The sequence below is a fragment of the Lepidochelys kempii genome, chromosome 18, assembly GCF_965140265.1.
Source record: "Lepidochelys kempii isolate rLepKem1 chromosome 18, rLepKem1.hap2, whole genome shotgun sequence".
Lineage (NCBI taxonomy): Eukaryota > Metazoa > Chordata > Testudines > Cheloniidae > Lepidochelys > Lepidochelys kempii.
The window spans coordinates 1,260,001-1,397,542 of NC_133273.1; the positions used below are offsets into that span (position 1 = coordinate 1,260,001).

Here is a 137,542-nt window from a genome sequence, read left to right on the forward strand (position 1 = left end):
CCCCAGAATGGAGTCTTGTTGTCCTTTCGAGTGACCTCCAGTGGCGACCCCCCTCCTTGTAGGGTGAGCTCCTGCCACCGCCCCCTCAGCGCCCCTGACAGCTGTTCCACCTCCAATCCTCAGCCCAAGTTCTCAGAACTGTCTCCTCCACTCCTATCCAGGCAGGGCAGGGAGGGGGCTCTAGCAGGAGGGAGAAGGGATTCTGGCAGCAGTGAAGTGAGATGGGGGGAGGTTGAACTGAATTAGCTCATGATCACTTGAGCCAAGATTATCCCCGACAACCATTTCTTCTATGAGGTCCTCACTACTCACCAAAACCAAATCTAAAATGGCATCCCCTCTAGTCGGTTCAGCAACTACTTGGTGAAGGAATCCATCAGCTATCGCATCTAGGAACATCTGAGCCCTATTATTATTACTAGCACTCGTCCTCCAGTCTATATCTGGGAAGTTAAAGTCTCCCATGATCACGCAGTTTCCATTAGTATTTACTTTATTAAAAACATTAAAAAGGGCTCTATCCATATTCAAATTAGATCCCGGCGGTCTATAGCCCACCCCAAGCACTATCCCAGGGGAGGCTCTAATAGTTTTCTTCCCCAATTTAATTTTTGCCCAGACGGACTCTGTCTTATCCATTTCATCGCTTCTTATTTCTTTACATTCTACCTCATCCTTGATACACAGTGCTACTCCACCAACTTTACCTTTATTTCGATCTTTCCTAAACAGCACAGACCCCTCAATACCTGCAGCCCAGTCATGACGACTATTCCACCAGGTCTCTGTTCTCCCTAGAATATCTGGTTTCACTTCCTGCACCAGTAACTCTAGTTCCTCCATTTCGTTACCCAGGCTCCTCGCGTTGGTGTACAAACATCTTAATTTTTGCTGTTTGGCCTCACTCACATTCTGTACCCTATTAGGCACAGTCATTTTACTACTAGTACAACCTATTAGACTGGTATCTACACTGCCCTTCCTCCTACCCACGGCTGTATCCACTCTTACTTCATTTTCTTTCCTCTCAATGCTAAATTCTGGTGTGGAAATCAGATGCCAGGAAATCAAGCCAGGGGAGCGGCAGCAGAAAGAGGCAGAACATGGTCCAGAACAGGGAGCAGCCCTGGTGTTCAGACAGCTTCCTCTTCCTGCTGCTGTCTTAAGCAGGGCCAGGGGGCCAATTAACTGCTCTCCGACTCCTCCAATAGGACCTCAGGAGTGGAGCCTCAAACTGGGGCTGAACGTCGTGGGTCCTAGGTAAGCAATTTTCACCAGGCTTCCAGGTGGAGGGTTGGAGTGTGGCTGCTTCCGTGAACCCTGCAGACCTGTGGGTCATGACAGTGAGTGATCTCTGCCCGCTCAAACTTCCTGCAGGAAACAGTCTCCAGGATCCTGGACACATCCTCTGAGAATAACATGAGGATATCATGATGAGAAATAGGTCTCTGTACCAGGGCTGGGATCCAGGGACAGGGAAACCTCCCAACAAGGATATGTAGCAGGAGCCCCCTGTTTGTAGCAAGAGCCCCAAGTGGCAGGACGAGTGAACGGTTCTTACCTCCAGGAGATGTATGGGATCTTCCATCTGAGTCTCAATGGGACCCATGTTGCTTGGTTTCACAGGATGAGATAACCTGTCCGCACTGCTCCCTGAGTTGGGCTGGCTGCAGGATATATCTGAGAGGCTGGGACAGAGCCTGAAAGACAGATATGACAATCAGGGTTCTGTCACCCCAGGGGGAGAGCAGAGGGTCTGAACCCCAGACAATAAGCAACTGAACCAACCATTTCCTGTTCTGGATCTAGAGGCAGCTTCAGTTTGCTAGCAGGAGACTGTACAGGAGACCTTGCATCTGGGGACCGACCCAGGCACTAACATGGGCATGGAAGTTTGAGGAACAGAGCAGAGGCCTGTGTGGGGCTAGGAGGGCAGGGATTGGAGAAACAAGAGCAGAGGATCAAACACGTTCTCAAGGTAGGTCAGGATGATCCCCATTTCAAAGATAGAGAAAGTGAGGCACCAGGTGGGAGAGTGATGTGGCCAGGATCACGTTACCACTCAGTGGCAGGGCTGCACTACAACCTGTTCCCTGCTCTCATCCCTGGACCCTGCTGCCCCTGCTGTATGACCACTCCAGCCATCCTCTCCCAGAGGCCATCCCCACCACTCTCCATTACCGGCTGTTTCCATAATGGAAGCAGGCTTGTAACAGAGTTCACTCACCGATAGGTTCCCCTTCCTGGCAAGGCCTGGTGCCACAGCTTTCTTGCTAGGCTAGCACCCCAGCCAAGAGTCGGTAGGGCACTCTGGCAGTTTTTTGCCTGGGAACTCAGCCCTTCAGCCAGATGACCATCCTTTAGCCCACTCCTTCCTGGGTCGCGCTCATCCTAAACTAAAAGTCCAAAAATGTCTTTGTCATAAATATAAAGGGAAGAGTAAACCCCTTTAAAATCCCTCCTGGCCAGAGGAAAAATCCTCTCACCTGTAAACGGTTAAGAAGCTAAAGGTAATCTCATTGGCACCTGACCAAAATGACCAATGAGGAGACAAGAGACTTTCAAAAGCTGGGAGGAGGGAGAGAAACAAAGGGTCTGGGTCTGTCTGTATGCTGCTTTTGCCAGGGACAGAACAGGAATGGAATCTTAGAACTTAGTAAGTAATCTAGCTAGGTATGTGTTAGATTATGATTTCTTTAAATGGCTGAGAAAATAGCTGTGCTGAATAGAATGAATATTCCTGTCTGTGTGTCTTTTTTGTAACTTAAGGTTTTGCCTGGAGGGATTCTCTATGTTTTGAATCTAATTACCCTGTAAGGTATTCACCATCCTGATATTACAGAGGTGATTCTTTTCTTTTTACTTCTATTAAAAGTCTTCTTGTAAGGAAACTGAATGCTTTTTCATTGTTCTAAGATCCAAAGGTTTGAGTCTGTGGTCACCTATGCAAATTGGTGAGGATTTTTACCAAACCTTCCCCAGGAAGTGGGGTGCAAGGGTTGGGAGGATTTTGGGGGGAAAGACGTGCCCAAACTCTCTTTTTTCAGGAACCCAGATAAAGTTTGGTGGTGGCAGTGGAAATCCAAGGGCAAAGGGTAAAATTAATTTGTACCTTGGGGAAGTTTTAACCTAAGCTAGTAAAAGTAAGCTTAGGAGGTTTTCATGCAGGTCCCCACATCTGTACCCTAGAGTTCAGAGTGGGGAAGGAACCTTGACATGGTGGTAGAGTGGTGGGATTAACCTGAAATCCTTTTGAGATCAATTTGAGATTTTTTGAACCAGAAAAACAGATTTTAAAAAGGAAATATTTTTTCCTTTGGGGCTGCTGGAAAGGAGGTGCCAACATTTTTGCCAACATTTTTATGGCTGACTTAGAACAACGCTTCCTCAGCTCTCGTCCCCTAATGCCCCTACTCTACTTGCACTATATTGATGACATCTTCACCATCTGGACCCATGGAAAAGAAGTCCTTGAGGAATTCCACCATGATTTCAACAATTTCCATCCCACCATCAACCTCAGCCTGGTCCAGTCCACACAAGAGATCCACTTCCTGGACACTACAGTGCTAATAAACGATGGTCACATAAATACCTCCCTATACCGGAAACCTACTGACCGCTATTCCTACCTACATGCCTCCAGCTTTCACCCTGACCACACCACACGATCCACCGTCTAACAGCCAAGCTCTGCGATACAACCACATTTGCTCCAACCTCTCAGACAGAGACAAACACCTACAAGATCTCTATCAAGCATTCTTACAACTACAATACCCACCTGCGGAAGTGAAGAAACAGATTGATAGAGCCAGAAGAGTTCCCAGAAGTCACTTACTACAGGACAGGCCTAACAAAGAAAATAACAGAACGCCACTAGCCGTCACCTTCAGCCCCCAACTAAAACCCCTCTAAAGCATTATTAAGGATCTACAACCTATCCTGAAGGATGACCCATCACTCTCACAAATCTTGCGAGACAGGCCAGTCCTTGCCTACAGACAGCCCCCCAACCTGAAGCAAATACTCACCAGCAACCACATACCACACAACAGAACCACTAACCCAAGAACCTATCCTTGCAACAAAGCCCATTGCCAACTGTGCCCACATATCTATTCAGGGGACACCATCACAGGGCCTAATAACATCAGCCACACTATCAGAGGCTCATTCACCTGCACATCTACCAATGTGATATATGCCATCATGTGCCAGCAATGCCCCTCTGCCATGTACATTGGTCAAACTGGACAGTCTCTACATAAAAGAATAAATGGACACAAGTTATAATTAAGAATTATAACATTCATAAACCAGTCGGAGAACACTTCAATCTCTCTGGTCATGTGATTACAAACATGAAAGTTGCTATATTACAACAAAAAAACCTTCAAATTCAGACTCCAGCGAGAAACTGTTGAATTGAAATTCATTTGCAAATTGGATACAATTAACTTAGGCTTGAATAGAGACTGGGAGTGGCTAAGTCATTATACAAGATAACCTATTTCCCCTTATTTTTTCCTACCCGCCCCCCCCCCAGACGTTCTTGTTAAACCCTGGATTTGTGCTGGAAATGGCCCACCTTGATTATCATTCACATTGTAAGGAGAGTGATCACTTTAGATAAGCTATTACCAGCAGGAGAGTGGGGTGGGGGAGGTATTTTTTCATGCTTTGTGTGTATAAAAAGATCTTCTACACTTTCTACAGTATGCATCCGATGAAGTGAGCTGTAGCTCACGAAAGCTTATGCTCAAATAAATTGGTTAGTCTCTAAGGTGCCACAAGTACTCCTTTTCTTTTTGCGAATACAGACTAACACGGCTGTTACTCTGAATCCCGAGAGAACTGTCCTCTATCCATGAATGCCTCCCAGTGGCCATACATCCCAAAGCCCTCCTTATAGCACCACTGCCTAAGCCATCTGTTGATAGTCATAATCTTGTCACACCTTTGTTGCCCTTCTCCAGGAACAGGCAGAATCCCACTAAAGATCACCTGAGCCTCAATTTCCTTAAGCGTCTTCCCCAGCCTAGCATAGTCTCCTTTAATACTTTCCAGTGAGAATCTAGCCGTATCATTTGTTCCCACATGAAGGATAATTAGGGGATTCTTTCCCGCTCCCTTTAGAATCCTTTTCAACCTCAAGTCTACATCCTGTTTCTTAGCACCTGGAAGAGAGCACACCCTCCTATTCTCCGGATCAGCTCTGGTTATAGGCCTATCTATTCTTCTCAGTAAAGAGTCCCCAATCACATAGACCTGTCTTTTCCTAGTGACGGTGCTATTCTCCAGTCTATCTCCTGTTCCCTCTGGCTGCAAGTTCTTTCCATTCCTATTCTCCCTTGTAATCCTCTTTAACCCATCCTGTATCCTCCTGGGGCTATTATTTGGTGTAATCTCCATTAACTCTTCCCCTTTTCCTATAGGACTAGCCGCTCTTCTTTTCTTCCTTGCCCTTCCACCTTCAGTGACTACCTGCTGAGCCCCTTCTTCATTTTCCAACTCTGCATACCTATTCTTAAGCTCTATTTCTCCTTCACTAGCCCGTCTTTTCCTCTGCCTGGTTCTTTTAGTCACATGCTTCCACTGACCACTTTCCTCACCCAGTCTCCCCTCAGAATTCCCCAGTCCTGCTTCCATCTGCAAGTCTGAGCTTTTCCCTTCAGACACCTCATGTCTTTGCTCTATAATCTGCTCAAACCCCTTCCTAAACTCTACCAGACTTTCCACCTGCATCTCCAAACCTCAGATCTTTTCCTCCATCAACTCTATCAGACAGCACTTCATACAGACAAAACTCTTACCAGGTGCCCCCTCCAGGATCATGGACATACCGCAGCTTCCACATCCAGTCATCTTCCTTGTGTCTTCCACTACATGGGTCACTCCCACTGCTGCCTCTGTATCTGTCATACCCTTCCCACCAAAGTCCTATTAACCTGGGAAACACAAACCCCACCAAAACACCACCGCCCACAGCAAAACACAAGCACCACAAGACAAACTCCCCCTCAAACCCCCCTGTCTGCAGCTCTGTTCGCTAGCTCCTGTGCCGCTGCAGCGCTCTGTGCCGCTGCCTGACTCCCCATAGCTGCTCCAGCCCACCTACACCTGGAGCCAGGAACCTGGGTCAGTGGCCACTTACGTTGAACGCAGGGAGGGTGATGGTGGATCTGAGCAGGGCCATGCTGCTCCTAATGTCCCTGGCTCTCTCATGCGACACCCTGGACATGATCCAGTAGTTAATGTGCTGTGGGGAAAGGAGGCAGCTCAGGATCAATGGGTAGGTGCATGTGTTGTGCTAATGAGCCCCTCCCCATCCCCAGGGGGCTGAGACATTGTGTGTGGGGTGGTTGTATCCTTCAGGTCACAACTTGTCACTGTCTCTCTAGATTGCGACAATGCTCAGTGTTGGGGCTGCTCCCATCTTCCCTGAACTCCTGATTCCTGAACAGCTTACCAGGAAAGAGACAGGGCGCTCTCAGGGCCCCTCAGAGACAAGGGCTGATTCTGTGGGGTCCTCCTGTTTCTCTAGGAACGAGCCTGTGACTCTTCTCTGAGGACCGTCTTCTGGATCTCACAGGAGGGGTTCAGACTCTCGCTCCCCAAGCCAGCCAGGGGCCCTGTGGTTAGTGCTGAACAGAACCAGGCAGCCCTTTGGCTTGAAGTCCCAGCTCCTTCCTCTGTCCTTCCAGGAGGAAGGGCCTGACACTGCATTGCACTAACTGCCCTGACCAAGGATGGCCTACTGCGGGCCCAGCTAGGAGGACAGACTGGAAAATGGATCTAAGAGTTAAGGTAAAATTGCTCCCACCCCTCTCATCACACTCACCTCCAAGATGTAGTGGAGCCTGTTGGTGCCTGGGGACTCTGCCAGCAGATTCCCCAGCATGGCATTCAGGATGTCTAGCAAGACCCTATGCAGATCCTGCAAAGCAAGGGAGAGTCATGGGTCAGAGTTAGGGAAACTGGGGCCACACCTGCCACAGGATAGGAAGAGGGGTCTGTGGGAAGCAGTGGTGAGACCCCCAAACACATATCCTGGCCTCTCTCATTCACATCCCACTGCAGGCAATTAGCAAGGATTCGTGGCAGGATGACAACTAGCTCTTCAAGCCATGACTTTAGCATGATCTACCTGGACTTGGGTGGGGTCCTTCTCCATGCTCAGGGTGAACATGTCATGAAGGGCAGCATGAAGGAGGTGGGTCTCCAGCTCTGGCTCCAGGGCGGGTGTCATGGTGCTGGCAAGAGAGAGAGGAGCCGGTATTAGATTGCAGTGCAGGGGTGGGACTGGCACCAACACGGACGTGAAACTGCAGGGAAATAGGCAGAGGCTGGCGAGAATGGAAACTGAGGCACCAAGCCAGGGAATGATAAGGCCAAGGTTTCCCAGACAGACAGTGGCAGGGCAGGAATAGCGCCTGTTCCCTGGACCCTGCTGCCCCTCCTGTATCTGATCCTGGGAGCCAGCCTCTCCCAAAAGCCATTGCACTGTTACTGGAATGAAAAGAACAGCCCAGCCAGGAGCGTGTGAACCTTCCCGTCACCTCTGCCAGAGGACTCACCCTCTGGAGGTGACCTGGGAGTGGGAGGGACAGTGACTCCCAGCCATGGACCCGAGCAGCACTGGGGTGAGGGGAACTGGGCAAGAGAGTTTCGGTACCTGAGGTTGCCCACAGCAATCAGGCAGTTGGCCAGGATGGCGCCGGGTGGAGAGTCATCAGGAAGCTCCTCAATGAGCTCCTGTGAAACCCAAAGGAGCGTGTGAGATTCGGGCCTCACTGACACTTTCCAATGAGAAGATTACACAGCCAGCACCCCACCCAGCCAGCAGGATCCCCCCACCTGCCTCCCACTCCTCCAATTCCTGCCCACTATTTCTCCCGTCTCTTCTCCCGTATCTTCACCCCAGCAATCCCTGCCCTCAGCTGCCCCTCCAGCACCAGCCATCCCCCAGCTGGCTCCAGCTGCCAGGCACCGTGTCTTGCTCACCACAATCCTCTCCACCACAGCCACCTTGTAGCAATGCAGCTCCAGTGTGTCCTGCCCTCTCTGGTGTGCAGGGAGACACGTGGGGTAGATGGCATGCAGGAACGCGAGCTGCTGGGCCTCATCCTGCACCCACCAGGAGTGGGGTTAGGCAGGAGAGAGCCAGTTAGCCAGGGACCTCCCTGCCCACACTCCCCCTTCTCAATGATGCCTTCAGCCCCCAACTCCTTCTAGACTCCATAGCAAAGAGACCCCCCACCACCACTGTCTTGGGCTCCCTGCGAGGTGCCTCCCCCCAACCCCCGCCCCACCCAATGGAGCACCTTGGACCCAAGTGGCAGCATCTTGTGTCAGTGGGGTTCACGTGGCTCAGACCAGACACCTGGGCTGGGGACCTGCCCCCCATAGCGCTGGTCAAGGGCCAGGGCCCAGAGTGTTCACAGTCCCCTCTTCACCCAGCCTGGCTCCTCACCTGGAACAAAGCAGAAGCGTCCATCGGCCTGGCTGCTGCTCGAGTCCCAGGCGCTGCTGCTGTCCCATGGGGAGCGGGCTGAGCTGCTGGTGCTGGGACAGGGATCCTCCACCTCCTGCCCTGGGGAGGCTGGAAGGTCCTCAGTGACCGGGCAGGCGATGCCTCATGCTGGAAATCAGGGCTGGGCTCCTGGGGCCGATGCTGCCCACACAACAAGCCCCAGAGCCACCCTGCCCGGCTCTGCTCCTGGGCTGGGTCCTGCCTGCCCAGCCGCATCCTGGGCCAGCTCCATTTTGGCCTGGCCACTGCCTCTCCCACCTCAGCATCTGCGCCAGGAGCGGGTTTCCTCTGCCAGAAGGCTGGGCACTTCCACCTCCTGGCCCGGCCGGGAGCTCGTTCCCTGCCAGCGGGGACGGAGGGGCCGCTCTGCTCCTGGGGAAGATGGCAGCTGCTGCCCTCAGGCTCTGGGGCCACCTGCAGAGCCTTCTTCCTGAACACCCTCAGGAGCCTGGCCATCCTGGACCCGAGCGGGGAGCAGTTGTGAGTCTGGGCTCAAGGCAGTCTCTCACTAACCAGCCTGTTTGGTCCCGCCCCATCCCTGTCCCAGCCAGAGCAGCTCCTTCCCCCCCACCCCCCCAAAGGGGTACAGGGAGTGCAAGCTACACACACTGGCAGAAGTTCATTGCATGATCTGCTCCCAACTTTCCCCCTCGTCATCCCTGGTGCTGCAATAACTGGGGAGTCTCCTCCTCTCGAGCACTGGAGTCAGTCACAAAGACCATCAGTTACTTTGGACAAGCAGCTCCTTCCTGCCATCACAGGCCACACTCCCATCTCCCCACTTTGCCCCCACCCAGGCTAGAGCAGGAACAGAACCCAGAAGTCCAGACTTCTCCTGGGAAACCATTCCCCACTTCAAACCATTCCCCACTTCCCTCGGCATAGCAAGGTCAGGGTCTCGTTGTTTCCCATTGATTTCCATGCTCAGCAGCTCACAGTGTCAGGCCCGGCTCAGAGACTCTCAGCCTGGGGAACAGTCTCCCACAAGGGAAGGGCTGGGAGCCCCATTGCTGGGACCTTTCCAAACACACTGGAGATGGCTCTGGAGAATTCCCTCCCTGGTCTGAGAGCCAGGGACTCCTGGGGGCTGTTTGCAAATCCAATCTCCTTTGGGAGAGATTCTCTCCCCCTCTTTCTGCCTCTCCCCAGACAGACAGGGAAAGCCACAGAGGAACCCTAATGCCACTCACTTGCTCTGGTGATGGAGCGATGGATGGAGGATGTTCAGTGTCGTCCCTCACCCATCTCCTCACTCTCCAAGCCCGAGGCAGGCTGGAGAGGGTGGTGGTGACCTGAGGAGTTACCCCGCCCAGCCAGCAGGCAGGGTGATGACACTGGGTGATCGACTGACTGTGAAAACAAGAGTCTGTCTTATTGCCAAGGGACAGAGAAACTCGGCCTGCAGCAGGGGGTGCAGTACACCGCGCTAGTGTGGAGGTGACAGAGCCTCCAGGATCCTGACATCCCAGCACTTTACACACCTTCCTGGAGCCTCCCAGCCCCCCTGGGCTGTAGGGACTGCGACCCCAACCCGACTGATGAGAAACAGGCCTGGGGAAGGGAAGCTACTGACTCAGGGTCACACCAAGTGTCAGAGCCTGGGATGGGACCCAGCAGTCCTTATTTCCAGGCCCCTTCACTAACCACTGCTGCACACTCCCTCCCACAGCTGGCAATTACAACCAGGCCCTCGTGTCTGCTCCCCCTGCCTTTGAGAGGGAGTGTGCTCTACTGGAGTGACTGGACCAGGGGATTGGGAGCCAGGACTCCTGAGTTCCATTGCTGGGTTTCCTGCTGGTTCCATTGCTGGTTGTTTTCCTTTTCCTGTGGGACTTTGGGCAAGTTGCTCCCCCTCTATGGCTTTGTCCCCAGCAGTCAAATGGGGATTTAATACTTTCCTCTATTGGACAGTGCTGGGAGAATCCCACAGCAAAAGCTGCTCTGACAGTGCCAAGCATCATCTGCCCATTAAAGGTCGGAGCGCACTGCCCGGGAGGAGGAGTGTTCGGCTCTGGGATTTCACTTCAGCCCAGTCTATAGAGAGGGGCCCAGTCATGGAATTTGGCTCAAGAAGACCAATTCTCCAATTTTCTAAGGGCTTTTTGAATTCCAGTCCTGTGCTCCGAAGTGCTTGGTGTCATTTGCATATTTTAGAAGCATACTTTCCACTCCATTTTCCAAATCATTAATGAAAATAGTGAATAGTACCAGACCCCGGACTGATCCCTGCCAGACCCACTAGGTGCACCCTCTCTGTTGGACAGCCAAACATGGAGAAGGGCTCTTGGAGGATGGGCTTTCAACCAGCTCTGCACCCACATTACACTAATTGCATCTAGACCACATTTCCCTTGTTTGCTTGTGAGAATGTCCTATGGGACTGTGTCAAAAGCCTTAGTAACACCAAGATCGATCACATCTACTGTTTACCCACCTCCACTAGGCCCGTAACCCTACTAAAGAAGGAAATAGGATTGGTTTGGAATGATGTGTTCTTGACAAATCTATGCTCACTAGTCCTAAGAACCGAATTACCCAGTAGGTGCCGACAAACTGATTGTTTAAGAATGTATTCCAGGATCTTTCCAGCTATGGAAGTGAAGCTAGCTAGTCTGTAAGCCCCAGGGTTTGCTTTGTTCCTCTTTTAAAAATAGGTCCTGTCTTGTTACTGGACGGGAAGATGTTCTTTTTCAGGGATCTCAGACGAGAACTGGGACACAGCACCTGGTTCGTTAAGGCCACAAAACTAGAGGCAGGAACCTCTTCTCTCCTGCTGGCAAAGAACCCCAGGTATCTAAAAGTCAGGGACGCACATCCCTGAATGGGCCTTTAAAAAGGCAGTGGTTAAAAAATTTGGCCCTGACCATTTCTTGTTTCCACAGACTAGACATTTTAGCAAACTTTAGAATTCCTTGGTGCTAAACACCGTGAAACTCCCCCTTCTCCTTCCTAGAGGTCTTTAACGCCCTTTATCTCACTCCGGATCACGACTGCCCAGAGTTGGAGAATTGTCCCTGTTCTCATTGAACAGATGGGGAGGAGCTGGAGGGACAGAGAAGGGAAGTGACCTATCCAAGGGCCGACACAGCAAGGGGGTGGCAGTGCCAGAAAGAGAAGCCACCAGTCCTGACTCCTAACGGACAACAAATCCCCAAGAGGCAGGGATAGAGCCCAGGAATCGAGATGGTGGGAAATTTCATTGAAACCGTTTCTGTCAGAAAATCCCATTCAGACTAAAGCAGTTTGTTCCTGGAAATCATAACAAGTGGGATGAGAGTTCTTTGCAAAAAGATTTTGTTGTCAAACAAAAGCATCTCCTCTTTGTCACAGTGTGTTAAATTGTCTCACCGCACACAAAGAGGAGATACTAAGATCTCAAAAATTAGATAAGAAAATACAAATAAAATAGACTATTTCACCTATTCTATTATGTCATAATTTGATCTGAGTAAACGTGATAGGACACCTCATATTATGCACTACTCCTAGTAACACTCTCCAATGGATCCGCATCCTCCACCCACCGTGAGGTAGGTAGGAGTGGACCGTTATTATCCCTACTTGGAAGAGGGAGAAGTTAAGACTGAGAAAGGAGAATTGACTTGTCTTAGGTCATACAGCCAGTCAGTGGCAGAGTTGGGAATAGGACCCAAGAGCCCTGATTTTCAAACTAGCCATCGGATCTTCAATTTCATACACTGAATGACCTGAATAAAGTGTTCTCAAATGAGTTCCAGACCAACAAGAGTGCACAGGAATTATTCAGCAAGTATTTGAGGAGAACTGGAATGTTCAAGAGAATCATGAACTGCTCAGAGACAATTAATGCAGAGAAGCAGCATAATTTGTCAACCATATGACTGGTTGTGACTTACTAACTTACTTGGTCTTAAAAGAGAACAACAAGGACCCGAGTCTCCTCCCTGTCAATAACCCCCTGCTCAGCCAATCAGGGTAGAGGCTGAGGACTGGAGGCTGAGAGTTCTTACCAGAGAGCCCAGAGGATGGCCCAGGTCACTGGTGGGGATCACTGCCCGAGCACTATTTCAGCCCCACATTTTTGGGCGGACCTCCCACGACATGAGCTGCAGAGCACTCTCCCGTCACACACACACACACACACACACGCCTCCTGGTGTTGGGAGGGAAAGAGGAGAAAGGACAAAAGATGCAAGAGAAGAAGAGAAAGGAGGGAGGGATGGAGGAAAAGGTGAAATAAAACGGACAAACCCTCATGTTCCCAGTGATTCTAAGGGACAAAATTCTAGGTGCGGAATAAAATTCTGCCTCCTTAAGCTTGTGTTTTCCACGCCTAGAATTCAACTGTCACCAGATGGATCCGACTGAAGAGGTTTCAGCCCTGAGCAGGCTCTTACCTTCTCAACAGGGACATCTGTTTTCTCGTCAAATCAATGAATGGAAAGGAGAAAAGTCGACAGAGGTTCCTCCTGGCGCTCACGGACGTGACCCCTGATCCCCTCTCAGTCCTCACGGAGAGACTTCGAGAAGGAGACTTCCCTGGCCGCTCCCCATCTTGCCTGGCTGATGTCAGCATCTGTCTGTGAGGTCACCACCTCCCCACCACCTTTGACCAATCGGCTGAGCTCCTGCAAAAGGCCTGTGTGATGTCACTGCCACCCCCCTCCCTTGCCGTGCTCATGTCCTGTCACTGGCCAGACACTCTGGAGGTTGGAGCTGCTCCCTGGGGATCGCCCCACTCAATGAGGGTTCATTCTAGGAACAGGGCAGGATTGACTTTCTGTGGGCCTGGCCCCAAACATATTTGTGGGCCCCCCTGGGGAATGAAGAGGCCGGGGCCAGAGCACAGCAGGCAGGGTGGATTTGATTTAAATCACTCGTCAGGAAGACTCCATTTAATCATGGTTTTCTACATAAAAGTGCATTCTTGTTGGTTGTTATAACCTTAATACATATTCTTCACAACTCAGAGTTTGATGTAGGTTTCACTTTTAGAAGGGAAACACTATACATTTTTAAACTGTGATTTATTTTGAAAACTTTTCAGATGAGTTTTACAGCCATGTCACAAAACGAATGAGTGTTTGGTTATTTCATTTACCAAAGGTAACTGACGCAGAGATTTATGAAGTTATTGGGAGGTGAACTCTCTCCAATTCAACAGGTTAATCATTAATATTTGGAGGATTTTCTTGCCAGGCTGTATTAGGAAGAGACCATCCCCAGACAGATATTTAAATTGCTTTATTTAACTAAAACAACAATGTGAAGTATTCTGGATATTTTTCCTCAACAGCAAACATAATAGTTTAACAAAAAGCATATGTCTCTCACTTCTCACGTTTATCTCCAGACTTCTTTTCCTTGTCCAGATCTATTCTGCCCCCAACAATTTTCTATTCATTGAACTTTTTGAAACTTTTCACTTTTAAAGAGAGGTAAGGGGTTGACCCTGTTTCCACAAATTTGCAGAGGGACAATAGAGTTGAGGTCTGTTACTTCTCACCTCTCTATATTATTTATTTATTTAAAACATTTTTGATGTTAACCAGCACGTTACCTCTGGAGACACAAATCCACAATTTGCGAACTGCAAAACTAAGCATCTCTGATGTACCTTAATTAAAACAATCTTTAGATATTTTTTCCTCAAAAATCCAATTTAAATTAAAAAAATCAGATTATTTGATTTTTTTAAAAAGTCATTGATTTTTATCCACCCTCAAAGTTGGGCATGGGGGCGGGGGGAAGGATTGGTCCCCAGCTGGAGTGAGGCAGGGGACAGGGGCAAGATGAGCACAATGGGGGATGAGGGGAGGATTAGTCCCTGTTGACTGGAGCGAGGCAGGGGCTGAGGGCAAAAGCACAGTGGGGCAGGAGCTAGGGTTGATCCTTGGAGCAAGAGAGGGGCCGGGGATAAACTGCAAGCACAGCAGGGCTGGGGAGGGGGTAAACAGGATCCCCCCCCGCCCACATAGGGTGGTTACATACCTTAGCCCTGGTTCTAGCCTATTCTCTTCGTCTCGCTCTGCACTGAGCTGAGGGTGGGGGTGCACTGAGCACAGGGCTGGGTGTGAAGGAGAAGGCTGGGGGTTAGGATGCAGGGTCTGAACAGGAGGTAGAATGAGGGAGGGGGCTCAGGGTTGGGGCAGGAGGTTGGGGGTGTGGAGCGCTTACCTGGGGCAGCTCCCATTCGGTGCCAGGGGTGCAGGTTGGTATGTGGGGGGGGAGGGTGCAAGAGCTCCAGTTTGGTGCTCAGGGTGGGGGTGGGGATGTGTGGGAGGTGCAGGTGTCAGGACTGGGTGTGGGGGGGGGTGCAGGAGTCAGGGCAGGGTGTGTGAGGGGGGTGCAGGAGTCAGGGCTCGGGCATGCAGGAGTCAAGGCAGAGGGCTGTGTGTGTGGGAGAGGGCTGCAAGGGTCAGGGCTGGGCAGGTGCGCTGCAGTCGTGGGGGTGCTCCCAGGCCCCTGCCCTGAGCGGTTCACAGGAGGGGGCTGGAGGGGGTATACCCCGATTCCACCCCCTTCCTCAAGGCCCTGTCCCCGCCTCTTCTCCACGTCCCCCTCTCTCTGCCTGGCACACCGCGGACTGGGAGCAGGGGGCGGAGGTGGGGCGAGTCTGCAGCGAGCTGCGGGGCGAGGCGGGAACCTGGCTGCCGGCAGCCTCGGAGCAGCAGGACTGAGCCCGGGGCGCAGACCCACCAAGCTTCTCCCCCGCAGGAGAGAGTGGGGGGCAGAGAAGAATGGCTGGGCTGGGGCGACCCTGATTTTTTTTTTTGCGCTTGGGGCGACCCTGATTCGGGTGCGCCTGGGCCCACCCCGTGTGCACGCCTCTGAAGCTAGCATTATTGTGTGATCCTTGAGAACCCTGGAGCTGCTGCCCCTGAGTAGTGTGAGCGGGAATTGTGCTTTTTCTCATTGCTTGTGAACACACGGGGGTCCAGCTAGCCGGCTTTCAGCTCCCCCACTATAAAAAGTGATCAAGCCCTTCCTGTACCACAAACCCAGGGCCTTGAAGGGACGGGTCAGCACGAAAAATTCAGGGCTTGCCAACAGGGGGACACTCAGCAAAATGAATTTTGATTAGTAGAAGGTGTGACTTGAAAGTGGATTAGTTAAATGGCATCGAACCCTTCACTAACCCCATCAAAGAACTGACCTTACATAGTGCATCAGAGCTCAAAACTATTTCTTTATGTTTTTTGGGAGAAAGCTACATATTCCACAGTTCACACCCCTCTTCAAATGAGAGTTTTGGGGAGGTTGCAGAGAGGTTCCCTGTGCCTCTGGTGACTTGGCTTCTGGATTCTCCTGGTCTTTACCTTCTCCTGCTCCTGCAGTGTTGATTTTCTCTCCTTCATCATCCTGCAACCTCCTTCTTCTCTTCCTGTTGAAATAGCAGCAGCAGTTGCTCTGGTATCTTAGACCTTGTCTACACTAGAACTGACTTCGGTATAACTTACGGCGCTCAGGGGGGGTGAATAATCCACCCCCCTGAGCGACGTAAGTTATCCCGATCAAAGCGCTGTTGAGGAGAGCGCTATGTCGGCAGGAGAGCTTCTCCCGCTGACAGAGCTACGCCTCTCACGGCGAGTGGGACAATTAAGCTGATGGGAGGAGCTTAGAGCATCTTCTAGTGTCGATGTAGCATTAGTGATGAGTAGCTCAGTGTCTAGATAAACCCTTTACTATGACCAGAACTATGAACAGAAGCGAGGTAACAAACTTGCAACAACTCTGCAGGATGGTGTGATCCCCACTTCACACTGTTTAGCTCTGTGCTCAGAGCACTCGGCTGGGACCTGGGAGACCCAGATTCAGTTCTTTCCTGTCTGCCAGAGGGAAAGAGAGGATTTGAACAGGAGTCTCCCATGTCTCAGGAGGTGCTCTAACCACTGGGTTATTCTGATCTGAGGCTCCCTCCGTTTCTCCTGTTGAAGCTGTTCTCCTGTGGATAAATAATGAAAGAGTGATCGGAGCAGGCAGACTAGACCCAGGGTCTCCTCCCAGGTGGATGCCCTGACCACTGGACTAGAGAGTCCTTCACGTTCTCTGGCCCAATGATTATTTCAGCACTTACCCACAGTGGAACAGAGTGGTATTTGTCTCTTGAGTGCCTGCTAGTAGTTGGGTGTGGTACTGCAATCTTTCCCCCACTCCTGGTGCCCCATGTATGTTGCTAACCTCACAGCCTACTGCTTCCTTTAATTAATTCCTGCTACATTCCCTGGGCCTCGCCCCATCTCTACCTCGTAACGGTTTCAGTTCCTCTCACTCCCCAGTTTAGCTCGTGCAGCCTATCAAATGCCTTTTGGCCAGAGCTGAGCACCCTTCTTTGCTCCTCCACCCCCAGCAAGGAACTGAGCAGCTGAGGTCCTGCAGCTCCTTTTTATAGGAGGCTGCTGGGCTCTGACTGGCTGCTTCCATGAGGCTTCTCTAGGCAAGCCTAGAGGAGCCCCCTCTGCTGCTCCTTCCTGGCGCAGGGAGTAGGACTGCAGGGCCACCAGGAGGAGGCCACAAGGGGCCAGGTACACCCCATCACAAACAGGCCTCCAGATTTTGGATGCCAAAGTCCTGGGTTTGTTTGGGTGTCAAAGCCAAACTCCTGGGGTTTGATCTGATAGGCCCTAGAAACACTCTGGGGAGTGAGGAGAGACATTGGGGATCGGTGGAGGGAATGAGGGGAGAAGAGCAAGGATCACTATCACTCCACCCAGCAGAAATGGGGCTTGGGGTGAAGAGAACTGGGCTGTGTGAGAAGAGACAAAAGGCAGGAAAGTTACAGAGCATGTTATGAGAACCTATCTAGACCAGAAAGTTGATTCACCTCACCCCACTGAGCCTTCTATAGATATAGTCTTGTGTTTTAATGCTGGGCTGGGGGTCTGCTCTTCCCCAGGGTCCCCCTTCATGTAAGGGGCACTCTTTGCCGTTTGATTCCTGAGCCTTTCGGGTGGAATGAGGTCACATTTTCAATTCTCTGCATCCACTAGGGCTAGAAACTTCATTTTTCTTAAATGAAAGCCAAAGTTCTCATCTAGCCCTTGCACGCCAGGAGCTGGGCTCTTGGAAACCCCAAATACCATGAGACCCATGATAAAATCACGTTGTGGCAATACGGAGGCTGAGACTTTCAGAGCAGTCATGGGGATTTAGATCCATAATTACCTGAATTGAAGAAGTGCCTAGATGAGCAGTTCTCCAGTGGATTTTTGCTCTGTCTGCCCAAGCAGTCATAGCAATTTCACAGTGGCCACAGCTTGAGCAGTTACAATATTGCACTGACAGCATTGTGGCAGATTGATGAGGGCAGAGGCAGCACAGACCAGATGTCACTCATTGCATGACCTTGGTACCCTGCTAGCAAGAAAAGCTACCTGGAGAGGAAATACGCAGGAGGAGCAAGCCTCCAATGCAGTTAATGGGCTGTCCTGGCCAGCTGTAGTCCCTGGGAGGGGAGCTAGGGTTGCAGATACCTTGTAGAGCTCCACTTGTTCTTCAGGCAAGCCCAGTTGGCTCCGTATTGCCCATGAGCTCATCCTACAGACCAATCCAATGGAGACAGCAAGAAAGGAGTAAAATGGGACCAAGGGCTACAGAATGGGGCAGCAGCAACAGGGACCAGAGCTACAGAATTCTGCAGTTTACAATATTTTATTTGGTTGTTTAAGTCTATAAAGAGAAAAATTGTAAATGACTGTCTAACAGTCCTCCCCTCCCCCCAAAAAATCAATTAATGCGTCTAACAGTGTTCAGTGAAGGTCCCATAATCCTGAGGAAATGCCAAATCCTGGGGCAGGTTGCTGGGCTTCTCCTCGGCCCCTGCCCTTCCAGCAGTAGAACTGCTGCATGTTTTCAAGTGTCACAGGAGCCTCTTATCCTGTGAGCAGCTTCTTTTGAGAGGGGTCAAAGGCATTAAACCAGTCAGGGATTTTAATACCACTAGGCCGTTATCATCCAGTCCCGTGATTCCCAAACACATTTTTGCTTTAGTTGAACTTATGGCCATAGCAAACTCAACGCGGCTGCTGCTGTGACAGTTAAATTGTCCTGCGAGGGCTGGGGGGAGGGGGGGGGGTCAATGAGCAGAGGTGCGTTGGGGCTCCTGCTCTGATCAGGGGGCAGGCTCCAGTCTAGAGTTTCTGTTGAAGTATTTTTTAGAACAGCTTGTGAAGGGCTGCCCAGAGCTTCAGCTGGGTGCGCTTTGGTTGTCGACTGTAAGAGCATTTCTTGAGATTTGATCCTGGGAACCACACGGATACATTTCAGGTCTTACGCTCAGCATCCCCCTGCTAACCTTTGTCGTTTCAATCTCACTTTCCTACTTGTAAATCCTTTTCTTGTCACTGAGGCCCCTAGGGTTGGCTGCAGGACAAAGTGGCACTTGTGTAATTTAAATCAGTGTTTAAACGTGCATTCTCTTCCTCTCAACACACTAGTTTGCACCAGAGCCAACCTCACCTCCAGGCTGCTCCCCCACCCCACCCAAACTCTCTGCTACCTCCCCTGGGGCAGCTGCTCTGCCTCCCTACCTCTCCTATATGTCCCCTCCTGTCAGCTTCTCAGTGGGGATGGCACAAGTCTCACACGCACCCCCAGTCCCCGCTACTGACCAAAGGAACCCCTGGCCCACACTTGCTACAACCTCCGCACCCCTTTACCCCCCTCCCTACGGACCCAGCTCCCTCCTCCCCCAATGGCTTCAGTGCCCTCCCCACCACACTGCCCCCACCTGCCTTGCTCCAATCCCTACAGCCCCAGCCCCTGAAGGAGAAGGCTGGGGGTTGGGGTGCAGGGTCTGAACAGGAGGTAGAATGAGGGAGGGGGCTCAGGGTTGGGGCAGGAGGTTGGGGGTGTGGAGCGCTTACCTGGGGCAGCTCCCATTCGGTGCCAGGGGTGCAGGTTGGTATGTGGGGGGGAGGGTGCAAGAGCTCCAGTTTGGTGCTCAGGGTGGGGGTGGGGATGTGTGGGGGGTGCAGGAGTCTGAACTGGGGACTGGGTGTGTGTGAGGGGGGTTCAGGAGTCAGGGCAGGGTGTGTGAGGGAGTGCAGGAGTCAGGGCAGAGGGCTGCGTGTGTGGGAGAGGGCTGCAGGGGTCAGGGCTGGGGAGGTGCACTGGAGTCGTGGGGGTGCTCCTAGGCCCCTGCCCTGAGCAGTTCACAGGAGGGGGTATACCCCGATTCCACCCCCTACCTCAAGGCCCTGTCCCCGCCTCTTCTCCACGTCCCCCTCTCTCTACCCGGCACACTGCAGACCGGGGGCAGGGGGTGGAGGTGGGGCAAGGCGGAAGCTTGGCTGCCAGCAGCCTCGGAGCAGCAGGACTGAGCCCGGGGCGCAGCCCCACCAAGCTTCTCCCCCGCAGGGGAGAGCGGGGGCGGAGAAGAGTGGATGGGCCAGGGTGCCCCTACCCCAGACTCCCCCGCCCCCCATCTCCAGCAGTCCGGCCACCCCCCTTTTTTTTTTGCGCTTGGGGCGACCCTGATTCGGGTGTGCCTGGGCCCACCCCGTGCGCACGCCTCTGAAGCTAGCATTATTGTGTGATCCTTGAGAACCCCGGAGCTGTGCTGCCCCTGAGTAGTGTGAGCAGGAATTGTGCTTTTTCACATTGCTTGTGAACACACAGGTGTCCAGCTAGCCGGCTTTCAGCTCCCCCACTATAAGAAGTGATCAAGCCCTTCCTGTACCACAAACCCAGGGCCTTGAAGGGACGGGTCAGCGTGGAGAATTCAGGGCTTGCCAACAGGGGGACACTCAGCAAAATGAATTTTGATTAGTAGAAGGTGTGACTTGAAAATGGATTAGTTAAATGGCATTGAACCCCTCACTAACCCCATCAAAGAACTGACCTTACATAGCGCATCAGAGCTCAAAGCTATTTCTTTATGTTTTTTGGGAGAAAGCTACATATTCCACAGTCCACACCCCTCTTCAAATGAGAGTTTTGGGGAGGTTGCAGAGAGGTTCCCTGTGCCTCTCTGGTGACTTGGCTTCTGGATTCTCCTGGTCTTTACCGTCTCCTGCTCCTGCAGTGTTAATTTTCTCTCCTTCACCATCCTGCAGCCTCCTTCTTCTCTTCCTGTTGAAATAGCAGCAGCAGTTGCTCTGGTATCTTAGACCTTGTCTACTTCCTAGAACAGTGGGGGCCTATCCTCATTGGCCTATATACAGCCCCACTGTGTAACCCAGATGTGGCTGCATCTTAGTACCAAGACACCAGGGGTCACGGCGCCAGTGGAGATGGTACACACAGGCCACTGCCCCACGTGGCCACCAGACTGTGCCCTGTTTTAGCTGGCTACCACACTTCACTGCCCCAAGACGTGCGGTACACGCAGGCTACACATGAGGTACACAAAACCTGTTCTCAAACTGGGCACCAGGGGTCACTGCAGCACTGGCTGGGGGGACACATGCAGGGCACTGCCTCACGTGGCCACCAGGAGTCACTGCTACAACGGTGGTGGTGGTGGAATGATAAACAGGCCACGGCCTGAAGTGGCTATTACCACAACGGTGTGTGTCTGTCTGTTGTGGGAGGGAGATACCAAGAGGGCACTGCCACACCAGGCCACCACGGGGAGGTCACAGCTCCAATTAGTAGATACACATATCAGGCAGTGCCTCAACTAGCCAACAGTGGGCACTACTTCAGATGTGGGAGTGCGGGGCGAGAAGAGGAAATCAAAGACCCTTGCCTCACTTAGACACCAGCAGTCACTTCCCAAATAGGGGATGTCATAAAAATAAAGGGAAGGGTAAAACCCCTTTAAAATCCCTCCTGGCCAGAGGAAAAATCCTCTCACCTGTAAAGGGTTAAGAAGCTAAAGGTAATCTCACTGGCACCGGACCAAAATGACCAATGAGGAGACAAGAGACTTTCAAAAGCTGGGAGGAGGGAGAAAAACAAAGGGTCTGGGTCTGTCTGTATGCTGCTTTTGCCAGGGACAGAACAGGAATGGAGTCTTAGAACTTTTAGTAAGTAATCTAGCTAGGTATGTGTTAGATTATGATTTCTTTAAAAGGCTGAGAAAAGAACTGTGCTGAATAGAATGACTATCCCTGTCTGTGTGTCTTTTTTGTAACTTAAAGTTTTGCCTAGGTTTTGCTCTATGTTTTTAATCTAATTACCCTGTAAGGTGTCTACCATCCTGATTTTAGAGAGGTGATTCCTTTACTTCTATTAAAAGTCTTCATGTAAGAAAACTGAATGCTTTTTCATTGCTCTAAGATCCAAGGGTTTGGGTCTGTGGTCACCTATGCAAATTGGTGAGGATTTTTACCAAACCTTCCCCAGGAAGTGGGGTGCAAGGGTTGGGAGGATTTTGGGGGAAAGACGTGTCCAAACTACGTTCCCAATAAACACAGTTAAAGTTTGGTGGTGGCAGTGGAAATTCCAAGGGCAAAGGGTAAAATTAATTTGTACCTTGGGGAAGTTTTAACCTAAGCTAGTAAAAGTAAGCTTAGGAGGTTTTCATGCAGGTCCCCACATTGGTACCCTAGAGTTCAGAGCGGGGAAGGAACCTTGACATGGTGGCAGAGTGGTGGGATTAACCTGAAATCCTTTTGAGATCAATTTGAGATTTTTTGAACCAGAAAAAAATATTTTAAAAAAGGAAATATTTTTTTTCCTTTGGGGCTGCTAGAAAGGAGGTCCAACTGAAAGCAGCTAGTTTTTTCTCTGCTTTGGGAACAGAGCAGAGACAAAACGGGATTATCTTTGTGAATTGCAGGTTTTCTTTGCCTCAAGGCAGAGTATTTAATCTCCTGCATGGAAATGCACAGTCTTCGCAAACTGGAGTTATTCTTTTCCCCCTAAAAGTAAATAAGTTCTATCTATTTGCCTGGAGACAAAAGTGGTAGGGTTTTTTTTTAGGATTTTGATTTTTTTTTTTTTTACAAGGTGCACAGGTTTAAAAAGGAATTTTTTGGAGGGCGGGGAGGGCTACTGGTAAGCAGGTTTCCAAGTAGTTGGAGGTTTTTTGCTTTGATTTGTGGAACAGAGCAGAGACAAAGGGAATTGTCTTTCTTTGTAGGCTGACAATCACTATCAGAGAATAGGTATCCTATTCCAGAACAGCAAAATTTTACAGCCAAGTTTTGTTTGTTTATTTCTAAACCTCGAGTGTAAAGTTAGTTAAAAACAGAGAGGTTAGGATGACAGAATCCATGGCTCAACAAAAGCTGGAATTAGCCAAATTTCAGGCTACGGAAAAATAAAAAGAACTCATGCGGCTGGAGGAGGAGGTACAGGAGGCTGCCCACAGGAGGGAAATGGAGGCAAGGAAGCATGTGGAGGAGGAGAAGGAAAAAGAGAGGAAGCATGAACTGGAGATGGAGAAGGTAAAGGCTCAGCAGAATATACCAACAAACCCTAGCAATCCTTCTCCAGGTACCACTTCCCATTCCAGAAAGTTCCCCACCTATGAGGCAGGCGATGATATTGAGGCCTTCTTAGAAAATTTTGAAAGGGCATGCCTTCGGTACAGCATCTCTATCGACCAATACATGGTAGAGCTGAGGCCGCAGCTCAGTGACCCTTAGCTCAGGTGGCAGCTGAAATGCCTAAAGTGGCAATGGCCACGGCGGAGCTACCACCAGGCCCTGAGGGTCCTTTATCAATACTGCTTGGTCCACGCCCAGGAGGACCCAGGGCCTTGTCCGTCTTTATCCTCTCTAGGCCCCTGCTGATTACAGGGAATGGAGGAAAGGAGTAGAGAAGCCGGCCTGACCAGGACAGGAGAAAGGCAATGGAGATAGTGCGCCTCCCCAGGCCCCCCCGGAGCAGAACCAGGGGCATCGCCAGTTCTGCCAAGTCACGAATAGGTGCACTTGGGGAGTTCGCCACCTTCATAAGAGCTGGTGGGCCACTTCCGGGTGGAGGGACCACTCATGTTGTGAGAAAAAGTCCCTGCTCAAGTGATCCACCCTCTCATTCCAGGCACCTGGTAGGTGGAAGGCCTTCAGGTGGATGTTATGGGATGTCAGAAGTCCCACAGCCTGAGGGCTTCATGGCAGAGGGCAGAGGATGGGGTCCCACCTTGCCTGTTGATATAGAGCATCGCGGCCGTGTTGCCCATGAGGACCCTGACTACCTTGCCCTCCAGGTGTGAGCCGAAGGCCATGCACACCAGCCGCACTGCCCTGAGCTCCTTGATGTTTATATGTAGGGTCAGGTCTTGAGCCGACCACAGGCCTTGGGTCTGAAAGTTCCCCACATGGGCCCCCCAACCCAGGTCTGATGCATCGGACACCAACTCCAATGATGGGGCCCTGTCCCTGAAGGGGACCCTTGAAGCATGTTGCTTGGGGTGAACCACCACTGTAGGGAGGTGATCACAGAGCGTGGCACGGGGACGACCTTGTCCATCCTGTCCGTGGCCTGGGAGAACTTTGAGGCCAACTGGAGCTGGAGGGGCTTCATCCTGAGTCTGGCAAGATAAACCACATATGCGCATGCTGACATGTGACCCAAAAGTTGCAGGCAAACCCTGGCTGTTGTCACCAAGAACCTTGTGACCGAGTCGCTGAGACCTTTCAGGGTCTGTAATCTGCCTGGTGGGAGAGAGGTCCTGGCACACACTGCGTTTAGGAGCACCCCGAAAAACTCTATGTGTTGGACTGGGACTAACGTGGACTGTGTTGTTTACCAACAGGAGGAGCTCCATGTGATCCCTCACCTGCGACCGGGAGGTACCCTTGACAAGCCAATCATCCAGATAGGGAAATATCTGGACCCCCCCACCATCTGAGGTAGGCCACTACCACCGACATGCATTTTGTAAACACCCTGGGGGCAGTGGACAGATGAAACGGGAGGACTGTGAATTGGTAATGATTCTGTCCCAACACGAAACAGAGGAAGCACCTATGCCCCTTGAATATGTGGAAATAAGCGTCCTGTAGATAGAGGACAGTGTACCAGTCCCCAGGATCCAGGGAGGAGATGATGGAGGCCAGGGAGACTATGCGGAATTGAGTTTCACCATGGACTGGTTCAGACCTCACAGGTCCAGGATGGGCCTGAGCCCGCCTTTGGGATAAGGAAATAATGGGAGTAATACCCCTTGCACATGAACTCCTTGGGCACCCCCTCTTGCGCTCCTAGTCCTAGGAGCCGCCCCACCTCCTGCTTGAGCAGAGCTTTGTGGGAGGAGTCCTTCAAGAGGGACGGGGGTGAGCGGTGGTAAGGCAGGGAGGAAGTAAACTGGAGGGTGTAACCTCAGGAGTTGGTGTTGAGGACCCATTGATCCAAGGTTAGCTGTGACCATTCCGGGAGGAAAGCACACAAGCGGTTGGAGAAAGGTAGCTTTATTGGAGGTGGATCCCTGCATCCTGTCAAAAAAGCCTTTTCCCTGCCTGCTTGCTCTTGGAGGATCTAGCCGGGGGGGAGGGGGGGGAAGGACAGGCCAAGACTGCCTCTGAGGGTGTCTCTTATAGTCCTGCTGCTTCTTATGGGCGGCCTCATACTTCAGGAGAGCGGCCTGGGCGGGAGTCTGCTGTGGCTTGAACTTAGGGTTTGCCAAAGCCGGGACATAGAGCCCCAGAGTCTGGAGGGTCGTGCGGGAGTCTTTCATGCCATGCAGCCTTATATCTGTTTCCTCTGCAAATAGAGCTTTCCCGTCAAATGGGAGATCCTAGATGGAAGACTGCGCCTCGCTGGACAGCCCAGAGAGCAGGAGCCATGATTCCTGTCTCATGGATACCCTGCGGAGGCTATTGATTGTGGGTCCGTGTCTGCAGCATCAGAGGCTGCCTGCAGGAGCTGCTGCCCCTTTCTCTGCTAGCACTTTGAACTCCTTCCTATCATGCTCTTGGAGGGAGTCCTCAAACTTGGGCAGGGAGCCCCACAGATTGAATTAGTTCCGGCCCAGGAGAGCCTGATGGTTTGCCACTTGTAACTGGAAGCTCGAAGATGAATAAATTTTCCTTTCAAAAGAGTCCAGTCTCCGAGAGTCTTTGTTCTTTGGGGTCAGGTCTGGCTGACCTTGCCGTTCCCTGTGGTTGATGGACTCGACCACCAGGGACTTGGGCGCTGGGTGGGTATACAGGTACTCATGCCCTTTAGTGAGTACAAAGTACTTGTGTTCCACCGTTTTAGAGATGGAGGCCAATGAGGCCGGTGTTTGCCACAGGGCATTTGAAATCTTAGCCACCCCTTCATGGACAGGCAATGCCACCCTACCCAGTGCTGATGGGGACAACACATTAAACAGGGAGTCTGATGGCTCCTCCATCTCCTCTGCTTGGAGGTGGAGGTTTGCTGCCACCCTCTTTAGGAGTTCTTGGTGGGCCCTGAAGTCCTCCTGCAGGGCAGAGGGGGACGGGGCTGCAATCGCCTCCTCCAGGCGGGGTGAGGAGGCCAGTGCAGTGCTCTGGGTGTCGGCCGGCACCAGAGGGTCCACCACCTGGTCGGACTCCAGACATGGCACCAAGGACGTACGTCCCACCAACTCCTTTCTTGGGGGTCTGGAGAGGGAGGCTGACGGTGCTTCCAAAGTTCTGGCCACCAAGCGAGCTCCTACTGGGGGCTGTGCCGGAGGCCACAGTGCCCACTGGTACCATTGGGCCGGCCACGATGCTCGGTGCCACTGCACCCGCTGTGGCACCAGCGGGACCAGCTGTTCGGGTTGGCTGGCCTGCCCCATTGAAGTTACGGCTACGAATGGAGACCGGACTGGCGTAAGATCTGCTGCTGTCTCTGGACCAGAAGCAGCGGCAGTGCTGGGATCTACGAAAGCCACGGGACCACGATCTCAATGTGGAGGACCGGTACCAAAGGTAACAGCTGCTCCACGAATGGCCTTGATGGGCGGACCCATGATGCCCAGAGCTGCGATGTCTTGGTGTAGACTTGGAGCAGGAGTCCAAGCGGGAATGGCGTTGCTGACCATGCTGTGACCGACTGCAGTACCCTCTCCGAGATGAGGACCGTTGGCGATGCCCGCAGCAGTCCTGTCAATATTCGCTCCTTGAGGACAAGTGGTGCTGAGAGTTCCAGCTGGATGGCACCCAGCCAGACATTCTGGTTGGTGTCAAGGGCGATCCACATGAACTCTGCCCCGAGCAGTTGCTAGGCGGTGAACAGCATCGGGAACGTTCCCTCGACTGAGACTGGAACCAGGCCAGAGGCGACTGTGGAGATCCCAGAGGCAGCTTGCCTCTGGAGCATGGGGCCAACATCGGCGGTGCTCCAGGCACTGGCATGTACATAACGTCCTGGGCCGCCTGGAGGGCTTCACGCGTGGATGGCATCTGGACATCCGGAGAGGCCTGGGGCCCAGTGGGGATTGAGGACTGCTCGACATGGGCCTAGCCTCTGTCTGAGGCTTCCCTCGGTGCTGCTGCGAAGAGGGAGTCTTCCTGGCCCTCTTGGTGTGCCCCGTGGATGGGGAGTGGTGCCAACTGGTGGATGGCACCGGAGGATCACTGCATACCAATGCCATGGTGCCGGGTACCGATTTGGAGTGGCATGCTAGAGTTGGGGTCAGCGCCGACTTCATCAGGATGGCCTGGAGCCTAATGTCCCTTTTGCTTTTGGTCCAAGGCTTAAACGACTTGCAAATCTTGCACCTTTCACTGATATGGGTTTCTCCCAAACAGCGCAAACAGTCTGCGTGTGGGTCACTTCTTGGCATAGAATGCCTACAAGAGCCACACAACTTAAACCCCAGGGTGCGGGGCATGTCCTGGCCTGGGCTCACTGACTAAACTAACTAAACAGCTAACTAACTACAGGTACTAACACTGAACGAACAAACAGTTCTGGGGACGAGCTACAGCAAAGCTGGAGCAGAGCAGTTCCGACGCACTTCACTGGTGGCAAGAAGGTACTGAGGGTGGGGGGAGCGTGCAGCTCCCCTTATACCACACCAGGCAGGCGCCCCTCCAGGGGTTGCGGGGGCATGCTCCCCCCCTACAGGTACTGCTAGGGGAAAAACTTCTGGCACCAAGCACGCACACCTATTGTGGAATACACATAAGCAATGACTCGACGACGACGACATGTATGCCCGTGATAATGGACACAGCTCAGCGAATGGTGGGACTTTCCATTCCCACCTCGGCTGGACAAAGATACTCCCTCTGCGATACATCTTTATACCGTAATACCAACAAGTTAGTACTACTGCCCCCCAACGTCGCTAGTTAGTACCCATCATTTTGTATATATTGGTTCAGTCAAAACATCTCCGTTACATACTGCCATCCTGACCTTAGGGAGGGTTCAGTGTGTTCCTGTTATCCTTGGGCAATGTTTTTGTACCAGCCTTGATATCGGGATGTGTTTGCGTGAGTACTCTGTGACTAGCACTTCTTAGGAATGTGTATTTCTGCAATATCAACCCTGTTCTTGCCAGATTCTGTGAGCAGGTCCTGCCTCATAGCAGGCCTCTGATACAAGGGATTATGTCTCAGGCTCTCCTCCTACTATAGTAAATAGTTGCACAGCTATTATCTAAGTGCATGCCACTTCCCAGACTAAATTTTACATCCACTGTTTGGAAAGACTAACCCCTTAGTAACACTGCACTCAAAGCATTAGCCAAATGAAACTTTACAAGGAAGTCTGGCTCTCACAGACCAAATGGGGCCATAACTTTGTTATTCAGTTTGCCAGAAACAGTGAACTAAAGTAGAACAGGAAAATCTTGGGCTGTCAGCATTACTGAGTTTTCTGGCAGTGGCAATGAAAGCAAATCCTCATGTAAGATGATGAAATAAAAGGTCATTTGGATCCAGAGTCAAGAAAGATGACATATCATTGGAAGATTTATGCAACAGATTCAGGTTACGAGTGTGTAATCAAGGCAGAGACAACAGACGGTTCTTAAGCAATAAGCTTGGAGACAGCATATTTGTGGCAACGAGACATTTTGTAAGGCAAGAGATCTGGACGTGTTGCAAAGTCACACTCAATCTTCATAATAATGAAATTCCAGCATGATTCAAAAAGAATGATTACTTACCTTCTCGTAACTGTTGTTCTTTGAGATGTGTAGTTCACGTCCATTCCACATTAGGTGTGCACGTGTTGCGTGCACGAGCGTCGGAAACTTTTCCCTTTAGCGGCTCCTGTTGGGCAGGTGGGGCCCCTGAGTGGCACCACTGCGCTGTGCATATATACCCCTGCCGGCCCGACCCCCTCCAGTTTCTTCTTGCTGGTGACTCCGACAGAGGAGTAGGAGGGTGGGTGGTGGAATGGACATGAACACCACATATCGAAGAACAACAGTTATAAGAAGGTAAGTAACCGTTCTTTCATCTTTGAGTGCTTGTTCACGTCCATTCCACAATAGGTGAATAACAAGCTTACCTCTGGAGGAGGGTAGGAGTCACAGAACAACTGATTGGAGGACCGCTCTGCCAACTGCTGCGTCCTTTCTGGCCTGCTGGTTGACCACATAGTGGGTCTTCAAGGTGTGCACCAAGGACCAGGTGGCTGCTTTGCAGATCTCCTGGATTGGGACCTGTGTCAGGAAAGCCGTGGAAGTTGCTTGCACCCTGGTCGAGTGGGCCGTGACTGCCAGGGCCGGAACACCTGCGAGCTCATAGCATGCCCGGATGCAGCTTGTAATCCAAGATGAGAGCCACTCATTCCACTTTCATTCTCTCGGCTACATCCACGAACAGCTGTGCTGATTTACAAAAGGGCTTGGTATGCTCCAAATAGAACACAGGTGCTCGACGGACATCCAGGGTGTGTAGGTTGCGGTTGGGTCCGTATGGGGTTTTGGAAAAAACACCGGCAGACAAATGTCTTGGCCCAAATGGAATTGCGAGACCACTTTAGGGAGGAACTTGGGGTGCGGTCGAAGCTGCACCTTATCCTTGTGAAACACTGTATACGGTAGCTCAGAGGTGAGAGCCCTCAGCTCAGACACCCTTCTGGCCAAGGTAATGGCCACTAGAAATGCCACCTTCCAGGAAAAGTGGAGGAGGGAGCAGGTAGCGAGGGGCTCAAACGGGGGTCCCATGAGCTTAGGGAGGACCAAGTTAAGGTTCCAAGGAGGGACTGGGGAGGGCCTGAGTATGGAAACATCCTCTCCAATCCTTTAAGGAACTGTCCCACCACTGGGTGGGAAAACAAGTTGCAGTGGGGGAGGTTTAGATTGGATATTAGGAAAAACTTTTTCACTAAGAGGGTGGTGAAACACTGGAATGCGTTACCTAGGGAGGTGGTAGAATCTCCTTCCTTAGAGGTTTTTAAGGTCAGGCTTGACAAAGCCCTGGCTGGGATGATTTAACTGGGAATTGGTCCTGCTTCGAGCAGGGGGTTGGACTAGATGACCTTCTGGGGTCCCTTCCAACCCTGATATTCTATGATTCTATGATTCTAACACCGAGCCCCCCAAAAACCCCGGCTGGAAGGCGGAGATGGTCACCAGATGCACTCTGAGTGAGGACGGGGCCAGCCCCTGCTGTTTGAGGTGCAGGAGGTACTCGAGGATGGCTTGCACCGGGGCCTGGCATGGCCGCACCTGTTGGGGCTCACACCCACACGAGAACCTTTTCCACTTGGCCACATTGCTGGAGGGCTTTCTACTGCCAAGCAGAATCTGCTGTACAGGAAGGGAGCACCGGCTCTCCAAGGCATTTAGTCACAGAGCTTCCACGCCGTCAGGTGTAGTGATTGCAGGTCAGGGTGGAGAAGCCACCCGCCGTCCTGCGTGATGACGTCCCAGTGTAGGGGCAGGACTACCGGGCCTCCACTGACAGCTCTAGGAGTGTTGTGTATCAGTGCTGGCGGGGCCACGACGGGGCAATGAGGACCACTGCCGCCCTGTCCTTGCGTTCCTTGAGGAGGACCTTGTGTATCAAGGGCAGCAGGGGAAAAGCATACATCAAGCCCCCTCCCCACGGGATCGCAAACGCATCTGCGACTGAGCCCGGGCTGTGGCCCTGAAACGAGCAGAACTGAGGGCACTAGGAGTTAGCCCTAGTGGCAAACAGGTCTACCTGGGGAAACCCCCACCTGCGGAAGAGCAAAAGCACGACATCCACACACGACATCCATCCATGTGATACGACCTGCTGAGGTAGTCTGCCAGCTCGTTTCGCACCCCCGGGAGATACGACGCCGCGAGGTGAATGGCGTGGGCTGTACAAAAGTCCCAAAGGAGGAGAGCCTCGTGACAGAGAGGCGAGGAACGGGTACCGCCGTGCTTGTTTATATAGAACATGGCTGTAGTGTTGTCTATCAGAACTGTCACGCTGTGACCAGAGTGGCGTGAAAAGTCTTGCAGGCCCTGAGCTCCTTCACATTGATATGGAGCAACCACTCTGCTCCCGACCACAAGCCCTGAGTCCTGAGGTCCCCGAGGTGAGCCCCGCATCCGTGGTCTGACACGTCTGTCACCAGCATCAGGTCTGGTTGTGCGGCGGCAAAGGGGATGCCTTCGCAAACCACAGGCTGGGACTGCCACCACAGCAGGGAGTCCAGCACGTCCCTTGGGGCTGTCACTACCAAGTCAAGGGGGTCCTTGCCTGTGTGGTACACCCGAGCGAGCCATGCCTGCAGAGTCCTGAGTCTCAGTCTGGCATGCCTGACCACGTGTGTGCATGCTGCCATGTGGCCCAGCAATTGCAGGCAGCATCTGGCCATTGTAGTTGGAAACTGGCGCAGGGAGACCACCGCTTGCTGGATAGCCCGGAATCAGGATACTGGAAGGCTTGCCCTGGCCTGCACCGCGTCCAGGACCGCCCCTATGAATTCCACTTTCTGTGTGGGCATGAGAGTGGACTTGGGGACGTTGACCAGGAGCCCCAGCTCGCGGAACAATCTCAGGGCCACCTCCATGTGGCCCCGCACTTCTGCTTCGGATCGACCAGCCAGGAGCCAGTCGTTGAGGTACGGGTAAACCAGGACCCTCTGCCTCCGTAAGAAGGCCGCCACCACCACCATGCATTTTGTGGGGCCGCGGCTAGACTGAACAGGAGAACCGCAAATGATCTTGGCCTACGGTGAAGTGCAGGAACAGCCAATGTGCTGGGTGGATGGTGATATAAACAAACGCTTCCTTCATGTTGAGGGCAGTGTACCAGCCTCCCGGATCTAGGGAAGGGATGATGGTGTCCAGAGAGATCATGCGGAACTGGTCCTTGACCAGGAACTTGTTGAGCCCGCGCAGGTCTAAAATGGGACGAAGTCCCCCTTTAGCCTTGGGGATGAGGAAGTATGCTAACTGATAACAGCTATCTATGAGAAAGGCTAAGGGACTGCTCACATCCAAGAAAGAGAGGTTGTTCCAACACCGCCACGGATGGTAAGGAGGAACTGGAGGGGTCGGGCGGCAGAGGTATATATGCACAGTGCAGTGGCGCCACACGGGACCCCGCCAGCCCGAAGCGAGCCGCTAAGGGAAAAAGTTTCCGACGCTCGTGCACACAACGTGCGCACACCTAATGTGGTATGGATGTGAACAAGCACTTGAAGAAGAACTTATCACTGTGCTTCTGGATCTGCAGCTAGTGGAAGCTGGAAGTTAATGTTCAGGAAAGCTGCTACGGGAAAGGCATCTGGGAAGATAGACTCCTAGGATTTTCATGTCATTTCTGTGTGAGTTTTGAGACAGAAGACTGTAACCTTACAAACAACCCCAAAAGTTCCATAGCACATAAAACACAGTGCATCTCACCCAAGATAAAAACAACATACCAGAAATGGAAATCACAAATGCCCATATGCTCTCACAAAACAAACCTGAACTTTTCACTTTAGCATCTATCAGCAAAAGCTAGCACTGATGTGTTCTGGAAAGACTGCCTAGCCAAGTGAAGAGCCTATGCAAATACCAACAAAATAGCAGCTTTGGAGTCAGTTATTTAGAGGATGTATTCAATATCAGTGACTCAAATTCTGTTTTCTACTACAGTGCAGTAGAATATGCATATTTTAACCTTCCATGGATGGAAAATTTTAGCTAAGTCCCATTTTCTGTTTTTGGCAAATTGTCAGAGGAGCGAATGAACTTGTGGCTGAGTGTAAGGCTTGCTCCATGCTTTTCCCAGGAGTTTGGAAGGTGGGATCCATGAAGGTATATAAGCACCTAAGTCCCCTTTTTAGGGACTGTTGCAATCCACAAAATACCCACTCTACTGGTGCCAAATCCTGTAGGTCCCTAAACTCACTTAGCACCTGTTTTTTCCTCAGGGCTACCTCCCTCGAGGTAGAAAGAGCTAGGTGTCCAGCTAAGCCCCAGAGTGATTCACAAACTGGGAGAGACAGGCATCCGGCTGCCCAAGGAGACAGATCTGGAAGGCAGCCTCTGAGCACACCTACAAGATCAGGTCCTCAGGTGAATTCACACTAAACTGCCAAGGGCAGAGAAGCTCCCTTACAGTCTTTAGCCTAGTGGCCAGGGTACTCACCCCAGAATGTGGGAGACCCTCCATTCAAGTCCTCCCCCACGAGACTGGGAGAAGGGATTTGAACAGGGATTTGCCACCTCCCATCTGAGTGCCTTAACCACTAGGGTAGCGAGTCATCTTAATGCTTTCTCTAGCCCAATTAATAGCCAGATATTCTATTGTTTAATTAAAGTGGCACTACTTCAATAGGAGAGACTGCAGGAGCCCCACAGCAAAATATTCTATAGCATTGTTGTAAGAGTTCAAATCCCTGGCACCAGCATATTACACATACTTCTGAACACTATAGACTGAAATGGCCTTAGTTTGACTCAGGCTGTTTTTAAGGCTAGCATGCCCAACACTATTCTCTGAGCAGCAGCAACCTTTGACACACCTACCTGTGGCAGGCTGCATTCTTCACCCTCTCTCTCTCTATTCAGCTATGTTGGTGTATATGGATCTTATATTAGTTACCTGCAGGGCTGTTAATGTGGGGAAGTTATTGTGAGGAAGTTATTCCTCGGAGCAGCAAGATTTTTTGTCTGCAGCCCCACAGATGGAATAACATTCCTGTCCCATTAAAACCTACACGAACATGATCTGAGTTTTAGAGAGTTTTCATTTTTTATACTGATGCGGTGATGGAAAGTAAAGGCCAACTGCACTGTGCTATTTTACAGGTATCCCATATTATGTTCTAATTGAGTGTCATTAACATCACTTTGCCATCTCCTTGAGACACAGCTCAAAAGGTTAAGTCGGCAGTAGGTAAAATTTGAAATGAAATACATCAGACACATGCCATTTTGCGTCTTTCCTTTCCTGGCAAGGATCATTACAAATAATCAGTGTGTAAACAGAGGTGATCTCCATTATCAGCAGACTTCTACTAGATTTGCTTAGTGATGGCACAGTTCAGTGTCTGCAACATATATGGGCGAGAGCAAGGATATCAAAACTTTGCTAGTGGTCAAGTTGTACCATCCCACAGAGAAAGCCAAGGGAGACTGCAGCCCAGCAACTGGTTGGGAAGAGGCAGTGGGATTGACAGTACTTTCCTTTTGTCCCCCTTTCCTGCAGAAGCAGTACTGACAGTGGGTAGGCTCCCCCACATCAAGAGCGTAATGCAGGCACAGAGTCTGAGTAACTACTTCAAGCAATAACACAGGTGTGAATATCTGCTTGAAAAGAAGAGTTCCTTCACCTCTCTCAAGCTCCTTTCAAGGAATGCACACACCTCTAAAAGGCTGTTCTCTTAGCATTAAGCTTCTCTAGTTTCTCCCTCCCACTGAGTTTCTGCCTTTTGGGGTTTGTCCCCAGATACAGTAGTTTCTACTTTCCCTCCTCACTTCGTAATTTACTAACCATGATTTAAATTGTTCTATGCACCTGTAGACTGTTTTGGTTTTCACAGATACTTTCAACTTCTCCCAGTCTAGTATCATCTGAATTTCATTAGCTGCTGTTTACAGCCTCTTTCGGACAATTAAAGGGGCGCCAACAATGTAAGTCACTTTTGTCTATTTTTTAAATCCACTCTTGTTGCTTTTAGTTATCTTTGGTTACTTGTAAAGGAATGGAGGAAAATACCACTTTTTTCAGTTTATTTTGTATTGTTCTCAGGTTTTATACCACACAACACCATCATACACTCAAGCACTTTCCTATCTATCATTATGTGTCACATGAGGTTCATCCATATTCTCATCCTCATTCTAGGAGAGGATTGCACGTGCAGTGTTTTGGCAAGAGTTTTGGTTTTTCAAATGTACATGGCTGTGTATGTTCTGAGTTTATGTTAGAGAAGGCGGATGGAAGAAAATGCACCATGCATTTGGAGTGGAAGGTGATGAGGTTTTGTGATGGTCCTTAGTTCCTGCGGGAGTTCATTTCACTCAATACTGACTATACAGGGGAAACTGACTATACCAATTTCCCCAGTTCACAATGGTCTTCACAGAGAAGGAGGGGGAGAAGAGTTTTAAAGAGTGAGTGTAAAATTACAGAGTTTGGTAGGGGAGTTGGGAAGCGGGGGCGGGGAGGATATCCAAAACTCATTAACAAGGACCAGATTTCGAGCTGATGGTATCCCTTTAACAAAATGTTAAATAAAATGGGCCTCTACATTGATCTCTATGGTAATCCCACTCTCCTTCTAGATCTCACCTAAAGAATCTGAGAAAACTTCGGAGAGGAAGCAGCACACAAAACAGGGCTGGAATCTAGTTTCATTTTATTTTAGCAAACTGCATGTTCATCACTTATCAACAACTCTACACTAGGAGTTAAAGAACTCTCACTTTTTTTTTTTTTTTAAAAAGCGCAAACAAGAAGTGAAAACTCAGGTTCTTCATCTTTTAAAAAAGATTTCAAAGTTGGATTAAAGATGACTTGTATATATTTTGGTATTAGGTAACAGATGGAGGATGTGTGGAATCGCTTACTCAAATCACGACAACCTGGCTAACTGAAACTCAGGAGATTGCCCATTCTGGGACCCCTTTGACATCAGATGGGTCAGAATGTTTTGCATTCACTCTGAGATCAGACTCATTTTCAAGGGGAACCTGTTGGTCTGAAGAGGCCAAACAAAACATCTCCTTAGCAAATCACTACAATGGCCATGCAGAGAGAAGCACCTTCAGAATTCAGTGCGAGCATTGTATATATTTTGCTTCTCCACAGAAGCATTAGGAACCCTTTGTGTTAGTTACCATGCAGGAAATCTAAGGAGAAAACTCCTGCAGTTTTGGTCTTTTCACTTCAGAGTTACATTTCCCCACTGATCCTGTTCCTCCTGTGTAAAGATATAAAACTCTTTTTTGAACAAGTTCTGAAAGCAAAAACCCAAAACAAACACCATAAAATGTACAGATTACACACTCTAGAAAAGCCCTAAAATTATTGCAAAAACTAAAGACGACTTGTTCCAGGAGGAGGGCAGGCACAGGGCATCTAGATCTAACTCGGGTTGGTTTGACTTAGTTTTCAGCTTTTCCCCATCATTCAAGAAAAAAAAAAAAAAAAATTAAGAAGTGTTTAAGCATTAGAACTAAAATACAAATGCACGTTGACGTTATAAAACAAGATTGTGGATTTGACCATGGGATTCCCTGACACATTGGAAAAGTTTACTTTTTTGCCCGGAGAGACTTCCTCATGGTGGATTTGCCCTTGGTAGGGGATTTCGCTTCTCTCCTCCCGCTCGCTGCTGGTTTCTTGGAAGAGCTGCTACCAGAGGGCCTCTTGATTGATGGGGCTGCTGGTCTGGCTTTTTTGGCAGGGGTTTTGACCTTGGGTGCGGGCTTTGCTTTCCCCCGGCGGGCTGCAGGGGCCTTTCTTGGCTTGGGTTTGGATTCTCTTCGTTTCACTGGGGGGGCCCTGCTCCGGGATTTTGGGGGAGATCGCATCTGCATCCTGTCAGGAAGAAAGGACAAGAGAATTTAGTACTAAGGCACCAAAACTTGCCTAGAGACCACGGGTTAATGGATATAAAATGGAGCAGATTTCAGCCTCCTTCATCTTTAACATGGAGGACCCAGCTTGCAATGATCCACCTCAATTTGAGTAGCCAGACTCCCAAGAGCAAGAAAATCTTTTAAGCAAGATCACAATGTAAAGCTCTTAACAGTCCCCATGATGATCTAACTTTGTATCTCCTTTGTTAGCATATAACCCTGTGAATAGTGCCTGTCATTCAGGAGTCTGAGTCACACAACCCAAGCATCTTAGAGCTTTCCTTTGTGTTGGGTTTGTTACTAATATAGCCACTCAGCGTAAATGTACATTTGAAGTAAGAACAGTTTCATTTGGCTTTAGAACAGTAAATACACCAGCCAAAAGAGAGAAAAGTAAACTTATCCTGTATTTATCAGATATCATTAAAACGTCCCCAGCTTTTAAAGTGAGACCACAACCTTTCCTAAAGCACAGAAGAAACATGGAGAAGCTAAATGGAAAAAGGAAATGGACACTAAATATGGCACAAAGAATAAGAACAGGCCCATCTCAGCTTTTATGAAATTGAGTAAAAGACTATCACTAGAGTCTGGCAAGGTGCACACTGACCACGTGTGTACAGCACCTACCATGATAGAGTCCTAATCCCGACAGTGCCCATAGCCTCCAACCACAAAAAAAACTATACACCACCTTGCAAATACCTGCATCATCCACTGCTATTCCAGTCCTGGGCCTCTCTGCAGCAGTAATGACTATCTGTGGATAATTATCCACTGCCAGAGATTGAACACTATAGAATTTGACCTCTAGCCTCCAAAGGTGAAATGTTGGCACACCAACCCACAGCCTCACTAGAGTCTTCTGTAGCATATATTTAGTACTAATGGTGACTAACCAATTCTCAGCAAGTAGCCCTAGTCCTAAAGAACTTTACCACAGCCATGATAAAGTTCCAATCAATTGCCCCAAACTCTGGTTAATCATGACCTCAGTTCTTTCATGGCCGATCCAATGTTTGAGTCGCCCCTGCACTATGACGTTTTGCTGGAGCCTGCTGCTGAAGAGCCATGATTCCCATGAAGTCTGTAACTGCAAGTCAGTCATACTTTTTAGTATGTCATACCGGAGGAGCCCTGTAATGAGGAGGTGTGGCTTCCCTCAGAGGGAAGGACAGGGAGGACCACAACATGCCCGCTGGTGTGCAGAACCAGGAAGGCCAAGCCTGCCCCAGGCAGGACAGGAAGAGGAAGTACAAAAGGCAGGCCCTGCAGCTCAGTTGGGCTGGAGACGCCAAGGGAGACAGATGCATCCCGCCTGCTGCTGGAACCTTTAGAGGAACCCCACCGTGCTGAGGACTGGCCAGATCTCCCTGGGCTGCTAGCTGACCAAGATGCTGAGTAGCTGTGGGGGCTGCCGCCTGAGAACTGGCCAGAGTTCCCAGGGCCACCGGCAAACCGAGACACCAAGGAGCTGCTGGGGCTGCCACCTGATGACTGGCCAGAGCTCCCCAAGGAGACAAAGGATCCCCACATTACAGAGATACCAAACCCCAGGGATGTAGGAAGTAGCCCAGGGGAACTAGACGACCATCTGGTTAAGTGCTGGCCTGATCCTAGGTCAGCGTGTTGCGGGCGGACCACTCTGCCACTGTTAGGGCCCTAGGCCGGGATGTGGTGGAGTCAGTTGGGCCCACATCCCATGCCACCCTACCCCTGGGGTGGAAGCCTCCCCACCGTAGGCCAAGAGGCCTGTGTTGGTCTACCGTGCACTGAGCCCTAGACTGCTTTGCTGCCCTGCCCTGACTGAGGGTCCAGGGCTCAGCCTTATCGCTCTGCCCAGCCTGAGGGCCTGAATACTAGATGCAAGCTAATTCCCTGTTTTTGAGATCAACTTTACAGGTATGTGACAGTGAGGAGGCATGGCCTCCCTCAAAGATGGACCAGTAGGGACGGCCACGCAGGCTTACAAGCCCATTAATTTTCAGCTCTATACCTTTTCTTTGGAGGTGGTTCTTCCTCCTCTGACTCTTCTTCCTCCTCAGACTCCTCTTCTGCCTCCTCTTCCTCCTCTTCAGATTCCTCAGAATCCTCCTCCTGCTGCTGCTTCTCTGGGAACAGCACACCTGGGCTACAAAAGTAATCTTGTTAACTCATGTCAAAGAATACAAAGTTCAGTGTCAGATGGCTGAAAGGGAGCCACTGATTGACCCTGCATTGCCAGGACTAGTTGCCCATTTTGTTAAAGTAAAACCTAGCTAGTTTGAGCTTCCACACACTGTGGACTTACACATGATGCTGATTTCCATGCATGCGGCTAAATATGTAGAAATCAATGAAGTGCTGCTACGGAAGGGCCAAGGTGGATGAAGTCAAGCTGGCTGCAAATTAATGGACATGCCACAGCCCCATCTCTCCCCTAAGCAGTCCTGCCTCAAGCTCTCTTACACATTGCTCCCTCCCATTGCAGACATAGCAGGGGGATGGCAGTTTAAGTCCAGGTTCTCACTGATCATGGAGCAGGTCCTAAAGGAATTCATTTTGAAGCACTTGGAGGAGAGGAAGGTGATCAGGAACAGTCAACATGGATTCGCCAAGGGCAAGTCATTCCTGACCAACCTGATTGTCTTCTATGAGGAGATAATTTGCACTATGAATACGGAGAAAGCGGTGGACATGATTTACCTTGACTTTAGCAAAGCTTTTGATACAGTCTTCTTGCCAGCAAGTTAAAGTAGTATGGATTGGATGAATGGACTATAAGGTGGATAGAAAGCTGGCTAGATCGTTGGGCTCAACAGGTAATGATCAACAGCTGGATGTCTAGCTGGCAGCCAGTATCAAGTGAAGTGCCCCAGGGGTTGTTCCTGGGGCTGGTTTTGTTCAACATCTTCATTAATGATCTGGATGATGGGATGGATTGCACACTCAGCAAGTTCGCGGATGACACTAAGCTGGGGGGAGAGGTAGATATGCTGATGAGGTTCAACACGGACAAGTGCAGACTTCTGCACTTCAGAAGGAAGAATCCCATGCACTGCTACAGGCTGGGAACTGACTGGCTAAGTGGCAGTTCTGCAGAAAAGGACCTGGGAACTTCAGTGGACGAGAAGCTGGATATAAGTCAACAGTGTGCCCTTGTTGCCAAGAAGGCTAATGGCATATCAGGCTGCATTAGTAGGAGCACTGCCGGCAGATTGAGGGAAGTGAGTATTCCCCTCTATTTGGCATTGGTGAAGCCTCATCTGGAGTACTGTGTCCAGTTTTGGGCCCCACACTACAAGAAGGATGTGAAAAAGTTCTAGAGTCCAGCAGAGGGCTACAAAAATGATTAGGGGGCTGGAGCACATGACTTATGAGGAAAGACTGAGGAAACTGGGATTGTTTAGTCTGCAGAAGAGAAGAATGAGGGGAGATCGTATCAGTTCTGCTAAGCTACACGAGCCAGGGCAGGTTGGTAATTAGAGGGGTTTTCTTAAGCAGTCTCCCAGGAGCAGTGCAGAGCAACGCTTGCGGGAGGGATAGCTCAGTGGTTTGAGCATTGGCCTGTTAAACCCACGGTTGTGAGTTCAATCCTTGAGGGGGCCATTTAGGGATCTGGGGCAAAAATTGGGGATTGGTCCTGCTTTAAGCAGGGGGTTGGACTAGATGACCTCCTGAGGTCCAAGCCAACCCTGATATTCTATGATTCGATAGCTGCTTTCAACTACCTGAAAGGGGGTTCCAAAGAGGATGGAGCTAGACTGTTCTCAGTCGTACCAGATGACAGAACAAGGAGTAATGGTCTCAAGTTGCAGTGGGGGAGGTTTAGGTTGGATATTAGGAAAAACATTTTCACTAGGAGTGATGCACTGGAAAGGGTTACCTAGGGAAGTGGTGGAATCTCCTTCCTTAGAGGTTTTTAAGGTCAGGCTTGACAAAGCCCTTGATGGGATGATTTAGTTGGAGATTAGTTCTCCTTTGAGCAGGGGGTTGGACTAGATGACCTCCTGAGGTCCCTTCCAACCCTGATATTCTAGGATTCTAATCTTCTATGATCCCAGGCAGCTGTGCTGAAGCCATGATGGACTTGAAGATTAATAAAAGAACAGGAGTACTTGTGGCACCTTAGAGACTAACAAATTTATTAAAGCATAAGCTTTCATGGGCTACAGCCCACTTCATCGGATGCATAGAATGGAACATATATAGACACACATACAGATAAGTTGGAAGTTATTTTCCTGAAGAGTTTCTTGGTTGGTAAAGCCATCGTAATGTTTAATCAGATTTGTTATCATCAGAACCTAGAATGATACGGGTTATACAATGTTGGCCATAATCACGGTTGTTAAACCCTATTAAAAAAAAAAAAAATCTTCCAAGGCAAAAATATTGGTCCTGTGAACATCAACACGTTAAACATGGCTGGACTAATGGTTTATGAAATGCTGTGCATGACCACCTGTCAACGGAGGGCTCTTTACCTGGGGTAATAAGGGAAGCAGAGCTGGAAGGTGCCACTGAAACCCTTCCCAGAGATCTGCTCCATCCAGCCATTCTTCTCACATTTCTGCAGGGTTCTCTTCAGTAGATGTACTGCAGGAAGTGAAGTAAGGGTGCGTCAGTACCTTTATCCAGCCACAAGCCCTGACCTCACTGTTCTATACAGTCCCCTTCCCCTTTCTGATGCAGTCAGCTTCTGTGTAGGACCCAGCTAAAGAGTGGCTTTAGAAGAGGTTTACTACATTTGTACTGTATGTAGAACTTACAGTGCAATCCTCCCCACAGATAATATTTAGGTAGATTCACGTGTTGGGCCTGAATTGTTAACAAATGTTAGTTTAATCGCCTTTTGGAAAGATTTAAACAGTCAAGACTTCTTGGTGGAAATATTAAGACCAGAGACAGTTCTTTTATAAATGTTTCTAATACAACATAATTCATTTTAGTTACACTGACCTTTTGTCTCTGTTCTGTTCCAATTGTTCTTTGAAGTATTTTTGCCTTAGTTTGAACACTTCATTTCCCATCCTTTCCTCCCTTTTGTTTTCAGGTCCTTAATTGTGATCTGGCACCTTCTTAGCTCCACCTTGTTACAGTGAATTGCTAGGGCAAGATTTGAGGGGTCAAGTACCAGAAGAAAAAAAATAAGACATGTTTTTGCTCCAGTCTTTTCCTTGGTACTTGTGTGCATTGAAGGGAACTTGCCTCTCTGGCAGATAGGAGATGAACACTGCTCGTTCAACAGTTTGTCATGAGACAGTTTTCAGTTTCAATTAGGATGGAACATTTACATAAGTTAACTTCTCTCCAAACCACTGAGAGACAGGAAAGAGCCTTTTCATCTACCAGATTCAGAAGAGACTCAGGTGGAGAAGGGAAAGAAAAAACAGAATCAAAAGGAATATACTGTTTAAATTACTTGATTTATTAAGCATAATAAATGGAAAGGTACTCACTCCAGCCAGCTTCCACAATATTGCTGAAGTGGGACTTTTAAAGGGAGAACATTTCACTGTAACAAAATCATCTGGGACTAAGCCATTGTTTTATCAGCCCTCAGCCATTCCCAGTGAATAAAGTTTTAATTAAAAATAGCACTTAAAGAGCTTGCTTTATTAACTGAATGGCTCATTTCCATTAAACTATTACCTTTGCCCATATTAGATGCACAAGAGTCCAACCCCCCCCACCCCCCAAAAAAAACACCACACAAAAAAAACTTATTTAAAGAAAAAACACCAAGTTTTAGAATATGCATCATAAGGCTATTTTTAAACCTGGGCAGCAAAAGAAATGCAAGGCATAAAATGACAACCATGGCAGAGCACAGAACTCCTAACATAACTCCCTGTCTGCTTCTACATCTCCTCAGGTCTCCCGCTCTAGATAGTCCAGAAAGAGATTGAGATCATTACAGATATTTCTATCTAGTGGAGGGGATGTAAATTAACAGATGGCATGCTGAAACGTTTCCACATACGACCAGCGGTAAATAGATGTCATATCTCCAAGCAATGATCAATGTTCTCAGGCACTGGGGATAGGTTGAATTATGTATGCCTTTAACAACCAGAGTTGCAATTTCCTATAGCAATGCTCTAAAACCAAATAATGCCAGTGCTAAATTCGTATTAGACTAGCCTGGATATTCTTCCTACACCAGAGATTCAAGCTGAGTCATAGGTCAAAAGACAGTTACTCACCATGTGCAATGTGCAGATGTGCGTCCCGATGAGTATTCCATTGTAGGTGTGCTTGCGTCCATGTGCTGCAGATTGGAGAACTTCAGTAGAAGTGTCTATTAGGCCCGCACATACGCTGATCTCCCTTGTGACCTACCACGAGGCTAGTCAGTGTTTAGGGGCTAACCCTCTCAGTTCCTTCTCTATGGCAGAGTCATTGACAAGAACTCCAAGTAAAGGGGAGTAGGGTGGGTTGTGGAGCACCCATAAGGGGACACATGTCAAAGAACCACTGTTACTGCACAAGGTGAGTAACTACTATTTCTTCTTCTACTAGTGTCCCTATGGGTACTCTACGGTAGGTGACTCCCAAGCAGTATCCCGACGGGAGGGCTGAGACTTCAGAGCAAGATCAGTTACAGATGACAGTACTGTGGAGTCGAAGATGACATTGGCGGCGGAGTCCCCAGCGATTGCATAATGTTCTCTGAAAGCGTGGACTGACGCTCATGTTGCTGCTCTACAGATCTGAGATAGGGACATTCTTGAAGAAAAAGAGATGAAGATTGACCTTGTGAAGTGTGTACTAGTACCATCTAGAGGGGTTATACTGTGAACTTGATATCATTGTCTGCTGCAGTTCGAGATCCACTTGGAAAGTCTTTGGGCTGATATTGCTGAGTCAATGGAGAAAAAAAAAATCTAGGGGGGCTTCCTGAAAATCTTCGTCCTGTCCAGGTAGAAGGCTAGGGCTCTTGAGTGTGTTGTATAGTCTCCCTGTTGTTCTGGTGAGGCTTGGGGTAAAAGGTTGGAAGATGAATCAACAGATTCACGTGAAATGGGGAGGTTACCACGGCAATGAATTTCAGGTGCGGTCTGAGTGTAACCTTCTCCCAAAACAATACAGTGTAAGATGGATCTGCCATCACAGCTGCTATTTCTCCTAGCCAAGGTAATCACTATCAGGAAGACTGTTTTCACTGAGAGGTACGCAAGCAAACAGGTGGTCCTGGGTATGAAGGGAAGCCTAGTCAGTCTTTTCAATACCAGGTTTAGGACCCACATGGGAGTAAGAAATTGAGGAAGTAATTAGATGCAACAGCAGCGAATATCCCTCTACTGGTTGGTGGAAGGCTGCTATAGCTACTGGGTGGACTCAGAGAGCCCTGATCTTTTTAGGGTTAATGCATAGTCTAAGATATGTGGAAGAGTTGCGAATGTCAGGGAAATTTGTTGGGAAGTACACCAAATCCAAAACCTAGACCACTTTTGCAGGTAAGTACGTCATATTGAGGACTTTCTATTGTGTAATACATCTTGCACTTCCTTTGAATAGGAGCTTTCTAGGTGTTGGAACCAAGTAGGAGCCATGCCTTGAGCCAGAGAATCCCCAGGTTGGGATGTAGGGTACAGCCTCTGTTTTGCGAGAGGCGGTATGGAGTGGCTGGGAGAGGAATCGGCAGGCACAGCCCAAGCTGTGCCAGGTAAGGGTGCCAGGTCTGTCTCGGCCAAGTGGGAGCACATCATATTGATCACTCCATCTCTTTTTATTTTCAGCAGGACTTTTGACAGTAGGGGAAAGGAAGGAGAGAGAGCTGGAGCGTGAATGGCCATGGTGCCCGCGTCAGGAGTGGCTATGGTAGCTCTGATGAGAAGGGGAGCGCACACGGCGCCTGTGCCTGTCCCGTCGATACTCTCTGCTCGGCGTGGAGCGGTGCCTGGAACTCCTATCCGATGGCACCCAACCAGACAGCCTAGTGGGTGACGAAAGCAGAGGCTGGAGACTGTGCCCTGACAGGACGCTGAGCGGCAAGCAGGCCTGAGAGCGGTCCCCTGACCGGGATCTGCGTCGGGTCAGGGTCGACTGCCTGGAGCCAGCGGCGGCTTGCCTCCTGAGCGGGGCCCGGGTGCCGATGATCATAGAATCATAGAATATCAGGGTTGGAAGGGACCCCAGAAGGTCATCTAGTCCAACCCCCTGCTCAAAGCAGGACCAATTCCCAGTTAAATCATCCCAGCCAGGGCTTTGTCAAGCCTGACCTTAAAAACCTCTAAGGAAGGAGATTCTACCACCTCCCTAGGTAACGCATTCCAGTGTTTCACCACCCTCTTAGTGAAAAAGTTTTTCCTAATATCCAATCTAAACCTCCCCCACTGCAACTTGATGCCCCGGGTACCTGCAGAGTCATAATGTCTTGAGCAGTCTGTAGCTCCTCCGGCGGCGAAGGCATCCCGACATCTGGAGGGGCCTGAGTTGACACAACCGGGCTGTTCCGCTCGACATGAGTCGGAGCTCTGGAGCCCAGGGGGGAACTGGGGCTACCTCACTCAGGTCTAGCCTCACCCCTTGCTTTCTCTCGACACCGCTGAGAAGATGGGGCCTTTCTCTGTTTCTTAGACGTGGAGAGGTGCCGGCCACCTGAAGGTGCCAGGGGATCACTGCGCACCAAAGACGAGGTGCCCGGTGTCGAATCCGCTCGGCGCACCGGCGTTGGGTCCAGTGCCGACTCCATGAGAAGGGCCCGAAGTCTAATGACTCTTTTGTTTTTGCTTCTAGGTTTGAAGGATCTGCAGATTTTACAGTGGTCACTAATGTGGAATTGACCCAGGCAGCGGAGACAGTCGGTGTGCGGGTCACTTCTGGGCATCGAATGCCTGCAAGAATCGCATGATTTAAACCCTGGGGCACGGGGCATGCCCCGGCCTGAACGCTAACTAACTGAACCGAAACTTGTTGAACACACACACACACACACAAAACGAACGAGTTCTGGGATGAGCTGCAGCGAAGCGAAGCTGGAGCATGTAGTTCTGACGCACCCTCACTGGCGGCAAGAAGGAACTGAGGGTGGGGGAAGCATTCAGCTCCCCTTATAGCGCACTATAGAGGCGCTACTCCAGGGGTTGCAGCAGCACTCCCCCTACGGGTACTGCTAAGGGAAAAACTTCCGGCACCGGTGCACGTGGCGCGCATGCATGCCTACTGTGGAATACACATGAGCAAGCAGTCGAAGAAGAAGCTTCTTTCGCAGACTGGATTCCTTCCTAGTCTGGGTCCACCAATCACTCACGCCCCCATAGTTACTGTCCTTTGTTCCAATTTCTTTCAGGCATCTCTTGGGGGTGGAGACACCATCTCTTAAGCCAGCTGAAGACAAAATGGAGGGGTTTTCCAGGGCCTTTTATATTCTCTCTGGGTGCCTGAAAACATGTTGGGGTACAGTATTGCAAACAGAATGCAGATAGCAATATCTATTAAAGTGTAGGTGCCTTGGCTTTCAGCCACCAATGCCATGAGGCAGTGTGCCTCAGTTTCTCCTTCTACACAGCAGTGTAGACCAGTTATGCTTTTGCTGCTGTGCCAAGCTTCCAGTCTGTTTACAGGTATAAGCTGAAAAGCAACATGCTTGTGATACTGTTTTGTCACCATCCCTAGCATGTACAAAAGTTTTTTCCACAAATCAGGTATGTCACACATCTTTAAAGGGTTTACCATTAGTATTAACTCCTTTGTCTTGACCCATATATGAAATAGCAAAAGACACAAGATTAACAGGAAATCTATGGTGGACAGGCTCGGTTCACACAATTTAGCTTGTTTAGTGTCTACAGCATTTCCCAAGTCCTTTGTGTACCATGGTAGGGGGTTAGACAGAGTCTAACCCTAACCCTAATCCATCTCAGGAATTGTTCCTGAGTAACCAAATCACACATTCCTTCAAAGCTTGTAATGTCTTTTCCCCTCACCCACTTGTCTAACAACTCTCTCATTTCATTTACATAAACCACATTACTCAATCCAGATCCCCTCTTAAGACTCCTGAATTTAACCCTGTAGGTTTCAGGTATAATCTGAAACGGTTTTAAAATCAGTTCCTTAAAATTTACCATAGTCTGAAGAATCATCAATAGGCATCTTATTGAATATGTCCAGTGCTCTCACCTCAATTTTGCAACTGAAGTAAGTCATTTTTTGACCTTCAAGCATTGCATGGAGAGTGCAGTGTCTCTCAAAGGTGATGAAATATTAGGCAATATCACTGAATTCCATTATACTGCGGACATAACCGTTCCCATTTGTGGATTTTTGGGGAAGCGGAGCCAGCTGCTGAAGGGTTCTGTCTCTGCCACTCCATTACGGACAGTTCATGCTTCTGAGTCTCAATCTGAGCTTGTATTTCTCTGTCTTAACTCCAGGGTTAGCCTCTGGGTTTTCATGGCTCTTTTGTAAGCAGCTTCCTCCCTGGCTACCTCTGCTTCTTTGAGCTTCATTTGAAACTCACGGTCCTTTGCCTTCTCTTTTGCTTCCAGTCTGGCCAGCTCTAGTTTTGTAGCTGCCTCACTGGTAGTCATTTTCCTGCTTTCTTGTGCTTGTTTCCCTCATCCGAAATAAACAGAAAACAACAAACCAGTAACCACTTTGTCTGTTCTCCAGCCACCACACCCAAAACTCACTTAAAATCACTACCACTATCTCAAAGCAATCAGCTGTGCACAGATCCTGCCGACTATGCCACTGTAACAGGTTGGGTCACAGAGACCCCCTTGGGACTGTCACCTGATGTACTGAGACTACCTCTGAGCCCGTTTTCCCTGCCAGCTTGGGACTTCAGAACCCTGTCTTGTTGAGCCAGACACGCTGCAAACACAGACCCAGTTCTGAACCACATTCCCCCAAAGCTGCAGACTTAACTGAAAACAGCTTAAGAAGTGCTCCTGTCTCTAGCACCCAGACACCCAGCTCCCAATGGGATCCAAACCCCAAATGAATCCGTTTTACTCTGTATACAGCTTATACAGGGTAAACGCATAAATTGTCTGCCCTTTATAACACTGATAGAGAGATATGCACAGCTTACTCTGGGTTAATTTATAAGCAAAAGTGCTTTTATTAAATATAAAAAGTAGGACTTAAGTGGTTGTAAGTAATAACAGACAGAACAAAGTAAGTTACCAAGCAAAATTAAACAAAACACACAACTCTAAACCTAATACATTAAGAAACTGCGTACAGGTAAATCTCACCCTTAGAGATGTTCCAATAAGCTTCTTTCACAGACTGGACTCCTTCCCAGTCTGGGTCCAGCAATCACTCCCACCCCCGTAGTTACTGTCCTTTGTTCCAGTTTCTTTCAGCCATCTCTTGGGGGTGGAGAGGCCATCTCTTAAGCCAGCTGAAGACAAAATGGAGGGGTTTCCAGGGCCTTTTATATTCTCTCTTTTGTGGGAGGAAACCCCTTTATTCTCCTGTGCAAAATCACAGCAACAAGATGGAGTTTGTAGGCACCTGGGCAAGTCACATGTTCATGAATGATTCAGCTTTTTGCAGGCTGACGCCATTGTTTATATGTTAGTTTGAACATCCCCAAGAAAGCTCAGATGTGGATTGGTTTCTCCCAAAGTTCATTGTCAGTTAAGTGTTTATTGATTGGGCACTTACTGAGAATAGTCCTTTCTCAAGAAGCTGACCAAATGCTTCACTGAGGCTACTTAGAATCAAACACATTGAGATACAAGTACATAGCCAATATTCAAAACTTCAAATACAAAAATGCTACACACATACAGACAGCATAATCATAACCAGCAAACTACAACCTTTCCATAGACACCCCACTTGACCTCCTCTGTACAAGACCTGATGCAACCATAGGACCCTGGTTGCAACAATAATCTATATGGTCACAGTTCATATCGCTAACGTCATACATACCTACAGTGGAACACCCATAGGACACTACTGGAAAAAGAACCTGACATCATGATCTCTGAATGACAAGAACACTAGTCTCAGCCAATCCCCTTTTGCCCTCATTGCTAGGCCCCTTTATGGATCAGAGAGCCCTAAATCAAAAATTTGATTATGCTGATGCAGATGGGGAGTGCAAGATTGGCTGTGCTATCTCTGGCTCATGTAAGCATTACAGGAAGGCACCAAGCAACACAAAAATTTGGAAACAAAGAACCAAAAATGCTAATGTGTCTGGAGATTTGCTTCTGAGTCTGGCAGTAGGGGTACATTACAGTGAGTTGACATCTGCCTCATATGACTACCAGCACAGGTCAAACAATCACAGTGTCCAGAAGTGCTGAGATCAACACCACATACTGTAGGTTTCAGAGTAACAGCCGTGTTAGTCTGTATTCGCAAAAAGAAAAGGAGTACTTGTGGCACCTTAGAGACTAACCAATTTATTAGAGCATGAGCTGTAGCTCACGAAAGCTCATGCTCTAATAAATTGGTTAGTCTCTAAGGTGCCACAAGTACTCCTTTTCTTTTTACCACATACTGTAGTTCCTTTGCAAGTGAACAGTTAGGAAAAAAAAATCTACCTTTGAGTCCCTAAGACATCACCACTACTCTTAATAAAGAATGGTTTACAAGTCACAATCAAATTATAATATCCCACAGAAAGATTTTTTTTTTCTTTTCTGGCAACCAAGATGTGCTACGCCTCTTTCAAATACAACTAACACAGTCTCTGCCCCAAGCAGTTATCTGTCTTAAGATTATAAAATATGGAGAAGTGGAGGCAGCACAAACAAGCAAACTGGTCAAGGTGGTGCATGGGTGCTTCATTGGTTAGGATTGTGCAACATCTCAGGATAGGAAGTAAATCTGGAACTGCATTTATTTTTTTTCGAGCTACAGTCTCCTAGAATTTTTCCAGACGTAACAAAAAAAAAAAAATCAATTCAACTGGCTTAAGACAAATAAGAATGGTACTATCTAGACCGGGGTGGCCAACCTATGGCTCCGGAGCCACAAGCAGCTCTTGAGAAGTTAATATGTGGCTCCTTGTATAGGCACCGACTCCGGGGCTGAGGGCTTTAGAGCAAGATGACACAAAAATCCATTATGGTTCAGAGAGGGACCAGGTGGCCATAAGCCTTGGGACTCAACTGAAATAATGGGACTTTAAAATCCTGGGAATCTCTGTAGTGTGCTTCTTTCACAAAGGATAGTGCTAAGCAGCTGCCTGGCCCCTGGCAAATCAAACAGTACATTTTTAACAGGGAATATAGAGAATTCTGTGGCTTTTGGGACTCCCCGCTTAGTCTCTGTGAAACTGACAGCTATGTAGATTTGGAGTCATACCCTGGAAGTTGGAGTTGGTCCCTGGGTGGTTCTCCAGAACATACTTCTTCAGAGCTGTGGTGGAGCAAGTCTTCGGTTCATTCATGGCAGCAATAGCAGACAGGATGGCATCTTCCATCAGACTCCCACCAAGTAGGGGCTTCTCCCCTGATTTTTTCAGCTATTTTCCAAGGAGGAAGAGAAAAGCAATCAAGACAAAATTCTCCGAAACCAGCTCAGGACAAGACTCTTCTGCATCAGGTGAGTCAGGGCTCCTGCATTAGCAGAGATACGTTTTACATTAAAACGTTGCACAGGGAATACCTCATTCCCACCCCACAAGGAGAAGACAGGTCTTTTAGTCAATTGACCAGAAATGCCTTTGATTGGAGCCACTGTCCCATCTCCAAGATACACAGTAGATATATTTTTAATATACTTAGTACTGTCCAGTCCCCTGCATTCAGGACTTGATGACCTCTCGAAGTCCCTTCCAGTCCTACGATTTATATTGAGCTGAAGAAAGTAACACCACTGGTTAATTAACATGCCATGACCTTCCTCCATCTCACAGACCAGACAGCCATTGGCTTTAGACTTCCATACGTCTCTGCCATAGGTGGGACTCACACACACCTAGCAAAAGTATTTATAGTTACACTGACAGAATGTTAAAAAACCCAAACCAAACACTTACCCCACCATCCTGCCTCATCACTCTAGTGAGTCAGAGATGAAACAGCATGTGGAGCACTACTGACAATAAACAGGCTATAGATCTCAGCAAGAATAGCTGGGTGTCCCGCTCCAAAAGTGGAGACCAACCTAAGAATCCTAATATTCCACAATCTGAGAACTGTTGCATGTGAATCCTATTTGATAGGCTGCTAGAGAAGGTTGTAGCCCAATAAAATCAGAGTGGGAGAAAATAGAAGGATTATGTATGGTATAAACAACAACAGAAGGTGAAGTAAGACTAACTCTGGCCTCTGACCTGGAATGTTCCAGAAGCTCCTTTGCCTGTGATCTGCTCTAACTGGCCCTTCTCTACTGCTCTCTGCAGGGCATTCTTCAACAGCTGAGGTCTGAAAAAGACAGGCAATAGAGCTTTAAAGGGGAGGTGGAGAGATGACACTTTACCCAGGGCATGAGAGTAACTATCAGCAAGTGACATGAGCAAGGAGTAATGGATATTATTTAAAAGTGAACTGACATTGTCTTCTTGTTCTACAGTTTATCCAGAAAAGATCAAGCTTCATGTTTCAATTTAAAAGTTTGACTTAATTGTAAAGCAAATTTGTAGACAGGACAAGGTGGGTGACTTACCCACCAATCAGTCAGTGGACAGAAGGCTCTTTACATTTACCAATTAAAAGATCGTACATAACATCACTTTTTTAAACCATCCACATGGGTGAACTAGCTGGCAGGCTGTGTGCCCTTTACAGCATAAAAAAGGAAGTGGATGCCAAGAGGAAACCTGTAAATATTCATATCCCAACAACTAAAGGGATTCCATTTAGGTTACTGGTGGATGTGCAATAGAACAATGCTACCTTAGGTATCAGAAGTTTCATATGGGTTACAGAAAGAAAAAAAAGTCACAGGAAAAAGCATTTTATTCTCAGCTTCTAGGAGGGTATTACAATGCCGAGCTAAAAATGTCATCTACAGTCTCCTTAAAGGAGCACAAGAGGGCAAATCTACAGAAATTAGTGTTTCAAAACAGTGACAGAGACACCTGTTACCAATATGTACCACCTACACCTACCTTACATCCACCTTGAGTTTGGGGTAATACTGAGACACATATTTTTTGATCAGGCTGTATGAAGCTTCCTTAGGTTCACAAAGGCGGGTGAATGCCAGCGGAAGGATGTCTTCCAGCTTGACTTGCTGCTCTGGAGTGGATGTGGAGGTACTTCTCTGAAATACATTTTACAAAATATATCTGAAGTCAGAACAAGGACTAGGGCTCCATGTATTCTCAGCTATACTCATATAGGAAGAGCTGTTGAAAGAATGGTTACTTATAGTAACTGGAGTTCTGCAAGATGTGTAATCTCTATGGCAGTGGTTTCCAACATTTATACGCCCAAGATCACTTTTTGAATTTAAGAACAGAGGATCTACTACGCCCATTCCCCAAAGCCCCACCCCACTCACGTCATCCCCACAACCCCCCAGTCGCTCGCTATCCCCCACCCTCACTCACTTTCAGTGGGCTGGGGCAGTGGGGTGCGGTTCGGGAAGGAGTGCGGGCTGAGCCTGGGGCAGGAGTGAAGGAAGGCGGGAGAGGTGCAAGCTCTGGGAAGGAGTTTGGGTGCAGGAGGGGACTCTGGGCTAGGGCAGAGTGTTGGGGTGCAGGCAGGGGGTATGGGGTGCTGGCTCTGGGAGGGGGCTCAGGGCTGGGGCAGGGGTTTGGGGTGCAGGAGGAGACATGGGGGGCTGGCTCTGGGAGGCTGCAGGTTGGGTGGTGGAAGAGAAATGCTGGTCCTGCTGTACTTACGCTCCTCTTGGTCTTAATGCTGCAGAGCCATTCAGAACCTGCCCATTGAAGGGGGTGGCACTTACCTCAGGTGGTCCTGGCCCCACGCCGCTCCTGGAATGGGCCAACGCACCCCTGCTCCGCACACTGTCCCTCTCTGCAGGGACCGCCCCCACAGCTCCCATTGGCCATTGAGGACCAATGGGAGCTGCGGGGGCTGTGCATGCAGGCAGGAGCAGCGCGGAGCCCCCTGTCCCTCCCCTTCCCCCAGGGCCATGGAGGCATGTTGGGCTGCTGGCCGCTTCAGGGAGTGGCGTGGGGCAGAGGCAGGAAGGGAGCCTGCCTTAGAAGCAGCCCTGATGCACCACCAGATTGCGATCAACTGGGAGAGAGTCTCCAAGATTGACTGGTGGTGACCACTGCTCTATGGGTATTCACTGTGGGCGTGTATGTGCAATGTGCACCCGGGACTGGAAATTCTTTAATAGCAGTGTCCATTGGTCCATGCCAGCACCTGTGCCTCAAACTGAGGGCATAAGGGGTGGCACAGTTCATCTACCTCTCCAGTTCCTGATCTAATGTGAATCCCATGAGGGACTGAACAGAAGGGAAGGAGAGCGGGTTGAGAATACCCACAGGGACCATACATCTCAAATGACTCGAGTTACTATAAGGCACTTAACTTTCCTTTCTTCTTTGAGTGCTGGTCCCTATGGGTATTCACTGTGGGTGACTCGCAAGAGGTTCTCATTAAGGAAGAAGGTGCAGAGCAAGGAAGTATGCTGTATCACAGAGTGGAGGACCACTGAGCCATATGAGGCATCCTCAAGCTGAAGCATGAATCAGCACGCATGGTGCAGGTGTGTACAGAACTCTAAGGAGCTGCTCTGTACAGCTCAGAGGGATTCCTTGTATGGAAGCTGCTGATGCTGCTTGGGCTTTCATCAAGTGGGCCCTAACAGTTCGAGATGAAGGGGTGTTCATAAGATCATAACATAAAAGGGTGAAACAGGAGAAAATCCACTAAAAAAGCCTTTGGGAAGAGAGCTTTTGACTTATTTTTTTCTGCAACAACAACAGTCTTGAAGACTTTCAAAAGGGTGTTGTGTGCAGGTAGAAGGCTAGATCTCTGCGCATGCCTAGAGAGGGGAGCCTTGTCTCTTCCATGCTGTGGTGAGACTCAGGGTAAAATGCCAGAAGGTAAACAGTGGAGTTGAAGGTGAAACTCCAGGAACGAATTTTGGATGTAGTTGCAAAGAAAAAATGGTTACTAACCTTTTGTAACTGTTGTTCTTTGAGATATGTTGTTCATGTACATCCCATTCTAGGTGTGTGTGCTCGCCATATGCACCGGTGCTAGAAGTTTTCCCCTCAGTAGTATCTGTAGGGGACCGGTCTGGCACCCTCTGGAGTGGCATGTGTATGCACCAGTATAAGAGGCGTTGCCAGCTTCCCCCACCTTCAGTTCCTTCTTGCCGGAAGTCTAACAGAGATGAAGGAGGGTGGGTCATGTAATGGGCATGACCACCATCTCTAAGAACAACAGTTATGAAACGATAGTAACCAGTTTTTTTTCTTCGAGTGCTTGCTCACGTCCATTCCATTGTAGGGGACTCCCAAGCAGTACCTCTGGAGATGGGCAGGAGTTCATGGACGTGCCAATTGCAACACTGCTCTGCCAAAGCCAGCGTTATCTCTGGCCTGCTGGGTGATGGCATAGTGCACTGTTAAAGGGTGTAGTGATAGTCACGTCCTGACTCTGCAGATGTTCTGGATAGGGACATGCGCCAGGAAGGCGGCTGATGACACTTGAGCCCTTGTGGAATGAGCCATCACTATCGGTGGAGGCACAGCCTGTGCTATCTCGTAGCAAATATGGATGCAGGTGGTGATCCAGGCCAAAATCCTCTGAGAAGATACCAGGAGGCCCTTCATCCTGTCAGCCACCGTGATGAGGAGTTGAGTAGATCTGCAGAAGGGCTTGGTGAGCTCCAGGTAGAAAGTCAAGGCATGTCTGACATCTAGGGTGTGCTGATGACTCTCGTTGGATGTGTGAGGCTTTGAACAGAATACCGGGAGGAAGATATCCTGGTTGACATAGAATTGCGACACCACTCGAAGGAAGACTGGATGGGGATGCAGTTGGACCTTGTCCTTGTAGAACACTGTGTACGGGGTTCTGACACAAGAGCTTTAAACTTGGAGACTCACTTGGTGGAAGTAATAGCTATAAGGAACACAACCTTCCATGACAAGTGTGAAAAGGAGCAGGAAGCCAGAGGTTCAAAGGGAGAGCCAGTGAGTCTACAGAGGACTGGGTTGAGATCCCACTGGGGAATTGGGTCCCGAACAGGCCTTTCAGGAACCTGATCTCCTCATGTGAGAATACTGATCTACCCTGGACATGAGGGTGGAAGGCTGGTATGGCCACGAAGCGTACCTTCATCGATGAACAAGGCAGGCCCTGGTGCTTTAAGTGAAGCAGATAATCTAGGATGGATTGTAGAGAGATATTCCATTCCAACACCCACTAGGAGAAGCGCTTCCACTTTGCCAGGTATGTCGCCCTGGTAGAGGGTTTTCTGCTTTCCAAGAGGACCTGCTACTCCTGACTAGAGCAGGCTTGCTTCTTGGGATTCAGTCACTCAGCAACCATGCAGTGAGGTGGAGAAAGGTGAGGTGTGGGTGCAGTAATCGTCAGTGATTCTGAGAGAGCAGGTCTGAGCAGCCAGGAAGTGTTTATGAGCATGCTGAACCAATGCTGGCGTGGCCAAGCCAGGGTGATCATAGTGATTCATGCCTTGTCCCTCTTGATCTTCAAGAGGGCTTTTTGATCAGTGGGATGGCATATATCAGGTCGCCTGACCACGAAAGGAGGAAGGCATTAGATAGCGATAAACTCTATCCTCTGCAGCGGTACCAATGTTCAATTATGTTCATTTATCAACAGGCCCAGTTCTTGACAGGTGGCTTGCAGTGTTATGAAACTGTGTTGGACCTGGTGCCTGGAGTGGCCCTTGATGAGCCAGTTGTCAAGGTATGGGTAGCTCTGGATGCCCTGAGACTACTGCCATGCACTTCGTAAATACCCTTGACGCCTACGGATACTACTGAGGGAAAAACTTCTGGCACTGGTGTACATGGCAAGCACACACACCTACAGTGGAATGAACATGAGCAAGCACTCGAAGAAGAACTTTGTCTTTTTGAAAAACTGTATAATGTAGCAGGTTTCAGAGTGGTAGCCGTGTTAGTCTGTATCAGCAAAAACAACGAGGAGTCCTTGTGGCACCTTAAAGGCTACCAAATTTATTTGGGCACAGGTGTGCCATAAGGGCCGCAACCTTCTCTTCCCTTCTAGCCAAGGTAATTACTGTCAAGGAGACAACTTTTCAAAGAGAGACAGAGGAGACAGCAGAAGATCAAGGGTTCAAATGGTGGTCTCATAAGAGCAGAAAGGACAAGCTTCAGAGCCCTGGCAGGGACAGGTTTTGTAACTGGGAGGGCGGGACAGCTACCACACGTAGGGAGTAGACAGACAAGCCTGACTTCTTCAGTGAGAGAAGATATTCCAGTATGAGGGGTATTCCCGATGCCTCAGAATGTAAGTGGTACTCCAGAACCAAAGGGAGAATCGTATCCACTTAAGTGTAAATGCTATTCCACTGAGAGGGTCTCGTGCTGCTGTTGTTTAGGATGGGTAGAACATTCTGAGAGCATGCCCTCTCTATGCTTGTCGTCCATTCAGAAACCACGCTGCCAGATGCAGGGAAGCTGGGTTGGTGTGGTTTGCCCTGCCCATGTTCTGGGCTATCACGCACAGGAATGGTTGTAGGTGGACACATGGATGGGCAGCTAGCTTTAGGATGGTGGTGAACCAGAACTGCCTCAGTCACTAGGGGGCTGTCAGGATCACTGTCACTCCAACAAGTTTGATTTTCCCCAAGTACATGAGCTACCAGGGGGATGGAGTGAAGGCATACATCAATGGGTCTGATCACTGTACCAGGAAGGCATCCCCTCTGGAGTTGAGGTCCTGGGCAGCCTGGGAACAGTATGATAGGCACTTCTTGTTCCGTTGGGTTGAGAAGAGATCCTAAGATAGGACCTTCCCATTGCTGAAAAATGCGCTACACTATCAACAGGTAGAACTTCCTACTCGTGATCCACATAGAAATGTCTGTAGAGGCTCTCTGCTAGGGAGCAGATTATCGCTGGAACGTGTACTGCTGAGAGGGTGATCTGGTGGCCTGAGGCACCAATTCCAAAGTTGGATTGCCTCTCTGCAGAGTGGGGTGGATCTTGCTTTTCCCTGTTTATCTGTTAGACTGTGTTTATATTGTCTGACCTGACCTGGATTTGTGGAGACTGGATAATGGATAGAAACATCTTGCAGGCTTTGTGAATTGGCTGAAGCTCAAGTAGATTGATATGCAGCCTGGATTCTTTCGGGGACAAGGATTTGTGGGAGGTCTGGTCATAGAGATGTGCTCTTTGTAAGTGGCACGGGAACAAAGGGGACTCCCACATAAACCATGTCTCTGCTCTCCCACCAGGTCAGTGACATCAGCACATTCCATAGAAAAGAAACTTTGTCCAGTGAGTACCTGACTGGGACACAGAGTATCCTTAACCATGTTTGGAGACACTGCAGGTGCAGCCGTGCAAACAGGGTGACATAAGCCACATAGCAGCGGGCAGCTAATAGGACCAAGCAGGATCATACTCTAGTCTGAGGACTGAGACAAAGCTGGACAATGAGATCCCATAGTATTCTTGTCACCAAGTTAAGGAAGTATGGGCTGGATGAATGCACTATAAGGTGGGTAGAAAGCTGGCTAGATTGTCGGGCTCAACGGGTAGTGATCAATGGCTCCATGTCTAGTTGGCAGCCGGTATCAAGTGGAGTGCCCCAAGGGTCGGTCCTGGGGCCGGTTTTATTCAATATCTTCATAAATGATCTGGAGGATGGTGTGGATTGCACTCTCAGCAAATTTGCGGATGATACTAAACTGGGAGGAGTGGTAGATACGCTGGAGGGGAGGGATAGGATACAGAAGGACCTAGACCAATTGGAAGATTGGGCCAAAAGGAATCTGATGAGGTTCAATAAGGATAAGTGCAGGGTCCTGCACTTAGGACGGAAGAACCCAATGCACAGCTACAGACTAGGGACCGAATGGCTAGGCAGCAGTTCTGCGGAAAAGGACCTAGGGGTGACAGTGGACGAGAAGCTGGATCTGAGTCAGCAGCGTGCCCTTGTTGCCAAGAAGGCCAATGGCATTTTGGGATGTATAAGTAGGGGCATAGCGAGCAGATCGAGGGACGTGATCGTTCCCCTCTATTCGACGTTGGTGAGGCCTCATCTGGAGTACTGTGTCCAGTTTTGGGCCCCACACTTCAAGAAGGATGTGGATAAATTGGAGAGAGTCCAGCGAAGGGCAACAAAAATGATTAGGGGACTGGAACACATGAGTTATGAGGAGAGGCTGAGGGAGCTGGGATTGTTTAGCCTGCAGAAGAGAAGAATGAGGGGGGATTTGATAGCTGCTTTCAACTACCTGAAAGGGGGTTCCAAAGAGGATGGCTCTAGACTGTTCTCAATGGTAGCAGATGACAGAACGAGGAGTAATGGTCTCAAGTTGCAGTGGGGGAGGTTTAGATTGGATATTAGGAAAAACTTTTTCACTAAGAGGGTGGTGAAACACTGGAATGAGTTACCTAGGGAGGTGGTAGAATCTCCTTCCTTAGAGGTTTTTAAGGTCAGGCTTGACAAAGCCCTGGCTGGGATGATTTAACTGGGAATTGGTCCTGCTTTGAGCAGGGGGTTGGACTAGATGACCTTCTGGGGTCCCTTCCAACCCTGATATTCTATGATTCTATGAAGGAATCAGTCTTGAGGCAAATAGGCTGTTGCTGCAGATCCACCCCGATTAATTCTATGATTTGCGTGGGTGTTAAAGTGGACTTGTCTAAATTTCACTGGAATCCCAGCAATGAAAGAATTGAAGTGCAGCAGGGGCTGCTGTTTACATTCTCTGACATGACCATCCAGGTAGGAAAATGTTGGTCTGCCTTGGCTATCACTACAAGCACTTTTGTAAAGACCCTAAGGGCCATCAAAAGGCCACTTTCTGTACTGAAAGTGGTCTGGGCCCACCATGAAATGCAGGAGGGTTTCAGGAGGTCCAGGGGGGAGGGGAGAGAAAAGTGGGAAATGTCCAAATGAAAGAATACCTCTTTCAAATCGAGGGCCATAAACCAGTCGCCTGAGTTGAGGGAGGGTATCAGAGGCCAGGGTGATCATCCTAAACTTTGAGTGTTGTATGAAGACATTCAACTGCCTGAGGTCCAGCATTGGCCTCCAGGCCCCCCTCTTTTAGGGGTGAGGAAGTACCTTGAGTAAAACACCTTCCCTACATGAGGGGATGGTATGGGCTCTATTTTGAGAATCATCTAATGAGACAGGTCCCTGAAAAGGGACTGGAAGAGAGCAACTCTAGTGTGTAGCTGTTTGATAGCATCCAGGATGCACTTGTCCCCTGTGATAATGTGAAAGAACTGGGAGAGAACGGGCCAGGCAGCCACCAAAAGTGGTGATAGTGAGCGGCACAGAGACTGGCAGATCCCTCATGTATCGCATCAAAATACTTTCTGGAGGCAGCTAAGGCCGTGGAGTGGAGTGCGATGATGTGGGATGCTAGCCATGCTGGACAATTCCTTGGGGGAGGGAGAGGGTTCACAGGATGGTTGGAGGGGAGCTTAATGAGACAAGTCCCATGGGGACCTTGGGAAAGGATACAGATGGATTATGTAGGACCCCTACCATTAAATTATGGGGGGGAGGAGGAGGGAGAATCAATTTATTATGCTGGTGGCGTTAGATGCTTTTAGTAAGTGGATGGAGACGTTCCCCATGGGATACCAAACTGCCAAGGTGACAGCTAAAAAGTTGGTCAATAAGGTATTTACTCGTTCGCGGGGGGTTCCAAAAATAATAGACTCTGACCAAGGAGCCGCTTTCCGATCCCATCTGATTGGGGAGCTCACAGCACTCACCGGAATCATACAGCTGTTCATAGAATCATAGAATATCAGAGTTGGAAGGGACCTCTGGAGGTCATCTAGTCCAACCCCCTGCCCAGAACAGGACCAATCCCCAACTAAATCATCCCAGCCAGGGCTTTGTCAAGCCTGACCTTAAAAACTTCTAAGGAAGGGGATTCCACCACCTCCCTAGGTAACACATTCCAGTGTTTCACCACCCTCCTAGTGAAAAAGTTTTTCCTAATATCCAACTTAAATCTCCCCCACTGCAACTTGAGACCATTACTCCTAGTCCTGTCATCTGCTATCACTGAGAATAGTCTAGATTCATCCTCTTTGGAACCACTTTTCAGGTAGTTAAAAGCAGCTATCAAATCCCCTCTCATTCTTCTCTTCCGTAGACTAAACAATCCCAGTTCCCTCAGCCTCTCCTCATAGGTCATGTGTTCCAGTCCCCTAATCATTTTTGTTGCCCTTCGCTGGACTCTCTCCAATTTCTCCACATCCTTCTTGTAGTGTGGGGCCCAAAACTGGACACAGTACTCCAGATGAGGCCTCACCAATGTCAAATAGAGGTGAACGATCACGTCCCTCGATCTGCTGGCAATGCCCCTACCTATACACCCCAAAATGCCATTGGCCTTCTTGGCAACAAGGGCACACTGTTGACTCATATCCAGCTTCTCATCCACTGTCACCCCTAGGTCCTTCTCTGCAGAACTGCTGCCTAGCCATTCAGTCCCTAGTCTGTAGCGCTGCGTTTGATTCTTCCGTCCTAAAAGTGCAGGACTCTGCACTTGTCCTTGTTGAACCTCATCAGATTTCTTTTGGCCCAATCCTCCAATTTGTCTAGGTCCCTCTGTATCCTATCCCTACCTGCCACCGTATCTACCACTCCTCCCAGTTTAGTGTAATCCGCAAACTTGCTGAGGGTGCAATCCACACCATCCTCCAGATCATTAATGAAGATACTGAACAAAACCAGCCCCAGGACTGACCCTTGGGGCACTCCGCTAGATACCGGCTGCCAACTAGACATGGAGCCATTGATCACTACCCGTTGAGCCCGACAATCTAGCCAACTTCCTACCCACCTTGTAGTGCATCCATCCAGCCCATACTTCTTTAACTTGCTGACAAGAATATGTGGGAGACCGTGTCAAAAGCTTTGCTAAAGTCAAGGAATAACACGTCCACTGCTTTCCCTTCATCCACAGAACCAGTTATCTCATCATAGAAGGCAATTAGATTAGTCAGGCATGACTTGCCCTTGGTGAATCCATGCTGACTGTTCCTGATCACTTTCCTCTCGTCTAAGTGCTTCAGAATTGATTCCTTGAGGACCTGCTCCATGATTTTTCCGGGGACTGAGGTGAGGCTGACTGGCCTGTAGTTCCCAGGATCCTCCTCCTTCCCTTTTTTAAAGATTGGCACTACATTAGCCTTTTTCCAGTCTTCCAGGACTTCCCCTGATCGCCATGAGTTTTCAAAGATAATGGCCAATGGCTCTGCAATCACATCCGCCAATTCCATATTGCTTATCACCCGCAAGCTGTGGGACAGGTGGAACGCATGAACTGCACTATTAAAAGTAAATTGAGAAGGGGGGTAGAAAAAGGAGGGAAAAATTGGTCACAATTGTTACCCTTTGTTCTAATGAGAATAAGGGCCCAAAGAATCAAAAGGTACAGGATTCTCCCCACCATGAAGCTCTTATGGGAAGGCCAGTGTAACGGTGGGAAAATTTGCTTTCTCCAGTACCTGGAGAGGTTTCTACACAGGATTAACACAAGAATGGGTTTTAACCCTAATTGACCTCAGCAGGCAGTGGCCTGGCAAAAAGAGCAAGGAGCAGCAAAAGTCAAAACATGGTATAATCTACCAGGAGAACACAATATACTGCAGTGGGTGATTGAGTGATGTACCAGATTCCCAGCTTGACAAAACCCTGGCTGGGATGATTTAGACAGGGCTGGTTCTGCTTTGAGCAGGGGGTTGGACTAGTTGATCTCCTTAGTTCTCTTCTAACCCTGATCTTCTATGATTCTATGATTCCAGGAAACGCATCCATTCCAAGCTCCTAAATGGAAGGGCCCTTAACGGGTCCTTAACCAATTAGGGCCCAATTTGCTATTACTGGCAACAGAAAATGGGGGACAGGAGTTGGTTCACTGTACAAAAATAAAGAGGTAAAAGCACACAGAAGATGAGAAACAGGAAACGATGTTATTTGCTTTACAGAAACAAAATGCAAAGGATGGTGGAACGGTGGAATGGAGAGAAATCAACAACAATCCAACGTGGAAAGGTAAATAGTACCTGTGGATGTGAATGGGATGATGTTTAATAATCCAGAACAGAGGTGTAACCACTCACCAAATACCCCCCAGTGATTTAATGAAGGGGGAAAAGGAATGAGAACGAATTCTAACCATACGGATTAAGGGAGAGTGTAAAGGGGGAATGGAATTTGCTTCCCCCCTTGGCAAACTTAATTATACTTGTAGTGCCCCTTCCCTGGTACCACCCCTTCCAATATATGGTCGTGTTCCATTCTGGGGGTGGGGGTGTCTCGTGTCTGGCGGCAATGAGCCCACTCAATGAGAATGAGCCCACCTCTTATGTACCTGACGGGAGGGGTAAGGAGCAAGGTTACTTTTGGCCATGGTCACTTTATGTGTCTCCTCCTTACACCTTCCCACTCCTCCAGCTGCTTGGTTACCATAGCAACTGATTAGCCCCTTATCTTCTCTTGTTACTGAAAGGCAAGGCTACCAGCTTGGGGTGGGGATATAAGAGAAGGAGGGGAATGCAGCCTTGTGCTTTCACTTACATTCTTTTGCTCGCTTATTCAGCCTGTTTAAACTAAAAGCAAGGCCAGAAGCAAGATTATTATTGTTTGGTCTTTACCCTTTTTATTTCACAGTCTCCTAACAAGGACCATCAATGACTATTAGCCATGATGGTCAGGGAAAACCCCATTCTCTGGATGTCCCTAAACCTCTGACTGCTAGAAGCTGGGACTGGATGACAGGAGATGGACCACTTGATAAATGCTCTGTTTTATTAATTCCCTCTGAATCATCTGGCACTGGCCACTATTGTGAGACAGGATACTGGGCTAGACGGACCATTGGTCTGACCCAGTATGGCCATTCTTATGTTCTTATCATGCTCCAATACTAGAGCCAAAGGTACCACAGGATCCTACCCTGGCCTATCAGGAACAGGAGTAGATGCAGAGTACGTGACTGCACTGGAGCTTCCAATTCACAGCTGGGGCAAGCTACTGGCAATGCTGGCCTGACTGAGTCAGGACATCCTATAACAGGATTGGATCTGAGAAGGACTCGGGATTCCAGATCTGTATAGATAGCTAGGTCCTAGAGGAGGTCATATTGAGGTCCAGTCTGCGAAGTGTCTTGGGCTTGGCCTGAACTGTCCATCTCACCTTGGAAGTGGAGGACGTGTGCAGGGCCAGTACCACCAGTGCAGAGGGAGAATGATCCCTTCTGTTTTTATGCAGTGCACGAGTTGTTACTGTTCTTTCACTGCAAGGTTTCAGTGCCCTGGAAGCTCCCGATACAGTCAATGTAATCTTCCTGTAGCTCCAGGTGCACCTGTTCTGGAGCACAGAGTCTGACAGGACGAAGAGACAAAGGAGACCCATTTTTAGAGAATTTATGGGGAGATTTGTCCCTCTTTTTGTGGGGTTGTTGGCCCTTGCCTTCCTCATGCTCCTGCTTCATAGTCCATTTCTTGAGGATTCCCATCTGTTGGGATGAGACACAGGAAGGGTGTTGCCCGGAGGCTCTGAATAGGTAGTTGGGGAGTAGGAGGGCCCAGGTTCCGAACAGAGCCTCATGGAGAGCTCCAGCACTTGAATTAGTGGGATTGCCTAGTACACAGGGAGAAGCATGGCAGATGCCACACTTTGCAGGGATGTGTGTTTCCCCGAGGTAATACAGGCAGCTCTCATGTGGGTTGCTCAGTAAGAAGACCTGGGGGCTAGCCAGGCAAGGCTTGAAGCCTGGAACTTTGAGCATAAAAGGTATACAAAATGGTGGGGGAGCTGAGGGAATCCCCACAATCCCCACATAACTAATTTTAGCACTAAAACTCAAGCTATTTACAACTTTGAACAATTATTTACAATATTTACAGGTTTGACAAAGCAGAGCACTGAGGAGCAGAATCGGACATAGGAGGGTTCCATCCCAGACCACAGAAAAGGAACTGGAGAGGCTGTTGATCAGCACCACCCCTTATGTCCTTGGTTGGGAGCACAAAGAGGTGCAGAGTGCAAGCATGGACCAACAGACACTGGTATTGAAGAATTTCCAGTACCCAGTGCACAAAGAGCATGCACACCCACAATGAATACCCATAGGGATCAGCACCTGAAGAAGAACCTGACTACATATTTAATAAAACAAAGTTACAATAAGGCAGCTTTTCAAACGTAATGTTGCATCAACAAGTTAAAGGGGTATTGTCTACATGACATCAAGTCAATTCGTCTGGGATTTTCGAAGGAGCCTAATGGAGCTGGGCACTTACAATCCCAGCCTTAAATAATGGAGTTAATACGCGTGCCCTGAATGCCCTTGACCACACGTGGGTTTAGTCACATCTTCCTTTTTATCGTTTTAATGTCTCTTCGCCCATTCCCAATTGCTGTGTAAAAGTTTTAATTTGTTTATGTGAATCCGACTTTACACTATCAGCAAATGCACAAAAGCAAAACTGAAAAGGAAAGGTTCCCCCATGCATTCTGCATCAGTTCTATTAAACTGTAGAAACAAAAAAGACAGGAGTGTGATTTTTAAGTCGGTGTTCCTTTTAAATCAAGCCTTCACATTGGTTTCCCTATCCGTTCCACAGTGGTAGGAGATGGATGATTAGAAAGGGGAGCTCTGCTCTTTACACAAAAATATCCCAGTGAAGAATCAAAAGGGAAGAAAATGCAGAAAATGCAGTAGATTTGTGAATAGTTATTCAAGTGTGGAAACTGCACATCCAGACAGTTTTCACAACAGGCCAGGTTGCTAGCTACTTGTTTTTAGTTAGATTATTAACTGCTGCTGCCTACATGAAGAAAGCAAACAGCAAAGAGGAATACTGATTTGCTTCAATGCTTTGTAAGGACATGAAGTGACACATTAGTACGGATCAGCTGCAGTAGTCTTTAATGCAGCAACACAGCTTTATTTTAAAAAAGAAACAATTCTACAGTAGGTTCCTTCTCACACCTTAAGTACCCACACATATCACCATCATTATCCTTTCTAGACCTCTCGGTTTGTTTTGTAGCCAGGAAGTAAGCTCCAATATGTTCAAATACTCAGTCCAACACCACCTTTAAAACATCAGGACTCAAGTCTGGGACATCAATGGATATCCCATTTTTGTGGATTGGATATCACTTAGTTGGCAGCTAAAGCATAAATGCTGCACAGCCATTACCACAGGAAGTAGGGAGAGGGAAAGCTACTTTTAGCAAGGGCATCTAAGCTCAAGAACCATACCTGATTTTTGGACATGATACAATATACATCACATCGCATCTCTGGTCTCCTCTCAGGAGAATTAAGACATTTGTATTCCCTTTCTTCCTCACTGCTGATGTAAGAGGTCCAATCTGTCAGCCCCGGAGACTGAAAATCCTCCATTTATCCCAAAGAAGCAAGGTTCCCTCACACTGACTTGGGAGGGATCCACCTCTAGGAGTAAGGAGAGAAGCCCAATTCTCATAGCCATTCACTCTTCAGCCTCTCTGTGGTGATTTTAGGTAGACATCTGTCCACTAACAACTGTGATGACTATAAGACCAGCCAACAACTCTCCAACACCACCTACTATAGAGAATTCAAAGACCACCCTGTATTACAATTCACACAGGAATTAAAGGAGATCATCAAATCCTTCCACAAACAGCTCCAAGAAAAACTCTACAACCTCATCCCCCACAAACATAACCCAGTGATCTTATACATACATCCCAAGATACATAAACAAGGGAACCCAGAAAGACCCATCATATCTGCCCACAGCGCTCTTACTGAAGGAATATGAAGATTCTCAGAAACCCATGCTCAAGCCACTCATCACAGAAAGGGCCAGTTTCCTAAAGGACATAATTGACTTACTCCAGAAAATCTAACATTAACTACCTCCCTCAGAATACTGTCCTTGCCACCAGATGTCATATCCCTATACATCAACATCCCTCATCATGATGGTATCATTGCCTCCCTCCAATATCTATAAGACAATAGACAACACTTACATAGCCACACCAAAAACTTTAACAATCTCATCCATTTTATCCTTATCCATACCAATTTTACATTTAACACTCTGTCCAAACCATGGGAACAGCCATGGGTACTATGACAGCTCCTCAATATGCTAATTTCTTCCTGGGCCACCTTGAGGAAGAATTTCTCAACAAATGCACCACAAAACCTATGCTATACCTGAGATTCATCAATTATATTTTCATCCTCTGGACAGACAACCTAAACTCCCTCGACAGATTTCCACCACAACTTCAACACTGCCACCCACACATCAAACTCTCTTTAGAACACTCCCACACCAGCATCAACTTCCTGGACACCACGATCAGCTTCAGTAATGGAAGCCTACAGCCAACCATACACAAGAAAGCCACAGATCACTACACACTTACCTCCACCTCAGACACACCAAGAAATCTGCTATCTACAGCCAGGACTCAGATACCATAGAATATTCTCTGAGGAGAAAGTCCAGGAAACACACTCTAAACCACTTTAAAACACCTTCAACAGACACTACACCAGAGAAGTCGAAAGCATCATGGAACAGGGTACCCAAATACCGAGGAAACTTGCTTCAACATGGACCAAAAACCCCCCAACCTCCCTTTTGCGACCTTTAAATAGCCTCCCAGACTCACCAAGCTCATCATCAGCCCAGGTCACACCAAGTCGAAGTAGCACCAGACTCTGCCATCACAACAAATACAAAACTGCAGACATCAACACCCCCCCAAACACACCTTTCAAGATCCATGTATCCTAAATGTGCCTTGCATAATGTGTGAGGTACCTCAGCCAATGCATCCAACTGCCCCTACTAGAACTATGTGGGTGAAGAGAGACAACCACTACGTTCTCGAATGAGCTCTCAAGGGAAAAAAAAACAAAAAAACAAAACACTACCCATTTGTGGGTGAACTTTTTTTGCAAATATCCATATCTGACTTTTCAGTCCTCATCCTCAAAGGAAACTTGCACTCCACCTTCAAAAGAAGGCCCTGGGAACATAAATTCATAACTCTGTTAGACACTAAAAACATTATGGACGCAAAGACACTGGTTTTATGGCTAATTACAACAATTTGTAACCCACTAACCCTCTTTTCCTATGACTGTAGAGGTACTATTGCTAAAATCATTTTAAATGGTTTCCCTTATGCTTAACAATCTGCCCCACTTGGTATTTAGCTGTGACACTGATTAATTTTTCCGGAGCTGAAGAAGAGCTCTACGATGCCCGAGAACTTGTACCTTCCATCAACAGAAGTTGATCTAATAAGAGATATTATGTCATCCACCTTGTCTCATTAAGAACTAGACAGACCAACTAAATGATTTCTCACAGCTAATTTTTTCCTATAATAAAACATGTTTTACTGAATATATTTGGGAAAGAAGGGGAAGGAGCAGCTGTTGGGTACCTGGTTTTGGGCCATACTGCATTTTGTATAATATGTTTTTTCTTGTATTCTGCAGGGCACCTCAAAGGCCTTTGAGACAATATTTATTATTAAAACTGATATATCTTACCTTTCTGTCTCTGGATTTCGGAACAGTTTTCCCTGCATTAGAGACCACCACAAAACTCCCAGAGGCTCCTTTTCCTTTCACCTATTTTAAAGAATAATTTCCATTTCAGTCCCCAGTAAGCAATAAATTAACTTTCAATAATGACCAATTGAGAAAGGCTGTAGTATATTGTGCCAAAGATTTAGACTACCTCTCGATTGTGCACCTTACAGCGACACAGGAGAGCTCTTCTGCAAACAAAACAATATCACCCCCAATGAGGGGCGGTAGCTTTGTCGGTAGGAGAGTGTCTGTCCACACCGGCGCTTTTCGTCAGTAAAACTTTTGTCAGTCAGGGATTTCCCCCCCCCCCCCCCCCAGACAAAAGTTTTACCGATGAAAGCGCAGTGTAGACATGGTCTTAGATTGGAGCCCTCTATCTTAGCCACAGAGAGCTATGGTGATTTTAAACAAGAAGGACTGACCTTTCTGTAAGATTAAGGAGCTAGTTGGTAACAAAAGGCAATTATAATAGCATAATCCAGGGGTTCTCAAATGGGGGATTGGGACCCCTCAGGGGGTCGCGAGGTTATTACATGTGGGAGTCACGAGCTGTCAACCTCCACCCCAAACCCCATTTTGCTGCCAGCATTTATAACGTTGTTAAATATATTTAAAGGTGTTTTTAACTTATAAGGGGTGGGGGGTCGCAGTCAGAGGCTTGCTGTGTGAAAGGGGTCACCAGTAAAAAAGTTTGAGAGCCACTGGCATAATCTGTTTGCCTTGAGCAGATGATTCTGTGATGCTGGAAATCTGATGTTGCCAGGACAAAACATACTTTTAAATTAGACATGCTGATGCAAAAAGGTGAGGTAGCTAAACATACTGTGAAGACATGAGTTGTTGCAATGCCATAAACCACAGTTCACCATCAAAATACAAACACTTGTATCTTGTACAGAAACTTACAAAGTATGTGGTTCCTAGAACAATGCTGACATCCTGTCAATGATCAAAGAAGCAGAGACAAAGGTATAGTAACCTTCAAGAGGGAGAAGATGATCACCCAAATGACATGACTATTGAGTGCCTCACTATTAGGTTAATATGGGTATTTTCACCCACCTCTGCAGTGCTGCTCAGAGTGGCTCTTACCTGTCTGATGACTCCCCTCTCCAGTTCCCTTTTCAATGCTTGCTTTAGAAGATAGCCTCTCCTCTCAAGTTCCAGGGAAGGGTACTTGTGTATAATGTATTTACGTATGGCAACCACGGATGCACCACTCTTTTGAAAGCATGCCTGAAACAGAACCAACAAGTTAGCAAACCAAGTGCAATAGACCTACCTCTCTATGGGACCAGAGGGGTAGAGATTAACTGTTGCATATATGACAGCACAGTGGCCCAACATGCCAGGGCTAGCCTTGGTCCCACATTGGTTTCAGAAGCAAAGAATAGCACTAACGATACCATATCTTTCTACCCTTACAGATTGACTGAACAGCAAACATGAAAGTAGTGGAACACTCTCCTGTCCTGTGTTACAAAGTAGCAATTTATGTTGTAACAGAGATAATCACTCCTTACAGCAAAGCAACAACTGCACAACTGTTAATATGTTCCACCAACATCAGAGCGAGTTAATCATTGGTTACTGAAGTACCATACATATACTTGATCATAAGCTGGTTCGTTTATAAGCCGACCCCCTCCCCCCCAGGTGGATAAGTAAAAATAGAAAATTTTTATGACCCATTCATAAGCCGACCCTATAATTCAGGATCAGCAAACTTGGGCTCCCCGGCCATCAGGATAAGCTGCTGGTGGGTCGAGATGGTTTGTTTACCTTGAGAGTCGGCAGACAGAGGCAAACCTACGTAAACAAAGCGTCCTGGCGCGCCAGCTGCTTACCCTGACAGGTCGGGACAGTAACTAGTGGGGAAATTTTTTTCGGGGGGCGGGGGAGGGGGGCGGAAGAGAAGCTGGGGGTCAGGGGAGTAACCCCTGTGACCACCCCCCACATGACTCCACTCCTAGCCCGGGACCCCCACACTCTCCCCATCCCATCCCATCTTATCTGGGGAGGATGCATCTGGCCTGGCTGGAGCTGCTCTGAAAGGCTGGGCAGCGCGGTCGCAGCCTGCTCTGGCAGGCCAGACCGGGTGGCACGGCCACAGCATGTTCCAGCAGGCTGGGCCGGGCGGTGCGGCCGCAGCCTGCTCTGCAGGGTGGGGTCGAGCAACATGGCTGCAGCCTGCCAGCCCCGGAGCTACGGCTGCTTCGGAGACTGGGGGGAAGAGCAGCGGAGAGACTCTGGCCCCGCCTTTTCCATTCTGGCTCTGCTGCCTCTCCTTGCTCCCTCTGTTGGGGAGAGGGGCTGCGTCCCATCTCTCCCTCTCTATACCCGTTGATAAGCCAACTCCCTTCTCTGGTGCTTCCCTTTTTTACTAAAACAATTTCGGCTTATGAACAAGTATATACGGTAATTGCCAAATTTCCACTCCCAATTTTTTGCCTTGAATTTTGAGAGTGAAACTAGCAGGCTAAAAACAGAAACTAAGCTACAAATTCATATTTTAAAGTTGCTTCTTTCAGAGATTCATGTTTAGGATACCAAGTGTTACTTTAAAATATTCTTAAGTATAAGAGCTCTTAAGATTATAACAATACTATAATTCTGCTTGTTTTGTAGCCCAGTTGTTATCCTAAATCAATTACTTAAAAAAAAAAAAATCTTATTTTAAAATCAATTAATCGGTAGTTCCAAGGGTTTAACTTGATGAAACTCTGGGTATAAAGTCAATTTGCAGGTCTAGATAGATTTAGGCTGACTGCCCACATGTATAGCCATGTAGCACGGAATGAATTTAACCCACACAGAGCAGAGTTATGAGCCTTAGAATCTACACCATTACCTGCCTCTTCTAAATAACAGCCAGCAATCTAGGATTTATAGCAACCTAGAGTTTAGATCATTTCTTCTCTCTTCCTCCAATGGATTTGGACGAAACTTCGGAAGACTGCAGTGGCGGGAGAGGTAGAGTCTTTTGCAACCAAGGCTGGTGGAGCCCAGACTCCCTGTGAAGGGAGTGTGCATTGAGTGAGTTCTAAGGGGAAGGTGGCACTGTTACTGCTACAAAAAGCATCTTGGGCCACAGCCAGAAGTGGGGATGCAGTAGACTTAAGACCACTGCCATTTTTGGACTTAATCTGCAGTATTTCAATCCATTTTGAGCTTTGAAAAAGCTTTGAAAGAGACACATAGCAAACTGCTGTGCCAATCAAAATAAATCCGGAAGAACACAGCTAGAAGCAGAAGCACAGCAGACTGGTTAACTGATGTCAGCAGTCAACCAAAGTCAATGCAACAGTTTCTAATGTGTTAAGCACGAAGAGGTACAAAATCTAGACAGAGAAAAGTTTGTCAAGAGCCCCCCTCAGTTACATCACTGACTGAGAAATAAAACTCAAGTGCCAGGAGTCAAGAATGTAGTAGGAAGAGGACCTGAAACATAAGCCCTCGTATCAGAGACCTAGTATGAGGCCTGAGCTAAATAGTGGTCAAAGCTTTGCGGATATAAAGCAAAGTCAGGTGGATATTGGCAAGAATAGGGCTGATATTGCAGAAACACACATTCCTAAGTGGTGCTAGGCACAGGCCATGCATGCAAACACATTCCAGAAGGGTGGTACCAGAACACCTCGACACCAACACATTCCTCAAAAGATAACAGGAATATGCTAACCCATCTTGAAGATAAGGTCAGTATAACAGCATGATGGATAGAGATGTTCTGATTGAACCAACAGGTACACGGTAATTGGTGGTGGTTAGCTACATTACAGGGTGGTATCTAGGCACGTCAGAGGGCAGTAACTAGTCACATCACGGGGGCAACAAGGAACTTGTTTGTATCTGTGTATAAAGATGTATCTCAGAGGGAGTGTCTTTGTCTGGCCAAGGGGAGAATGGAAAGTCCAGCCATTCACTGAGCCAGTACATTGTCACGAGCACATGTGTTAGTGTACCATTGAGCCAGGGCATTAGCACCGTTCATCGGCAATAAACCTGACCAAGTTCCTTTGCTGAAAACCGAGTCTGTGGATTTAATGGGCAGCTCAATCAAATTCTGCTATCTCCGCAGAGCTGGGATGGGGGCGGGGGGGAGAAGAAGAGAGAGAGAGAACGAACATGCGCACAGACACACACACACACACACACACACCCATCTGACCACATGGAATTTCTGTCACCGAAGTCCAACAGTATACAATGTATTATAGCTAATTGCACGACTATACTACAAAAGGAAGTTTCTTTTAAAAGTACAGTATTATTCATGTCTATACAGAAAGCTGACCTGAACACAAGGGCACATCACCACAGCAGGATTTCTGGACCTCCTATTATGATTATTTTTCCCTGCCCCACCATTGCAGCAGCACGGTTATGTTAATACAGATACACGATCTCTTGCCTTATCTATGGACTTATAACATACTCCTTGTAGTATCTGAGGAGCGACTTCTCCATGCCTTAACACATGCTGAAAGTGATTTTGCTTACCCACAGTCAGAATTAAGTATATATTAGTCCCAAGAAAAGAAACTGAGGATACCACTGTGAAGCCTAAGAATCCTCAGATTCATAATATATTTTATATCTGACCTACAAACAAAGGGAATGAAGTCTTCCACTTGCCTTGATGGCCTCAGTTAAGATAGCATCCATCTTTGGGCGTGAGGAAGCAGCCATCTGTGTTTGCTTCTGTGCTCTAGCTAGTTGGCTAGCAGAAAGGGTTGCCCATGAGGGAATGGTCTTTTTCACTTTCTTCTCCTTTTCTTTAGACTGATCCTTCTCACTTTAGGGGAGAGGGGGAAAAAAAAAAACAGTGACAGTAAGACAACAAAAAGAAAAGGAGTACTTGTGGCACCCTAGAGACTAATCAATTTATTTGAGCATAAGCTTTCGTGAGCTACAGCTCCCTTCATCGGATGCATACTGTGGAAAATACAGAAGATGTTTGTTTTTATACACACAAATCATGAAAAAATGGGTGTTTATCACTACAAAGACAACAGATATTGCACCAAGGCAGCCCATGGAGCAAAGAGGCAAAACTCAACCCTCCCTCCCCCCCCAAAAAAATACAAACCAAAACAAAAATCTCAAAAGGTTGTCTTGAAAAGGAAGGGCTTTTAAAAAAAATATAGGAGGAGGCTAAGTGGATACAGCACTGACGACTTTATATTTAAAGTAATATAATTTTGAAGCATAGACTGTGGTAGTTCAGTGCCAGAGGATAAATCCAAAACCCCTCAAAAGACCAATTCATTTACTACATAACTAACACACGTGTTCAAGACCAACAAGGACACAAGGAACTAGAGATCTGCCCTTGTCCCTTCAGACAAAAGGATTCACACAGTATACCACAACTTTAACTCTCCTTTGGACAACACAGGGTTCCAAGACAGAATGGAGACCCATATCCAGGCCAGGTCTACCCTACAAACCTTTGCGGACATAGCTATGTCAGCAGGGGTGTGACGTGTGACCAACACAGTTGTACCAGCAAAAGTCCCTAATGTAGATAGTTATATTGGCAAACCTGCACTTCTGCCAGTGATGCTTGGTTAGCTTTTGGAGTGGGAGATTGTGAGAGAGAGAGAGAGAGAAGAGACACGATACCTAGAATGAACTATGTCAGCAAAAGTACAGTTTTATTAGAATAAGCTGTGTCCACACTGGGAGCACTTTGCCAGCAGAGTATAGTACTATACCTACACTGTCATAGGGCTCCTAGTCTATACCTAGCCCCCCGTGATGGACAGTCAGAGTTAGTCAAAAAGACAATGCAGAAAGCTTTGCACTCCGGATAACACCCTTACAGTATACTAACATGGCATATGGGTTGTTCAGTTAAACTTCTGTAAGGGCTCTGCCTTACCAGGGAAGAGGCAAAGTAACTGTCATAAGAAGGTTACAGGAATATTACCGTATAGCACATTTAAATCACTAACTTAGCAGTCTAGCAAAACTGATTTTGAATTGCAGCAAGGATTTATTTCAGTTCATTGGAAAGTGGTAGAACAGGAAGAATTATTTGCAACCACAAGTGGGGGTGGGACACCAGTTTGGAGCAACCTCAAGGCTTCTCTTCTTGGGAAACAGTATCAAGTAGAACAAAACACTTAATTCACATCCTGGGAATTCAGTAATAGAACAAGGTGCTAACAGTGGAGCGCCTTACACAGAATCTCTGTGATTAGGACACGAAAGACAGGTTGCCTGAATATTACTCCTACTTATTTACATTTGTGGGATTTGCCCACAGCCCAGCTGAGCTTTGGAATCTTCTAGAAAAGCAGTGCCTGTTGGGACCACAAGTAAGCATTCTGTGCCCCGAGAGTACACACAGTTCCCATCCTCTTCAGTGCTTTCCTTTTCACAACTAGCTGTAGATTCTCTGGGTACGGACAGGAGTTTGTGTGTACGTACATCCCACAAACAGGAATATGCAGAACCACCTCAAAGATGAATTGCTCATTTCAGGTCGGCAGTCAAGTGACATAAGTATATCCCTCTCCCTGTACTAATGGAAAACAAAAAGATGGACAATATGTTCAATATATTCAGACTAGCAAACCGGTTTGCAGAAAACATGTATTTTCCGGCAAATCTGGTTTGCAGGGGAAAAAAATTCCACACAAATAATTTCCTGGGAAATGTAATCTGCTACTAGATGAACCCAAGGAATGTGTTCCACCCCAAAACAAAATACTCAATTTTTTATTAATTTACTTCAAAAACAGCAGTGGCATTTTGGCTCCCATCCTTAGTTTTCAAGAAAATTTTAGTCTTTTGTCACTAAGATCCTTTAGAAGAATTTTTCCTAACTTCCCCTGCAATCCCACCCCAATTCCAGGCATTCAGAAAGGATAGGTCTTACTCCTTTTTGGTTTCTTCAGAAGACTTTGCTTCTCCCTTCTCACTCTCTGGTTCTTTTGGCTGCTCTGTCTCACTGGATGTAGCAGGTGGAGTTTCATTTTCTTGCTCCTCTCCAGTAGAAGCAGATTCCTCAGAGCTGACTTCCACGTCTAATGAAAAATTTGGAAATACAAAAGTCTGTATCCAAAACAAAACTCTATTCTTTAAAAAAAGGCACAGGGAGAGTTTATAAACACACCCAAAAGCAGCCGTTTCCCCAGATAATCTCTGTGAAAAACTCAAATTATCCATTTAAATTAAACCTTAAAAACAGTTCTATTAAGTTTTTAAAGCTCTTCAGTATGTCGTGATTAGCAGTCAAATGCCAGAGTAAACTTCAAAACAGACATTACATAAAATTCTCAAACTGGATTAAGTCAATTTTCTCATTTCAACCCCCCTGAACATCTCCTTTTCCTAGACTATGGAAGTTTACTACCATTGTGGTCACTCAAGTGAGATGCCACAGAAGAAGCCACTATCATTTTTGTTCAGTGCTAACACTAGATGAAGTGGAAAAGTTTTTGCCTAGACTGAGATGATCTCTGGCATCCTTGCACACCTTTTAATACTGAAGAGACACTGTCAGTTAAAATTTGACAACATTTAGATACATCAAAACAAGTTTTTGGAAAACTTGAAATCAATATAAACGTACCCATCAGTTCTTTTGTTTTCAAGAATAGGTTTGATCATGACCAACTAATGTTTCAAAAACATCAATCTTTGTTTATACTAAACAGTGGCACTGAACATTTAGGTAACATGTTAACATTTTTAAACTAGGTTTCAGAGTAACAGCCGTGTTAGTCCGTATTCGCAAAAAGAAAAGGATATAATGTCTGCTGCAGTTTCTACGGTATGCATCCGATGAAGTGAGCTGTAGCTCACGAAAGCTCATGCTCAAATAAATTGGTTAGTCTCTAAGGTGCCACAAGTACTCCTTTTCTTTTTCTTTTTAAACTAGTCATGCATGATTCTAGACAGGGCCCGAGAGTTTACAGAAGTGTTGGCAACTGCCTTTGTCTAACACATAGGGATGAAAACCAATGTCAGAAACCAACATTCTAAGAAAATGAACGCAAATAGTTGAGTGCATGCCTTATAGGCTAGACAACCCATCAAATAAAACTCCAAATTAATGATATCTTGACTTTAGTAAAGCTTTTGATATTATCTTGCATGACCTTCTCATAAACAAACTAGGAAAATGCAACCTAGATAGAGCTACTATAAGGTGAGTGAAAAACTGGTTGGAAAACCTTTCCCAAAGAGTAGTTATTAGTGGTTCACAGTCATGCTGGAAGGGCATAACAAATGGGGTCCTGCAGGGATCAGTTCTGGGTCCGGTTCTGCTCAATATCTTCATCAACGATTTAGATAATGGCTTAGAGAGTACACTTATAAAGTTTGCACACAATACCAAGCTGGGAGGGGTTGCAAGTGCTTTGGAAGATAGGATTAAAATTCAAAATGATCTGAACAAACTGGAGAAATGATCTGAAGTAAATAAGATAAAATTCAATAAGGACATATGCAAAGTACTCCATTTAGGAAGGAACAAATCAGTTGCACACAAACAAAATGGGAAATGACTGCCCAGCAAAGAGTACTGCGGAAAGAGTATCGGGGGGTCATAAGCTAAATATAGAATATTAGGGTTGGAAGAGACCTCAGGAGGTCATCTAGTCCAACCCCCTGCTCAAAGCAGGACCAACACCAACTAAACCATATCAGCCAAGGCTTTGTCAAGACGGGCCTTAAAAACCTCTAAGGATGGAGATTCCACCACCTCCCTAGGTAACCCATTCCAGTGCTTCACCACCCTCCTAGTGAAATAGTGTTTCCTAATATCCAACCTAGACCTCTCCCACTGCAACTTGAGACCATTGCTTCTTGTTCCGTCATCTGCCACCACTGAGAACAGCCTAGCTCCATCCTCTTTGGTACCCCTCTTCAGGTAATTGAAAGCTGCTATCAAATCCCCCCTCACTCTTCTCTTCTGCAGACTAAATAACCCCAGTTCCCTCAGCCTCTCCTTGTAAGTCATGTGCCCCAGACCCCTAATTATTTTCATTGCCCTCTGCTGGACTCTCTCCAATTTGTCCACATCCCTTCTGTAGTGGAGGGGACCAAAACTGGACACAATACTCCAGGTGTAGCCTCACTAGTGCCGAACAAAGACGAATAATCACTTTCCTCCATCTGCTGGCAATGCTCACACTAATACAGCCCAATATGCCATTGGCCTTCTTAGCAACAAGAGTACACTGCTGACTCATATCCGTTTTCTCATCCACTGTAATCCCTAGGTCCTTTTCTGCAGAACTACTGCTTAGCCAGCCGGTTCCCAGCCTGTAGCGGTGCATGGGATTCTTCCTTCTGAAGTACAGAACTCTACACTTGTCCTTGTTGAACCTCATCAGATTTCTTTTGGCCCAATCCTCCAACTTGTCTAGGTCACTCTGGACCCTATCCCTACTCTCCAGCATATCTAACTCTCCCCCAGTTTAGTGGCATCTGCGAATTTGCTGAGGGTGAAATTAATCCATTATTTCAACTGTCCATTCGTTGATGGAAAGCCCCTAACCTACTCTAGTTACTCTATGTGCTATGGAAAGCCATCTTCCCTCTCCCTTTAAGAAGTGTGCTCAAGTGACTTTCTGCTGGGCATATTTTTCTTTTAAATTTTGTGAATTAAAAATATCAATTCTAATGCTGCATTAACAACTATTTTTGCTTTAATTTCCTTTCTGCCATAAGAAAGAGGGTAAAAGGAATCAGTGGGATTAATTGAATATGATATCCAAGAATAACATTGCCAAGAAATTCAGCAGAGGTGGTATGATCAGAGATGCAACGTAAATCAATCTTACAAAGAGGTTGTGTGATGGGGCAGCTGCCCCTCACTGGCTAACCAAGGGTTAATAGCAGCCCTTGAGTGGCTGTGCAGAACCCAGCCAACCAGAGGAAGGCTTAGAAGCAGCTAATCAGGGCCAGGCTGGGCCCTATAAGAAGGGCTGCAGGGCAGAGAGTAACTTAGTCTCTCTCTGGAGACTGAGGGAGAAGAGCTGGCTGCCTGCCTGCCTGCAGAGAGAGAAGTGCCTGAGACAGAGCAGTGCTGGGCAGGGTCAGGGGTGTAAGCGCAGCTCCAGCCTGGCTGGCTCCCAGACGGAGGCCTTGATACAGGGGCCAAGTAGGTGCTGGGACTATGGGGAAGTGGCCCAGGTAAAGCAGGTAGCGACAGAGGGGAAGGAGAGGCAGTGAGCGGCTGCCAGCTATAGGGTCCCTGCATTGGGGGCCAGAGTAGTGGGCAGGCCTTGCCCCCACCCCCTCTTTTGCCCCACTGGCTGCTGAAGGAGGTGGTCAGCCAAAGGACTGCAGTTTGTCCCTGAGCGAGAGGCTGGACTAGGGGCTGCAGTTTGCCATTGCAATGAGAGGCTAGGCAAAGGACTGCTGGTTCCCCCCAGAGGCAGGGAGACAACGGAGTTGGGGCACAGCTGGAGGGCCGTGCCCTGAAGAGGATGCCGTGGTCCGGGAGTGACGTGGGTCCCCAGAGTACAACGTGTTACACCTTGCTAAACTGCACAGACCATCAACAGAAAAAAGCAGACAAAGAGGAAGTTACTCACCTTGTGCAGTAATGATGGTTCTTCAAGATGTGTCCCCCTATGGGTGCTCCACTTTAGGTGTCTGTGTGCCCATGCATCTCTCATTGGAAATTTTTGGTAGCAGTGTCCCGCTGAGCCCGCGCATGTGCTCTCCCTCTCTCGTGGTCTGCCTTGAGGCTATTTAGCACTGCACAGGCGAACCCCCCTCACTTCCTTCTCTACCACAGAGCCCTATAGAGAACTCCAAAGTAGAGGGGAGGAAGGCGGGTTGTGGAGCACCCACAGGGACACACAACTCGAAGAACCATAGTTACTGCACAAGGTGAGTAACTCCTCTTCTTCGAGTAGTGTCCCTATGGGTGCTCCACTTTAGGTGACTCTGGAGCAGTACCCACCACTGGAGGCTGGGACTTCGGAGTGGAGTCTTTTACTACAGAGAGTACTGTGGAGTTGAAGATGGTGTCAGCGGCCAAATCTTCAGTGATTGCATAAATGTTCTGCGAAAGTATGGACAGAGGCCCCAATCATTGCTCTATAGATTGGGGAGAAAGGGGTATCCCTATGGAATGTGATTGAGGTAGGAACTGATCTCATGGAGTGCGTATGGATGGAAGCAAGTTGCGTCCTTGCTAAGTGATTAATGCAACTAGAGACCCATTTGGATAGTCTTTGACGAGATATCACAGAGCTTTTGGATCTTTCAGTGGATGAAAGGAAGAATTTAGGGGATTTCCTTAAGTCCTTAGTCCTGTCCAAGTAGAATGCTAATGTCCTTCTAATATCTAGCATATGCACAATTGGTCTCCCAGTTGTCACAAATGTGGTTTTGGGAAAAAACAGGGAGATGGATCTGTTGATTCACATGGAAAATGCAGAAAAAGTAGGGAGAAACTTGGGATATGGCCTTAGAGTTTTTTATTTTATTTTATTTATTTATTTTTGTAAAGACAAAGGTTATGAATGATGGGTGTGCCATCAGGGCGACTATTTCTCCTATGTGCCTAGCTGAGGTGATGGCAATTAGAAATGCTGTCATCATGGACAGGTATAAAGAGAGAACAAGTTGCCTTGGACTCGGAGGGAGGTCTAATCCAAGCCCTGAGAAGTAGATTAAAGTCCCAGGCTGCAGAGGGTGGTGTCACATGGGGGAAGAGAGTCCCAATACCCTTAAAGAGTCTACACATTAGTGGTTGAGCAAACTCCAAGTGGGAAGCCATTTTCACCTTGAGACGTACCTTAAGGGAGCTGAGTGAGAGTTTAAAATGTAGTGCAAAATAAGAGGGAGAAAAGAGGAGGTTGGGTCTGTCCATTTGGAATGGTACAAACTTGGAGTCGTTTCCATTTTGTAGATGGCTATGTGGAGTGGTCAACTTGTGGTTGTATTGCAACATGTGTTTCAGCTTATCAGAGCATTCTGCTTCTAAGCCTTGGAACAAAGAAAGATCCAAGCCTGGAGGTGGAGGACCCATGGGTTGGGGTGAAGGGTCAGCCCATTGTTTTCAGAGACCGGGTGAGGAACAGGCTGACGTCAGAGGAACAGGAGGGCATATTGCCATCTGTGTCAGGTAAGGGAGCCAGACTTGTCATAGTCAAGAGGGGCAATCACAATAACTCGTTGCATTTTCAACAGAATCTTCAATAGGGTAGGAAACTGGGGAAAGACATACAAGTGGGCCCTGTCCGCTGGGAAGACGAGGGCAACTGTCAGTGAATGTTTCCCCGAAGGGTGGCTATATCTTGCAGCACCTGTGAATTCAATATACACTCATTGTCGTGAGAAAATTCCAACTGAGACTGTTGGTTATCCCCTTCTGTATCCCTCATAGACAGACAGCTGAGAGGAGCACATTGTGAGGGGTGTATCAGTTCCAAAGTTTAAATGCTGTCTTGCAAAGGGAGGGAGATCTGGCAGCTCCTTGGCAGTTTATACAAAACATACAGGTCACATTAAGTCCATCATAACCTTTGTGTGTTGTTTTATGATGAAAGGCAGAGTTTGTGCACAGGCACTCCTGACAGTCCCGAGCCCCAAAAGAGTGATATGGAAAGTCATTTCTGTGGAAGGCCATTTGTCTTGAACCTTGCTGTTGTGTAGCTGAGCTCCACAGCATATTAGGGAGACATGGGTCCCAGGGTGGTGAAAGTGGCTAGTGAGAGGAGCGTTCTCGCTTGTACTGCATCAGGTTGATGCTGATAAAGTCCAGTCACTGTACCGGGGTCAGTATGCCACTACAATGAAGTGAACCTTGGAGACTACCCTGTGTGGAGCAGTCTGTACCTATAATGATCCTGCCCCAAAGGTAAGCAGTAGGAAATCTCCTGTACGATGGTTGTATTGAGATATGGAAGTAGGCACCCTGTGATTTCTAGCCCCGAACTTAATCTCTTTGCTCTAGAGCTGGTCCTATCTACTGTGAAGTAAGGTAAGGTGACTTCTGAGTGGCATGACAGGTATATAGATGGCAGCTGATGCTGTAAGGTATCATTGTTCAGGCCCCTGACCAGCTCCTCAAAGTGCTTATAAGAGGCAGTTTGAGAAATCATGGACTGGGGTGCAGACTGTTCTCACTTTTGAGCCCTGAGCCTCTTACACTGTGGCTCATAACAGCACAGAGATGGTGAATATTGAGAAGATTGTGATCTGTGGTGTGGTTGAGAGGTATATCTTCTCTTCTGTTCACAGTGTAGATTCCTAAGGAGCGTAGTGCAGTCTGAGAATCCTTCAGGATGTGGAGAGAAAATCTGTCTTCTCCGCAAAGAGTTTGGCCCTTCATATTGGAAGTCTGTAGCTCTTTGGGCAATCTAGAGAGGTGTAGCGAACAAACAAAAAAAAACCCCACAACCCACCTCAGTACCACTGTCATGGAGACTGGGCGGGCAGCTGTAACAGCTACATCCAGTGGTGTCTCTAGGACCCGTCTGGCTATCAACTGACCTTCTCTAAGAATGGTCTGAATCTATTCTGTTTGTAAAAAGAAAAGGAGTAATTGTGGCACCTTAGAGACTCACCAATTTATTTGAGCATAAGCTTTCGTGAGCTCACTGGATCCGATGAAGTGAGCTGTAGCTCACGAAAGCTTATGCTCAAATTGGTTAGTCTCTAAGGTGCCACAAATACTCCTTTTCTTTTTGCGAATACAGACTAACACGGCTGCTACTCTGAAACCTGTTCTTTTTGTGTTTCCAGTAATGTTTCAGAAACATCCTAGGTTACCCAAGATTAACAAAATTGTTTTCGCCATGACAGTTTGGTAATTTATGATTCTAAACAGTAATGTTGTTGATGAACACGCCATCTTGCGAAACCTGATCATATGGAGTTGACTTGGCATTATGTTGCTTGCTTCATGCATTAACCACATCCACTATGATGCAGTTGGGTTGCAGATGTTGAAAACTAAGTCTGCCTCTTTGGATAGAGATGTAGGGTTGTTTTTATTTACACTCTGTTGCTGGTTGGTGCGATGGAAGCTGGCTCTGCCAGATGATTTTGGTAGGATCTAGAATCAGCTCATTAATTGGGAGGACAGTTCTAGAGGAGAAGGTAGTGTGCAGAATTTCCACCAACTTGTGATGTGTATCTGCCACCTCCTGTAAGGGAATCTGCAGCTCGTCTGCCACCTTCTTGGTAAGATCCAGAAAGTTCTTAAATCTTCACCTAGTGATGAAGGGTGGGCAGCACAGTCTCATCTGGGAGAGATGAGGAGAATTGTGCTGAAGAGGAAGCTACCTCTTCAGGTGTGGGTTCCCCCCTTCCTTCCTGTTCTGAAAAAGCTCTCTCCTGCCCTGGCTCAGGTGCCAGGCTGTAGCAAACCATCAGGTGGACTCTCCCTGAGGGACACCAGAGACGGTCGCATCATGTGTGTATATGCCTGAAGAGTTACAATATGGCCTTGGGAGGGAGAGGCAGGAAGGCAGGCATGGGCGTGATGGAATTGGGGATGACCCTTGTAGTGTGGTGGTGGGCCACCTTGAGGGGCTAGGGAATGACCTCCTCCTGGCCAGTGTCAGATTAGTCAATGGTTAAGGGTGCCGCTGACTGGGGTATTGGCAGTATACAGCCCAGTTCTAAGAGCGATTCTGGGTGCCGGGATGTGCTAGATAGTGGGATCCTGGTACCAAGTAATGGGGATTGTGGTTCTTCCCCAATCATCAGGTCTCCAGGGTACCAGAGCTCACGCAGTACCATGGGTTCATTTGGTACCAGAGAAGGGTCCGTGGTACATTGTCAGTATTGATAGTTGGGCAGAGCACTCCCTAAATGAGAGTTTTGCCCAGTACAAAAAGTTTGTTGGTGCCACTTTTTTAGAGACAGCATGGTAATTGTCTCTCCCTGGGTACTGAGGCCACAGGTCTCCAGAGTATCAGAGTACCTGTGTTACCATGGGCTCATCCGGAACTCCAGAGGAGTGTCTGTAGTCGGTATCAATGGTTGGGAAGGTGCAAAACACTTCCTAGATGGGAGTTTTGTTGCATCTGGTACCAAAGGGTTTCTCTATGCTGCTCTTTTAGGGATGGTACGGTAACTGTCCCTCCGCTTCTCTGTGTTGCTCTTTTAGAGATGGTATGGTAACCAGTGCAGTAGTTGCCCAGAGTAGAGCTCAGAGCAGCACAAAGCTTACAGAAGTCCCTTGTCAGTGGGAGAGCAGAGCTCAGACCAGGGCAGAGCTCACAGCAGAAGGTTCCTCTGCTGGTATTGTCCTACGAGGTGGCCGCACTGGGGAACACCCCTCAGGCTGGCTAGTTGCTCGGAGAAGCCTTTCCAGGGGGAGTCTGCTGGTGACTTCTCTCTCTTCTCCTCTTCACCACTTGACCCCTTTTGAAGTGAAGGCTGCGGGGTCAACACCCACCAGAGTCCCCTGCAGACTGAAGTGTTTTCTCTATAGGGAGGAATTTTCTCTTTTCTTTTTAAACCAAAGGAATAAAATAAAATAAAACAAAATAAAAACACTTGCCTGAGTACTTTTAGGGAGACCACGAGGGAGGGAGAGCACACGCACGGGCTCAACAGGACACTGCTGCCAAAAATCTCCGATTAGAGGTGCAGGGGCACACAGACACCTGAAGCGGAGCACCCATAGGGACACTACTCGAAGAAGAATGTCCAGTTAAGTCATTCAGCACCCTGTCTACACACAGTTCATCAGTTCCCCTTCTCAATCTCAAACTGCCTTCCTTCCACCAATGAAAGCCACATATCTCTACTTTCACCCTGAACAACCAACAGGCAATCATAACAGATCATGCTTATTGGTTATATGTTCATTCAATGCAGTAAAGCCACAAGTCTATACTAATTATAAAACACATTTAGTTTGTATGTGGTGTGACAGGGTCGAGCCAGATGGCTATAGGAGAGTAATAGAAGGCAGATATATTAGCCCCAGGGTCAGTAGGTCCCTTTTCCCTGGGTAAAGTAACAGGGATGGTTCCAGAACAATCAGAAACCTTCTGGAGACAATTAAGACAGGCTGATTAGAACACCTGCAGCCAATCAAGAAGCTGCTAGAATCATAGAATATCAGGGTTGGAAGGGACTTCAGGAGGTCATCTAGTCCAACCCCCTGCTCAAAGCAGGACCGATCCCCAATTAAATCATCCCAGTCAGGGCTTTGTCAAGCCTGACCTTAAAAACTTCTAAGGAAGGAGATTCCACCACCTCCCTAGGTAACGCATTCCAGTGTTTCACCACCCTCCTAGTGAAAAACTTTTTCTTAATATCCAACCTAAATCTCCCACACTGCAACTTGAGACCATTACTCCTTGTTCTGTCATCTGCTACCACTAAGAACAGTCTAGAGCCATCCTCTTTGGAACCCCCTTTCAGGTAGTTGAAAGCAGCTATCAAATCCCCCCTCATTCTTCTCTTCCGTAGACTAAACATCCCCAGTTCCCTCAGCCTCTCCTCATAAGTCATATGTTCCAGTTCCCTAATCATTTTTGTTGCCCTCCGCTGGACTCTTTCCAATTTTTCCACATCGTTCTTGTAGTATGGGGCCCAAAACTGGACACAGTACTCCAGATGAGGCCTCACCAGTGTTGAATAGAGGGGAACGATCACGTCCCTCGATCTGCTGGCTATGCCCCTACTTATACATCCCAAAATGCCATTGGCCTTCTTGGCAACAAGGGCACACTGTTGACTCATATCCAGCTTCTCATCCACTGTAACCCCCAGGTCCTTTTCTGCAGAACTGCTGCCTAGCCATTCGGTCCCTAGTCTGTAGCAGTGCATTGGATTCTTCCGTCCTAAGTGCAGGACTCTGCACTTGACCTTGTTGAACCTCATCAGATTTCTTTTGGTCCAATCCTCCAATTTGTCTAGGTCCCTCTGTATCCTATCCCTACCCTCCAGTGTATCTACCTCTCCTCCCAGTTTAGTGTCATCTGCAAACTTGCTGAGGGTGCAATCCACACCAATCCTCCAGATCATTTATGAAGATATTGAGCAAAACCGGCCCCAGGACTGACCCTTGGGGCACTCCTCTTGATACCGGCTGCCAACTAGACATGGAGCCATTGATCACTACCCATTGAGCCCGATAATCTAGCAAGTTTTCTATCCACCTTATAGTCCATTCATCCAGCCCATACTTCTTTAACTTGCTGGCAAGAATACTGTGGGAGACAGTGTCAAAATCTATTAAGGCAGGCTTATCAGGGCACCTGGGTTTTAAAAAGGAGCCCACTTCAGTTTGTGGTGTGCGTGTGAGGAGCTGGGAGCAAGAGGCACTAGGAGCGGAGAGTGAGAATGCGGACTGTTGGAGGACTGAAGTGTACAAGCATTATCAGACACCAGGAGGAAGGTCCCATAGTGAGGATAAAGAAGTTGTTGGGAGGAGGCCATGGGGAAGTAGCGCAGGGAGTTGTAACTGTCACAGAGCTGTTCCAGGAGGCACTCTAGACAGCTGCATTCCACAGGGCCCTGGGCTGGAACCCGGAGTAGAGGGCGAGCCCGGGTTCCCCCCAAATCCTCCCAACTCCTGGTCAGACACAGGAGTCGTCGACCTGGACTGTGGGTTCAGAAAAATGGCCAATCTGAGGGCTGCTGTGAAGCTCCAAGGCGAGCAAATCCACCAATAAGTGCAAGACCCACCAAGGTAGAGCAGGAACTTTGTCACAACTGGTGTTGGAAGTGGGATCTGGTGTCCACAGCGCAGCGGAAGGAGGAGGGCTTTTGGAAGGAAGGAAAAAGAAAAAAAAAAAAAAAAAAGGGAGGTGATCAAGGCAGAGGTAAAAAGGATGTTGGAACTGGGAGTCATCGAAGAGTCCCATAGTCCGTGATCAAGCCCGACTGTGTTGGTGCCCAAACTCGATGGTACCCCTAGGTTTTGTAATGACTTTCGCCGGCTGAATGAGAGAACCAAATTGGATGCATACCCCATATCGATGAGTTAGTTGACCGCCTCGGCAATGCCTGATTTTTGACCACCCTTGATTTAACAAAGGGATACTGGCAGATTCCCCTTGCCAAAGATGCGAAAGAACAGACTGCATTCTCTACACCAGACGGTCTGTTTCAATATACTGTTCTTCCTTTTGGACTGCATGGGCACCTGCCACCTTCCAGCGTCTTATGGACAAGCTCCTACGGCCCCATACCAGTTATGCAGTGGCATACCTGGATGATGTGATTATTCACACCCCCGACTGGGATACCCACTTAGGAAAAGTGGAAGCGGTTCTGGACACGCTAAGACAGGCTGGCCTCACAGCCAACCCAGCCAAGTGTCCTATAGGACTAGCCGAGGCTAAATACCTTAGCTACATTGGAGGAAGGGGCATGGTCAAGCCCCAACTAAACAAACTAGAGGCTATCCAAAATTGGCCCCGGCCAAATTGGAAAAAGCAAGTCTGGGCATTCCTGGGTGTAGTGGGGTACTACCGACGATTTATTCCCCATTTTGCTACCAGAGTGAGCCCCCTGATGGACCTGATAAAAGCCCGGGGTCCAGACATGGTGAAGTGGACAGATGCCACAGAGAAAGCATTAATGGATTTACAGACAGCCCTCTGCAGTAACCCCATGCTTATAGCCTCAGACTTCAACAAAGAATTCATTTTACAAACAGAGGCATCTGAAGTAGGATTGGAAGCTGTCCTATTGCAGCTGGTCGGAGATGAAGAACACCCAATCCTCTACTGCAGCAGGAAATCCTGAGAGAGCAGAAGTATGCCGTGGTTGAAAGAGAGTGCCTAGCTGTGAAATGGGCCATGGAAACACTACATTATTACTTTCTGGGACAACGGTTTACCCTTGTGACCAAACTTGCACCCCTCCAGTGGATGCAGCGAAATAAAGAGAAGAACGCAAGGGTGACCAGATGGTTCCTGTCCCTACAACCTTTCCAATTCACCATACACCACCGGGCTGGAAGCCACCATGGCAATGCAGATAGCTTGTCACAAGTACACTGCCAAGTTGCCCAACCCCGCAGTGTTGAGTGGTGGTGGGGGGGGAGGGTGATGAGGAAGAGATATGTGACAGGGTCAGACCACATGGCTATAGGAGAGTAAATTTTTTTTTTTGAAGCAGAAAAAAATTTTATTTGTGTAACACTTACAAAGATCACCAAAAAGGATAAAGCAAAACTATGCAACAAAACAAAAGCAAACGCAAGGTATAACACAGCAGCCTTCAGGAGGGAGAAGTGTTCAGGCTAGCCTGGGCCCAGAGCGGGGGGCTTCCTCGACACTCGCGGTCTTCCACCCTCCTGAGTTACCTGGTGGCCTAGAGCGGGGGGGGGGGGGGGGTTACCTAGTGCCACACCCAGCGTCACCGATTATTCCTCTCCTGAGAGTGCCCGACAAGATGGGCACGGCTGCGGGGTGGGCAGACGTACACCCACGTGTGATAGGACCCCTCCTAGGTGACAGTAATGATGGTATCCACAGAGGCAACGGCTGGGGCCTCTCGCTCTTCCCCTCAATGAAACGGTCAGATGGAGGGAACCGGACGGGGTCACCGAGCAGAGAACCTCTGACAGCGCCCACCGCTCCTCGAAGGCGTCAAGGGAGTTGGTGGACGCCGCCCAGAGGAACTCCTCCCGGATACGAGAATGTACTGAGGATCGGAAAACGGCCCTACAGTCGCAGGCCGCTTCATTGGCCAGCCTCCCCTCTCTGGTTTTATAGATGGCTGTTTTAGCTAGGGCTAGGAGGAGGTTAACCAGGAGATCCCGCGACTTTGTGGGGCCACGGATGGGAAGTGTGTAGATAAAAATGTGAGGAGAAAAGTGTAGCCAAAAGTATAATAAAATATTCGTGAGGAGCCGGAAAATGGGCTGCAGCCTGGCACAATCTAAACATACGCGTGCCAGGGTTTCCCTCACGTTACAAAAAGGGCAAGTATCCAGGATGGGGGTGAACCGGGTCAAAAACACGGCTGTGTTCACAGCTCCATGAAGGAGCCGCCAACTAATGTCCCCGACGGGCTTCGGGACCAAGGTGGAATACATGCTGGCCCAGCGGGGCTGCTCACCCTCCAAAGGTGGCAGGAGGTCCCGCCACTTTGTATCCGGGTGCGACACCAGGGTGTGGGCGTGAAGGGTGTGAAGCGTGAGCGTGTATAGATGTTTCCGTGGAGTGATTTGGAAGCTGACCGGCTGCAGTTCATGCAGCCGGCTCGCAGTGAGAGGGTGAGGGGGTTTGTTGGGATCTACGGGGTAGAGGCCCAATTTAAAGGGCCTGGGGTAGAGGGTGGGCGGGGTGCACCCTCATGCAGGGCTCGGGTGAGATAAGCCTGAGCAGCGGGAGTCAAGGTGGCCTTCACCTCCTGAAGTACGAGCCGGGGGGTACAAGGCCTGGAGAGCCCCATGCGCCGAGTGAGCGTCAGGGGATCCAGCCAGTCTCCCCGGTCATAGTCCAGGAGGTCTCCGACTCTCGTGACTTCCGCCAGGACCAAACTCTGGCGCACTGAGCGGGACTCCGCCACCTGCAGACGAAGCTGGGGGTTGTGTAGCAGGGGCTCCGCGAGGAGATCTGCTCCCACAGTGGCCGCCACGGACCTGGTCGTTGAAAACATTTTCCAGGTCTGGAGGAGGTCTTGGTAGAAGACCGGCAGCCCAGAGAGGTCTCACGGAAAACCTCTTGGACAGAGATAGAAGAGCTGCCAGTCGTATTGGAGTCCTTGGAAGCGGCACAGGAAGGCGGGCGCTAGTATGCCCGTAGTTTGACGTGGAGCACTATAAAGGAGCCTCTGCAGGGCCTGGAGGCAGAAGACATGGACCTGAGTGTGCAGACATTTCAGGCCCTGCCCTCCCTCCTCCAGGGGTAGATGGAGAACCCCTGCAGGGGCCCAGTGCATTCCTGACCAAAAGAACGCCAGAATCGATGACCGGAGGTTGGTCAGGAAACCCGGGGCCGGGACCAGGGTGTTGAGCCAGTAGCAGAGGATGGACAGGACTAGCTGATTAAGCACCAGTGCTCTCCCTCGGAGAGAGAGACATCGGAGTAGCCTCGTCCATTTCCGGAGCCGCTCTATCACCCCGCATTCTAAATTTTGCCACTTCTCCGGCGGAGAAGGGTGCGTGGCAGAAAGGTAAACGCCTAGATAGAGCAGTGGACCCATGCTCCACCGGATGGTCTGAAGCGCAGGTGGGAGGGAGCTCACCCGCCGCCAGTCCCGCACCGCCAAGCCAGAGCTCTTGGCCCCATTGACTTGGGTGGAGGAGGCTGCCGAATAGATGGCCTGGCAAGCCTCCACCCGTGCCAAGTTGCCCGGGTCCTGGACCACGAGGAGCACGTCATTGGCGTACGCCTACAGGACCAGCCGCAGCTCCGGCTCCCGCAGCACCAATCCTGTCAACCTCCTTCGGAGGAGACAGAGGAAGGGCTCGATTGCCATAGCGTACAGCTGGCCCGAGAGGGGGCACCCCTGCCATACTCCTCACCCGAATCTGACCGGTTCGGTCAGGGTCCAGTTGAGCCTAACCAGACACTCCGCGGAAGCGTACAGCACTCGGAGAAAACTCACAAACTGAGGTCCGAATCCAAACGCCTGCAGTGCCCAGGAGGTACCCATGGTCCACTCTATCGAAAGCCTTCTCCTGATCAAGAGACAGGACGGCGAAAGACAGACAGTCTCTACGCCCGAGTTCCAAAAGGTCTCTGACTAGAAATAGGTTGTCAAAAATGCTGCGGCCTAGGATAGTATAGGTCTGGTGTGGGTGGATCACGGACCCTAGCCACAGCGAGATTGCTTTCGCTACAATTTTGTAGTCCGTGCTAAGATGGGAAGCCAATTTCGTAAATCACGGAGGTCCCCCTTCGTCAGCAACTGCTCGCCTGCACGAAAGAGGGAGGACCCCGCCGTGCAAAGACTCGGCCCAGACAGTGGCTAGGTCTGGGCCAAGGATGTCCCAGAACGCGCAGTAGAACTCCACGGTCAGCCCGTCCATGCCCAGAGATTTATTGGTGGGCATGTGACAGAGGACTTCCGAGAACTCGGCCAGGGTGAGAGGCAGCTCTAGTCGATCTCGGTCTCCCACGCTGACCGTGGAGAGTTCCTCCCAGAGCACCCTGCAAGCTCCAGGATCGGTCGGATCCGGGGAGAAAAGGCTTGTGTAGAAGTCACGGGCCCTCCCACCCATCTCCACCGGATCCATGAGGGGGGTGCCTTCTTCTGCTAGAAGGCAGGTGATGTGTTTCTTGGCCCCCCCTCGTTTTCTCCAGGGCGTAGAAGAAACGGGAGCCGCAATCTATCTCCCAAAGGAGGTGGATGCGAGATTGAACAAAGGCACCTTGGGCGCGATGGTCCTCGAGGACCCGGAGCTCCGCCCGCTTCTTCCGGCACGCTCCGCAGAGGAACGGGTCCTCGGGGCTAGCGGCCAGACGCCTCGCCATCTCTAAGACCTCCTGTTCCAACTGCTCTATCGCTGCATTTCTCCATCGGCTGGTGCCCCGGGTGTAGTCACGGCAGAAGAGCTTGGCACGCACCTTCCCTAGATTCCACCATCGCCGCGCCGAGGGAAAGGCACGTCGCTGCTCTCGCCAGGCCAGCCAAAACTCCCGGAAGGACATCACAAAGTCCTCATCCTTCAACAGGCTGTTAAAATGCCAATAGGCCAGCCCCGGCCTCTCTGCACGGAGGGAGGCTGTTATGGTGGCTAGATGATGGTCGGAAAATGGGTCTGGCCGAATGTTGGAGGAGTGGGCTTGTGAAAGACGGAAACGGGATAAATAAATACGGTCCAACCAAGAGTGGTGTGACCGATGGGCCTCCACCCGGACAAAGGTGAACGTGGAAGTGTCATCTGGGTGGTGGTCACGCCAGACGTCCACTAGGGAGTGATGTTCGACTATTTCTCTGAGAATGTTTGTGGCGGCCGGGCTCAGCTCGGCCCCTGAGCGGTCCTGCTCCTTGAGGGTGGTGTTAAAGTCCCCTCCCAGGACTAGGCACTCGTGAGAATCTAGGGTGCTGAGGAAGTCGGACACCCGCTGATAGAATTGCGGCCGCTTCGGGCTCATTGTCGGGGCATAGATGTTAACGAGGTTGACCACAAGCCCCTCCATACGGACTCGGAAATGCAGCAGGTGGCCTGGCACAGCCTCAGTGACCCCTAGCATCTCGGGCCGTAGGTTGGGGGAGAACAGGGTCACCACTCCAGCTTGTTGAATCATGAAGTGGCTAAAGTAGACCCCGTCCGCCCGCTCCAGCTGCCCTCGGCGGTCGGATCCGTATGGGTCTCCTGCGGGAAAACCACAGAGTACCCCCTTCCTGAAGGTAAGAGAGCACCTGGGACCTGCGGAGAGCCATCCTACAGCCCCTTGTGTTCAAAGTTGCAATAATGAGAGGCGTCATGCGGAGGGCTGGGGGTTCCTTGTTGGCGGGGGTGTTTGCGGCCCCCCGGCGGGTCGCGCAACAATCCGTGACCCATCCCGTAAGTGAGTAAATCATCACGGAAGTTGTGGCCCACCCGTAGGCAGCGGCACCGTGCCTTCCTTTCATAGAATCCCTCTACCCTCCTTTATAAGGGCCCTTGTGGCCTGGAGGATTTGATCAAAGTCCCCCCATAGCTGGAGAGCTAGCTGTACCCTGTTGCGGGAGCCACGGATGTCTTCTAAAAACTCCCTTAACGCTTTTCGCAGCTTAAGGTGGCGGGGGGGGGGGTGAAGGGGGTGCGATATCCTGGTTATTCCCTGGTGGGGCTCTTGGTGCAGCCTCGTGGTCCACTGAGGTGGGCAGGCAGGGTGCAGACAGGTCTGACAGGCTAAAGTTATTAGGTCCATCTCAAGCCTTGGGGTAGAAGGAGACGGCGGAGGAAAAATTGCAGCTCCTAATGGGTTGCGGCAGGAAAATGCAAAGGCTGCCCCTTGCGGGGGGATCCGCAAAAAAAGGGAAAGAAATAACCCCAAGGGCGGCAATAGCATTGCAGGAGGAGGTGGATTGGGCAGGGACAGGGACGGGGGTGGGGGCAGAGGCGAGGCTCTGGGCTTCGGGAGGCAAGCAGCTAAGAGGTGGCGCCTCCCGAACAGATTTGAGGGTTAAGGGGGTGGGGAGGGGGCTCCCAGTGATGCTAGGCGCAGGCTCCATGGTGGATTTGGCAGCCACAGCAACAGGTGGTGGACTACCTTCTGTAGGGTGCCCACCTGGGAAGGCGATTAGGGAGAGGGAGCATGGGCAAGGGGGACTGGGGTGAGGTTGCCCAGATCAAGGCCAGCTGGTAGAAGGCGATCCTTTCCCTGGGTGACTGGGGTCAAGCCTAGGGCCTCCATCTCCTCAAACATGGAGAACAGGTCATCTTCTGCCATCCCGGGGGGCTCCCCTCTGGCACCCACTATGACAGTCGCTTTGGGGTTCGTGGGGGGTTCGGGTGATATTCGGGCAGAAGGGGCTTCCTCAGGGGTCTCGGAGGGGAGATCCTACCTTCCAATGTTATTTTGTCCTGTCCCCCACCCCCGGACACTGGTGGATGGATCTCACTCGGCATAGCGGAAGGCTCAGTATCAGTGCCTCCCTTCCTGGTCTTCTGGGGGGCCTCCGCATCGGATGGGTGCAGTGGAGCTCAAACCTTCCGCTTGCCTCGCTTCCCCTGGACTAGGGTCCAGCCCTCCATAGCATCGTCTGGAGGCTGTTTAGCAGGGGTTGTGTCGGGGGCAGGGCAGAGGCAATGATTCAGGGACTCGGGGGGGGGGGGGGGTTCTCCTTGGGGCGGGCCCTCTCTTATGCCCAGTAATATCTTTGCTGCACCCTCCTCCATAGGCTCTGCAAGATTGTTAATAGCAAGGGCGGGGTTCCCTCGCTCGTCTGGGCATTGTAGGAGAGGTGTCTCTTGGGTCCGGGCGGGAGCAGCGGTGGATCGAGCAGGAGGAAAGGTGGTTTCAGGTGCTGGGCAGCCAGGGGCGTCGGCAACGATGGAGCCGATGTCCTGCCGGGTCTCGGGTGCCCCTCCCCGCCGGGCCAAGGGGCAGTCTCTTCGGACATGCCCCACTGATCGGCAGAGGTAGCACCGGGCCTCTCCCGTGGAGTAGTAGACCCGATAGCGGGCTCCCTGGTAGGGGACTAGAAAAGACCCCTCGAGTGCCTCTCCCATCATGCGCCACCGGTGGCGGTAGAAGCTGCACTTGCCGGCAGAATGAGAGGACGTGACGGAGGGTGGGGTCCTTGCAGCCCAATGGGAGAGGGCTGATGACAGAGACAGGTTTCCCCAGGGTGGAGAGAGCAGGTAACAGGGCTGCACTGGGTAGAAAAGGAGGGACGGAGGTCAGGACTAGGCGGACACCCAAGTCCTCTAGTGGCTCCAGGGGGACGAACACTCCCCCCACACCCAGGCCCTTCTCTACCGCCTCCTGGGTGGCAGCCTCAGATGCTAAGAAAAAGAGGACCTTCCCGTACATTTTGGAGGCCGCCACAATAGCCGTGGGTCCTACCACCCTCACCAACACCTGCACGTATGTCTCCACATGGGGCAAGGCGGGCACAGGAGGCAACGGATGCTGTGCTTCCTGGTCATGGTGGGAAAGGGGCCCCGGCCGGTATTGATGGTAGCGGAGGCGGTGGGTGGGCAAGATGATGAGGTGGCAGGTGGGGGGGGCGGGGGCTGCCACCGCCCGGGCATATGCCCTGGGGGCCAGGGGAGGGGCGCTCGCAGAGCTAGTGGAGGGAACAGCGGGGAGGGACGCCATAGTCGATGACGAGGCCACAGTGGTGGGGGCAGCCCCTGCCATGGAGGGCCTGGTGGTTGTAGCGGGGCCCTTTCCCTTCTTCACACCCTGGCCTTTCTGGCTAACTGGGGGGGGGGGGCTTTCCTAGAATCTTGGGGGGGCGGTGGGCATATCAGCGGCAGTAGTCGCCCCGGTGCCTCCTGCTGCCAATGCTCCAGCGGGGGCGGTGGCAGGTGTTTTGGCAGCAGCGGTTGGGGGGGAAGCTTGGGGGTTGGGCAGGGGGGTAGGTGGGGGAGGGGCAGCTGAGGTTGTTAGAGGGACCTCACCCCTCTCATTCCCCGCCATCGTGAGCGGGGAGAGACAGGGCGACATCAGAAGGAAGAGGGGGAGGGGGAAGCAGATTAACCACTTCTCCCTGTTGGGCTGCAGGTGGGGGGGTGGGGTGGGGGGCAAATGGGTCGGACTGGACAGGGGAAGGAAACAGGAGTTGGGGTCAGGTAGTAGGGGCAAACTGTGGGGTGGACAGTTCGGGGGGGGTGGGGGAGGGGGACGTGGACCCACGCGCATTTGTCCAAAAAGTCTCGTTTGGTTGGCTGTCATTTCTGGCCCGGACGGTGAGATCAGGGAAGCAGCTGAATCCAGAAGCATATGGCAAGTTGCCATCAGGGACGGACGGCGGGGGGGCCATGACGGTTGTAGTAGTGTTGGGGGGGGCAATGATGGATCAGGGGGCAGCTCCGTGCCACCCCCCTGCGCCCCTACAAACGCAGTTAAGACACAAACTCCCCCCAAACGAGAGTACAGTTCAAAAGTTACCCAGTCTTACGGCCCCCTCCACGATGGTTCGCAGCTTCCCTGGGCACTCTCTCTGTCGACTGTCTTCTCTCCCGGGCTTTGTGGAACACTCGAGAAATGCCAAGCGGATAAGAAGAAAAAAATAACCTGTCGGCCAATTACGGGTCCACAAAAACAGCAAACGGCTGGGTCTGGGGGATTCCACTATCCTCCTCCGGGGAGCGGGTCAGCAGTCCTCCCCCCACCCCTCCGGGGGTTTCAGCTGGAGCAGTAGCAGCGTCCGAGGGCAGGCGTGGGGGGGCTGGCAGCTAGCCCCAGCACTCGAACAGCAGCAGAAAAACAGCAAAAAAAAACAAAACGAAGGAAAAGCGTCTGGCCCGGTCTGGGTGGGAAGCTGAGACGGGGCAAAAAGTAAGAAAAGCTCAGGCCAGGGGGCTTTAGGAGAGTAACAGAAGGCAGATATATTAGCCCCAGGCTAACTAGGTCCCTTTTCTCTGGGTAAGGGAGCAGGGAAGGTTCCAGAACAATCAGGAACCTTCTGGAGACAATTAAGACAGGCTGATTAGAACATCTGCAGCCAATCAAGAAGCTGCTAGAATCAATTAAGGCAGGCTAATCAGGGCACCTGGGTTTTAAAAAAAGAGCTCACTTCAGTTTGTGGCGTATGTGTGAGGAGCTGAGAGTGAGAACGGGGAGTCCTGTTGGAGGACTGAGGTGTACAAGCATTATCAGACACCAGGAGGAAGGTCCTATGGTGAGGACAAAGCAGGTGTTGGGAGGAGGCCATGGGGAAGTAGCCCAGGGAGTTGTAGCTGTTGCAGAACTGTTCCAGGAGGCATTCTAGACAGCTGCATTCCACAGGGCCCTGGGCTGGAACCTGGAGTAGAGGGCGGGCCCGGGTTCCCCCCAAATCCTCCCACCTCCTGGTTAGACACAGGAGTCGTCGACCTGGACGGTGGGTTCAGAAAAACTGCAAATCTGAGGGCTGTCATGAAGCTCCAAGGAGAACAAATCCACCAATAAGCGCAAGACCCACCAAGGTGGAGCAGGAACTTTGTCACAGTGGTTTCGTACTGGTGCATGTAAGTAAGTGAGGTATGGTTTCAGATTGCAAATGATAGCTGCAAGACATAAAACTTTTAAACTACAAAAAAAAAAAAAAAAAGGCAAATGAATAGGAGTTCTTTGTTAGTGACTGCTCTAAACTTGGTACTAATATCTATGTAGGAGTTACAGAACTGAAGTCTGTGTTGGTGTACACATTGGTAACTCAGCATACAATTATCATTTCATTTTACCTGGCTTGGCCTCCTCACCTTCAGCAGGTTTGCTTTTGGGAGGAGTTTCCCGAGCAGAAGAATTCACAGCACGACGGATCGGCATGGTGTCGTCTTCAACCTTCTTTAAGAAACAGAATAAGAAAGTCAAGCATATATGAGAAAGAGCCTAAGAAAGTTCCTGAAATGGGTCTAAAGCAGAGTATTAGAAGCTACTGGAAGAAGTGTGTGGAGAAATTTTACAGGCAAGATCTGATGCAATCAGCTTTCTAAACTTACAGGTAAAACCCAAACCAGCTTCTCTGAAGCACATTAGGAGACAAAATAGTTTCACATTTTTTAATCCCAGTTTACAATTTACTAGAGAGAATCTTTTCATTCCAATTCAGTTAAATGAGGAGAGCATTTGAGGATTCTGGCAAACTGGACACATCTCAGGGAAATCAGGGGAGGAGAGAGGAGGGGAGGGGAGGAAGCATGCCTACAGGATTTTAATCAGGCTCTCAACCAAGTTTCCTACAAGCAGGGGAGGAAGAGTATAAAGTAACCCTCAGCAGGGCTGGAAGTCAAGGACTGATCCAAGGGCGAGCTTGGAGAATGGGTCAGACCCTACCTCACTTAACTTGTCCGTGTGGGTCAGCTGAGCTCCCGTTAACAATGGAAGCGCCTTATGATGTAAGGGTTCAGCTTCAGACAGATCAGTCGCCATTTAAATTAATTTCTAGCCCCAAGTGCAGGTAACACTGTGGAGCCCCAGGTTTTAACCACAAAGATTTTTCCTAATGGCTTTCACAGTGCAGTGAGGAGTCAACCTAAAGTACAGAAAAGATCTGGTATGATTAACAAAAAACAAAAAACAACCACTTCTATTAAACTAAAGATTTTTAAAAAATAAAAAAAAAATAAATTACAGTTTATATCAACACGACTGACAGTATATACTTCATGTTCAATAAAGATACCACAACATCACACACAAACTATTCTACAAAGCTAGGACAAAGGCGGAAGCCATAGCAGCAGTCTGTTATGTTAATGCACGTTCTAAGGGAAAAGGAGACCACAAAGGAACAAGAAACATTCTAAAATAGAATCCCCACAATACACTATGCCTAAAGCACCAGTTGGCAAAAGGTAAAGCTTCAAGGTAACAGGGATGCCATTCACTTGGGCTAGAGCAGGACTTGAAAAAATTACCCACCTACCTACTAACCCAAGAATGAAGTCTATTAGACAGGAAAAAATATACCAGTGACCCAAGCTATACCCTTCCTAAGCCACACTCCTTAACATTTAGAAGGAATAAAACAGGCTTTCAAACAACTCAATTTACTAGGAAGATAATATACACTGATTTATTGGTGGCTATCACCCACTATAAATTAATACTTGGCAGCAGCATTCCCTCTAACGTTCAAGTGTACTGAATATCTGTCCAAGCTCAAGTTTAAGAGCCAGTGACCATAGTCTCTCCCACACCCTTCATCTTTTCCAGATTTATATTTACTCATTATCTCCTTCATTTCATATCTCACATTCACTATCAATTCCCCTCCATCACAGGATCCCATTCTCCCTCTGTACTATGGATAGCCTCATTCCCCTCCCACCACTAAAAGAGGGAATTGTTTTAACTTCTCCATTCCCTTCCCTTCCCCACCATCTCCTTTAAGAATACTCAAACCAACAATCAACAAAACCAGGGCTGAACCTCACTTCCACTTTCCTCATATACTGTTAAAGGAGCAGTAACACTTAGGCCTCTGTCCTCCCTTCACGTCCAGAGAAATAGCCTAGCCGCACTTTGCCCATTTTCTATTTATGCTAGCAAGTAGGTTTCTCCACATCCTGAGTAGAGGATAAAAGGCTAAGTGCAGTAACTGCTTAAAAGACACTTCCCCCGCCCAAGAGTTTTGTACCACCCCGACTATGCTCTCACCCTTTTCTACTAACTTCTCATTACCACTCAAGGCCGCATAATGCAATCAACAATGAATATCATAGACCAGGGGTGGGAAAACTTTTTGGCCCGAGGGCCACATCTGGGTGGGGGAAATTGTATGCAGGGCCATGAATGTAGGGCTGGGGAAGGGGGTTGGAGTGTGCCTGCCGTGGCCCCTCGCTGCTCCCAGAAGCGGCCAGCATGTCCAGCAGTGGCTCCTGGGGATGGAGTGGGGCAGGTGGCTCTGCCACGCGCTGCCCTTGCCTGTAAGTACTACCCCCGAAGTTCCCATTGACTGCGGTTCCCTGTTCCCAGTCAATGGGAGCTGCGGAGGGTGGTGCCTGCAGGCAAAGGCAGCACATGGAGACCTCTGCCCCCCCCGTCCCCCGCAGGGACATAGTGCTGGCTGCTTCCGGGAGCGGCACAGGGCCAGGCCAGGCAGGGAGCCTGCCTTAGCCCCACTGTGCCATAGGGCTAGCAATCCTGCGGGCCAGACTGAAAGCCCAGATGGGCCGGATCCGGCCCGTGGGCTGTAGTTTGCCCTCCTGTCCTAGACAATTAAAAGGATTCTCTCTTTCACTAGAGCAGAGTTCTGCCTCCATCACATTCCCAAGCAACTCAACCTGGGTCTTCAACACAACACAGGTTACTTCTGAGGGTATTCTGTACCAAAAAATTAAAAATTCTGGAAGTTTTATTTGTCAATAAATAAATGCAGAGGCTCCAGCATGGCAGTTGGGAGCACAGGCCACTGGCTGCACGAAAATGTGAGATCACTCTGCAGCCCTCCCACACCCAGGACACAGACTCAGCGGTGAGGTTGCACCCGACCTTGACACAACACAAGGCCTGGGCCTGCCCCAGAAACACCCTGGGGCCCTGCCCCTCTCTGCCAGGTGTGGGACAGGCAGGCTTAACCAGGCAGGATCCAAGTGTGGAGGGGCTCAGTCTGGAGGGATCCAGGTATGAGGTGAGAGGATTCTGCGTGGGAAAATCTGGGTGCAGGCAGCTCAGTGGTCTAGATGCAGGTGGGATCTGGATGCACAGAGGTTCATTGTGTGTGTGTGGGGGGGGGGGGGGGGTTTCCAGGTGCAGCGGTAATGGGACTCTGCAGGGGCTTCCAGGTGAAGCTGGTTGGGGCTCAGCAGAGAGATCTGGGTGCAGTCAGTTGGGGGTCAGTGGCATGGAGAGTCTAGACGTGGGGGCTCAGGGTGGGGGTTTGAGTGCAGGGATCTCAGTGGGGGTGCAGGGATGGGGGTCCAGAGGCAGGGTTGAGGTTCAGTGGGTTGGGGTTCAGGTATGGGGAGGCCTAGAGGGTTTGGATGTACTGGTTGAGGCTCGGCAGAGGTGTCTAGGTATGGGAGGTCTGGATGCACATGGGTTGAGTGGATGGGGGGTGGGGGGGGACAGCTCCCCGTACAGTGATCCCTCCACCCACAGCTGAGGAGTGATGGGGGCAGTAAGTAGGGGAGGATGCTGAGCTTCCTGCAGCTGGGGGAGGGTCTGACACAGCCCCAGCCACTCCTTGCAGGGAAAAGGAAGTCCTGTCCTCTGCTGCCTCAGCCCAGGCAGGAGGGTAGGAGTCACTGACAGGAGTGTCCCCAGCCCCACAGTGATTTACTCTGCCAGCTGCCTGAAATGATGTACCTGCACTGCTAGGGAGTAGTACATGACTCTTGCAGCTTTCCTGTCAGAAAGTCATTTTTCTGCAGGGAAGCAAAGAAATCTATGGGGTACATGAATTCTACGCATACGCAGTATTCCCTCAGGAGTAACAGATACACAAAGCAATACGAGCAACATTCATACAGACAAAACTGGTGGCAGTTGGGGGGGAGGGAGGACGTGAGAGGAACATGTAATATTAGGAAATGATTCCTGAAAATGGAATACAGTCAACTAGGTTCAAGATTAACAAGAAATGACCTTCCCTTTAGAATTTAGTGGACCAAATTCAGCCCTGATACAAGGGGTGTAATGCTGATTTAGGGCTGAGCAAGGCTAAGAGTATCTTCAGTTCAACCTTAGGTCAACCAAAGGGAGGCAGTAAGAGAACTGGAACTATTCCCAGATGAACCAAGCAGGCAGCATTTCAACAGGAGACATACCCTGAGACATTTCTTTAGCAGGCAGCCTGCAAAAGGCAGGTGTTTATGATGGTTAAATACAATTTATCCACTTACTCTACAATGTAAACCTCATTTGATGCTCTTTAGGACAATTTTTATTAAAAAAGAGTGAAGTATCATTTAAAGGTGCTGTGGTCTGTACATTAATGAAAATGAATGAGGTAGACTAGGTTTGTAAACCCCCAGTGGTAAAAAGCTAAGTTCATAAAGTGCTGCATTCCAAACACCAAACAAACATGAGGGGGAAAATGAACTTTTCTGTGTCATTCCACTCTTCTCCTGGAATTTCAAAACATCTCTTAGCCATTTGCCCAACGTCCAGCACTTTAAATTTAATTTCTATCTGGGATGGGAGGCCCCATCAAATGTGGAGAGAGAGACAGAAACACCTAATGAAATTTTGGAATCTATTTCAGAGTCTTTCAATTATTAATCCAATTACTATAAACTATCAAAGAATTTCTACATTCTTTTGGCTACTATTCATTACTCAACAGGAAGTTCAAAGAATCCAGATCACAGAATAACAGAGTTGGAAGGGACCTCTGGAGGCCATCTAGTCCAACCCCCTGCTCAAAAGCAGGACCAATCCCAACTAAATCATCCCAGCCAGGGCTTTGTCAAGCCTGACCTTAAAAACTAAGGAAGGAGATTCCACCACCTCCCTAGGTAACGCATTCCAGTGCTTCACCACCCTCCTAGTGAAAAAGTTTTTCCTAATATCCAACCTAAACCTCCCCCATTGCAACTTGAGACCATTACTCCTTTTCCTGTCATCTGCTATCACTGAGAATAGTCTAGATCCATCCTCTTTGGATCCACCTTTCAGGTAGTTAAAAGCAGCTATCAAATCCCCTCTCATTCTTCTCTTCCGTAGACTAAACAATCCCAGTTCCCTCAGCCTCTCCTCATAAGTCATGTGCTCCAGTCCCCTAATCATTTTTGTTGCCCTTTGCTGGATTCTCTCCAATTTCTCCACAACCTTCTTGTAGTGTGGGGCCCAAAACTGGATACAGTACTCCAGATGAGGCCTCACCGATGTCAAATATAGGTGAACGATCACGTCCCTCGATCTGCTGGCAATGCCCCTACTTATACATCCCAAAATGCCACTGGCCTTCTTGGCAACAAGGGCACACTGTTGACTCATATCCAGCTTCTCATCCACTGTCACCCCAAGGTCCTTTTCTGCAGAACTGCTGCCTAGCCATTCGGTCCCTAGTCTGTAGCGGTGCATTGGATTCTTCCATCCTAAAAGTGCAGGACTCCACATTTATCCTTGTTGAACCTCATCAGATTTCTTTTAGCCCAATCCTCCAATTTGTCTAGGACCCTCCGTATCCTAGCCCTACCCTCCAGCGTATCTACCACTCCTCCTAGTTTAGTGTCATCCACAAACCTGCTGAGGGTGCAATCCACACCATCCTCCAGATCATTAATGAAGATATTGAACAAAACCAGCCCCAGGACCGACCCTTGGGGCACTCCACTTGATACCAGCTGCCAACTAGACATGGAGCCATTGATCACTACCTGTTGAGCCCGACAATCCAGCCAACTTTCTACCCACCTTGTAGTGCATCCATCCAGCCCATACTTCTTTAACTTGCTGACAAGAATACTGTGGGAGACTGTGTCAAAAGCTTTGCTAAAGTCGAGGAACAACATGTCCACTGCTTTCCCTTCATCCACAGAGCCAGTTATCTCATCATAGAAGACAATTAGATTAGTCAGGCATTACTTGCCCTTGGTGAATCCATGCTGACTGTTCCTGATCACTTTCCTCTCGTCTAAGTGCTTCAGAATTGATTCCTTGAGGACATGCTCCATGATTTTTCCGGGGACTGAGGCTTTAGTTAAGGCGGTAGATTGTTTCTTTGCTGTCTCCACCCTAATATTCATAGAATATCAGGACTGGAAGAGACTTCAGGAGGTCATCTAGTCCAACCCCCTGCTCAAAGCAGGACCAATCCCCAATTACATCATCCCAGCCAGGGCTTTGTCAAGCCTGACCTTAAAAATATCTAAGGAAGGAGATTCCACCACCTCCCTAGGTAACGCATTCCAGTGTTTCACCACCCTCCTAGTGAAAAAGTTTTTCCTAATATCCAACCTAAACCTCCCCCACTGCAACTTGAGACCATTACTCCTTGTTCTGTCATCAGCTACCACTGAGAACAGTCTAGATCCATCCTCTTTGGAACCCCCTTTCAGGTAGTTGAAAGCAGCTATCAAATCCCCCCTCATTCTTCTCTTCCGCAGACTAAACAATCCCAGTTCCCTCAGCCTCTCCTAATAAGTCATGTGGTCCAGTCCCTTAATCACTTTTGTTGCCCTCCGCTGGACTCTTTCCAATTTCTCCGCATCCTTCCTGTAGTGTGGGGCCCAAAACTGGACACAGTACTCCAGATGAGGCCTCACCAACGTCGAATAGAACAAACCAGTGATGTAAGTTAGGACAAGAAACACAGGTCACCATTCAAAATGGTTACAAGGTAATTTTTGTTAGTCTAATTAACTACCAGGAAAATCTAAGATCCCTCCTAGGCATACCAGTATGATTCAACAGAACAGATATTAAAAGCTAGATTTCTAAAAATTGCATTGGAAATACATATAATTTTACACACACAGAACTACTATTCACTTAGGTTATCCATAAGAGATGACACATGGCTCAGCCCAGTGGCCCATGTAGTCCAGTATCCTCTCTCAGAGTGATCAGTACCAGATCGTTCAGCGAAAGGTGCAAGAAGCCACAGTGAAGTTGTGGAAAACTTTACCTACAGAGACGTTCCTGCCTAACTTCTGTCAGTTAGTTGTCTGCTTATGTCCTGAATGCAACATGAGGGTTTGTATCCTGTGCGCATGTGTGTTTTATATACATATAAAAATAAAAAAATGTATCTTAGTTGTGGATGTTCTCATCCATAAACCTATAGCTGTTTCGAATCCAAAGTTCCACAGGTTAATTATGCATTGTATATCTTAAAAACATCTTGCCTTTCAATGTCATTGATATCCGCTTGTTTTATAAGTGTAAAACAGTACTCAATTTACTTCTATTCCATTTATTTTACGTATCTATCATGCCCCCTTATTCCATTCCTCTTGAACCTAAGATGTTTGCAAGTCTTTTCACTGTCCTTAAGTAAAGTCTCTCCATATCTCCAGTCTCCCCTTACTAAAACATTTTCATCTCTGCTAGAAAAGAAAGGAGGGGGTAAACGTATATGGAGGATGCTCTTCTTACACAAACCCTAATGAGAAGCTCACCAAACCAGGTTTAACAGTACCTTTCACTGGTGAAAACGTAGCACGCATTATTAGAGGACTTTAAGGACTGATCAATCATGTAAGAGACTTTCAGTTCCAAGCAGTGACTCCAAACCGATAGCCAATAAAGGTGAGCAAGATGACAGATAGAAGCGGCAAGGAAGGGAGAAAGCTCAGTTATTGTACATAATTTTTTGGGCAAGACAATTCTGAAGACAATTTTGGGCAAGACAATCACTACCACTTTGCCATTAGTCTTATTTCTAGTCAGCCAGCCAATCTGTCTAGAGCCACCTTGCTTCCCCTCTACACCCAAAACTATTCAAACCCACAGCCAGGGCCACCCTTAACATCCATAAACAAAGTTCCACTGAGGATAGCTGCTGTGAATCAGGACCTTGTGGATTTTGCAGGGAGGCAGAGAAAGAGAAAAGAAAGGCATGAAAAAATAATAAGGTAAGGAGTGTAAAAGGAGAACCAGTCTCAAACAGGGATAACAGAATCCTTGCTACCAGTAAAAGTACTGTTAGTGTATATGTGCAATTGCAACTGCCCTGGGTAGCAGTTTGCCTCAGACAAGAGTCCAAATAACAACTGAATAGGGCAACATGGATGAGCTAAGTATCATTTACCTTCCCTCAGCAGATTCTACAGCACAAGTTAATTCTTTTCAGGGTTGTGCTAGCAACGATGCAGGCTTAGAGATCTCTTGATACCATAAAGAAATACTTTAAAAAGCAGTTTTAAGCACACAGGCTAAGTTATACTGCAAACAAATGTGCAACAGAAAAAAAAAAATCTGCAGGGTGGGGTGGGGGGGGCTTGGCATTCAGTCTTTTCCTGCCAAGAAAGGCACATCTACTTACAATCATGTAACATACAATACCAGTGACTGTAGAAGTCTTCACTAATCAGTATATCTTTCACTCTATCTTCATAGTGGTTCGGGGACTCAAACCAATAAAGCAAGACACTAGTGTTTTATAACATCTGAAGATTAGAAGCCCTGCTTTAGAGGATATAAAGAATACCAATTTCTAAAAAGCAGTTCAAGAGGTATCGCCTGTTTAAAAATATCAGAACCATAGGCGCTGGAGCACCCATGGAAAAAAATTAGCGGGTGCTTAGCACCCCCCTGCAGCAAAGCTCTCCCCCACACCCGCAGCACCTCTTGCCAGCCAGTGGCCCTGATGATCAACTCATCCCCCTCCCTCCCACAATGATCAGCTGTTCTGCAGCATGAAGGTGATGCTGGGAGGGAGGGAGGGAGAGAGAGGGAAGAGGTGGGGTGGGGGGGTTGAGCACCTCCCGGGTAGGGAGGAAGTCCGCGCTTATGATCAGAACTGAAGCATTAAAAAGCAAGATAATCATAATGAATTGATTTCAAGCCATGGATGTCACCTAATTTTACTAAAATCATTTCCCAATATTTGGTTATTGAATGTTAGCTATCTTAAATCTCTCAAGAGTTCCAAACAAGATGAGCAGCAAAGCAAAAGCGAAAATTTGAATTAAGCCCAGAAATATGCTACATGCTATCCACGAAGTAATTTGAAACTAGCACAGAAAGAAGTTTTAACTAGTTTTCTACAGACGACTGCCCCTCTGAAATCCTCTAGGCATTGCCTGGTTCACTGAAGAGTCACAAAATGCAACTTGAAAAGGAGTACTTGTGGCACCTTAGAGACTAACCAATTTATTTGAGCATGAGCTTTCGTGAGCTACAGCTCACTTCATCAGATGTTTACCGTGGAAACTGCAGCAGACTTTATATACACACAGAAATCATGAAACAATACCTCCTCCCACCCCACTGTCCTGCTGGTAATAGCTTATCTAAAGTGATCAACAGGTGGGCCATTTCCAGCACAAATCCAGGTTTTCTCACCCTCCACCCCCCCACACAAATTCACTCTCCTGCTGGTGCTAGCCCATCCAAAGTGACAACTCTTTACATAATCAAGTCGGGCTATTTCCTGCATAGATCAAGGTTTTCTCACATCCCCCCCACCCCCATACACACACAAACTCACTCTCCTGCTGGTAATAGCTCATCTAAACTGACCATTCTCCAGGTTTAAATCCAAGTTAAACCAGAACATCTGGGGGGGGGGGGGGTAGGAAAAAACAAGAGGAAACAGGCTACCTTGCATAATGACTTAGCCACTCCCAGTCTCTATTTAAGCCTAAATTAATAGTATCCAATTTGCAAATGAATTCCAATTCAGCAGTTTCTCGCTGGAGTCTGGATTTGAAGTTTTTTTGTTTTAAGATAGCGACCTTCATGTCTGTGATTGCGTGACCAGAGAGATTGAAGTGTTCTCCGACTGGTTTATGAATGTTATAATTCTTGACATCTGATTTGTGTCCATTTATTCTTTTACGTAGAGACTGTCCAGTTTGACCAATGTACATGGCAGAGGGGCATTGCTGGCACATGATGGCATAGATCACATTGGTGGATGTGCAGGTGAACGAGCCTCTGATAGTGTGGCTGATGTTATTAGGCCCTGTGATGGTGTCCCCTGAATAGATATGTGGGCACAATTGGCAACGGGCTTTGTTGCAAGGATAAGTTCCTGGGTTAGTGGTTCTGTTGTGTGGTATGTGGTTGTTGGTGAGTATTTGCTTCAGGTTGCGGGGCTGTCTGTAGGCAAGGACTGGCCTGTCTCCCAAGACTTGTGAGAGTGTTGGGTCATCCTTTAGGATAGGTTGTAGATCCTTAATAATGCGTTGGAGGGGTTTTAGTTGGGGGCTGAAGGTGACGGCTAGTGGCGTTCTGTTATTTTCTTTGTTAGGCCTGTCCTGTAGCAGGTAACTTCTGGGAACTCTTCTGGCTCTATCAATCTGTTTCTTTACTTCTGCAGGTGGGTATTGTAGTTGTAAGAAAGCTTGACAGAGATCTTGTAGGTGTTTGTCTCTGTCTGAGGGGTTGGAGCAAATGCGGTTGTATCGCAGAGCTTGGCTGTAGACGATGGATCGTGTGGTGTGGTCAGGGTGAAAGCTGGAGGCATGCAGGTAGGAATAGCGGTCAGTAGGTTTACGGTATAGGGTGGTGTTTATGTGGCCATTGTTTATTAGCACTGTAGTGTCCAGGAAGTGGATCTCTTGTGTGGACTGGACCAGGCTGAGGTTGGTGGTGGGATGGAAAGTTGCCAATTGTGCCCACATATCTATTCAGGGGACACCATCACAGGGCCTAATAACATCAGCCACACTATCAGAGGCTCGTTCACCTGCACATCCACCAATGTGATCTATGCCATCATGTGCCAGCAATGCCCCTCTGCCATGTACATTGGTCAAACTGGACAGTCTCTACGTAAAAGAATAAATGGACACAAATCAGATGTCAAGAATTATAACATTCATAAACCAGTCGGAGAACACTTCAATCTCTCTGGTCACGCAATCACAGACATGAAGGTCGCTATCTTAAAACAAAAAAACTTCAAATCCAGACTCCAGCGAGAAACTGCTGAATTGGAATTCATTTGCAAATTGGATACTATTAATTTAGGCTTAAATAGAGACTGGGAGTGGCTAAGTCATTATGCAAGGTAGCCTGTTTCCTCTTGTTTTTTCCTACCCCCCCCCCCAGATGTTCTGGTTTAACTTGGATTTAAACCTGGAGAATGGTCAGTTTAGATGAGCTATTACCAGCAGGAGAGTGAGTTTGTGTGTGTATGGGGGTGGGGGGGATGTGAGAAAACCTTGATCTATGCAGGAAATAGCCCGACTTGATTATGTAAAGAGTTGTCACTTTGGATGGGCTAGCACCAGCAGGAGAGTGAATTTGTGTGGGGGGGTGGAGGGTGAGAAAACCTGGATTTGTGCTGGAAATGGCCCACCTGTTGATCACTTTAGATAAGCTATTACCAGCAGGACAGTGGGGTGGGAGGAGGTATTGTTTCATGATTTCTGTGTGTATATAAAGTCTGCTGCAGTTTCCACGGTAAACATCTGATGAAGTGAGCTGTAGCTCACGAAAGCTCATGCTCAAATAAATTGGTTAGTCTCTAAGGTGCCACAAGTACTCCTTTTCTTTTTGCGAATACAGACTAACACGGCTGTTCCTCTGAAACCTGTCAAAATGCAACTTCTGACTGCAACCCAGGATATCTGCCACATCACAGAATGCTGCATCCTGTGATACCTTTAGTATCAAAAAAAAAAAAAAAAAAAAAAAATTCCATAAAGGGAACAGTTAAAAGTCACTTCTTTGCTGAATAGGCCTTTCTAACTAGGTTCTGGGAGGCACAGTACTCATTACTGATCTTCACTCCACTTTCATTTTTGTTTTGCAGCTCACCTTTAATTGGAGAACCTGGTGCACAGCCTGTTGTCCTGATAAGGAAGCTGGTCCAGTAGAATAAAGCCATTCAAGTCAGCCTAAAAAAAATTAGGAGACTAAAATACCTTACTAAATAAAGAGGAAGAACGCAAGTTTATTCACTGTGTTTTATCTTTGTGTGTTCTTTCAAGTCTTTATTTGGTAGTTTCTATATTAAATAGGAGTGAAATTCTGAGTTAGTTTTAACAGCTGGTTAAGCACCACTTCATCATGGGCGCCTCCACCACAGTCATCTCCATAAAGCAACTTTTGTGCTAATTTTGTCCCAACTAAGCAACAGACTTTAAAGCATAAGGATAGTGAATGGCACAGGTTTCCTGGGAGGTGTCCTAGTTAAGGAGACTTTCTAGTTAAGTAGCTCCTGATTTCTTAGACTGTATCTGTAACTCCCTTGGGAGGTCCCCCCCTCCCAGAAATCTGTTACAGGCTATTCAAGCCCATGCTACTGCACACATCATAAGCAGTTCCTGTTTCAATTAAAAAAGAATAATGGTCCAATAGGAAAAGGAGGAAAAGGTGCCACAAGTCCTCCTTTTCTTTTTGCGGATACAGACTAACACAGCTGCTACTCTGAAACAGGTCCAATATTGAAGATCTAATAACTCACAACCTGCCAGGCTAGAAATTCTTTGGTCTTACCTATATAAATTCTTCCAGTCCCAGTAAATTTTTCTAAGTACTAATCCCTAAGTTATACAACATCACAGGCTTTTTTTGGAGGAGTGGATGGATGTGTTGTATAGATTCTGAAAGAGAAAGAAGGAAAAAAAAAAAGTTACCTGCCTTTCGTAAGTGTTGTTCTTCAAGATGTGTTGCTCATGTCCATTCCATTCTAAGTGTGTGGGTGCCCATGTGTGTGGCACCCGGAGGGCCAGCTGTGGTGCCCTCTGGAGTGCCACACTCATGCCACGGTATATCAGGCGCCACCAGCCCCTGGGTGTTTGGCTGCCCCAGGCTGGGCTGGCGACCAGGAAGACGAAGGGCAACGATGACCAAAACTAGCGTCCCTTCTCCTCATAGGGAGAGACGAGGCTGCCAGTATCTTGGTGGTTGCAGAGGTCTGAAGAGCTTCCTGGATGACTGAGGCGTGTGCATACCCAACGAGCAAAGGGTAGCTCTGGTGTCCTTCAACCTGTGCAGCCTGGTGTTCATTTGATCCAAAACCAGACCAAGTCCATCAAAGGGGAGGTCCTAGATAGAGGCCTGCATCTCCTGAGAGAGGCCTGAAGTCTGGAGCCAAGAACTATGTTGCATGACCACTGCCAATGCCGCCAAATCTGCCGCTTCCCATGCCATTTGCAGAGAGCACCTGGCAGCTGCCATGCCCTCCTCCACCAGCGTGCCAAACTCTTGGGCCAATTCCTGAGGGAGGGATTCCTGAAACTTTTTGAGACCGTCCCACAGATTAAAATCGTCAGCAGGGCCTGATGATTCGCCACACAAAATGATAGGCTGGCGGTAGAATAAATTATTTTTGGGACTCGAGGAGGTGGGGACCCACTTGTCCTTTTCGTCGGCCACAGATACAACTACCAAGCCAGGGACGGGTGGGTATAGAAGTATTTGAAATCTTTGGCCAGCACAAAGTATTTTTTCTCTGTCTGTTTCGAGGTGGATGAGATGGAGATGGGGATCTGCCACAAAGCCTTGAATATCTTGAGGACCCCCTCACGCACAGGCAGGGCGACGTGGGCGGGCGTAGAAGCCAAGAGAACATTGAAGAGGGTGTCCTCCTGCTCTACCACCTCTTGCACCTCAAGCCCCAGTTCTTGGCCACACCGGAGAAGGGCTTGCTGCTACTGAAAATCATCCACTGGGCTAGCTCTAGGTCCCGCGACCACCTCATCTGGGCACAACAAGGAAGACCGGTGGGGGTGCTGGGGTCTTGATCACCGTCGGAGAAAGAGGCCTTGGGGTGGGCACAGGTTCCTCTGCCCCAACTTCAGAACAGACTTCCAGTACCGGGTCCGGTGCCGGTAGGGCTGCTGCCCCATCACGGCCACCAAGGAGTGCTATGAAGGAGGCATCGCCACGATCGGTACACCCCACACGCTCCAATACAGCCACTGTGCTTGCCATTGGCCATGCTGCCCATTGTGGTGCTGCCGACGAAGGAGCGGGCTCCGGTGCCCAGCCAGGTTGACGAGACCGTGGCGACGGGCTGAACTGGACCTCCATACCAGAGGAGCCACCATCTGGCGACCAGGGAGGAGCTGTCAACGCCTGAGTTTGTTTGCTGGTCATAGCTACCGGTGACCGTTGCTCAGGCATAACTGAATGGTAACTGTAGCGTGGAGAGTGGTGCCGGTGCTGGGGGGACCGATACTGGAATGGGAAATGTTCCCACCATGCTGGTGATTGGCACCGACGCCTAGAGGACGACTGTTGATTCAGCAAGCGGTGCTGGGAATAGTAAGGGGAGCGGAGAGTAGCACCATGGGAATCTGGAAGCTTGCCTGGGCGACGTGATTGGGACCTGCTCCATGATTCCTGACGTGGCAGAGAAGACAGATGCCTTCTATCTGGCGACTGACGTTGGTCCCCTCTTCCCTGAAGGGTCTTAACGGCAGGCTTACCCTCTTAGGGAGCCTTAGCCAGGGTCATCATGGGAGCTGGTGGAGACCTGTGTTCTCTCTGCACCGTGGGAACCTGGGCTGAAAAAGGTGTAGGCAGGCATGCAGGTCCCAAACTGCTCCCAAGAGTCAGTGGTGGACCTTTCAGGGTGCTGGGTGCCCCAGGCAGGGTGGCACAATCACGTGGCTCCAGGGCAGTCTAGTGGGCAGGCCCGGGTCTCTTGGTAGATGATGCCTGGGCCTTCTTGCTTGATGACGGGGAGCGCTTCCTGGCTTTCTTTTTCAACACCAGCGATGGCGAATGGGGCCAGGATTTGGCTGCTGGTAGTGTGCTATGCATGGAGGCTGAAGCACTTGGTGTGACCTGCTCGGACAGCTTGGAAGCCGGAGGGTGGACTCCATCAGGAGAGCCCTGAGGTGGATGTCCTGTTCCTTCTAGGTGCAGGGCCAAAAGTTTTTGCAGATCTGGCACTGCTCCTGAATGCGTGACTCCCCTAGGCACTTAAGGCAGCAGCTGTGGGGGTCACTCACAGGCATAGGCCTGCTGCAGTCAGAGCAGGGCTTGAACCCGGGAAACCGGGGCATGCCCCTCCTGGGGCAAAATCCCACTGGAACCCTAACTACTTAAGGCCAACAAAGTGAACTATATACAACAGCCTTAAGGCCCAAAGTTCAAAATGATAGACAACCACTAGCTCTTGCTAAGCAAGAGGGGTGCTCCAACTGACCACCGTGGTCAGTAAGAAGGAACTGAGAGGGCGTAGGGCCAGTGGTGCCTGACACACCATGGCATGAGCTCGGCACTCCAGAGGGCGCCACAGCTGGCCCTGCGGGTACTGCTCAGGCAAAAATCTCCGACGGCCACACTTGAGCGCACGCACACACCTAGAATGGAATTGACATGAGCAAGCACTCGAAGGAGGATACAAAAATACTACAGAATTGGACATCTGACTCCCAATAGCATTAACAGCAGTAATAACTAAAATCAGGACATAAAGGTTAAATGCTACATTTGTGATTACACATCTTCCTGCAAAAAAGCTGTTTGTGGACATGGAGATCAATAACTCATGGAAGCTCTCTCGATGTAAGGTCACAGTGGAGACAAGGCACAGATAACCTCAACTAGCTTTATGAAGCTAAAAAACTATCCACGCCTTGTCTCTACTAAGCTTTTACATCATAAGAACATAGGACTAGAAAGGACCTCCCTGGATCACTGAGTCCAAGATAGCTCTCTCAGTGTTAACTCCCCCCCCAACCACCATAAACTCCAGTCTCTCTCTTTCTGTTCACCCTCTAATCTTCTGAATTCTATAGAAGCAGCTCAGCAACAGATCACTAGAGCCCTGCATGGATACAAAATTTGTATCCACATCTGATCCACAAACATGGTCCACAGATATCTGCATCTGTGGTGCAGATCTCCATGAATACAAAGTCGATATCCACAGATTTGTGGGGCTCTACAGATCACTTCTATAGGACGAGAAGATAACTCGTCAGAACCTAACTGGTGTTACCCATTATTTCTAATTTGATGACCAGAGCCAGGTACTGCAGCATTTAACCTTTTTGGCCCTTTCCATGCTAGGGAATGCCAGTGACTAAAATAATTTCCAAACATGCTTATACAATACATTATATACAATTCTGTTACAGGTAATATTATAACTATGCTGAGGAACTGTGCTAGAACTCTAAAAGATTAGCATAGAGCAGAAGTTTCTGCGTGCATGGCTGTTTAAAAACAACAGCATTGTTATTTTTTGTCCTCTGCATTGGAGCACAAAACCATGATACCTACAACCCATGTTAGTATGCATCCGATGAAGCGAGCTGTAGCTCACGAAAGCTTATGCTCAAATAAATTGGTTAGTCTCTAAGGTGCCACAAGTACTCCTTTTCTTTTTGCGAATGCAGACTAACACGGCTGTTACTCTGAAACCTGTTAGGAAACTGTTTTCAAACAGTTTTAGCTATGGTTCACAGCCTAGATTCCTCATTTCTGCTACCGCAGAAGACTTTTGGAGGGCACAATATCCCAAGTTCAAAAGTCAGCGTGTCAACTTGAAGTTTACTGTAGGTTTGGGTTGGAAGCTTAAAGCTATTATAACAGAAAATTCATTATGGAAAACACTTAGAGAAGTTATGGGCAAAATATGGATACTGAAATTCAGATATCACTCAAAATTTTGATATACCGCTAACCTGACACTTGAAGGGAGGTTTATATCACTAATATTATGTATCAGGGAGAGAGGTTTACAAGTGATAAATATGACTGTTTAAATTCATGCTAACTGCATAACATTTTTAGAGGGTTTTTTTAATATTAAAAAAGTGTGTGTTCTGGACATAATCCACTAACCGCTCATATTTGGTTTTTTATGTAAAGAAACTCTTTTTTACTTATATTCTCTCTCTCAAAAGGTTATAAGAGGACATCTTAGGTCACTTGTAAACAGACAATAAAAGACATCAGCAACAGACCCAAATGTTATAGTTTTAATCAAAAAGGAAAATGTGAAAAAAATGACACCCTAAAGACTGAAGCAGCTCCCACCTTTGTCTAAATTGTGGGAAAAAAAACAAAACAAACTAACTGTGCATTTTCCTGAGTTGCACTCAGTGGTTAAATACTTAAGAATCAGAGTAGCAGCCGTGTTAGTCTGTATTCGCAAAAGAAAAGGAGTAATTGTGGCACCTTAGAGACTAACCAATTTATTTGAGCATAAGCTTTCGTGAGCTACAGCTCACTTCATCGGTTAGTCTCTAAGGTGCCACAAGTACTCTTTCTTTATACTTAGGAATAACTGTTAAGAATAATTACAAGAAACTGTAAAAGCCAGAGTATACATTTACAGTGTACTCTCACTGGGTTCTTTCCATGGAAAGACAGAATGTGCGGTTGGAAAAGAGTTTTATGTCTTATGCATTCTTGATTTACTGAGACCTTCCACTTTATTCACCAATACCCTTGGACCATATCTTGTAATAGCCATCCTTCTGGTAGAAGAGAACTGAATGTTCTGGGGAAGTCCCGGATGACTGGAAAAAGGCTAATGTAGTGCCAATCTTTAAAAAAGGGAAGAAGGAGGATCCTGGGAACTACAGGCCAGTCAGCCTCACCTCAGTCCCTGGAAAAATCATGGAGCAGGTCCTCAAAGAATCAATCCTGAAGCACTTGTATGAGAAGAAAGTGATCAGGAACAGCCAGCATGGATTCACCAAGGGAAGGTCATGCCTGACTAATCTAATTGCCTTTTATGATGAGATTACTGGTTCTGTGGATGAAGGGAATGCAGTGGATGTATTGTTTCTTGACTTTAGCAAAGATTTTGACACGGTCTCCCACAGTATTCTTGTCAGCAAGTTAAGGAAGTATGGGCTGGATGAATGCACTATAAGGTGGGTAGAAAGCTGGCTAGATTGTCGGGCTCAATGGGTAGTGATCAATGGCTCCATGTCTAGTTGGCAGCTGGTATCAAGTGGAGTGCCCCAAGGGTCGGTCCTGGGGCCGGTTTTGTTCAATATCTTCATCAATGATCTGGAGGATGGTGTGGATTGCACTCTCAGCAAATTTGCGGATGATACTAAACTGGGAGGAGTGGTAGATACGCTGGAGGGGAGGGATAGGATACAGAAGGACCTAGACAAATTGGAGGATTGGGCCAAAAGAAATCTGATGAGGTTCAATAAGGATAAGTGCAGGGTCCTGCACTTAGGATGGAAGAATCCAATGCACCGCTACAGACTAGGGACCGAATGGCTAGGCAGCAGTTCTGCAGAAAAGGACCTTGGGGTGACAGTGGACGAGAAGCTGGATATGAGTCAGCAGTGTGCCCTTGTTGCCAAGAAGGCCAATGGCATTTTGGGATGTATAAGTAGGGGCATAGCGAGCAGATCGAGGGACGTGATCGTTCCCCTCTATTCGACATTGGTGAGGCCTCATCTGGAGTACCGTGTCCAGTTTTGGGCCCCACACTACAAGAAGGATGTGGATAAATTGGAGAGAGTCCAGCGAAGGGCAACAAAAATGATTAGGGGTCTAGAACACATGACTCATGAGGAGAGGCTGAGGGAGCTGGGATTGTTTAGCCTGCAGAAGAGAAGAATGAGGGGGGATTTGATAGCTGCTTTCAACTACCTGAAAGGGGGTTCCAAAGAGGATGGCTCTAGACTGTTCTCAATGGTAGCAGATGACAGAACGAGGAGTAATGGTCTCAAGTTGCAGTGGGGGAGGTTTAGGTTGGATATTAGGAAAAACTTTTTCACTAAGAGGGTGGTGAAACACTGGAATGCGTTACCTAGGGAGGTGGTAGAATCTCCTTCCTTAGAGGTTTTTAAGGTCAGGCTTGACAAAGCCCTGGCTGGGATGATTTAACTGGGAATTGGTCCTGCTTCGAGCAGGGGGTTGGACTAGATGACCTTCTGGGGTCCCTTCCAACCCTGATATTCTATGAATGGATCTCCCTTTACAGTTCATTAGTGAGTGGAGAGAAGTTAAACAGATCAGATAGGTGCTGTGATGGCAATACCCAACTGCAACTCAGAGTCATGGTTCCCTGCATACACAGGGAAAACTTGGGTAGCAAGAGATTGTTAAACCCTAGATGTTAGGGAATAACAGTATCACTATGGTGCTATCCAATTGCTACCAAATTCACGGTCCATTTTGGTCAATTTCACAGTTATAGGATTTTTGAAATTGTAAATTTCATGATTTCAGCTATTTAAAGCCGAAATTTCATGTGTTGTAATCCTAGGGGTCCTGACTCAAAAAGGAGTTGGGGAGGGTTGGGGGGTGTCGCAAAGTTATTGTGGGGGGGTTGCAGTACTGCTACCCTTAGTTCTTCACTGCTGCTGGCAGTGGCGCTGCCTTCAGAGCTGGGCAGCTGAGGAAGTAAGGATGGCATGATATGGTAGTGCCACCCTTACTTCTGTGCTGCTGCCCACAGAGCTCAGCCGTCACTCCCTAGCCACCCCGCTCTGAAGACCCCCAATTTGAGAAACGCTAGTCTCCTTCATGACACCTGCATTGTATAGGGTAAAAAACACACAAAAGACCAGATTTCATGGTCCATGACGTGTTTTTCGTGGCCAGGAAATTGGTAGGGCCCTATATATAAAACATCAATATTTAAGTAAGTATCTTTTTCCATACAGTAAATATATCTGCTTGCCAACAGATTTTTTTTGTTGGGAAAACAATGATGAAAATAGTTATTTTTAGTAAAAATAACTGAAACACTAGATGCCTACCTAGAGTGTCACAAATTGAGTATGTTTAAGAAGTCTGCTATGACCGATAACTCACATGCTTGTTAACCTGGAGCGAATTTTAGCAGCTAAGTCAGATGCCTGAATACACAAACTTGCACGTGAAATGCTGATATAAGTGAGCTGAGAGTCACAGAGCAGAGATAATACCCAACCAAAAGCATCACATTTATCTAAACATCACCTCCCTCACTATACGATAAGCTGGTCTCCATGATTTATAGATTTGTCGCCAATGGGCAGTTATCACATAGAAAATTTGTTCTGAGCAGGGTCAACTGTGACAGAGTTTGGTGTTCCCAAGCTGCAGCTGTGGAGAAGGCCAAGAACAGTCAATAGATTCCCAGCTGATGTAAACTGGCATTGCTCTGTTAATTTAAATGGAGCTATGCCCATTTGCACTAGCTAAGAATGCGTTCACTATTCTGTTCTCTTTTCTACAATAGCATACACAAGATTTCAGCCAGGAACACAGTCCAGAGGGGTGGACAGGCTAATAAATCCAGAATGCTTCCACTTTGGAACAGTCCATTTTTTTCTGGCTATAGAATTTACAGCCTCCATCCACTACATTTTAGGTGGGAGAGGAGAGAAGATAAAGGCTTAGATTTTGAAACCTCACCAAAGAAAAGCTTTTTTCCCAAAACACAGACGAATGGTGCCTTGTATTCTAGGATTTGAATCATAGCTCCTAACAGTCTCTAAACACATTCTGACATGGATGAAGGCTTTTCTTTTGGAAACACAATGCACTAGATGACCCCTACCACCCAGGTGCAGATTTGGGCCACTGCTCAAGAAACCATTTCAACAGTGGCAATCAAGACACCTACCATCTGATTTAAAACCTCCTTTTATTGGAAAAGATTGTGGTGAAAATGGTGTTAAAGCAGCTGGTGTTAAGAAACTTCCTAAGCCCTCATCAGTTCTATTCAGGACTTATGACAGAGAAGCTACTGATATTTCTGGTGGTTGTGCTAACCCAAGCGATTACACTTTCACGGAGTCATTGCTGATTTTGTTAGATCTGTCAGCAACATCGGATAGCATCAGTCTTAGAGAGAAAGTGGATGAAATATTATTGGACCAACCTCTACTAGTGAGGGACACAAGCTTTCAAGCTTACACAGAACTCTTCTTCAGAGTCTCAGATTCATGCTGAGAGTCTCAGATTCATGCTGAGACCTGGGAGAGTCAGCTAAAGAGAAAGTGGAATAGCATTCAGTTTAACGAGTTGATACATGTTTTGAGAGGCTGCTCAAGGTGAAGTGGGCAGTTAACATCTCTGTAATTGCAGGACAAAGGAGGGTTGGTAGGTTACAGTTTGTTGTAGTGAGCCATAAATCCAGTGTCTTTACTGAGTCCATGATTTTTAGTGTCTAGCATCAACAAAACTGCTATCAAGCAGGTGGTGTCATGTATCACTTTCTCTCAAATACTGGATACCATAAGGTTCAGTCTTTTATGCCTCCCAATACGTAAATGCTACTGATGAGATAGTGAGGGGTTACAAACGGCAGTGTCGGTGGCATTCAGTTGAACCTCCACTCTACATCTCGTTTCACTCAACTCTGCTGCTTTTGTGCTTGTCTCTGGGTGTGACTGAACCAAGACAAGACCAGAAATAATGCTGCTCGGTAAGGGAGTTTATCCCGAGGAGCGGAATGGGGCTCTCTCATTTTCCGAGTGCATGGCTGCCCCTCTCAGTCCAGCCCAGCCTTAGAGCCACATCAAATCCCTCAGCACTGCTGGATATGTAGGTAGCAACGGCCCTCCATGCCATACCAAGCCAAAAGACTACCACATCTTCTCGCCGCTGCCACAGCTCTAGCGGGCACTGCAGGCTACTCTACTGTAAAGCGTGTTCCTTGGTGCGGTCTCGGATGGCCCCGCGCAGCTCGGGCGGCAGCAGGGCGCTCCAGTCGCTATCCACACCCTCCTCCAATGCCCGGCGCCCCCGGGGTGCGGAAGGCCGGTCGCCCCGGTGACAGCTGAACGCTGCTGCCCGAGCCAGGACGCCCTACGCCGTCTGAAGATGGAGCCTGCTCAGCTCCAGGTCCACCCCCTCCCGTCCTCGCTCCCGCCCAGCCACTCCGGACACGGGGCCAGCGGCGCGAGGAATCGGGGCCGCTGCCTGCCCCTCCCCCCACGCAGTCGGTGCGGGGTCGTGCAGCCCTTCCACCAACAGCGGCCTTCCTCGGCTCCACCCCGGGCCCGACCCCTCCGCAGGGAGGGGGGGGGGGTTACTCACCGGCAGACTCAGGAGACACAAAGCAGCCCCTCTAATGGCGGCGGCGGAGAAACCGGGGAAGACAGGGGAGGGGGGCGGACACAGCCGCCTCGCAGCCAATCGCAGCCCCCGAACACCTCTCGCACGCCAGCTCGGCCCTTCAGTCAGGAGGGCCCCGAGTTGAGGGCCAATCAGCGCTCCCGCGCGACGCGCAGGCGCAGAACTAGGCGGGAATCAGAGCGTAGGGCAGCCCCCCACTACAAAACAGAAGCGGGAGCGCGCGGCGTAAGGCGAAGGGGCGGGGGGGGTCCCCAGTGGCGGCCGGAAGGCGGCCGGCCGCGCCCCCTGCCTCAGTTACCTCAGTGCTGCTGGCGGGGCCTGACACTTCGGCCGCGCTCACGAGCACAGTCACAATCCTGCACAGCCGTCGCCCGCGCGCGCGCGCTCCCGAGCGGGGACACACCTCCTGTAGCGCGCGCTCCCGAGCGGGGACACACCTCCTGTAGCGCGCGCTCCTTGCAGCCGTTTTTAAAGAGACAGTGACGGGGCAGCCGAGCCCCAGGAAGGAGGCGGAGAGGCCCCAGCCGCCCACAGCGGGGAAGAGGCAGGAGGCGAGGCTCAGCAAGTACCTCGGGTTAACTTCGGAGTCGAGTGACAGCCAGGCCCATGCTCACCCGCATCACAGCAGCCCTGTGCTGGGTGGCCTGGAAACGGCCCTGTCCAACTTGCAGAGAGAGTTTAAGGGGCAGAACGGGGGGGGCAGGGATCAGTTGCCCTGAAACTAGGCAGGAAAGCGAGCAGGCTCCAGAGCAGCACACTGGTCATAAACTGCTGTAAGGCACATGGCAGGGCCTTGTTCTCACCTCTGTGTCAATCTAGAGTGGAGTGGAGCAATTCCAGATTCATGCTGAATGACTCTCCCAGCCCAAAAACTGGGACAAATAGCTAAGTAGTGTAACATGCACTGATTGGGCATTTACTAGGCTTGAAACACCTCTAATTTACCGCTTTAGAAAGTGGGGGTAACATTTCTTTCCCCACCCCCAGCCTAAGAGGGGGATCCACAGGACCTGGATACCAAATAAATCCGGGGGACAACTAATGAAATAACAGGGACAGGAGTGCGGTCAAAGGGTCAAACGAAGGGAACCGGACGGGGACACCGAGCAGAGAACCCCAGACAGCGCCCACTGCTCCTCAAAGGCATCAGTGGATGTCGCCCAGAGGAACTTTGCCCAGATACGTGAATGGACCGAGGATCTGAAATAGGCCCCATAGTCACAGGAGACTCCATCGGCCAACCTCCTCACTCTGGTTTTATAGCTGGCCATTTTAGCTAGGGCCAGGAGGAGGTTGACCAGGAGATCCCGTGACTTTGTGGAGCCACGGATAGGGAGTGTATAAATAAGAAAGTGAGGGGAAAAGTGCAACCAAAAACGTAATAAAATATTGGTGAGGAGCCGGAATAGGGGCTGCAGCCTGGCACACTCCAGATATATGTGTGCCAGGATTTCCCTCACGCCGCAAAAGGGGCAGGTGTCTGGGATGGAGGTGAACCGCGCCAAGAATACGCCCATGCTCACGGCTCCGTGAAGGAGCCGTCAACTGATATCCGCGGCAGGACCAAGGTGGAATATAGGCTGGCCCACCGGGGCTCCTCACCCTCCAAAGGTGGCAGGAGGTCCTGCCATTTTGTATCGGGGCGGGACACGAGGGTGAGGGTGTGAAGGGTGTGGAGCACGAACGTGTATAGATGTTTCCTTGGGGCGGTTTGGAAGCAGACCGGCTGCATCTCGTGCAGCCAGCTCACGGTGAAGGGCTGAGGGGGTCAGTTGGGTCCACGGGGCAGGGGTCCAATTAAAAGATCCGGCAGGCCTGCGGTAGAGGGTGGGTGGGGCGCGCCCTCGTGCAGGACCCGGTCGAGATAAACCCGAGCAGCGGGTGGCAAAGCTGCCTTCACCTCTTGAAGTACGCGCCGGGGAGTACCAGGTCTGGAGAACCCCATGCGCTGAGCGAGCGTCAGGGGATCCAGCCAGTCTCCCCAGTCGTAGTCCAGGAGGTCTCCGACTCTTGTGACTTCTGCCAGGACCAACCTCTGGCGCACCGAGCGGGACTCCGCCACCTGCATGTGGAGCTGGGGGTTGTGTAGCAGGGGCTCTGCGAGGAGATCTGTCCCCTCGGTGGCTGCCCCGGACCTGGTCCTTGAAAACAGTTTCCAGGTCCGGAGGAGGTCTTGGTAGAAGACCGGCAGCCCGGAGAGGTCTCGCGGAAGACCTCTCGGATGGAGATAAAGAAGCTGCCAGTCGTATCGGAGCCCTCGGAAGTGGCGCAAGAAGGCGTGTGCCAGAATGCTCCACGCCGGACTACCTGCACCCATAAAGGAGCCTCTGCAGAGCCTGGAGGCAGAAGACGTGGATCTGAGTGTGCAGACATTTCAGGCCCTGCCCTCCCTCCTCCAGGGATAGATGGAGAACCCCTGCAAGGACCCAGTGCAGTCCTGACCAAAAGAACTCCAGAATCAATGTCCAGAGGTTGGCCAGGAAACCCGGGGCCGGGACCAGGGTGTTGAGCCGGTACCAGAGCATGGACAGGACTAGTTGATTAAGCACCAGCGCTCTCCCTTGAAGGGAGAGGCACCGGAGTAGTCCTGTCCATTTCCGGAGCTACTCTATCACCCCGCATTCTAAATTTTGCCAGTTCTCCGGCGGAGAGGGATGCGTGGCAGAAAGGTAAACGCTGAGATAGAGCAGTGGACCCGCGCTTCCACCGGATTGCCTGAAGCGCGGGTGGGAGGGAGCTCGCCTGCCAGCCGTCCCCGACCACCAGGTCAGAGCTCTTGACCCAGTTGACCCAGGCGGAGGAGGCTGCCGAATTGATGGCCTGGCAAGCCTCCACCCGCGCCAAATCGCCTGGGTCCTGGACCACGAGGAGCACGTCATCAGTGTACGCCAACAGGACCAGCCGCAGCTCCAGCTCCCGCAGCACCAACTCTGTCAACCTCCTTCAGAGGAGACAGAGGAAGGGCTCGATCGCCAGAGTGTACAGCTGGCCCAAGAGGGGGCACACCGCCGTACTCCTCGCCCGAAGCTGACTGGTTCAGTCAGGGTCCAGTTGAGCATGACCAGACACTCTGCGGAGGCGTACAGCGCCCGGAGAAAACCCACAAACTGGGGTCCGAAGCCAAACGCTTGCAGAGTGTTCAGGAGATACCCGTGATCCACCCTGTCGAATGCCTTCTCCTGATCCAAAGACAGGAGGGCAAATGACAGACCATCCCTACACCCGAGTTCCAAAAGGTCCCAGACCAGATATAGGTTGTCAAAGATTCTGCGGCCTGAGACGGTGTAGGTCTGGTCTGGGTGGACCACGTCCGCCAACACGGACCCTAGCCGCAGTGAGATTGCTTTTGCCACGACTTGGTAGTCCATGCTGAGGAGCGAGACAGGACGCCAATTTCGTAAATTGCAGAGGTCCCCCTTCTTCGGCAATAAGGCAAGCATGGCTCACCTGCACGAAAGAGGGAGGACCCCGCTCTGCAAAGACTCGGCCCAGACGGTGACTAGGTCTGAACCGAGGACGTCCCAGAACACACGGTAGAACTCCACGGTCAGCCCGTCCATACCCGGAGATTTATTGGTGGGCATGCAACGGAGGGCTTCCGAGAACTCGGCCAGAGTGAGAGGCAGCTCTAGCCGGTCTCGGTTGCCCACGCTGACTGTAGGGAGCTCCTCCCAGAGCACTCTGCAAGTGTTAGGATCGGTCAGATCTGGGGAGAAAAGGCTTGCGTAGAAGGCTCTCGCCCTCCCGCACATCTCCACCGGATCCGTGAGGGGGGTGCCGTTTTCTGCCAGAAGGCAGGTGACGTGTTTCTTGGCCCCCCTCCTTTTCTCCAGGGCATAGAAGAAGTGACGGATGCAGGATCGAAGGAGACGGATGCAGGATCGAACAAAGTCACCCCAGGCCCGATGGTCCTCGAGGGCTCGGAGCTCCTCCCACTTCTCCCAGCACGCTCCGCAGAGGGGCGGATCCTCGGGGCTGGCGGCTGGACGCCTCTCCAGCTCTAAGACCTCCCGTTCCAACTGCTCTATTGCAACTGCTGTTGGCGCCCTGGGTGTAGTCACGGCAGAAGAGCCGGGCGCGCACCTTCCCCAGGTCCCACCACCGCCGCACCGAGGGAAAGGCACGCCGCTGCCCTCGCCAGGCCAGCCAGACCTCCCAGAAGGACGTCATGAAGCCCTTCTCCTCCAACAAGCTGTTGTTGAAATGCCAATAGGCCGGCCCCGGCCTTTCCATGCAGAGGGAGGCCGTCACGGTGGCTAAATGATGGTCAGAAAATGGGGCCGGCCGGATGCTGGAGGAGTGGGCTCGTGAAAGATGGAAGCGTGATAAATAAATACGGTCCAACTGGGAGTGGCACGACTGATGGTCCTCCACCCAGACAAAGGTGAACATGGAAATGTCATCCGGGTGGTGGTCACACCAGACGTCCACCAGGGAGTGGTGTTCGACTATCTCCCAGAGGACGTCTGCTGCGGCCGGGCTCAACTTGGTCCCCGAGCGGTCCCACTCCTCGAGGGTGATGTTAAAGTCCCCTCCCAGGACCAGGCACTCATGAGGATCTAAGGTGCTGAGGAAGGCAGATGCCTGCTGATAGAATGGCAGCCGCTCCGGGCTTGATGTCGGGGCATAGACATTAATGAGGTTGACCACGAGTCCTTCCATACAGACCCGGAGGTGCAGCAGGCGGCCTGGCACAGCCTTGGCGACCCCCAGCACCTCGGGCTGTAGGTCGGGGGAGAACAGGGTTGCCACTCCAGCCGTACGAACTGTGAGATGGCTAAAGTAGACCCTGTCCCCCTAATCCAGCCGCCAGCTGTCTTCGGTGGTCGGATCTGTATGGGTCTCCTGCAGGAAAACCACAGAATACCCCCCATCCCGAAGGAAGGAGAGCACCTGGGACCTGCAGAGACCCATCCTACAGCCCTGGGTGTTCAATGTTGCAATGGTAAGAGGTGCCATGAGGAGGACTGGGGTGGATTCTCGCCGGCAGGGACGCTCGCGGCTCCCAACGGGCCGCGCAACAGTCCATGATCTACCCTGTAGGTGAGTAAGGAGTCACGGAAGAGGCGGACCCGCTGGTAGGCCGTGGCGGCCTGCTTCCCGGTCCTTTTACCCTCCCCCCTGGGGGCCCTCGCAGCTCGGAGGATTTGATGAAAGTGCCTCCATCGCTGGAGAGCAAGCTGTACCTTGTTGCGGGAGCCACGGACGTCTTCTAAAAACTCCCACAACTCTTCTCACAGCGCATGGGGGGGTGGGGTGACGGTCTCCTGGTTATTCCCTGATGGGGCTCTTGGTACAGCCCCGTGGCCCACCGAGAAGAGCAGACAGGGTGCAGACCCCCGACGGGGCGCCTGATGGGCTGGCACCACTAGGCCCACCTCGAATCCTGGGGCAATAGGGGGCGGCGGAGGGACGATAGGAGCCCCTAGTGGGTCGGGACAGGGAAACACAAATGCCGCTCCCTGGGAGGTCATCTGCTGGAAAAGGGAAGGAGACAGCCCCAGGGGCGGCAGTAATGTTGCGGGAGGTGGATGGGATAGGGACAGGGTCAGTAACAAGGGGAGGGCTGGAATCAGGGGCAGGGGCGAGATTCTGGGCTTAGGGAGCCAAGCAGCTGGATGGTAGCACCTCCTGATCAGGCTCAAGGGTTGAGGCGGTGGAGAGGGGGCTCTCAGCAATGCCGGGCGCAGGCTCTATGGTGGGTTTGGCAGCCACAGCATCAGGAGTTGGACCATCTTCTATAGGGTCCCCACCCGGGAAGGAAGTCGATTGCTCCACACCAACGAGGGGTGCCCCTTGTGGCTCGGGTCCTGGCCGCGTGGCACAGGCTGTCGCCTGAACAGGCTCGGTGGTCATCAGCGGGGTGCCTTCTGGGGCCGGGTTGAGTCCAGGGGCTCCTCGGAGGTGGGAGCGGAAGCAACGGTTACGGGGAGGGAGCACGGGAAAAGGGAGGCTGGAGTGAGGTCACCCAGATCGAGGCCCACTGGCAAAGGGTTGTCCTACCCCTGGGTGACCAGGGTCAGACCCAGGGCCTCGATCTCCTCGTATATGGAGGGGAGATCATTTTCTGCCATCCTGGGGTTCTCCCCGCTGGCACCGAACGTGACAGTCGCCTCGGAGCTTATAGAGGCTTCAGATGGTACCAGGGCAGAAGGGGCTCCCTCGGGGGCCTCGGAGGGGAGGGACTCCCGTGGAGGGGAGATACTGTCTTCTGGTGCTGCCACGTCTTCCCCAGCCGGCACTGGTGGATGGAATACACCCGTGGGCAAAGCGGAAGGCTCGGCATCGGTGCCCCCCTTCCTGGTCTTCTAGGGGGCCTCCGCATCAGATGTGAGGAGTGGAGTTCGAGCCGTCCGCTTGCCTCGCTTCCCCTGGACTAGGGCCCAGCCCTCCATGGCATCATCCGGGGGCTGTCTAGCAGGGATCGTGTCAGGGGGCAGAGGCGATGGCTCAGGGACTCACGGGGGGCAACGGTGGGGCAGCATGAGGGAGGGAGGATTCCCCCTGGGGTGGGCCCTCTCCCATGTCCGGCGGTGTCCCTGCCGCACCCTCCTCCACAGGCCCCGCCAGATTGCAAGCAGCGGGGGTGCAGCTCTCCCGCTCGTCTGGGCATAGTGGGGGAGGTGCCCCTTGGGCCCAAGCGGGAGCAGTGGTAGACTGGGAAGGAGGAGGGGTGGCTTCGGGAGCTGGGCAGCTAGGGGCGCCGGTGCCCCGCCGGGGCTCGGGGGTCCCGGGTGCCCCTCCTTGCTGGGCCAAGGTGCAGTTCCTCCAGACGTGCCCCATCACCCGGCAGAGGTAGCACCAGGCCTCCCCCGTTGAATAATGCACCCGGTAATGGGCCCCCTGGTAGGGGACCAGGAAGGACCCCTCAAGCGCCTCTCCGTCACACGCCGGCGGTGGCAGTTGAAGCTGCACTTGCCGGCGGAACGAGAGGACGTGACGGAGGGTGGGGTCTTCGCAGCCCAACGGGAGAGAGCTGATGACAGAGATGGGTTTCCCCAGGGTGGAGAGGACGGGTAACAGGGCGGCATTGGGAAGAAAGGGAGGGACGGAAGTCAGGGCCAGGCGGACGCCCAGGTCCTCTAGTGGCTCTCGGTATTTAAGACTCCTAAATTCCATAGAAATCAATGGGAATTAAGTGCCTAAACATCCTTGACAGGTTTCAGAGTAACAGCCGTGTTAGTCTGCATACAGCTCACGAAAGCTTATGCTCAAATAAATTGGTTAGTCTCTAAGGTGCCACAAGTACTCCTTTTCTTTAAACATCCTTGTGCATCTGTGCCTCTGTGTCACAGTTTCTCACTCTCCCTGAGCATATAATTTACATATGCCCATAATCTGGGGAACAGAGAAAAAGTACCCCCTATTCTGGACTCCCACATGTTGTCATAATTTTGTTTAGTGTTTAAATACAAAACTGATGCCAATTTTATAAATGATAGGTTAGATTAAATTGCGTCATGGGCTCGTGTCCTTTGAGATTACATGGTAGAACCATCAGATGCTCCAACCCTGCCAATCTCTACCACCATAATGGGATGTTTGTCCCTTGAGTAGATTGGATCTTCATTTCAGGCTTCTAATACTAACAGTAAGACCTTGAATTTCATTTGTTAGACACTCAGTAGCCAATGAAACATTAGACTGTTATGTCTACACTACAAGCAAGGATGTGATTCCTCTACTCATGTGTGTCCATACCACTCATGGAGCTAGGGCTAGTATAAATAGCAGTGTAGTCACAGTAGCATAGGCAGTACCAGTGGCAGTACCAAGTACAATCCCCCCGAAACTGGTGGATATGTATTTAGCACCGCTGAGCCCTGCCCCTACTACCTGTGCTACCAGGGCTACCCTGCTACGTATACTTGTGCTACATATGGGCTCCTCACCCTAAGAAAGATGCACCTGTGATTTTTGTCTTCTCAGGTGTAGGTGTGAGGAAAAGAACTCCCACACAAACTTTCTCCAGATTTGTCCACCAGGTGAGAGAAACCATACCCTGTGCTGGAATTGTTACTTTGGTATCAATGGTATCTTTTTGTTTGGTGAGTAGATGGACTGAAGCCAGGTTTGTAGGCAGTGGAGCTGAAACCTGGAGAATGGTGAGACATGGGTGCATGAGGCCATGCAAACAAGGAGGAAAAGACAGCTCCTGACTGTAGTCTCATGTCTGAGGTTGACCCGTTTTATCAGATTGTCCACGGTGTGGAATCTGTCAGTGGGAAGATAGATTCTTGCTGTGGTTGAGTCCAAAGTCACTCCTATGAAATCTATGGACCTCATGGTAGTCCAAGTGGACTTTTTGTGGTTAAGACAAATTCCCAGGGAAGACAGAAGACAGACTAGGAATTGAGTTGCCAGTTGGACTTCCCTGCTGGATCTGCTAGTTATCAAGATATAGAAAGACAATAAAGCTGTTTCTTCTCATCAAGCTACCACCACTGAAAGGACTTTTGTGATGACCCAAGGTGCCATAGCTAGTCTGAATGGAAGGGCTCTGAATTGGAAGTGGTCTTGCCCAATTAGGAAATTTCTGTGGGATGGGTGATTGTAGATGAAAGTGTCTTTCCTATTGAGAGCTGAGAACCATATGCACTTTTCCAGAAAGGGAATTTTTAGTGCCAACGTGACCATGTGGAATTTTAATTTTTGGGTAAATATGTTTAGTTGGCTTTGGTCGAGACTTGTTCTCCATACACAGGATATTTTGGGGACTAAGAAATATGGGGAGTAGAACCCTTTCCCTTAGTGCTGAGGGGACATCAGTTCTCTGGCCCCTTTCTGGAGTAGAGAACTTACCTCTAGATGAAGAATCTTTGTGTGAGATTGGTCACTGGAAAGGGCCTGGGAAGGGGGTTTGGGGCAGGGAGGTAAGAAATTCAATGGTGTAGCCTTGGTGCATGATGTCTAGTACCCACTTGTCTGTTGTTACTGTCCTCCAGTTATGGCAAAGTGAGTAAGGCAGCCACCAAAGGTTTTTGGGGGGGCAATAAGGTATGGCATCAATATCGGTATGCAGTCCTCAAGCATACCATCAGAAGGATGCCTCGGACCGTGGGTGAGGCCAGACATTGATCTGAGAGGTAGAAGAAGTCACATATCTGGGTTTTTGAACCCTTAGGCTTTTGCAGAGGCGGTTGGGGTTCACAGGGCGCTGATGATAGAATGCCTGAGTGGGAGGCCTGGGTCTATAGATTTGCTTATGGTGTCTCCTCTTCAGGGCAGGGGTGTAAATGTCCAGGGGGAAGAAGGCTGTCCTAGAGTCTTTAAGGGAGCGTAGAGACTCATCGGTCTTTTCTTGAAAAAGGTTAGACTCATCAAAGAGAAGGTCCTTGATGGTATTCAGGGTTCTCCAGGGTGGTCCAGAAGATTGCAACCATGACTCATGCCTCATGATTACCAGTGTGGTGAAGGCTCCACTGTCTCTACTGTTTCTTGGAGTGATGTCTTGGCCACCATCCTGCCTTCATCAATGAGGAGTTGGAACTGGGCCCTGTCTTCCTGAGGAAGTTTGTCTTTAAAGTGTAAAAATTTAGAAAAATTCAGGGAATCTTATTTTGCTAACAGTGTCCGGTAGTTAGCAAGTCTGAATTGGAGACTAGCCAATGAAAATATTTTCCTCCCCGAAAGGTTGAGGTGTCTAGCACCCATGTCTGTGGGAGTAGTCTTAAGATGCTGTGTCCTGGACCTTTCTGAAACTGCTTGCACCACTCAAGAATTGGGCAATGGATGAGTGAATAAAAACTCATAGAATCATAGAATATCAGGGTTGGAAGGGACCTCACGAGGTCATCTAGTCCAACCCCCTGCTCAAAAGCAGGACCAATCCCCAATTAAATCATCCCAGCCAGGGCTTTGTCAAGCCTGACCTTAAAAACTTCTAAGGAAGGAGATTCCACCACCTCCCTAGGAAGCGCATTCCAGTGTTTCACCACCCTCCTCCCCCTCTGCAACTTGAGACCATTACTCCTTGTCCTGTCCTCTTCTACCACTGAGAATAGTCTAGAACCATCCTCTCTGGAACCACCTCTCAGGTAGTTGAAAGCAGCTATCAAATCCCCCCTCATTCTTCTCTTCTGCAGGCTAAACAATCCCAGCTCCCTCAGCCTCTCCTCATAAGTCATGTGTTCCAGACCCCTAATAATTTTTGTTGCCCTTCGCTGGACTCTCTCCAATTTATCCACATCCTTCTTGTAGTGTGGGGCCCAAAACTGGACACAGTACTCCAGATGAGGCCTCACCAATGTCAAATAGAGGGGGACGATCACGTCCCTCGATCTGCTCGCTATGCCCCTACTTATACATCCCAAAATGCCATTGGCCTTCTTGGCAACAAGGGCACACTGCTGACTCATATCCAGCTTCTCGTCCACTGTCACCCCAGGTCCTTTTCCGCAGAACTGCTGCCTAGCCATTCGGTCCCTAGTCTGTGGCGGTGCATTGGGTTCTTCCGTCCTAAGTGCAGGACCCTGCACTTATCCTTATTGAACCTCATCAGATTTCTTTTGGCCCAATCCTCCAATTTGCCTAGGTCCCTCTGTATCCTGTCCCTGCCCTCCAGCATATCTACCACTCCTCCCAGTTTAGTATCATCCGCAAATTTGCTGAGAGTGCAAACCACACCATCCTCCAGATCATTTATGAAGATATTGAACAAAACCGGCCCCAAATGAACAAAACCGGCCCCAAAAACTCTGTCCCTTTAGCTGGCACAAAATATAGTTTTTCAGTTCTCTTTGAGGGAGGGGCACAAAAGGCAGGGGGTATGCCACACAGATCTGGCAGGTTCCAAAATGATTGACTATAAGAGCTACCCTAGAAGAGCCAGAGGGCTGGAGGATGTCCAATAAACTGTGTTGTGTGTTCTGTAACTGACACTCGGTTGCTGCCTTCTGTAATAGCTCCTGGTACTGCTTGTGGTCATCGGCTGGGGAGGGGGATGATGGAGCAACCACCTCATCTGGTGAAGAGGATGATACAGCTGTCAGAACCAGTGGAACTGTGTCAAGGTCAACTACTTCCTCCTCAAACGCCAATGAATCTGGTTGGTATTGACTGGGAGAGGTGCTTCTTGTACAGATCTGGGATGTCTGCTGTACAATCTGATGGGGCCCAGTAAGGATTGGCTGGTGGGAGAGGGCCCCAAGACATAGGGTACCAATGGTCCACTGGGTAACCATATTCTGAAGGAGGTGGACAGTTCCACTGCCTCCTGTGGTTCTGTCTGGGCTTGTTTCCCTCAAGGGGTAAGTACATCTGGATCATCTGATTCTCTCCATGAAATAATAGGTTCCTGCTCTAGCGGCAGCGCTGTCAGTACCAGTGTGAGGATGTTCTCAGTTGTCGATGCAGTAGGAGAGCATTCTCTTCCTCTCAAGGTGGTTTCTTTGGGTGTAAGGATGTCTCTAAGGAGAGCCAGGCCTGGCAAAAGAGGAGACTGTGGATAATACAGAGTGAAAATATCCTCTGGCAGGGTAAAGCGTTTGGTCCTTCCTGAGTTACTGAGGAGTTACTGGTGGAGACTGGTGGATCCAGGGTGTCTGATGGTATAGTATGCAGAGGATTCCACAAGGAGTATGTAACAACCATCAACTGGGGGTCCAGAATGGAGCTCCCATATGGGAACTGCAAGTGCCAGTCTTTTGGCTTGTGGAATGGAGCCTGAATTGGTACCATCAGATCCTTCTTCCTTCGTGCTTTGACTTCTTGAATGGAAGGTTTGTGTGTCATCTACAGAGGAAAAGCATAATGGGAAGAGTTTATTATTTGTGGATTAGGAGGTATACCAGGGATCAGCCGAGACAGCACAAGCGTTCAGCAGGTGCATAGTTTGAAGGGAGATTTCAGCAGCTCCCAATGACGAACTACTGCATAAGTGATTTGCTCTGAGCTTGCCCTCATAACTCTTTGTGATATCACAATTTGATCTGGACATGACTGGTATCAATCACAGATGACGAAGGACAAGAGGACAGGAGGAGTTGAAAACTCTGTGCCTCGTGCACAATTGCTGCTGCTTTGTATGAGTAGGAAGCAGTGCTGAGAAGCAGGAACACAGAGGACCAAGCCAAGGGGAGTGTTTCACATAGTGACAGGATGGCAGTTGGGAGGCTGACACTGGGTATCTTCAAATGTTTAACGCAGGGATAGCAGGGCTGTCACACTTTTTCCTTCCTCTTCCCTGAATAATCATGCCTGGGAGGTTTTGCTACACATCCAGTCCGGAGGTGGCTGCCCTAGGGCTACCTCTATTGGAATTAGCTTGGATTGTCTCACTGGGAGTCTGGGCAGCGTGACAGCCTGTAGAGTGCATTATTGCCAGCATGTGATGGTGCCAACAAAGGTAAACAAGGAAGCCATCTCTGAAAGGTAAAACTCTGCCAAGTAAGATAACACAACTGTAATTCAGCAGTTTGTCCTTCAACCTCCCACTCCATAAGAACACACTGTTGAAAATACACACGCTACCACCATCCAAGCCAATGGTGTGGCTGGCTTAAACTCAGTCTAGTGGAACCTCATGAATTCATTGTGATGGCAGCGAGACTAGTGAGGTGGAATGACCTCCCTCTGAGCCAGAGAGGGACCACTCTCTGCCCTTTGTGGGGTATAGTCAGGCCAAGCCCACCCCTCGTGCCGTAAGCTGAGAGGCAGGACAGGAAGTATAAGAGGCAGGGCCTCTAGCTCAGGTGGGGCAGAGCCAGAGGAGTCAGTCACCTCTGCCTTGCCACTGGCCCCTGGCCCAGGGACTGAGTGACGTCAATCCATTCCCCTGGAGGAGGACCCTGAGGAGTTGCTGGGACTGCCATCAGACAAGTATCCTGAGGAGCTGTTAGGATTGCTGGCTTCTGAGTACCCCTGCGAGATAGAGGAATCTTTGACTACCAAGCCCAACCAGACTGTGGTAGGAAGTAGCTCAGGGGAAAACAAAAACACTTACCTACCTTTTGTAACTATTGTTCTTTGAGATGTCCATTCCATTCTAGCTGTGTGCGCGCCCATGTTCACTGTTACTGGAATTTTTTTAGCCATAGAGCCAGCTCTGGCACCCTCGGTACCTCTGTGCTCACATGCCAATATATGAGGTGCAACCGGCCCTATGTCCTCTAAGTTCCTTCTTGCTGGTAAATCCCACCGAGGGGTAGGAGAAGGGGTAATGGAATGGACATGAGCAACACATTTTTTATTCTTCAAGTGCTCATTCATGTTGATTCCATTTTAGGTGACTCACAAGCAGTATCCCTGGAGATGGGCTCAGAGTTCACGGTTGTGCGGTTTGCAATATTGCTTTACCGAAGCCAGCATTGTCCGGGGCCTGCGTGGTGATCACGTAATGGATATGAACATATGGATGGATGAATGACCAGGTAGAAGCCCTGCAGATATCTTGAATTGGCACCTGGGCCAGGAAGGCTGCTGACGAGGCTTGCGCTTTGGTTGAATGGGCAATTACAATCACCGGTGGTGGCACCTTTGCCTGTTCATAGCAAAACCTGATGCTGGTGGTGATCCACGGATTCTCTGAGCAGGCACAGGAAGGCCATTCATTCTGTCCACCACCACGACGAAGAACTGCATCTACTTATGGTACGGCTTAGTCCTTTCAATATAAAAAGGCTAGCACTCTCCTGACATCCAGAGAGTATAGTCTATGCTCCTAGTCTGACTTATGGGGTTTTGGAAAGAAGACCGGTAAGAATATGTCCTGGTTAGCGTGAAACTGCAAAACTACCTTGGGCAGAAAAGCCAGATGTGGCCGCTGTTGAATCTTGTCCACATAGAACACTGTGTAGGGCGGCTCCAAGGTTAGTGCTCTAATTTCAGAGATCCTATGCACTAATGTTATCGCCACCAGAAAGGAGACCTTCCACGAGAGCAGCAGAAGGGAGCAAGAAGCTAACGGCTCAAAGAGGGGACCTGTGAGCCTGGACAGCATGAGGTTCAGGTTGCAAGGTGGGACAGGGTCAAGGACTTGAGGATAGAGCCGCTCCAGACCTTTTAGAAACCAGACTGTCATGTTATGAGCAAAGACTGATCTGCCCTGAACTGAAGGGTGGAAGGCTGAAATAGCTGCCAAGCGTAGTTTGTCAAAAGAGACAGGCCCTGAAGCTTGAGGTGCAGAAGGTAATGCAGTACTTGTGGCACCTTAGAGACTAACCAATTTATTTGAGCATGAGCTTTCGTGAGCTACAGCTCACTTCATCGGATGCATCTGATGAAGTGAGCTGTAGCTCACGAAAGCTTATGCTCAAATAAATTGGTTAGTCTCTAAGGTGCCACAAGTACTGGTTTTCTTTTTGCGAATGCAGACTAACACGGCTGTTACTCTGAAAGGTAATGCAGTAATCAACTGGAATGAGGCCTGTTTGGGTTGAAGATTTTGGTCCGAGGTCCAACATGCGAACCACTTCCACCTGGCTAGGTAGGTCACCCTGGTGGAGGGCTTCCTGCTAACCATCAGGATCTGTTGAACGCAGGCCGAGCATGCCTGCTCTTCCACATTCAACCATTCAGCACCCAAGCCATCAGGTGCAGACCTGCTAGATTCAGGTTCAATAGCTGGCCGTGATTCTGGGAAGGCAAGTCTGGCCAGAGCAGTAGCTGTAGTGGAGCCACTACTGAGAGCTCCAGCAGCACGCCAAACCAGTGCTGGCGAGGCCAAGCCGGAGCTATCAGGATCACCTTCGCCTTGTCCTGCTTGATCTTCATGAGGACACTGTGAATTAATGGTACTGGCATAAAGGCCTACAGCAGAGCTCCTGACCATTGGAACAAGAAGGTATCGAACAGGGAGCCTCCATCAATCCTGTGAATCGAGCAGAAAACATGGCGCTTCCTGTTTTGCCTGGATGCAAATAAGTCCACCTGTGGAGTCCCACCCCTCTGGAAGATCATGCTGACTACTTCTGGATGGAGCAACCACTTGTGGCAAGATGAGAAGGTCCTTCTGAGGCAATCTGCTAACACAGTCCTAGCCCTTGGAAGGTGCAAGGCTACGAGATGAATGGCATGCTACACACAAAAGTCCCACAACCAAAGAGCTTATTGGCAAAGGGCTGACAAGTGGGATCCACCTTGCTTGCTGATATAAAATATTGCGGCAGTATGGTCCATCAGGATTTGGACCACCTTGCCTCTCAGGTGAGGCAGGAATGCCTGGCATGCCAAGCACATTGCTCTGAAGTCTCTGACATTTATGTGGTGAGCGCGATCATCTTGTGACCAGAGACCCTACGTGCTGAGATCGTCGAGCTCCAGAACCCAGATCCAAAGAGATGGAGACCAGATTCACTGATGGGGACGAGGCTGCGAAGGGAACTCCCATCATTCCGACCACCACTCCAGGGATGACCGGATGTGATCTGATACCGTGACTACCCGGACCAGATCATGTCTGTTGGGGATGTAGACCGATGTCAGGCATGTTTGCAGGGATCTGAGATGAAGCCGTATGTGCTGTACCACATGAGTACAAGCTGCTATGTGGCCTAATAACTTGAGGCACATGCAGTTGGTAGTAAGAGGGTAGGCCCTCACGTGAGAGATCAGGTAGGACATAGATTGGAAATGGGCCTTTGGGAGAAAGACTCTGACCTGCGTAGAGTAGAGTATTACTCCTATGAACTCTATATGCTGCCCAGGGGTCAGAGTTGATTTATTTTCATTTATTAATAACGCAGATTATGACAGGTGGAGTGCACCAGATTGAGGCTGCTTTGCACCTGGGCTTAAGACCTTCCTCTGATGAGCCAGGCATCAAGATATGGATAAACCTGTACACCTCAATGCCTCAGGTAAGTGGCCACAGGTGCCATGCAGTTTGTGAATACTCTCGGGGCAGATGAGAAGCCGAAGGGTAACACCATGAATTGGAAATGGTGCTGGCCCACCACAAAGCGGAGACAACGTCTGTGCTCTGGAAAATGGAAATATGAAAGTCGAGGGTGATGTACCAGTGTCCTGGATCTAAATAGAGAATGATGGTGGCTAGAGACACCATGCAAAATTTCAGTTTCTTAAGATACTTGTTGAGGTGACACAGGTCAAGAATGGTTCTTAGGCCCCCTTTTGCCTTTGGGATTAGGAAATATCAAGAATAGAACCCTTTCCCCCTCATGTCTTGAGGGACCTCCTCTACCACTCCCCCCCCCCCCGGCGCAAGAGGGTTCCCACCTCCTGCACGAGGAATTGCTCGAGAGAAGGGTCCCTGAAGAAGGACAGGAAAGGGGTGGGGGGGGGGGGATGCTGGAGAACTGCAGGGTATTGCCCAGTGCTACAGTGTTCAGCACCCAGTGGTTTGATACAACTAGGAAGGGACATAAATGGTTTGAGAACAAACGGGGGGATGGATCCAACAGTTTGACTGGGGCGCTGTCCTGGAGCACACCCTCAAAATGGCTGCCAAGGGCCCCCTAGATGTCGTGCAGGGCCCAACTGAAATGGAGAGGGGGAGGAGGCAGCGTGATGGTGTTTAAAACCTCTGCCCTGATTCTTATTTCTATAGGCACTCTGCCATGATAGTCCCCAGGACCTGGGCAGCAGGGGCAGCCAGAACTGCTTCCTAGCAGCTTGCCGGGTGTAAAGGCCTAGCAAGTGTAGCATGGCCCATCTGTCCTTTAGTCCATGCAACTTACATCGGTCTGCTCTGAGAAGAGAGCATTTTCCTCAAACAGGAGGTCCTGGATGGACAGTTGCATCTCTTGAGAGAACTCCGAGGACTGCAGCCATGAACTGCGCCTCATGACCACCGCAGAGGCTATGACCCTGGCTGCTATGTCCGCTGCATCCCAAGCCATCTGGAGGGAGCCCCTTGACACCACCTTGCCCTCCTCCTAGCTAGCCACGAACTCAGAACCGAGGTCCTGAGGGAAGGAGACCTTAAATTTATTAAGGGAGTCCCACAAATTAAAATTATATCTGCGCAAGAGGGCCTGGTGGTTTGACACCTGCAGTTGGAGACTGGCTGTCAAATAAATTTTTCTTCTGAACAGATCCTGTTTCGTTTCATCCTTATTTTTAGGCGTGGTACTTGCCTGACTCTGCCTGTTCCTTTCATTAGCTGTGGACACTACTAATGATCCAGGGCGGGTGGGTAGGTAGGTGTATAGATTAGGGTAGGTGTATATTCAAAACCCTTGGTAGGGACAAAATATTTCCTTTCTGCCCTTTTGGATGTCGGCGGTATGGAAGATGGGGTTTGCCAAAAGACCTTGGCTATTTTCAAGACCCTCTCATGCACTGAAAGTGCCACTTTACCCAGGGCTGCTCTGGCCGAAACATTAAATAATGTGTCCCTGGGCTCTGCAAGCTCCTCCGCCTGCAGGCCCAAGTTAGCAGCCACTCTCTTTAATAGATCCTGATGTGCTCTAAAGTCATCAGGAGGGGCAGAATGAGATGACCCCCCCCCCACAGCTTCATCCAGAGATTAGGACAATAAAGGCACCACAGCGGACTGGGACTGGGTCAGACTCGCCTACTGGGGAGGTTCCCTGTGGTGTCAGTGCTTGTTCCTCGGCCCCCACTATGGAGCCCGCACCAGTGTCTGAACCTGGTGCCAGCATTGTCAGTCATTTCTCTGAAGCAGCTGCAAATGAATAGTGCGAGTACAGCACTAGCATCATCGGGAGCCCAGGCACTTGTGGAGGGCTCTGCAGTAGCATCTGGCATCCACGGCGACTGCTGTTCACATGGGGAGGGGCTAAATTCCCATCCCAAATCCCCAGAGGAATCAGCTCCTGGGGACCACGGTGGGGCCATGAACATGGTGCCAGAGACCTGGATCGCCTAGCCAGAGACTGCGGCTGCAATGGATGGATCTAAGTGTCTCCCCCGGGGACCCGCGACGCTCCACCACTACTCCATCCGCTACAGGCGGATCTCTGGCTGACTTGCCACTGGGTGCGAGAGCCTTCATGGTCTCTCCCGTTGGCCGTGGCACAAGCAGAGGTGGTAGGGCCATAAGGTGCCTAGCAGACTGGCTGACCTGGGATGCTGAAGGCACTGTTAGGTGCTGGGGTCCCCTACCACTCCATGCAGTCAGAGGTGGATGCCTAAGAGGGCTAAACAGTCTTGATGGTGAGACCTCCCCTTGATGTTCCGGGGTGGGCAGATGGCTCAAACATGATCCTTTGCAAGCCACTCTTTTCCCCTCTTTACTCAACATTGGGGGACTACCCCAATTCTGATACTTTGCTGCCACCAGTGAGGGGGAAATGGCATCGAGAAGAGCTCGGTGCCAGAGGGGTACTCCACAACGATGCAGACGTGCTTGGGGCTGAGTCGGAGCAGCACAGCTCTGACGCCATGGGAGGTGTGAAGGGCCCTGCATGAGAAGGGCTCTTAGGGGAATGTCACTTTCCTTCTGGGTCCTTGGCCTGAAATTATTCCAGTGTCTTCACTTTTCTTTCACGTGCAACTCCCACAGACACTAAGCAACTGCTGTGAGGGTCACTAACCAGCATAGGCTTACAACAAGCTGAGCAGGGTTTGAAGCTTGAGGAATGGGGCATGCCCTGACCCAGGGCAAAGTCCCTGTTGGGACTCTAACCTAACATCTAACACTATCAACTATATACAAAGAGAAATAGCCAGTAGGCAAATAGAACTGCTATCACAGTTGCAAAGCAAGAGGAAGGTGCTCAGACCAACCGTCATGGGTAAGAAGAAACTAAGAGGGTGTAGGGCTGGCAGCACCTCATATACTGGCATGTGAACATGGGACTCCAAAGGGTACCAGAGCCAGTCCTATGGATACTTGCCTGAGACCACTCAGGCAAAAACTTTTGACACCAGTGCAAATGGGCATGCACACATCTAGAATGGAAGCAACATGAGCAAGTACTCTAAGAAGAACCAGACTTTAGTCAGGTTTTGCTGTCAGACCATGAGCCAGTGTGTTTTGGTGGGATCCCTGCTGACCCAGTGGTGGAGCCCTCCGCTACTGTCAGGGCCCTGGACAGGGACCAGAGGAACAGGTTGGGCCTGGGTCCCCCTACCCGCTGCTGCCAGCCCCACCCCAGGGGATGGCAACCTCCCTACCTTAGGCTGGACGGCCTGTGTTTGCTTATTGTTCTGCCTTACCTGAGAGCCAGAGCCTTAAAATGGCTTATTGCTTTGCCATGCCAGAAGGCCAGAGCCATTAGACTGCTTATTGCTCTGTCCTGCCCGGCCAGCTAGAGCCTTTAAACTGCTTATTACTCTGCCCTGCCACAAGGGCCAGGGCCAGAGACTGTTGATTTGCTAATTCTCTTGCTGCTTAACTTTGATTGCTGTGACTAGTGAAGCAGAGTGGCCTCCCGCTGAGCCAGACTGGGAGGGATAACTGCCAACACACTACAGAGACCCATTGCAAATGCTAAAATCTGCAAGGCAAGGAATAAGCAAACAGAGTAAACAATAATGTATCACTCCAGACTTGTCTACAGGAGAAATTGACTGTAATAGCTATTGCAGAAGAAACTATTCCACCATTACTATTCCAGAAAAGCTCTCAGTAGGGATACTCTATTCCAGAATAAAAATCACTTTATTCCACAATAATTGCTACCTTTATTCTGGAATAGTGTCCACAAAGGAATAGTAGTCAATTTCCCTCTGTAGAAAGCCCTAAACATAGTCACCCACTTTGACAAGGTTAGTGTAGTACTTTTTAACATTCAGTTATATACTAGTTAATATTCTGTAGTGCATAAATCTTAGTAACATGAGATTTAATTACAGACTCTACCATTACACCGTTGCTGAGCAGTAGGGTGAGACAGCCAAGTTGTGTGCAAACCACACTGTTTGTGGAGCTTGCAATTATATAACACCCCACAGCAGCAGCTACAGCAATTGCTTACATGGAAAAGTTCCATTAGGAAAGTACTGATTTTATTGAATGTAGTAGTGTTAGCTTTTTTTAAAATGCAATTTAGCAGCTGGAAACAAGAAAGAGTAGCCAACATGGTATCACCAGCAGATTTCCATGGATCATAGCCTGGGCACCTCTGCAGCAGAGAATAACCATGAGGAAGTTATTTCAACAAACTGCTATGATGTTATTGTTAGCACAGATGGTAACTACAGCCCTGGGGGGATGTGGGAGAAAATGTAGAAAATGGCAGCGAATTTTCCCAGAAAGTTGCAGGGATTTAATAAAACTTCTGTAAGCAAACTGTCCTAGTCACATTCACACTAACTAGTTATAAACTATGCCTAAACCAAGTCACTGTGGTCTCATGAAAATGACATGAGGTAGATAAGCAGGACTAGGAGTCTCAGCAGTTACATCTGGCAGCACAGCAGGACAGAAGTTAAACTCTGACATCAAGCCTTCTACTCCCCAGCTCTGAAATGTCCCATCCACACTGACCAGGCAAACTCTTAGCATGGAACAATTTCCAACCAGTTCTATCTGTATAGAGAAGGCCTTAGATTACTCCTATTCAGTGTCAGCATTTGCTCTCCCAACTAGGCTGCTAGGTTAACACTTTATAGGAATAATCTGGGTGGTGAAGAATTCATGCATTTGCAGATCCTTTTTGGCTAGAGACACTGTTCAGTCAGGCTGGACTCACAGGGCAGCAGGGTGGTGGGTGTCTCAGTACTCTGAAAATGAGCAAAACTTGCTTTAACTCCCTTATGAAATATACAATTTTCTTGCTCCCCCACTTCCCCCCAGTCTCAAAAAATCCCTGTAAGTGCAAAAGTCAAATTATAACCACACACTGATCTTTTGAAATGGCACTTCAGAGCACTTGTGTCAGCTCCAGAATGCACTGGTGCCACTGTAAGCTGTCATGTAGCCAAAGCCTGAGACTCAGAAATCCTGAGTTGTATTCCAGACTCAGGAGGCGAGTATGTGTTCTGGTGGTCACAGACCCTTATGCCCTTATTCTCCCTAACCTGATCCCATTCTGTTTCCCTATCCTGGTTTCTTCTCTCAGTCCTAGCCTCCTCACCTAGATAGTTCCAGTTTCCCCTCACAGATCATCATATGATGTCCCAATTTACTCC

At 49.2% G+C, this 137,542-nt stretch overlaps 1 protein-coding gene and 1 long non-coding RNA gene across 18 annotated transcripts; one reads left to right on the forward strand and one right to left on the reverse strand.

The window, feature by feature from the left end:
* Window positions 1-34,452: 34,452 nt before the first annotated feature.
* Window positions 34,453-116,931, reverse strand: HP1BP3 (heterochromatin protein 1 binding protein 3). 17 transcript variants are annotated; one of them, XM_073316974.1, is made up of 16 exons: window positions 116,504-116,787; window positions 115,344-115,450; window positions 107,033-107,139; window positions 106,352-106,431; window positions 95,306-95,504; window positions 94,714-94,816; window positions 73,867-74,014; window positions 71,616-71,775; window positions 68,070-68,213; window positions 66,936-67,016; window positions 51,337-51,491; window positions 50,560-50,650; window positions 49,587-49,746; window positions 40,787-40,898; window positions 38,317-38,451; window positions 34,453-36,279 (listed from the first exon to the last, which is right to left on the reverse strand). In XM_073316974.1, the coding sequence occupies exons 5-16, from the start codon at window positions 95,399-95,401 to the stop codon at window positions 35,994-35,996; spliced, it is 1,671 nt and encodes a 556-aa protein (XP_073173075.1). In that variant the 5' UTR covers window positions 95,402-95,504; window positions 106,352-106,431; window positions 107,033-107,139; window positions 115,344-115,450; window positions 116,504-116,787; the 3' UTR covers window positions 34,453-35,993. The 17 variants fall into 17 exon arrangements, 16 of the variants coding, with proteins under 16 accessions (XP_073173075.1, XP_073173076.1, XP_073173082.1 ...); XM_073316975.1 differs by lacking the exons at window positions 115,344-115,450; window positions 116,504-116,787 and adding an exon at window positions 116,841-116,923; XM_073316981.1 differs by lacking the exon at window positions 115,344-115,450 and having other exon boundaries at window positions 94,732-94,816; window positions 116,504-116,789.
* Window positions 116,932-127,341: 10,410 nt separating this feature from the next.
* On the forward strand, window positions 127,342-133,493 carry LOC140900202 (uncharacterized). The gene is made up of 3 exons (XR_012155593.1): window positions 127,342-127,589; window positions 132,226-132,339; window positions 133,050-133,493. It is a non-coding gene; the product is annotated as an uncharacterized lncRNA (long non-coding RNA).
* Window positions 133,494-137,542: the final 4,049 nt, after the last annotated feature.

What these genes read in the sequence shown, in the direction of transcription:
- HP1BP3 (XM_073316975.1), bottom strand. Translation starts at nt 95,401, where the DNA reads ATGGCGACTGATCTGTCTGAAGCTGAACCCTTACATCATAAGGCGCTT. An exon ending in TCTGAAGAAACCAAAAAGGA is followed by an intron (nt 71,776 to 73,866) that starts GTAAGACCTATC and finishes TCTCCCCTAAAG; the next exon opens with TGAGAAGGATCAGTCTAAAG. An exon ending in GACCAACTCCAACTTCCAGG is followed by an intron (nt 40,899 to 49,586) that starts GTATGACTCCAA and finishes CACTTCCTGCAG; the next exon opens with TACATCTACTGAAGAGAACC.